We start from the raw sequence: 144,179 nt of genomic DNA, 5'->3' as shown, positions 1-144,179 counted from the left end.
TCTGCCCCGTATATGTTTTTAAGATAATGGATGTGTCTTTTAGAGGTATATGCGAAAATAGCCTCTCGTAATCTCGTCGATTTATTACGGTTAGAGCTGATCCTGTATCTAGCTCCATTTTAACTGGGGACCCTGCTATTATGAGGGTAACCCAAATGGTCTGGTAATCTTCATTGGCAATTACATTATGTAATTTGAGAGAGCTTAGTCTCTTGTTCCCGGAGTCGCTATCGCTCTTCTGGTCTTTGGAGCTACTGTCCGTCATCATTTGTACCTTTCTGTGCTTTTCCTTATTGATTCTTTTCCCGTTAGTGGATTTTTTATTTTCAGATCGGCATACACGTGGAATGTGTCCCATCTTTCCGCATCGCCTGCATGCTTTTTCTTTGAACCAGCAATCCCTCTGGTCATGGTTGGATCTGCCGCAGCGATAACATCTCTTGAAACCCCGTGTCATTTCATGGGTGCCGAAGTCCTGTGGCCTTTGCTGTATCTTTGCCGCTCCTATTGCACTGAAAGCCTTGTCCAGTGTTAAATCTTTTCCAGAAGATACCTTTTTTTGTGTTTCTACACTTAGGGGATCGCAGATGAATTTGTCTTGCAGAGAATCTGCCTCGAATTGGCAGTGTAGGGTATCAACAATCTCCTCAAAATTCTTGTCCATCGGTTCGGCTGGAGTGATTAAGTTGCGTAACAGCTTGTATGTTTCTGCGCCCATTAGATCCAGAAGCACTGAAGCTTTTTTTTCATCTTCTATTCCATTTGCGGTGCAAAACACCTCCACTCTTTCTACATATGTGGTCCAATTCTCTATCTTGTTATCAAAAACATCAGTATTGCCAAAGTTAGGCTCTGTTTCGTTATCAAAAGCATCCATATTGCCAGACTTAGGCATTTCAAAAAAAAGATATGGCGCTTCCCGCGCTTTTTTTTTCTCTGTAGCAACGATATGGCGCTTCCTGCGCTTTCCCGCCGCTGCTACCGATAACAACGCTGTTTTACTGTGGTTTCTGTTTATTCACTGTTGGAGACTCGTTCCCGACGGAGGTCTAAACGCTGACCTGCTTGCCGCGCCGGCCGTCTCCCGAGTGCACCCTCCCAGTCCGTTATTGCTTGCCTCCGATTTCACTGCCTGTCTCAGCTGTGGAGCCTGACGCTGGAGCCCCAGCCTGACGCCCAGGAAGGATTAGCGCAGTACCTGCCACCAGCTTGGACAGCTGGTGAAACCACAGTTTCTATAACTTCCTTGAGTCTTCTGGACGCTGGAGGAATCGATGTCCTTGAGGTGCTGCCGAATTGCAGGTAAGTCCGTTTCCACTTCGTCGCCACTGTAGTGTCCGTGTGTAGATAAAGACACTGAAGACAGGAATTGGTTCATAGGTATTTACTAAGCAAGTCTGGGGGGGGTTCTAAAGGATATACACAATACACAGGCTTATATAACCCAAGTGGCAATTACCGGCATTACGCACACCTGGGGCTCTTAAAGGCACATACACCACAATTGCTCTTAAAGGCACATACACCACACAATTCACTCCACATGATGTCAAGAAATGGCTGAAGACACTGGATACTGCAAAGGCTATGGGCCCTGACAACATTCCGGCAATAGTACTGAAGACTTGTGCTCCAGAACTAGCTGCGCCCCTAGCCAAGCTGTTCCAGTACAGCTACAACACTGGCATCTACCCGGCAATGTGGAAAATTGCCCAAGTATGTCCTGTCTACAAAAAGCAGGACAAATCCGACCCGGCCAATTACCGTCCCATCAGTCTACTCTCAATCATCAGCAAAGTGATGGAAGGTGTCGTCGACAGTGCTATCAAGCGGCACTTACTCAGCAATAACCTGCTAACTGACGCCCAGTTTGGGTTCCGCCAGGGCCACTCAGCTCCTGACCTCATTACAGCCTTGGTCCAAACATGGACAAAAGAGCTGAACTCAAGAGGTGAGGTGAGAGTGACTGCCCTTGACATCAAGGCAGCATTTGATCGAGTGTGGCATCAAGGAGCCCTAGCAAAACTGAAGTCAATGGGAATCAAGGGGACAACTCTCCATTGGTTGGAATCATACCTAGCACAAAGGAAGTTGGCTGTGGTTGTTGGAGGTCATTCATCTTAATCACATGACATCACTGCAGGAGTTCCTCAGGGCAGTGTCCTAGGCCCAACCATCTTCAGCTGTTTCATCAATGACCTTCCCTCCATCATAAGGTCAGAAGTGGGGATGTTCGCTGATGATTGCACACTGTTCAGCACCATTCGAGACTCGTCAGATACTGACGCAGTCCGTGTCCATATGCAGCAAGACCTGGACAACATTCAGACTTGGGCTGACAAGTGGCAAGTAACATTCGCACCACACACGTGCCAGGCAATGACCATCTCCAACAAGCGAGACTCTAACCATCTCCCCTTGACATTCAATGGCATTACCATCGCTGAATCCCCCACTATCAACATCCTGGGGGTTACCATTGATCAGAAACTGAACTGGACCAGCCATATAAATACTGTGGCTACAAGAGCAGGCCAGAGGCTGGGAATTCTGCGGCGAGTGTCTCACCTCCTGACTCCCCAAAGCCTTTCCACCATCTACAAGGCACAAGTCAGGAGTGTGATGGAATACTCTCCACTTGCCTGGATGAGTGCAGCTCCAACAACACTCAAGAAGCTCGACACCATTCAGGATAAAGCAGCCCGCTTGATTGGCACTCCATCCACCACCTTCAACATTCACTCCCTCCACCACCGGCGCACTGTGGCTGCAGTGTGTACCATCTACAAGATGCACTGTAGCAACTCGCCAAAGCTCCTTCAACAGCACCTTCCAAACCCGCGACCTCTACCACTTAGAAGGACAAGGGCAGCAGACGCATGGGAACATCACCACCTACAAGTTCCCCTCCAAGCCACACACCATCCTGACTTGGACTTGTATCGCCGATCCTTCACTGTCGCTGGGCCAAAATCCTGGAAGTCCCTTCCTAACAGCATTGTGGGTGTACCTACACCATATGGACTGCAGCGGTTCAAGAAGGCGGCTCACCATTATCTTCTCAAGGGCAATTAGGGATGGCCACTAAATGCAGGCCTAGCCAGCGACGCCCACATCCCATCAATGAATAAAAAAATTTTTTAAAACAAAGTTTCCTGTACTACATCTTTTATAATGGACTCTAATATTTTCCCCGCTACCGATGTCAGGCTTACCGGTCTATAATTCCCTGTTTTCTCTCTACCACTTTTTTTAAATAGTGGGGTTACATTAGCTATCCTCCAATTCATGGGAACTGTTCCAGAGTCTATAGAATTTTGGAAGATGACCAGCAATGCCTTAAGTACCCTAGGATGTAGATTATCAGGCCCTGGGGATTTATTGGCCTTCAATCCCATCAATTTCCCGAACACCATTTCCCTACAAATACTGAGTTCATTCAGTTCCTCCCTTTCATTAGACCCTATGTACCCCGACATCTTTGGGAGGTTATTTGTGTCCTCCTTTGTGAAGACAGAACCAAAGTATGTATTTAATTGGTCTGCCATTTCTTTGTTCCCCATTATAAATTCCCCTGATTCTGACTGCAAGGGACCTACGCTTGACTTCACCAATCTTTTTCTCTTCACATATCTATAGAAGCTTTTACAGTCAGTTTTTATGTTCCCTGCAAGTTTACTCTCATGCTCTATTTCCCCCCTCTAAATGAATCCCTTTGTCCTCCTTTGCTGAATCCTAAACTGTTCCCAATCCTCAGGTTTGCTGCTTTTTCTGGCCAATTTATATGTCCTCTCCTTGGATCTTATGTTATCCCTAATTTTCCTTGTTAGCCACGGTTGAGCCACCTTTTTTGTTTTATTTTTATGCCAGACAGGGATGAACAAATTTTGTAGTTCCAGACCAGACACAGCACAGGAGGCAGAGTGACCAGACACGGCGCAGGGGGCAGACTGACCAGACATTCTGTGTTCAGTTCCATTCGCAACTCCTCAGATAATGAAGCAGTCCATGCCCGCATGCAACAAGACCTGAACGACATTCAGGCTTAAGCTGATAAGTGGCAGGTAACATTCGCGCCACACAAGTGCCAGGCAATGACTATATCCAACAAGCGAGTGTCCAACCACAGCCCCTTGACATTCAACGGCATTGCCATCGCCAAAGCCCCTACCATCAACATCCTGGGGGTCACCATTGACCAGAAAGTTAACTGGACCAGCCACGTAAATACTGTGGCAACAAGAGCAGGTCAGAGGCTAGGTATTCTGCGGCGAGTGTCTCACCTCCCGACTCCCCAAAGCCTTTCCACCATCTACAAGGCACAAGTAGGGGGTGTGATGGAATACTCTCTACTTGCCTGGATGAGTGCAGCTCCAACAATACTCAAGAAGCTCGACACCAGCCAGGTCAAAGCAGCCCGCTTGATTGGCACCCAATTCATCACCTTAAATATTCACTCCCTCCACCACCAGTGTACCGTGGCTGCAGTGTGTACCAACTATAAGATGCACTGCAGCAACTCACCAAGGCTTCTTCGGCAGCACCTCCCAAACCTGCGACCTCTACCACCTAGAAGGACAAGAGCAGCAGGCGCATGGGAACACCATCACCTCCAAGTTCCCCTCCAAGTCACACACCATCCTGACTTGGAAGTATATTGCCGTTCCTTCATCGTTGCTGGGTCAAAATCCTGGAACTCCCTACCTAACAGCAGTGTGGGAGTACCTTCACCACACAGCTCACCACCACCTTCTCAAGGGCAACTAGGGATGGGCAAAAACTGCTGACTTGCCAGCGACGCCCACATCCCATGAATGAATGAAAAAAAACACAGCACAGAGGGCAGTGATGTAGGTGTCATAAATCGCAACTTCTACAAGAAGTAACTCAGGAAGTACTACTGGATGGCCAGCTGAGGGCGCCGTCCGAGGAGTATAAATACGCAGGCATGGGCCCAACTTGGCCAGAGACAATCTGGAAACAGGAAGCTAGTGACGACTAACTAGACCTCCATGTTTTGTTACAAGTCGATTAAAGCCTTGCTTTATGTTCAACCAAGTGCGTAGTGAGTCTTTATTACGTCAGTAGGGTTCTCAAAATTCCCGCATTCCCCAAAGTTATGGATAAAGGGACCCTGTATGGACAAATTATTAAAAAAAACAGGGTACCCAAAATGGCTTCTGTAACCTCGTGACCAAAACCGACAGGATTTTAAAAGCAAGGCCCTGAAAACAGGCAGGCCTTGAAATGAAACTTAAAATGCAGGAATCTGTGAAGAGACTTTGTGGAGCCAGACAGCTAAAGCAAACACAGAATATGCATTAATTTGCCTTGAAACAGATCAAGTTAGAATGGGCCTAAATCGAGGCCATTAGGTTTCTGCATATTTAATTGGTAACAGCTCACAGTAGCCATCAAGTCAGGATGGGGACAATTAAGTTTTATAAATGACAAACAACCAGGACATCGAGGCCATTAGACATGGAGACAACCACTCCAGAAGTCGTTAAAGTAAATGGCTGTAATCATTTTAAACGAGCCCGCCAAAAGTTAGACAAAGGACTGACCTGATTTGGCGCGCAGATAAGGAATGAAGAATGGGTATAATTGTAGGCCCATCAGTGGTGATCGCTCTCTTATCTCTGGCTCTTGACTCTTGCTGCTGCCTCTTGTTCTCGTGCCCTGGCCTCGTGACGGGCTATCTTCTCGCTCCCCGCGCCGCTCAACACCAAGGACGCCCATTACACCGGGGCCAAACGTGGGAGGAGAACGGAACCCAATTCAAAAGCACACAGGCCACAAAGGGGCAGACGAGACGAGACGAGACGAAGAATATGGTAAACCGATAAGGGCAGAGAAGAGCAGCGGAAAGACGCGGTGGGGGACAAACGCCTAGTTATAAGCTGGCATTTGAAGAATAAGTTGGCGTTACATGCATGGACAGTAAAACCTCAGACCATAGCCCAGTTTAAGAATATGGTGGCGTTCAAAGGATGGGTAGCAAAATCAATGGACAATAAGAGCCCAGTTTAAGAATAAGCTGATGTTCGAAGCTTGGGTAGGAAAATCTTTAAATGGTAAAAACCGCCAACCGACCCCCAACCGCAGCAATACTGTCGACGACCGCCCGAGGAAGAAGAAGACTCATCGCGACTCGACGACGACGTTAGTTGAGGAAAAGGAGGGTGCTTCGCACAAACAACTTCAGCACCGTGCCCTGAGACCACATGGCGACGGGATACCCCAAAGGACAGAAAGAGTGGACCTCAAAACCAACCCAGTTAAAGCAACAGGTTTCAGATTGGTGAGCATGAATTCCTGGCCCCTCATAGATTAATCTAGTTAGGTATAGGGGGTGGGATAAGGATAAGGGGATTTTTAATGTATTTTTTTCCCTCGATGTGCCATGTGTTCCCCATTCCCATATAAGTGTAATTGTTTATGCCTGTATTCATATCAGTAATTCTCATAAGATTGTGTTTTATTCTGCTTTTAATAAAATTTTGGTTTTCTTGCACCAAACCACTTGTCTACTCGATTTTCTGTATCGCCGCCTGTACCTAATTCCAGTGTCTAGAACACGGGTGTGGGAGCGATTCGAACCGCTCAAAGACAGTCAGAGGTGAAACTGACTGGGCACACGCCATCCCCCTACAGAAATGGCGACCACGGCAGGACTCCGGCAACAGGGGTGCGATACAGTGGACAATGGTTCGGATGAGCAAACCATGATGGAGGAAAGGATTTCTGATTATGTGTTTAGTAAGGTGAATATCACAAAGAAGTGGATCACCAATCTGTTAAGGGCTGTGCATCCAGTAGATGCAGCAGCTAAGTGGACGGAAAGGAGGGAGCACAAGAAATCCCTGGAGAAGGCAGTCTGGCTGATGTGTTTCAAAAAGCAGGTCCAGTTTCTGGACAGGCTCGTTGCAGCACAGGCAGCCAAGTTAAAGGAGTCAGCCCTGGAGATCCAGAACAAGGCTCTAGCAGAGGAGAAGTTACTGGTAGCATTGCAGGCCCTGAATCAGGAAAGGATGCATTTAACGGGAGAACATAAGGCCAAGTTGGAATACTTACAGTGCCAAGTCACCGAAGCCAAGGGTAATGAATTGAGGTTGCGGGAAAAGAACGCCCGCCTAGCGAGGCAAGTGAGAGAACAGGAGGAGAAAGTAAAAGAGGTAAAGGCAGTTTACAAGTTAGCGAGCGAACAGGGGTTTGAAGATGCAGATCATGGCCCCTGCAAAGAACAGATAGAAAATCTGAGCCTGGCCTTGAGGAAGGCAAAAAGCATGGTGTGCCTCATAAGCCCGAAGGCAGGCCAGGCGGATTTTATGGGGAACGAGGGGAGGACAGTTCAAACATCACTGGTAGTGCCCAGGGACGACCCAGATGAGGAACAGGAGGTCTCACGACCACCACCCGTAGCGCCAGGTTTCAGCGAGGTCTGGCAGCAAGGGGGGGGGTGGAGTCAGAGGTGGGAGCAGGGGTGGAGCAACCCCCGCCAGAGAGGCCGGAGCCGGGGCCGATGTGCCCAGCCCGGCATTGGAGGTTCGACCCACCCGTTAATGGCGACGATGAGGGACCCCTCCAAAACCAGTTCGTATTACCCTATAGCACCCAACAGCTTAGGGCTATGGTGAGCCATATCCCAAAGCTCTCTGAAAAGGGGGACCCCTCGATCCACTTCAGGGAAACTGACTGCGATGGCACTGAGCAGGCCAAAATGCTGCTATTCTCCCTGGAGAGTAGGCTCCTCCAATCCCTCTCTGACAAGTGTAAGAAGGGGTAGTACAGGTATGAGGAGCTCAGGATGAAGTTCTGGAGGCCATGGGGATGAATGAGGGAAGTCCTTTCTCCCATGTGGAGAAGACCGTCCAGCTCCCAGGGGAGACCCCGCAAGCTTTCGCGGACAGGTTATGGCCGGTGTACTGGAGTGCCTGTCCGGGGGCACCTAACCGGGCGTTCCTGAACGGGGATCCACTGGCCCATTGGCTCTGTTGCCTGGTGGCAAACAGCTTGCCACAGGTCCAGGCCAAGGCGGAAGTCTGGTTCGACCCCAAGAATCCCCAGACCACCGAACTTACGGTGATCAGACAGTTGACCCTAGCCTATAAGAACGGTAGGGGAACCGATGCACACCCACCCAAAGGAAAGGTGCATGAGGTAAAACCTGGACAGGGTAGGAAAGAGTGGCATCAGGAAGGGAATAACCCCCCCAACACAAAGACGAATTGTTACGGGTGTGGGAAGGATGGTCACTGGCGGAAGGAGTGCAAAAACCCTTGGAAAGATAACAAGGGAAAGAATTCCACAGCCCTAGCCCAAAAGGCAGAGGCAGGAATCCCTCCCGCCGCGGTTGAGTCATTTTTGGACACCATGAGGTCCTTATTGACTGGCCACGGGAGAGTAGCAGCCACTACCGGTGCTCTGACCCCATCAGCCCCATCCAACCCACAGCCCTGACTAGAGCCAGCGCAGCCTGTTTACCTGTGTTCCCTTCGGTACGATGAATGGAAAAGACCCCTCTTGGAGATGGAGGTAGAAAAGGTGAAGGGGACCTATCTGTTGGACACGGGGGCATCATGCACCGTGGTCCATTCAGCTAACCCCACCACCTCACCTCTATCTAACGGGGTCCCATACAGTCTGTCGGGATTCACAGGCAAAGAACAGGCCGGCTTGTTTTCTATCCCGCTCGCCATTCATTTAGGACCGCTCCGCTCTAAGTGGACCTGTGTCCTGATGAAATGGGAAGTGGAGGGTGGAAGAGGGGTCCTGGGAACCGACTTTATTGTAGGCCACGGGATCCTGGTCGATTTAAGAAATCATTGCCTATGGGGGGCAAGTACACGAAAGAACGGCGAGGTAGTAGTAATCCCTGGGAAAGAAGGGAAGTGGACCCTATGCACCATGAAGCCCAAAGAGGGTTATAACCTCGAGCTCATGGTCAGTAACACCCCAAAAGAGTTCCAGGCATTTGTGCAGGCCCACCTAGCCACACTTGCCACACACAAACACGACTGCGGGAGGGTCAACGGATTTGAGGTCAGCGTAGACGGGGACCCCATGGCCCGACCACAGAAACAGTATAACTTCCCCAGGGAAGCGGAGCCAGACATGGAAACAGCCATGCCCTCCTTAGTACAGCAGGGAGTTCTGAGCCCAATAGCCACACACGTAAACTCTTGTAATGAAATCTGTTTGTCTTGCCTGTATTCGTTTTGCACTCATGTATATTACCCTCCCCCACACGGTGTATAGTTTCACTTCCTCTTTCCTGACTAACCTGGAAGGTTCCAGGTCTTGGCTCTTGGCTCCGCCCCTGACTTCTCTTACTTAAAGATCCCAGGATCTGTATGACTCATTCCTGTGAGCCAGTCGGTGTGTTGAGATGTTAGCTCTGATCTTAGTGATTAAAAGCCAACTTGTTAAAGTCTATAACTTCTAGTTTTGTGGTTATTGAAGGCACATCAATTTTAATCACTAAAGAATACTAGGATGGATCGACTCCTAAAACCAGAGCGTCTGGACTTGGATCCACATTCTGCTGAAGCATCAAATCAATTTGGACACTGGCTCAAATGCTTCGAACGCTTCGCGAGGGCCTCATCCGCTAGCGAGGTAGATAAACTGAGTCTACTGACTACTCGCGTTAGTCATCGGATTTATTCGTTCATCTGGGACGCCACCTCTTACATGGAGGCCATCACTATCCTGAAGGCCCAATACCAGAGGCCAGTAAACGAAGTGTACGCCAGACATCTGCTGGCTACACGCAGGCAGTGACCTGAGGAATCAATGGATGATTTCTTACAGGGCCTAAAGGACTTGGTCCGGGACTGTAACTGCAAGGCCGTGACGGCCAACGTGTACTCTGATGAATTGGTCCGCGATTCCTTCATCACAGGCCTCAAATCGAATTATATCCGGCAGAGACTGCTGGAGAAGGAGGTCCTGGACTTAAAAAAGGCAGTGGCCACTGCGCAATCGCAGGACGTGGCCCAGGAAAACTCTGACTCTTATTCTTCCGGCCATGCGGCCCTCACCGCCTCGTGCGCGCCGAGCGGGCCGCCATCTTGGAATCAGCCATCTTCCCCATCCAGGTCTCAGACCAGCTCTACACCGCCGGAGTCCCCACACAGAAGTTCACCCAGGAGTCCTACTACAGCGGCAATGTCTCGAGGCCATAAAACGGACCCCCTTGTGGAAAAGGTACAGCTCCTCCATGCAAACCCTCAGTACGCCTATATCGAATACTCTGACGGGCGAGAGGACACCGTTTCCATAAAAGACCTCGCTCCCTCGGGGAGCGGAGAGAACGATGAGAGACTACCCGAGGAAGACCTACACCAAAAAGAGACAGGGCGCCCAGAGGTATCAATACCCAACTTTAACCTGGAGGACACTGCAGATAACCTGGAAGACACTGCGGAGGCCCAGACAGCAGAGGAACCAGAATCCACTCCCCTAGAGGCACCCCAACCGGCTTTGCGCCGATCACTGAGAACCGCAAAACCTCCTGACAGACTCACTTATACCAACTTTTAAGAAACATTACCCCGATGGACTAAATCTAAAGAAGGGGTGAATGTAATGAAATCTGTTTGTCTTGCCTGTATTCGTTTTGCACTCATGTATATTACCCTCCCCCACATGGTGTATAGTTTCACTTCCTCTTTCCTGACTAACCTGGAAGGTTCCAGGTCTTGGCTCTTGGCTCCGCCCCTGACTTCTCTTACTTAAAGATCCCAGGATCTGTATGACTCATTCCTGTGAGCCAGTCGGTGTGTTGAGATGTTAGCTCTGATCTTAGTGATTAAAAGCCAACTTGTTAAAGTCTATAACTTCTAGTTTTGTGGTTATTGAAGGCACATCAACTCTCCATTGTGGCCGGTTAGAAAGCCGGACAATTCCTGGAGGGCCACGGTGGACTATCGGGTGCTCAATAGTAACATCCCAGCCTGTGCACCCACGGTAGCAGCAGTTGCCGACCTGATAGGAAGTATCCCAGGCATCCGCGACCACGTTCATGGTGCTGGATATTTCCAATGGGTTTTGGTCCATCCCTTTAAGGAGGGAGGATCAGTACGAGTTTGCCTTTATGTTTAAAGGGCAACAGTACACCTGGAACTGCTTACCTCAGGGCTTCCACAACAGCCCCAGCATTTTTCATCAGTGCAAGGCAAACAGCTTAAAGGATTTCAGTCAGCCCAGACAGTTGGTACAATATGTGAATGACCTGCTCCTGTTCACCGATTTGAGAGAGGAGCATGGCCCACTACTGGCCGAACTGCTGGAGCTGCTCGGGCAAAAGGATTTTAAAGTAAACCCCAAGAAAGTGCAGCTCGGCCGGCAGGAGGTGAAATTCCTGGGCCTGACCGTACGCGCTGGAGAAAGGGCCATAGATAAGGCTAGGAGAGAAGCGATACAAGAGTTACCAGTCCCCAACACAGTGATGGGTGTGAGGTCATTTCTAGGGCTAACCGGGTACTGCAGGGACTTTATTGAAGACTATGCAGTCACAGCAGCCCCTCTGCTCCGACTCCTACACAAGGGAATGGAGTGGGCTTGGGATGAGGGTTGCCAGGCAGCATTTGTCAGGCTCAAGAAGGACTTGCAGACCGCACCAGCTCTAGGGGCCATAGATGGGGGGAAAGAGTTTTTCCTGGAGGTAGCAGCCAGCAGGGACAGCCTGAGTGCTGTGTTGCTCCAAGAGCAGCATGGCAGGCTGAGGCCAGTGGTCTACTCCTCCAGGATACTCACGGAGGTGGAGAGGAGCTACTCCAATTGTGAGTGGCACCTCTTGGCCACACATTGGGCTGTGAAAAGATCGCTGATCTTCACAGGCACCTCTCCCATCACCCTCCTCACCCATCACACACCCACCCAGATGCCCCTGGATGGGAGGATCAAGGATGGAACGGTGAGCAGTGCCTGCATTGCTCGCTGGACCCTGCTCCTCTCACAGATGGACCTCAAGGTGAAGGGTCTCTGCGACCCAAAGCTCGCGGCCAACCAGGTATATCCTGGAACAGCCCACCGGTGTTCCATTGAAGGGGTTTGGGAAGTGGACATAGGTTTACGGGCCGGGATACACCCCACAGGCCGCGAGATCTATGTGGACGGCTCCAGCACAGTATCTGCTGGCGAGCGACTCACGGGGTGTGGAGTTTATGACCCAGCGGCAAACATTGCCCTGGCGATTAAGCTCCCCAGCACCATGAGCGCCCAGCAGGCTGAACTGTCTGTGGTAGTGTACGTTGTTACACACCCCGAAATCTTCCCCACCCCATACACGATTTGCTTGGACAGCATGTTTATGTGCAATTCGTGTACGGAGTACCTGGCCATCTGGTCCCACCACGGATACACCTCCGCAGATGGGAGACCCCTCACAGTGAAACCCCTGCTGGAAAAGATCCTAGCAGCAGTGGGGGAGGAAGGGGAGGTTTTCATCCACAAGGTGAAAGCCCATTCCTCCACAGAACCCCGTAGTCAAGGCAACCAGCAGGCAGACATGCTCGCCAAGGAGGGTGCCCACACAGGCGCTTTCTGGGACCCATATGGGTCCAGACCCATGGCAGCGGTCAGAGGTAGGGACAGAACCCAAGGGAGTGTAGGGGTAGCGTTAGCCCCGGACTTTAAGATGGTCTAAGCCCAAGACCCCGTCCTCAAGTGACTGAGGGAAAAAGGGTAGAGGGTCCGTACGGCACAGCAACCCTCTCCGTAAAAGAGGGCATGCTGTTCCGGGGGAGCAGTGGGTTGTGCCGCAGCAACACCGGAGGGAATTCCTTCAACTGGCCCATGAGGGTCCAGGAGCGGGGCATCCCGGGCCTGAGACCACCTGGTAACGGGTGGAACAGGCGGGATGGTGGCCAGGACTCAGGGAAGATGTTCGCGAGTTCTGCGCCGGCTGTCTGGTGTGCGCTGCTAATAACCCTGACCCCCACAAAAGGAAGGTACCTATGGGACACATCAGGAGGGTAGAGGGACCATGGCAGTCGATACAGGTCGACTACATCGGGCCCCTGCCCACCGCCCAGGGAGGCTATAAGTACTGCCTAGCCCTGGTAGATGTGTTCACGAAATGGGTAGAGGCCTTCCCCTGCAGAAGAGCCACAGCTCTGGGTACTGCCAGGATCCTGGTCCGGAGGTGTTCTCGCGGTGGGGGCTACCACAGTATGTGGAGTCAAACCAAGGGAGTCACTTTACCGGGCAGGTGATGCAGAATACCCTTATGCTGCTAGGCATCGAGGGGAAGTGGCACGTGGCCCACAATCAGGAATTGTGGAAAGAATGAATAGGACCCTAAAGGAAAGGTTGAGGAAGGAGACAGTGGACTCGCCCCGAAAATGGGCCGAGGTCCTACCGTTGGTTCTGATGGGGATCCGGGCCAGCCAGTCAAAAAGCACGGGGTACTCTCCGTACGAGCTGATGACTGGCAGGGTTATGCGGACCCCCACCCATGTACTAGCCCCGGTGCTCACAGAAGGTCAGCTCAGAGAGGTAAACCGGGACAGGTTCGCCTGAAATCTCTTCGAGCACCTTAAACCGATCCACGAGCAGGTGGCTGGGAACATGGGAAAGCAGCATCGGAGCAACCGATTGCTGTTAGCACCTTGAAAACACCACGAGTGGGAGGTAGGGGATCAGGTCATGGTGAGGAACTATGCTCGGGTAGGGAGTCTGGAACCATTATACATGGGGCCCTACAGCATTGCAGACAAGGCCAGCCCCATGGTATATGCCATTAAGATGCCTCGGCGCACCAAATGGTTTCACTTTAATCAGTGTAAACTGTTTAAACCCGAAAAGAGAAAGCAGCCAGTTGGGGTAGGGTCTGAGGATAGAAATCCTCAGCCTGCAGCGGGAGCGAGTTCACAGACTGCACAGGCAGGCACTGTGGCTTGCTTAAGGGGAGGGGCCATCCCGCCCACCGATTGGGACACTCCCCCACTCTTCTGGGCTCCAGATGAGGAGGGACCCGAGGGTGAAGACCCCGTCCCTGACCCAAGTTTAGAGGAGGAGGGACCTGAGGTCGAAGACCCCACCCCGGACCCAGATTTGGGACCTGAGGGCAAGGACCCCCAACCAGCGGCAGTGGTGAGCCCACAGACCGCACCGGAGCGGGCACCAGCCAAGAATACCCCACCCCCAAAGTCCTCAGGAGGTCCCCACGGATGCCCCAGCCAAGGAAACCATGGTCACCAGCTCCCCATTTTAAAGGGACAGCCTCCCGAGTTAGGGGGAAGTCTAAGGACAGGGGTTCCCAGCCGGCAGCCACAGGCTGCGAGGGACTGAAAGTACAGGACAGTGCGGCCACGCCGAAGGAAGCGGTGTGCCGCAGCCCAAACAGAGATTAGCCTGGCCGCCCGGAGACGGGCGGCGGATGTACATCATTTTACGTAAGTTATATTGTTAAGTTTGGGTGTTTAGTTTAAGTTTAAAACACGGTGATGGGTAGTTTTAATACAGTAGTAGTATTTTTAAGAATGTTTGTGTTTGGGTCGAGGTCGCAAGACTCGACTATGCTTCACCCAAGCCACAGAATCTCCTCGGGACCTGGCTATATGCTCTTGTGTCTCTTTGCAGGAAAGGATTTGAGGATGAAGGGGGGTGTACTCCTACTTGCCCTGACAGGGATGAGCGTTGGAAAGCGAGGTGACGTGGAGGACTCCCACATCTACGGGTGCTCGGGAGAGAGAGCACCTATAGTTACCGACGGAAGTGGCGAACGGGATGCGGAGGAGCTCGCCGTTTACTTCCATGAGGGAAGGTGGCCAGGATGGCTGGGGTCCAATTCGACTCAGTACTCCAGCCAGACCGGGTTCACGTACGGGGAGGCCTCCCTCCTGTGCCCCAGGGTACAGGTCATTGCCACAAGGGTCAGCGTCACCATAGGGAAATGTGTATGTTTAACGTGCAAGGGAAGGATTCCTCTGGATAGGTGGCGGTGGCTCAGGAAACTGAGCAAAAATATGGGAAACCCCGCAGTCAGGTGGGAACGATTGGGGAACAATACCCATCGGACGATTACAGGGACTCACGGGGGATTGAGTGTGTGCTGGGACAAGTGGTGGGAACCGGATCAGGGGATTTATGTCTGTATGTGGGGGTCAGAGAAGGCCTGCCCCTCAAGCATATCCATCATTTTCCACCGCCAATGGCAAGATGCCGGGGAGGGGGTAGAGTGGGATTCCAGCCTGAAGGCGTGCGCAGTCCCATACTCCCGATCCCAGTGAATGCCACTGAACTTGTGACCCGCCCCCGAAAGCCCCTGCCCACGACCCAGGCAGCAAGAACATGCAGGGAGGGGTGCCCCACCACCACCAAGGGACCAGGGAATGGGCTGGTACTGGTGCCTATGGATCAGATACTATACCAGGGGGCACACTACGCGGTAGCCTCCATGATTTTAAATCTCACCGAGGTACACTTACCGGAGTGGTGTCCCAAAGAGACAGAGCAGCTATACCAGGCCCTGTTAAAGGACATGTTTAGAAAGATTTACGAATTCGATTTCGCTAATGTAGACAAAACCGAACTGTACACCACACACCGCGAGTACTTTGGGGATACAGGGAGACAAAGAAGGGGAGCATGGAATGATGTTTTTACTGCGTTTAACACAGGGTCCTCTGTCATCAACAGTCTGGATGACATAGAGCTGCAGACCCAGGTAAACGGTTTAAAAACACAGTTAAGGAAGATATTAATGGATGAGAACAAGGTAGTAGGCTCGGAGTTACATGAGGACCAGGCCATGACGGTCCATTTAAAAGAAATTATAGCCGAGCTGGAGAAGCACGCAAAGACTGTAAATGCCCTCATCAGAGAGGACAGAAATGCTTCAGACAAGGCTGCACAGAACGAGGTGTGCGTGCTGTACGGGGCATGGTTGCTGGGCGAGCGCCGCAGTAATCTGGAGGATTTAAAACAGGGTTTAGTCCCCTCCTGGATCAACAACAAACACCTCACAGCCCTCCATCCGTTTGAGAATGCATTAAGCCCATGTCAACTCCGGCTAGCTTCCGAGGCCTACCCAGTCCCAGTGAATTGTGGGTGGTCCAACCACACCATCATGGGGGTAGTAGTGAGAATGCCGGTCATGGGTAGGACAGCCCGACCTGCACCAGTATACAGGGTAGAGAATATTAGAGTCATTCAAGGGGGTGCACACATTCGTTTCACAGCGGTCCCACCTTACGTCATAAAGTGGGAGCATGCTATGACAGGTACTGATCTCTCGGGGTGCCGGTGCCGGGGAGCACACATAATACTGTGCCCCCAGCACTTGAACGCCTATTCAACACCACAGTGCGGGTTTAAAGCTGTTGGCGCAAAACCTATAAATTGTACCATGGAGGCAATGGCGCAAGGCCATGTTCCCCCATAGGTAGCATATATAGGAGGTGGGACATATTGTGTCACCACAGGGGCGCCCCACTACCAGCATGGACAGCATAGCTGGTGTCCGGTAAGTGACAGCAGTTTCTGTTTTAAACCCAAGGCAGAAGTTCAAGTGGCCCAGGAACGAATTGTCCCCATTCCTGAACCCTCCACTGTTCACCTCACTGTAAAGGAGAATTTTACCAATCTGCAAAAGTATATAGCGCATTTCGGCTACGAAATTCCCCCTCTCCCAGAACACCTTACCAAGATACTCAAAGCAGTTATAGTCTCGCAGAAACATTTCTACACGTTAGAGCAGAAAACGGTAGAGATCACAGATCACAGAAACCTCACAGTACAGATAGAGGCCATTTCGGCCCATCGAGCCTGCACCGACACATATCCCACCCGATCCCCGTAACCCCTACACCAACACATATCCCACCCTATCCCCGTAACTCCACGTATTTAATCCCCCTAACATTAAGGGTCAATTTTTATCATAGCCAATCAACCTAATCCGCACATCTTTGGACTGTGGGAGGAAACCGGAGCACCCGGAGAAAACCCACGCAAACACGGGGAGAATGTGCAAACTCCACACAGTCACCCGAGGCCGGATTCGAACCCGGGTCCCTGGCGCTGTGAGGCAACAGTGCTAACCACTATGCTAAGGGGCTAAGATATTCGACATTGTGATCCCACCCTGGTGGGACATTTTCAATAATAGAGGTCCCTTCGTGGATTAGGCTAGCTTCCCACATCCTCGTGGTGTGCCAGCTGGGGATAGTATTGTACCTGCTATGCACTCAGTGCAAGGGAAAAAGTCAGATACTGGAATTCCGAAACCAGAGGACCTGGAAGGAACATTATGTTAAGGTGGAGGGAGATACACCTGTTTCCATTTTTTTGTATTTCTGATTAAAGATTGTTTTTTTGTGTTTGTTGTTTTTAATAAAGATTTGCGACGTGTTGTTTTTAATAAAGATGTATGCGTACCAAGTGGTGCAGGGGTGTTGGACCCCCTCCATGCTTGGATGTGTGTAAACGACTGTAATTATTTTATGTATGCTTATGTACACTACATTTTACAGAATGGGAAATGCAGGTGTCGTGGGTATCTTAGATAGGTAATTGCAGGGGAAGATTGACTATGGAGGGTCGGAAATTTTGCTCACCTTATCAGGATGATACTTAAAGCAAGTTTAGTATCAACAGGGGGGAGTTTAGGGTTCTCAAAATTCCCGCATTCCCCAAAGTTATGGATAAAGGGACCCTGTATGGACAAATTATTAAAAAAACAGGGTACCCAAAATGGCTTCTGTAACCTCATGACCAAATCCGACAGGATTTTAAAAGCAAGACCCTGCAAACAGGCAGGCCCTGAAACGAAACTTAAAATGCAGGAATCTGTGAAGAGACTTTGTGGAGCCAGACAGCTAAAGCAAACACAGAATATGCATTAATTTGCCTTGAAACAGATCAAGTTAGAATGAGCCTAAATCGAGGCCATTAGGTTTCTGCATATTTAATCGGTAACAGCTCACAGTAGCCATCAAGTCAGGATGGGGACAATTAAGTTTTATAAATGACAAACAACCAGGACATCGAGGCCATTAGACACGGAGACAATCACTCCAGAAGTTGTTAAAGTAAATGGCTGTAATCATTTTAAACGAGCCCACCAAAAGTTAGACAAAGGACTGACCTGATTTGGCGCGCAGATAAGGAACGAAGAACGGGTATAATTATAGGCCCATCACTGGTGATCGCTCTCTTATCTCTGGCTCTTGACTCTTGCTGCTGCCTCTCGTTCTCGTGCCCTGGCCTCGTGACGGGCTATCTTCTCGCTCCCCGCGCCGCTCAACACCAAGGACGCCCATTACACCGGGGCCAAACGCAGGAGGAGAACGGAACCCGATTCGAAAGCACACAGGACACACAGGCCACAAAGGGGCAGATGAGATGAGACGAGACAAAGAATACGGTAAACCGATAAGAGCAGAGAAGAGCAGCGTTTGAAGAATAAGTTGGCATTACATGCATTGCATGCATGGACAGTAAAACCTCAGACCATAGCCCAGTTTAAGAATATGCTGGCATTCAAAGGATGGGTAGCAAAATCAATGGACAGTAAGAGCCCAGTTTAAGAATAAGCTGGTGTTCAAAGCTTGGGTAGGAAAATCTTTAAACGGTAAAAACCGCCAACCGACCCCCAACCGCAGCAATACTGTCGACGACCGCCCGAGGAAGAAGAAGACCCATCGCGACTTGACGACGATCTCAGTTGAGGAAAAGGAGGGTGCTTCACACAAACAACTTCAGCACCGCACCCTGAGACCACGTGGCAACGGGATACCCCAAAGGACAGAAAGAGTGGACCTCAAAACCAACCCAGTTAAAGCAACAGGTTTCGGATTGGTGAGCATGAATTCCTGGCCCCTCATAGCTTAATCTAGTTAGGGATAGGGGGTGGGATAAGGATAAGGGGATTTTTAATGTATTTGTTTCCCTCGATGTGCCGTGTGTTCCCCATTCCCATATAAGTGTAATTGTTTATGCCTGTATTCATATCAGTAATTCTCATAAAATTGTATTTTATTCTGCTTTTAATAAAATATTGGTTTTCTTGCACCAAACCACTTGTCTACTCGATTTTCTGTATTGCTGCCTGTACCTAAGTTCGGTGTCTAGAACCCAGGGGTGTGGGAGCGATTCGAACTGCTCAAAGACAGTCAGAGGTGAAGCTGACTGGGCACACGCCATCCCCCTACAGTGACCAGACACAGCACAAGGGGCAGAGTGAATAGACATGGCGCAGGTGGCAGAGTGACTAGACACAGCACAGGAGGCAGAGTGACCAGACACAGCACAGGGGGCAGAGTGACTAGACACAGCACAGGGGGCAGAATGACCATAGAAACATAGACGATAGGAGCAGGAGTAGGCCATTTGGCCCCTCGAGCCTGCCCCGCCATTTAATGAGATCATGGCTGATCATCCAAATTCAGTACCCTGTCCCTGCTTTCTCCCCATATCCCTTGATCCCTTCAGCTTTAAGAAACATATCTAACTCCTTCTTCAATATATTTAATGAATTGGCCTCTACTGCCTTCTGTGGTAGAGAATTCCACAGGTTCACCACTCTCTGGGTGAAGAAATTCCTCATCTCAGTCCTAAATGGCTTACCCCTTATCCTTAGACTGTGAGCTCCTGGTTCTGGACTCCCCTGCCATCGGGAACATCCTTCCTGCATCTAGTCTGTCTAGTCCTGTTAGAATTTTATAAGTTTCAATGAGATCCCCTCTCATTCTTCTAAACTCTAGCGAATTTAAGCCTAATCGACCCAATCTCTCTTCATACGTCATTCCTGCCATCCCAGATATCAGTCTGGTGAATCTCTGCTGCACTCCCTCCATGGCAAGTACATCCTTCCTCAGATAAGGCGACCAAACCTGCACATAATACTCAAGGTGTGGTCTCACCAAGGCCCTGTACAACTGCAGCAAGACATCCTTGCTCCTGTACTCGAATCCTCTCGCTATGAAGGCCAACATACCGCCTTCTTAACCGCCTGCTGTATCTCCATGCTTACCTTCAGCGACTGGTGCACAAGGACACCCAGGTCTCATTGCACTTCCCCTTTTCCCAATCTATTGCCGTTCAGATAATAATCTGCCTTCCTGTTTTTGCCACCAAAGTGGATAACCTCACATTTATCCACATTATACTACATCTGCCATGCATCTGCCCAATCACCCAACCTGTCTAAATCATACTGGAGTTTCTCTGCATCCTCCTCACTGCACACACGCCCACCCAGCTTTGTGTCATCTGCAAACTTGGAGATATTACATCTAGTTCCCTCGTCTAGATCATTATTATATATTGTGAATAGCTGGAGTCCTAGCACCGATCCCTGCGGTACCCCACTAATCACTGCCTGCCACTCAGAAAAAGACCCATTTATTCCAACTCTTTGCTTCCTGTCTGCCAACCAGTTCTCTATCCAAGTCAGTACCCTACCCCCAATCCCATGCGCTTTAACTTTGCACGCTAATCTCTTACGTGGGACCTTATCGAAAGCCTTCTGAAAGTCCAAATACACCACATCCACTGGTTCTCCCTTATCTATTCTACTAGTTACATCCTCAAAAAATTCCAGTAGATTAGTCAAGCATGATTTACCTTTTGTAAATCCATGTTGACTTTGTCTGATCCTCTCACTGTTTTCAAAGTGCTCAGCTATTACATCTTTTATAAGACTCTAGCATTTTCCCCACTACTGATGTCAGGCTTATCAGTCTATAATTCCCCGTTTTCTCTCTACCACCTTTTTTAAATAGTGGAGTTACATTAGCTATCCTCTAATCCATGGGAACTGTCCCACAGTCTATAGAATTTTGGAAGATGACCAGCAATGCATCTACTATTTACATGGCCACTTCCTTAAGTACCCTAGAATGTAGATGATCAGGCTCTGGGGATTTATCAGCCTTCAATCCCATCAATTTCCCGAACACCATTTCCCTACAAATACTGATTTCATTCAGTTCCTCCCTCTCATTAGACCCTATGTTCCCTGACATCTCTGGGAGGTTATTTGTGTCCTCCTTTGTGAAGACAGAACCAAAGTATGTATTTAATTGGTCTGCCATTTCTTTGTTCCCCATTATAAATTCCCCTGATTCTGACTGCAAGGGACCTACGCTTGACTTCACCAATCTGTTTCTCTTCACATATCTATAGAAGCTTTTACAGTCAATTTTTATGTTCCCTGCAAGCTTACTCTCATACTGTATTTTCCCCCTCTTAATTAATCCTTTTGTCCTCCTTTGCTGAATCCTAAACTGCTCCCAATCCTCAGGTTTGCTGCTTTTTCTGGCCAATTTATATGTCCTCTCCTTGGATCTTATGCTATCCCTAACTTTCCTTGTTAGCCACGGTTGAGCCACCTTTTTTGTTTTATTTTTATGCCAGACAGGGATGAACAAATTTTGCAGTTTCAGACCAGACACAGCACAGGAGGCAGAGTTACCAAACACGGTGCAGGGGGCAGAGTGACTAGACACGGTGCAGGGGTCAGAGTGACTAGACACAGCACAGGGGGCAGAGTGATCAGGCACAGCACAGGGGGCAGAGTGACTAGACACGGCACAGGGGGCAGAGTGACCAGACACGGCACAGGGGGGCAGAGTGACTAGACACAGCACAGGGGGCAGAGTGACCAGACACGGCACAGGGGGGCAGAGTGACTAGACACGGCACAGGGGGCAGAGTGACCAGACACAGCAGAGGGCGGTAGTGACTAAACACGGCACAGGAGGCAGAGTGACCAGACACAGCACAGCGGGCAGAGTGACTAGACACGGCACAGGGGGCAGAGTGACCAGACACAGCACAGAGGGGCAGATTGACTAGACATAACACTGCATTCCAGGGTTGAAAACTTAGTACAGTTATACAGGTCAATTTGACTGAGCTGGGATATTATTTCTGATTTGCCATTCCACCGAGTGGTTAGATTGCACGAAGTCAATGTACCACCCAGAGCAGTTCATGGATCGGTTATGTTCCCAGTGCTTATTTTGAAAATTGAACATTACCCAGGGCACATCACTAGACACCCTCTCCCCCACTCATCCCAATTTTGCTAAGAACATAGGATTGTACAGGAGAAGTAAAAGCCTATTCCACCCACCAGGCCAGCCCCAAAGTAGCCGTTCCATCTTGCACAGAACACCTGGAGAGCCATCAACAGGTGGATTTACAGCTTTGTCTTTTCTTGCCAATTTTAAAGCACAGAAACAGCCCAACTGGTTTATGCCAGTGTTTATGCTCCAAACAAGCCTCCTCCTACCTTACTTTACCTAACCATATCGGCATATTCTCTATTCCTTTCTCCCTCATGTGCTTATCTAGCTTCCTCTGGACTGTACCTAATGTCCACTTCCCTCCTCTCCTGTAGGCACTGACTCCTTGGTAGGTACAGGTATCAGGTGCTTTGCCCAAGTTATTCAAGTCTCAGTCTGATCAGAATTGGGAGCCAATTTACCCCTCCCTTACCCAGGGGCAATGCCCCCATCACCATCCCAACTGAGGTCAGCTAACGCAGCACAGGCCAGGAATTGAACTTGGGACCATTCAGTGACTAACGCAGTTTTATACGCACAATGGAGTAAACATCATGTCGGTGCCTCCACAAATCAGTGTAACACAGCATTGTCTAAAACATTTTCACTCATGTGATTTTGCAGTTTAATATGGTAGCTGGTTTACTGCAGGAAACTTTAGGAGAGGAATTAACTAGTGGTGTTGGGAGATTTTCACAGACCCAGTAATATCCAACTGCAGAAATAGATTCTGCTGAGCCCAAATTGAAAAGTCCTAGAATAAGGCACTTTTGTAGCACTTACTTTTATCCAGGATGTAAAGCAGAGTACAGGGAAAGGCTTGGTCTAGAGAAGAATTTCAAACAAGCAAATTTTATTCTGAAATACCTGGCTCTGTAGGTCTCCAGTGATGCTGCACTTATCACACAGACTGGAGAGTTTTATTGACAAAGTAGGAATCAAATGAGGAATTCCAGCTGCAAGCTTGGCTCAGTTGGTAATACTCCCACCCAAGACAGAAGGCTGTGGATTGAAGCCCCGCTCCAGGTACCTCAGCATGTCACCCAGACTGACATGAATGCAATACTGAGGGAGCGCTGCACTGTCAGAAGTGTCACCTTTTAGATAAGATGTTAAATTGCGGCCCCGTCTACTTGCTTGGGTGGACATAAATGAGCCCATGGCACTATTTGAAGAGCAGGGTATCCTAGCTAACATTCCTCTCTCAACCAACACCACCAAAACAGATTAACTGGTTTAAGTATCTAATTTGCTGGGTGTGGGGCCTTGTGCACAAATTGGCTAGCGCATTTACAACAGTGACTATGACTACAGTTTAAAAAGTAATTAATTGGCAGTGAAGCACTTTGGGACATTTGATATAAATGCAAGTTCTTTCTAACAGATCAACTTCATAGGGACTGTGTTACAAAATGAAACATTTCCTGAGTGAAACTTTAATAGGCACACTGAAAATTCAGCAGATTCTACTAAATACTGTATCGCGATTAGCAAGGGATAATCAGAGTCTGTATGCACAATGTGTGAGTTATTCTTTATATTTCTCATCCATATCCGCTTTCTTGTAATGAGTGCTAATACACGGGGTGTGCTAACTGCAAAATTAAATTACTTGGAAATGCACAGAATCAGAGTTTGAAAAGCTGCATTAACAGGTGAGTGGTACAATGCTAAATGCTTTACTGGTAACATTGATACAAGAGCCAGGCTCAGTGGCAGCTGCTCTTCTCTCCATCATTAGCATTGCAATATTTCCTTCCATGTCTTGCAGGTGGTCACATGTAGTGATATTGCTTCATTTCCTGCTGCACCTCTTCCAGGGCCTGATCCAAGGTGAGTGGTGGTGACCTACGACTTCTGACAAACTGAACAAGAAAGGGGTACAACAGGTTGAGATTTAACAATTGGTAACTCTCCACCTTAATGACTGTAAATAAACAAAAACATTGCGCTCGTCTGCTTTAAGTTGGTAGCAGTCTCACCTGAGTCAGAAGTTCGTGGGTTCAAGTCCCTCTGCAGAGACTTGAGCACAAAATCTGAGGGAGTGCTGCACTGTTGCAGGTGCCGTCTTTCAGATGAGATGTTAAACCGAGGCCCCATCTGTCCTCTCTCAGGTGGATGTAAGAGAATTCCATGCCACTATTTCGAAGAATAGCAGGGGAGTTCTCCCTGGTGTCCTGGCCAATATTTATCCCTGATCATTATCACATTCCCATTTGTAGGACCTTGCTGCGCTCAAATTGGCAGTCGCGTTTCCTACATTACAACAGTAACTAAACTTCAAAAAAGTACTTCATTGGCTGTGAAGTGCTTTGGGACGTCCTGAGATCCTGAAAGGCGCTGTAGAAATACAAGTCTTTCTTTCAGTCTTCCTGCAAACCTCTATATGCTAGCATTCCCATTCAGTGATGCCTTGCAAACCAGCTTCATAATCAGCTGCCTAGATCCCATACTTTGAAATTTCTTCCCTACACCTCTCCCCCCCACCTTCTTTAACACCCTCCTTCAAACCCAACTCTTTGAACTCTCCTCCTAATATCTCCTTCTTTGGTTTGACGTCTATTTTTTGATTTCGGCTCTGAAGTGCTTTGGGGCGCTTTTCTACATTGAAAGCGCTATATAAATGCAAATTGTTGTTATCAACTTGAAATGAATGTACAATGTGTGTGCCCCCTCTCCCCTTCAAAGGATGCAGGGAGCCAAGCAGCACTGTTTGGGAGGGGGTGGGGTGGACTGTAAAGTCCCACTGCACACAAAGAGATTGACTGCTTACTTACCTCTTTAGTTTCTTCCAAGGTCGTGTAATGGTAGTTGTGCTGTTCTAACGAGGCCATGACGGACAAGTAGAGATGTCGACTGACTTGCACAAACTGGCGGGTCAGAGTGAGCTGCTGTTTCAGCATGTCGTTCAGAGCAAAGATGGCAGGACTGTATGCAGTCAGTGCTGTGGAGTGGACAAGCAGAGGAGGGAATGAGCGGCATGCTGTACTGCAGTACAATGATCTACAATCACGACACTCACCTCAGGAGAGGCCGGTTTTATTTATTGCACAGCTAATTTTATTGTATTTTTCATACTACTGTGTCTATTTAATGCCAGGGCTGAAGCATGCAGTGTTCATCTTCCCTACCCCACCCCTACATCCAGTGGCAGGCTGAGGTCAGGAGCGCCCTGGGTCTGACCAATGCAGAAATTCCATCATGTTGCTTTAACAACACAGCCTGAAATTGCAAGACTCTGTTCCCAGCGGTAAGTCTCGCTCAACAGGAGCGCAGATTGGACGATCGGGTGCCCAATTTGCAGTGCATCTGATTGATTAAAATCAAATGACCTGACAAAGTACCAGTAATTAGCCACACTGACTGGCCACCCCACCCGATTCTCTAATAGGTGCTTCTAACAAGCCAAGAGCAGAATCACAGAATTTCAGATTCCTTTCTCCTATCTCAACTTTACCACACTATCCATCCTATTAGTTGGACAGGATTGCTGATTAACACCTCTCTAATAGCCGTGGAATTTTGAGAAATTTCAGTCATTTGATTTAGTAGCGAACTATCCAAACAGTCGGAACCAAAAGTTCAAACTATAGATTCCCCACTGACAGGTTTACGTGCTGCACAGTATAGTGTCACATTTAAATACAATCTCTGGTGTGCCCACATGAAAGCTGGTTTTGAAAGAAGAGCAGTTTTTGCAGTGTCAACTAATATCACTAAAAATAGTTGGTCATCCATCTCTGTGGCTTGTGCTGCTGAATTCACCTGCATAACAGTGACTGCACTTCAAAGTAATTCATTGTATGTGAAACACTTTGAGACATCCTGAGACACACAATAAGGTGCTATATAAATGCAATTTCTTTCTTTTCTTTGACAACCTTAGGTCCTTACTCAAAATACTTCAATGGCTGTAAAGCGCTTTGAGATTACTTCAGATTTCCAGCATCCTCAGTATTTTGCTTTTGTATAAGCGCTTTGAGACATCCGGTGGTCGTGAAAGGCAAATCTTCCTTCCTCCCAAGTAACTTCACTGTTGAAAAATGTAGGCAAATTTCTCCAAGAGCTTCAAAGTGAGATTCTCTCGGACTATGCCCAGAGAAGACTTTTATCCCATCAGTCTGGTCTGCTGAACCCAATCCCAGTCCCAGCTCCAGTATATATTTAAATCACAATGTTCTCAATGAGTACAGATTTAAACAGAATTCAATGTTTTGTACGTCATTAATTCTACTTGACTTCAAGTTACTCAGCTCCTTGTCCCTTAGTCCTATGTGAAATCTTCCGGTGATTTATCCATAGGCTCAATCTCAGGGCGCTTACATCATCACAGTTTACTCCATCCCCAGTCCCCCATATTGGATTCCAGTACAGAGACTGCTATTTTCCCTCACTTTCAGCTCATTTTCCCTTAGTCCAGTCCAGAACTTGCTGCATATCGCACAGTAGCTTCACAGCTCATGCTTTCCTCAGCACTGTATTCTCATTCCAGTATGGATCTGCTAGAGGCTGCACTTAAGCCTCCGTTTAACATCATCTTGGTAAGTAAAATGCTAAATGTTTACCTTCCATTGCCTCAGGGCTGATAACATGACTGGCAATGGGTGTGGGGTCCACAGATGCAGCTCCAAGAGATGCTCCGAGTACTACCACACCTTCCCCTGTGGAAAGAGTAGAGAATGCTTACTGTTTTATGCCACAATGGATAACCTAACCACAGCTATATAGTCGTTGGGCTGTTACATGCAGAGGTGAACTTAGTTGCAAATAAGCTGTTTAAATGCAACTAGGAATCAAGCACTTGATCAACTCCCAACTAATAAACTTAACAACATAAGAACTAAGAAGTCAAGGTTGAGAAAAGGCCACTTAGTCCATCAAGCTCATCATTCGAGCTTTCTGACTTAGCCAGGCTTGCATCCAACAGCATTTTGAAATCCCCTAATATTGACTCCATTACTTTACTTGGTAGGTTATTGCAAATGGTTATCATCTTATTGGTGAAGAATTCATTTTTAAAGATTTACTTTAAATTTACCATTCACTAATTTAAATTTATGTCCTATTGGTCTGACTCAGGAAGTAATATCCTGGGTTCACCTTATCCAAACCATTTAATACTTTATATACTTCAATGAAGTCATCCTTAACCTTCTTTCTCCACTGATAAGCTTAGGATTCACGAGGTTTTCGTCATAACTCTTACCCTTTCCACTGGGATCATCCTTGTTGCTTTTCTCTACACCCTCTCCAGTGTTCCTTTTGAAATCTGACAACCAAATCCCGTCTACAGTTCTGTCCTGCCCAGTGTATGTTTGAGCCTCAGTATGACCTCTGTAGATTTAGATGCAGCACTACTGTTCTGGAATTGTAACCAGACATTTATCTTGCTTTGTAATTATTCCTCCACAGTGTCTCAACATTGAAAGTGGAAAGACTACGGTCACTCCCAGGTCTCTTTCAAAAGCTCCATTGGTACAGAAGATCTGGAACTTTGTGTGTCAGACTGAACAACAAAAAGGGAAGGTAAAGTAGTCCTGGGTGTCTGATAAAGGCTACCAGATCCAGCACAGGTAGGGTTTTTAATGCCCAAATTAGGAATATGTGTAAGGAACAACAACAATCTGCATTTATATAGCACCTTTAACATAGAAAAACGTAGCAAGGTGCTTCAGAGGTGTAATCAGAAAAAAAAGGCATCGAATACAATTGTGATGGGGGGGGATTTCAATTTACAAGGGATTAACTGGGAAGATGAAACTGTGAATAAGATGAGCAAGATGAATAAGATAAGTGAATTGCTATTTCTGGATCTGATATGGACTGCTATCGAATTCAAATGGAGATAGAAACCACAAGGTGGGGGGGCATCAGCAGATTTGCTGTCCTGCAAGGGCTAGGAAATGGTGGATACAATCAAAGCCTAGCCAATGGCAACCACAATACGGCAGAATTTAAGATTTTCAATAGAAAGAGAGAAAAATACAAGTACGATGTTTAACTTCAGGAAGAGTCTGAAGTGATGAGGAAGGAACCAAGAATGATGGATTGACATATACTGTTAGACAGAATAGATACAGAGAGTAAATCGAATATATTCAGTGACATAATTAGGGAACTGCTGAACAAATACATTTCACCAGGTAAAATGCGTTGTAGAGCAGATAGGAAACCAATGTGGGCCACCAGGGAAGTAATAAGGGGAATATGGTGTAGGAAACAGTTGAAAGAGGTGAAGAAATTGATTAAGGAGAGCCAAAAGAGACAATGATATTAGGACTATTAAATATAACAAAGAATGTGAAAGGTTTCTGTAAATATATTTAGGGAAAACAAATGGCAAAGGAAACAGTGGGATCTCCTAGGCGGCTGAAGGCACGGCCACCAATGGGGCGAAGGGAGTGGGGTGGATGCACAAAAGACTAGAGTCAGATGAACGGAGAGTTCGGGGCAAGACAGTAAGGCTGGAGGAGGTTACAGAGATAGGGAGAGTGAGGTCATGAAGTGATTTAAACGGGGTGAGAATTTTAAATTGAAAGTGTTGGGGGACTGGGAGCTAATGCAAGTCAGCAAGGAACTCGGTGTGGGATAGGACACGGGCAGCAGAGTTTTAAATGAGCTGAAGTTTATGGAAGATGCAGGATAGGAAGTCAGCCAGAAGAGCATTGGAATAGTCGCGACTGGAAATGACAAAGACATGGATGATGATTTCAGCAGTAGATGGGCTGAGGCAGGGATACAGACAGGTGATGTTAGAGGTGAAAGTCGGCGGTCTTTATGATGGAGAGTATACTCATCTCAGGGTCACCAATAGTATGCCAAAGTTATGAACAGTCCGGTTCAGCCTGAGACAATGTGCAGGGAGGGTGATAGAAATCGGTGACAAGGGTATGGAATTTGTGGCAGGGGCTGGAGACATTCACTTAGGTCTTCCCAATATTTAGTTGGAGGAAATTGCAGCTCATCCAAAACTGGATGTCAGACTAGCAGTCTGATAACACAGAGGCAGCGGAGGGGTAGAGAGAGGTATTGGAGAGGTAGAGCTGTCTTTCGTCAGAATACATGTGGAAACTGACCCCATGTCTGCAGATGATATCGCCAATGGGCAGCATGTAGATGAGTAATAGCAGGGGGCCAAGGGAAAGCCATTGCTAGAAATGCTGTGGCGAGATAAAAGTGGAATCAAGTGAGGGCAGTCCCATAGAGCTGGGCAACAGAGGAGAGGCGTTGGAGGAGGATGGTTTGGTCAACTGTGTCAAAGGCTGCAGACAGGTCAAAAAGGGATAATTTACCACAGTCACAGTGGATGTCATTTGTAAGTTTGGTTAGGGCTGTTTCAGTGCTTTGGCTGAGGTGGAAACCTGATTGGAGAGATTACATACATATGAAACTGATGGACAGGAAAAGACTAGCTGGTCCATCGAGTCTGTCCCGTATAGTCATGTTGCAACTAAATATAATGACCCCAAATGCTCCCCACCCATCAGCAGCCATGTAATCTCCAGTGAGATACAATAAACCAGCCTCAATGTGTAATCCAGAAGGGAGGGAATTATAATATTCTACACTACTCATGGGGATGTTTCTATACCGGGCACTATCACCATGTGGAACTGCATAATCGTGGAGATCTTTTGCATTTTTTGTTTTTCACCTTTCTTCAGTTTCTCTTCCACCTCTAAAGACAGACATTCCCTTTCCTCACTGCACCTATAATTTGTTGCTCCCTTTGGTTGGGAGAGTGGGACACTTCAGCCAGTGGCCAACTCCACACATATTTTTAATAACATTCACTTGTGCATTACCACTCCCTTCGCCCCACCATTGGCAGCTGTATCTTTAACCGTCTAGTACCTAAGCTCCGGAATTTCCTCCCCAAACCTCTTCGTCTCTCCAACTCTCTCTTTAAGAGGCTGCTTATGCTTAAAACCTACCTCTTTGATCAAGCGTTTGGTCACCTGTCCCAATGTCTCCTTCTTTGGCTCGGTGTCAATTTTTGTCTAATTACGCTCCTGTGAAACGCATTGGGACGTTTTGCTCTGTTAAAGGCGCTATATAAATGCAAGTTGCTGTTGTTATTGTAGTTGACCTGTTAGCAGGGTGTGCTTGAATGGCACAATAGGGAACACATGGATAAACATTCTCTCCCTGCTCCAGATCACTTGACTGACACTTGTTTCCTTGGACAAGCCCAAAAATGAACTGTAGGTAAGACTGAAATTCAAACTCAAGTATGGTACTGGGGACTAACTAATATCCCAGAGCTATAATTAAGGTGGACCCATAGCTACAACTAATTCTACAATCTGTGTATTACACCAATAGCCGAGGGTGACTTGACATTTATAAACTAGCATTTTATAAACAGACTCATGAACAATTGATCCTGTTGACCGTCAGAGGGAAGGGGAGAAAGTAAAGGAAATAAACACTACGACGAAGCTGTCAGGGGTTGTAAACAGCCAGTCATCAGACCACAGGGAAAAGAAAGAGACAGTTTTTAGGCAGCCCGACAACATATTGGTAAATCACTTGCTTCATAATCAAGTATTACATTTGCAACTTTGACTCCCAGGCTGGAGTTCTCTGGGTTATGGACTGCTAACTAGGTGGGATGGAGGCAGACTATGCTCCAGGATTATTAATTTCTACACACCTTCAACAGCAGTCCCTACCTGCCCAACCTCTTCACTGAGAGATACTGGGGGAAGGAAAAGGAGGAACGATTGGAGGAGGGGAACAAATCTGCAAATAAAAATTAAAATGATTCACAAATTAACCTCTGGGCCAGCTGTAGGTAAACCCGGATGGCAGTGTCTGTATTGCTGTATCTTTTACAGTCACTTTAGTCAGTCCTGACTCTCGCATCCTTCTCACTAAACAGGGAGATTCAGTGCTTGTTGCTGACTTGGGCTGGTCTGGAGTTGGAGTTGGAGTTGAGGATGTTGAATGGAAAGTGCTGGTGTCAGAGTAATCCGTCTTTGACTGCTCCTCGGATGACTGCTTGATACATGATTTGCTCTGGTCCATTTTTACCGAGGACACCTCACAGTCAGAATATTCAAAGTCCTCTGAGTATTCGGAACACAGAGTGCTCTCATCGTCCCCTTTTAATTGCTCGTGCAGTTTCCCTGGAGAAGTCTTTTGCTTCCTCGACACATTAGAATCTCCATTCAAACGTTCAGAGATTTCACTTCCAGTTGCAGCACTTTCTGTCCGGATCTCACTTTCCAAGTCACTCTCATCTTTCTCCCTCGAAGGTTTGGTGGCTTGGGGATGCGGACTGACCAGCTCATTTGCCATACGTAGCCCTGAGGTGTGAAAAGCAGATTGCGTGCTCTGATCACCTGAGGATTGGCTCTCTTTATTCTTAAAAAAAAGACAACAAACTGCATCCTTAGCAAACACTCCATGATATCAGAGCACAAGTAAATAACTAGCGATACAAATAGATACATTACTCTACTCTACCAGTCCCTTGCTTGGGTTAGTAACATATACTATAGTTCCCTGAAAGCTCGGTGGGTAAGTGCGTTGCCTAGTGTGGAACTGAGCCATGTAGGCCAGAAAGATCTTGGACGTGATTACTAGTCCGTGTTGTCAGCTAATCTCAGCCAGGGAGCACTACAATTGGCCTCAGTGCCCTGGGCTAGGGAGGAGGTGGGGAAAAGTTAAAAGTCAGCCAGGCCTCCCACTCCTGATTCGTATCACGAGTACAGATCAATAGCCCTGCAATAACAGATTGTCATGTAAATAAAACACTCAGTCCACTGAATATTGCGCAATACAGTTCCACTGACGTCTGGCTAGTTAAGATTTTCAGGCGCTCATTGGGTATTTCTCTCGAGCTTAGTGCCAAGGACCATGTAACCAATCCCTCGCTCCCTACAAACTGAAATGTGATCACATATGTGCAATATCTGGTAATGTAGTGTTGCCCAGGGTAGAAGAGAACATCCTTGTTGCTGCAATATGCTCACTGCAAATGATGCAAGTGTCCTTGTTCTTTCAACAGTGGAAGAGTAATCACTGTCAGACTATGTGGCTTAGGCCATAAACTACCAACCAGGTTTATATTAGAAGTAAACAGCAGGAAATATCGATGTAACAGATTTAATTACACTTAACTTGAAGCTCCTCAGTTCACAAAATAATAAAAGACAGAGGCCTAGAAATTGGGGTGAGGCGTCAAACTGGCGCCAAGTTCGCCTGGGCGCAGATTTTTGCGCAGCATTCGGAGCAGTAGCGATCGTCAGATATTCAGCCTCAGTGTCCCTAGAGGGAGACGGGGCGCGGCTCGAGGCGCTCCGCGTCCCTCTTAGGGCGCTGAAAGTGAATTTCGCAGCGCAACGTGCCGCAGCGCCACACACTGCGGCACGGCACGCTGCGGTACTGCAGGCCTTCCTCCCATTGTTAAGAGGGAGGGGCCTACAGCAGCGCGAACCCCGATCGCGAGTGCCGGCAAAAGAGCCCGGCACCGTGGAGAAGTGCCAGGCTCTCGGGAAACAGCCGGCAATGCCGCGGGGGGGGGGGGGGGGGGGGGGATCTGGAGGCCGGGGACGGAGGTGCTGGCAGGCGGCCGCCGAAAAAACCGGCCGCCCCGCACCTCCACCTTAACTTGCGCCTCTGCCGGCGCAGTAAGGCCCCGTGAACCGGGCGCGGGTAGCGAACGGCGCAACAGCGGCGTTCACTACCAAATATCGCGATCGGGGCGCGAATGGGGCGCTGCGCACGCCGATGACGTCATCGGTGGCGGCGCAGCGCAACAGGCTAACGCCACCATTAGCGCCCCTGCTGAATATCGCGGGAGGCGCAGCCAGTGGCGCTACAGCCACTGGCTGCCTCTTTAGGCGCTAACAGGTGGCGCTACTCACCCAATTTCTCCCCCAGAATGCTTCACCACTTCTCCTAATAACACTGAACCTGGACCAGTGTCCCCAACACAAAACTGACATGGGAGGTTCAGTTTACCCCCATGGAGCCTTCATGTGTTCCCTTCCATGTCAATAGAACAGGAAGAATTGCTGAACTGCTGCAAGGCTGCCAAATATATTCTGTGCCTAGGTAAGGAGCTGTCAATCAACCCCATTCCTGAGATATCACAATTAAGCAAAGCTGTCAGTGATCGATCACAATAGATTTCAAAGCCTCCCAGAACATCCAGCCATCCACTAGCTTTGATCTTAAAGTTATTTCCCTTTAGATAATTTTTAGCAAACATACTGCAGGGCTTTGGGGAAAGAGCAGGGGAGTGGGATTAATGGAATAGCTCTACCAGAGCCGGCACAGGCACGATGGGCTGAATGGCCTCCTTCTGTGCTGTATCATTCTATGATTCTATACATATTGCACAGCGTGTCAGTACATTGCATCACAGCTTTACTTGTATTTTCTATTTACCCCCTCCTTACATTCTCCCGATGCAAAGCAACTTCTCGGGGAATATATGACATGCTCACATCTCTGCCTATGTTACTCTATAGGTACCTTATGAGGTGCATGAGAGCAGGCCTGGAGAGACACAAGCCAGACTAGAAGGAAGGCAGTGTACAGCACGTACCTGCCCAATATCCTGAGCGCTGACCCCACCATGGTTGCTGAGGTCAGCTTCATTGAAATATATTATGGGTGAGCTCCAAAAATACCTTTGATTGGCAGCTCGCCCATATGGGGATGGGAAATTACATGCTGCTGCAAAACTTAAAATCCAGTAACAGCTTATAGGGGCCGGCACTGCACCAAAACAAACAGGTTACCTTCACAGTCAGTGCTGTTTTATGTTCTACAGCTGGAACCAAATCATCCAGAGTCAAGATATTTAGCCGGAAGTCTGAAACAGATGTGAAATACATGTTAGAAAGTGACATGGCAGAGCAATATGATTATAAAGAGCACTGCCCCACATAACACCAGCTTCTGAAATACTGTCTCCTAATTTAATTGTGCACTGTTTGCCTGCAGCCTGGGAGCAGACATTTTGTGTAGAACTGATGCCATCAGAACGGGAAGTGCTGCCCACAACTTATTGTCCTTTCACAGTTCTACATAAAATGTCTGCTCCCAGGCTGCACCCAAACAGAACTTCCTATGTGTGACATTATATCTATTGGAGTTCTACAGAAAATGTCAAACTAGCTGCCAGACATGGCCTGGGACAAAAGTACAAAACATACTGGCCTGGAATTTGCGGTCCCGATGATGGCTGCCGTAAGCCTTCTGAAAAGCCCCGCAAGTTCCGGGTTTCCGCAAGCGCTGTGCATGCGCGAACACCCGGAACTTGCAATCTGTCAAGGTACGCCTTGACAGATCTACCAAACCAACTAGAAAATCACTTTCGCTGGCGCAGAGTTGGGCTATTTGCCCAACCACTGCCCAGCAATTGCACTCAAAACTCTTACGGCTGGTAAAAGCAGGCATAGGGCCTGCTTTCAGCAGCGTAAGGGTTAATATAAATCTTAATTAAAAAATAAAAAATGATGCACAAACACTTAAAAGTAGTTTATGCAAATATTGGCCTAGATTAAAATGTTTAAAATTATTTTTCAAAAAATTAAAATTTTAATTGTATTTGGTGTAATTTGAAAATCAGAACATTTATATTTATTAGAGCTGTCTAAATTGTTTAATTATTTGGGATTCCATTGTATGTCATTAGGAGATTTCTTTCGGAAATGACTGCAATGAAATCCTCCTTTCTCATTGGAGCCCTGGCCCACGTGGTCCCAGGGGCGCTTCCGAACTGCCTGCATCCCTGGGATCTGTGGGCCTTTACGCAGGCCCATGACCCGAACTCTCCGTAGCTGTGGAGCCAGGAGGCAAGTTCGGAAATATTTCAGAGGCGTACTCCGGAGGTATGCCTCATTTTATACTGGCCAGTTAGAGCTTCCCTGCCAGCTTAGTAGGCAAATGCACCACGCTGTGTGATATTAACTCACAGAAACCAGGAGCTTCCAGGTAAATCACAGAGAGTGCTGGGTTTGCTGATCTCAGCTTAGATAGCAGTTGGGACACTACGAGAGCCTTGGTGTCCCTGGGCTACACAAAAAGGAAATATAAATCAGATAGGGTTCCCACTCCTGTTTGCTCTCTAGTGACTCCTGCTGCAAAATACGTGTGTGTAGATGGCAGAGGAGGACAGGACTAGATTCAGCTGTGATGCTCCCCACATATCAAGTAGCTTCTATTATCAATGTTCACTGTCTATTAAGGGAGAGTCTAAGTCTAGGGAGAGTACTTTTTATCCAAAGTTCTCCTCATTTTATACTGGAAAAGACAAATCTGGTTTGAGTTCTTTCTTTAAAAAGTGTTGTTACCAAGAGAAGCAACACCCACTCGCCCTATGTCCCAGAGTAACTCCATGGAAAAACAACAGGAACCACGGCTTCAAACCAACTTGACAGATGATCTGGCGCTACGGGACTCCAGGAAACTAGGTTACCAACTAGGAATGAGTTCAAGAAACAACTAGATACATTTCTGGAGAAAGTGAGGATAGATGAATATGGTGGGAAATCAATGTGTGGTTGAGATCATTCGAAAAAGGGGCATGTTTGTTGGACCAAATGACCTTTCCCTATTGCTAAAATTTCCCATGTTTCTGTACTACTGCTACAGTGTGGACAGATACAGCTAGAAACTGAGGATTAGCAAAACTGTGGCCTGCAGACTCCTTGAACAGTCTGTCAAACTTTACGCTCATCACCAATTCCAATGGAACAAGATGCCTAAAATTAGGTACAAAGACATACTCACCATCAGAAGTCTCATTGTCAAGACTTCTGACATCCTCAGCAACAGAGGGTTCAGTAAAGAGCTCGTCCAGAGATTTAATCTCACTTCGCTCAGATGGGGATCGTTTCACAAACCTCATTCTTGGAGACTGACTCGATTGAGGGGAGCCCACACTGGATAGAGAGGGCATTCCCAATTGACTGGGGCCCACACTGGGTGGAGATGGCATTCCCAATTGACGGGAGCCCACACTGGGTGGAGAGGGCATTCCCAATTGACGGGAGCCCACACTGGGTGGAGAGGGCATTCCCAATTGACGGGAGCCCACACTGGGTGGAGAGGGCATTCTCAATTTGCTCCTTGGATGGTTCCTCAAGACAGACTAAGAGTAAAACAAAGCATGAATCAGTAACAAGTCAGGAACAAGTGCAACCAAATATTTAGAAATTCGCAACCAAAGATTATAAATAATAAACAAATTGAACAGTTACACCTAGACCAAGGATTATATAGAATGGGAAAGGTCTCCGTATCTTACTGAAGCCTGGTCCTCCAACCATCAGTGATGTTTTCACCTTCCCAGTTACAATGGTTCTCAACACCTGATAAATAGGAAATGATATTTTACATCTCGTACATCACCCCAGAAAGGAGACAAGTAACAGTTCCCTCAAGATCAAAGGGATTTCCCCAGCTGTGAGCCAGAGGCTGTGTAGTTGCAATGCAGCTACTGAACAAGGGAATTCTCACAAAAGCCACTCCAGGGACATAGCTGGCGAAAACCACCTTTTTAAAACTTGGCTTTACCCTGACTCTCTAAAATTGTACAAAATAACGACAGATTTCTCTGTTTTTGTCACAGCCCTTAACTGTGACTATAAAATGCTGACCAAAATTCTCACCTCTTGACTGATTTAATTCACCCAGATCAAACTGGCTTTATAAGAGGATACCTCTTGGCAGACAAAACGTAGAAGTTACAACATGGAAACAGGCCATTCGGCCCAACCAGCCTGTGTCGACAGTTACCCTCCACATGAGCAAATAGTCCATTACCACCCTGTATGATTCAATGTGGTGCATCACTGCACCAGCACAAGCTCTCCTGTGTTGATACTGTCCCGAGATGCAGTAAAGGCTTTCGACCCCAGGTAAAATGGAACTTCCTCTGCTTATGCTTGAGCACAATGTCTTTGGGGCACATTCAAAAGATGAGAAGGGACAGAAGGATAAGCTAGGTAACTATGGACCAAGATCAAGTCTAAGATCAGTTGTAGATAAACTCTTAGAATCCATATTTCAAACTAAAATAAGTAAGCATTTGGAAATGTATGGGTTAATGAAGGAAAGCCAGCACGGGTTTGTTAAAGGCAAGTCATGGTTTATAAATAAATTTAGTAGATTTTTTGAAGAAGTGACCGATTAGATAAATAAAGGGAATGTATTGTAGCAAATATGGACTTTCAGAAAGTGTTTGATCAGATGTCACAAGAGGCTTGTTACAAAATTCAGACATATGATACAAGAGGAAATGCAGCAGCATGGACAGAAAAGTGTCTGATGGACAGGAAACAAAGGAGTTAAGGGCGTTGCTCAGATTGGCGAAGAATTGGAAGTGATGTATCTCAGGGGCCAGTGCTGGGACACTTTTATGCTTGGTGTGTATCTAGATGATTTTGAGTTGGGCATAGAAAGCACAATCTTGAAATTTGCTGACAACACAAAAGTAATGGGTTTCACAAACAGTGAGGAGGGCCGTGAAAGGCTTCATGAAGACAGATAGATTAGTGGAATGGGCAGATGGGTGGCAGATGTAATTTAATGTGGATAAGTGTGAGGTAATACATTTTAGGTGGAATAACTTGAAATGAGAATTGGTCTATACACTCAATGAAAAAATGCTGAAGGGTGTGGATGAACAGAGAGCTCCAAGGGTTCAAATACATAATTTCCTGCAAGTACAAGTGGGTAAAGCTATAAAAAAGACCGACAGGATTTTGAATTATTATTAATAGGGGCATAGGCTGCAAGAGTAAAGAAATAATGATAAGTTTGTACAAAATATTAATTAGATCACATTTAGAGGCACCCCGTTATAGAAAGGGCTTTAAAACCACAGGAATCATCCAGTGTAGATTAATCAGAACAATGTCAGGGATGGGAAACCATAGTCATGAGAAGAATGAATAGGGAAAGACTAATTCTACCGGAGCAGCGAAGGCTAAGAGTGGATTTTTACATTATGAAAGGTTTTGATAGAGTGAATGGAGAAAGACTTTCCTCTGGTTGGGGAGTCAATGATGAGTGTCATCTATTTGAAATTGAGAGTGAGAGGGGAGGTTATGAGAAATTTCTTTACACTGAGAGATGTGGGAGGATGGAATGCTTTGCCACAGTGAAACATAGAAACATAGAAGATAGGAGCAGGAGTAGACCATTCGGCCCCTCGAGCCTGCTCCGCCAATGCGATCATGGCTGATCATCCAAATTCAGTGCCCTGTCCCTGCTTTCTCCCCATACCCCTTGATCCCTTTAGCCTTAAGAAATATATCCAACTCCTTCTTGAATATATTTAATGAATTGGCCTCTACTGCCTTCTGTGGTAGAGAATTCCACAGGTTCACCACTCTCTGGGTGAAGAAATTCCTCCTCATCTCTGTCCTAAATGGCTTACCCCTTATCTTTAGACTGTGACCCCTGGTTCTGGAGTCCCCGACCATCGGGAACATCCTTCCTGCATCTAGTCTGTCCAGTCCTGTCAGAATTTTATAAGTTTCAATGAGATCCCCTCTCATTCTTCTAAACTCCAGCGAGTATAAGCCCAATCGACCCAATCTCTCCTCATACGTCATTCCTGCCATCCCAGGTGTCAGTCTGGTGAATCTTCGCTGAACTCCCTCCATGGCAAGAATATCCTTCCTCAGATAAGGCGACCAAAACTGCACACAGTACTCAAGATGTGGTCTCACCAAGGCCCTGTACAACTGCAGCAAGACATCCTTGTTCCTGTACTCGAACCCGCTTAACCGCCTGCTGCACCTGCATGCTTACCTTCAGCGACTGGTGCACAAGGACACCCAGGTCTCGTTGCACTTCCCCTTCTCCCAATCTATTGCCATTCAGATAATAATCTGCCTTCCTGTTTTTGACACCAAAGTGGATAACCTCGCATTTATCCACGTTATATTGCATCTGCCATGCTTCTGCCCAATCACCCAACCTGTCCAAATCAGCCTGGAGTTTCTCGGCATCCTCCTCACAGCACACACACCCACCCAGCTTTGTGTCGTCTGCAAACTTGGAGATATTACATCTAGTTCCCTTGTCTAGATCATTAATATATATTGTGAATAGCTGGGATCCAAGGACCGATCCCTGCGGTACCCTACTAGTCACTGCCTGCCACTCGGAAAAAGACCCGATTATTCCAACTCTTTGCTTTCTGTCTGCCAATCAGTTCTCTATCCAAGTCAATACCTTGTCCCCAATCCCATGTGCCTTAACTTTACGCGCTAATCTCTTGTGCGGGACCTTATCGAAAGCCTTCTGAATGTCCAAATACACCACATCCACTGGTTCTCCCTTATCTATTTTACCAGTTACATCCTCAAAAAATTCCAGTGGATTAGTCAAGCACAATTTACCTTTTGTAAATCCATGTTGACTTTGTCCGATCCTGTCACTGTTTTCCAAGTGCTTTGTTATTACATCTTTTATAATGGACTCTAGCATTTTCCCCACTACCGATGTCAGGCTTACCAGTCTGTAATTCCCCGTTTTCTCTCGACCACCTTTTTTGAATAGTAGGGTAACATTAGCTACCTTCCAATCCATGGATACTGTTCCAGATTCCATCGAATGTTGGAAGATGATCAGCAATGCATCTACTATTTCTAGGGCCACTTCCTTAAGTACCCTAGGATGTAGATTATCAGGCCCTGGGGATTTATCGGCCTTCAATCCCATCAATTTCCCTAACACCATTTCCCTACAAATACTGATTTCTTTCAGTTCCTCCCTTTCATCAGACCCTATGTTCCCCGACATCTCTGAGAGGTTATTTGTGTCCTCCTTTGTGAAGACAGAACCAAAATATGTATTTAATTGGTCTGCCATTTCTTTGTTCCCCATTATAAATTCCCCTGATTCTGACTGCAAGGGACCTCCCTGGACTCAGCAAAGGTCCCGGCAGACTGGAAAACTGCTAATGTAACACCCTTATTTAAAAAGGGCAGTAGACAGAAGGCTGGAAACTATAGACCGGTTAGCCTAACATCTGTGGTAGGTAAAATGTTGGAGTCCATTATTAAGGAGACAGTAACAGGACATTTGGATAATCATAATTTAATAGAAACATAGAAACATAGAAGATAGGAGCAGGAGTAGGCCATTCGGCCCTTCGAGCCTGCTCCGCCATTCAACGAGATCATGGCTGATCATCCAAACCCTAGCACCCGGTTCCTACACCGACAGCCATCCCACCCAAGCTCTATCCCCATAACCCCACGTATTTAATCCCCCCTAACACTAAGGGCCAATTTTTTTATCATGGCCAATCAACCTAACCCGCACATCTTTGGACTGTGGGAGGAAACCGGAGCACCCGGAGAAAACCCACGCAAACACGGGGAGAATGTGCAAACTCCACACAGACAGTCACCCGAGGCCGGATTTGAACCCGAGTCCCTGGCGCTGTGAGGCAACAGTGCTAACCACTATGCCACCGTGCTGCCCGGTCAGCATGGTTTTATGAAGGGAAAGTCATGTTTGACAAATTTGCTGGAGTTCTTTGAGGAAGTAACATATAGGGTGGATAAAGGGGAACCAATGGACGTAGTGTATTTAGACTGCCAAAAGGCATTTGACAAGGTGCCACAAAAAAGATTATTGCTTAAGATAAAACATCACGGGATTGGGGGTAATATTCTGGCATGGATAGAGGATTGGCTATCTAACAGAAGGCAGAGAGTTGGGATAAATGGTTCATTCTCAGACTGGCAATCAGTAACTAGTGGTGTTCCGCAGGGGTCAGTGCTGGGTCCCCAACTCTTTACAATCTATATTAACGATTTGGAGGAGGGGACCAAGTGTAACATATCAAAGTTTGCAGATGATACTAAGATGGGAGGGAAAGTAGTGAGTGAGGAGGACATAAAAAACCTGCAAGGGGACATAGACAGGCTAAGTAAGTGGGCAGAGATTTGGCAGATGGAATACAATACTGGAAAGTGTGAGGTTATGCACTTTGGCAGGAAAAATCGTAGAGCAAGTTATTATCTTAATGGCAAGAAACTGGAAAGTACTGAAGTACAAAGGGATCTGGGGGTCCTGGTGCACGAAACTCAAAAGGTTAGTATGCAGGTGCAGCAAGTGATTAAGAAGGCCAATGGAATGTTGGCTTTCATTGCTAGGGGGATAGAATATAAAAATAGGGAGGTATTGCTTCAGTTGTACAAGGTATTGGTGAGACCGCACCTGGAATACTGCATACAGTTTTGGTGTCCATACTTAAGAAAGGACATACTTGCTCTCGAGTCAGTACAAAGAAGGTTCACTCGGTTAATCCCGGGGATGAGGGGATGGACATATGAGGAGAGGTTGAGTAGATTGGGACTCTACTCATTGGAGTTCAGAAGAATGAGAGGCGATCTTATTGAAACATATAAGATTGTGAAGGGGTTGGATCGGGTGGATGCGGGGAGGATGTTCCCGATGATGGGTGAAACTAGAACTAGGGGGCATAGTCTTAGAATAAGGGGCTGCTCTTTCAAAACTGAGATGAGGAGGAACTACTTCACTCAGAGGGTGGTAGGTCCATGGAATATGCTGCCCCAAAAAGCTGTAGAAGCTACATCATTACATAAGTTTAAAACAGAAATAGACAGTTTCCTAGAAGTAAAGGGAATTAAGGGTTACGGGGAGCGGGCAGGAATTTGGACATGAGTCTAGGTTCGGATTGGTCATGGCCCTGTGGGTAGCGGAGAGGGCCCAGGGGCCGTGTAGCCTGATCCTGCTCCTATTTCATGTGTCTAATTCTGTTAGATTCAGGAGATAGTTCTGTGATAGTAGATTGGCGGTTAGGATCAGATCAGCCATGATCTTATTGAATGGCGGAGCAGGCTCGAGGGGCCGATTGGCCTACTCCTGCTCCTATTTCTTATGTTCTTATGACCTACGCTTGACTTCACCAATCTTTTTCTCCACAAATCTATAAAAGCTTTTACAATCAGTTTTTATGTTCCCTGAAAGCTTACTCTCAGATTCTATTTTCCCCTTCTTAATTAATCCCTTTGTCCTCCTTTGTTGAATCCTAAACTGCTCCCAATCCTCAGGTTTACTGCTTTTTCTGGCCAATTTATATGTCCTCTCCTTGGATCTTATGCTATCCCTAATTTCCCTTGTTAGCCACAGTTGAGTCACCTTTTTTGTTTTATTTTTATGCCAAACTGGGATGAACAAATTCTGTAGTTCATCCATGCGGTCTTTGAATGTTTGCCATTGCCTTTCCACCGTCAACCCTTTGAGTGACATTCCCCAATCAATCCTACTCAACTCGCGCCTCATACCATTGTAGTTTCCTTTATTTAAATTCAGGACCCTAGTCTCTGAGTCAACTACTTCATTCTGCATCTTAATGAAGAATTCTATCATATTATGATCACTCCAACCCAAGGGGCCTCGTACAACAAGATTGCTAATTAATCCTTTCTCATTACATAATACCCAGTCTAAGATGGCCTGATCTCTGGTTGGTTCCTCGACATATTGGTCCAGGAAACCATCCCGTAAACACTCCAGGAATTCCTCCTCCACAGTATTGTTACTAATTTGGTTAGCCCAATCTATATGTAGATTAAAGTCACCCATGATGACTGCTGTGCCCTTATTGCACGCTTCTCTAATTTCCCTTTTAATGCCATCCCCAACCTCCGCATTACTGTTTGGAGGTCTATATACCACTCCCACTAACGTTTTCTGCTCCTTGGTATTTCTCAGTTCTACCCATACAGATTCCACATCATCAGAGCTAATATCCTTCCTTACAATTGTGTTAATCCCTTCTTTAACCAGCAATGCTACCCCACCTCCCTTTCCTTTTTGCCTATCTTTCCTGAATATTGAATACCCCTGGATGTTGAGTTCCCAGCCTTGGCCACCCTGGAGCCATGTTTCCGTAATCCCAATCAAATCATATTTGTTTACCTATATTAGCGCAGCTAATTCATCCACCTTATTACGAATGCTCCTCGCATTAAGACACAAAGCCTTCAGGCTTGTTTTTTTAACGCTCTTAGACCTATTAGAATTATTATTTACTGTGGCCATGTTTGATTTAAACCGTTGATTTCTCTGACTGCCACTTTTGTTTTTCTCCTTCCTATCTTTTGCTTTTATCCTTGTTTCCCTTGTGAGTGGTTGAGGCAGAGATCATTGCAATATTTAAGGGAAAATTGGATAAACCTTTGAAGCAGACTATAGGGAGAGTGGGATTTGTTCTGGATTGCTCTATCAAAGAGCTGGATCAAACAAAATGGGCCAAATGTGCTATTAAATTGTATAGTTTAATAGGTAATTGACCATGTCCAACTACAGTGCAGTCAATGATTCGTGCTTGGAAACATCCAATAGTGTCACTAATCTAGAAGATTGGAGGGAAGCATAAAGCAGGACCTGCCCGTTTTACACAGCTACAATCTTCCAATGACACTTGCCACAAATGGCTTCAAGACCTGGGATGAGAAGAGCATCACTGAAACTGCTCCAGGATTGCCCAATCCAACCAGCTGACTGACCAGTTCCACATCTCCCCCACAGGATTTCACAGAATCACAGAATCTACAGTGCAGATAGAGGCCATTTCGGCCCATCGAGCCTGCACCGACACATATCCCACCCTATCCCCGTAACCCCACGTATTTAATCCCCTAACACTAAGGGTCAATTTTATCATAGCCAAATCAACCTAACCTGCACATCTTTGGACTGTGGGAGGAAACCGGAGCACCCGGAGAAAACCCACGCAGACACAGGGAGAATGTGCAAACTCCACATAGACAGTCGCCCGAGGCCAAATTTGAACCCGGGTCCCTGGCGCTGTGAGGCAACAGTGCTAACCACTATGCCACCGAGTAATTTCTTCCATTATGCCCAGATCTGACACTACCTTCCGCACCCAGATGTATGACCTACAATCCAGTGCATTACTCTGCTCTGGTGCAATCTGGAACTTCACAAAATACATATGACCAAAGCACCCATGGGGATATCTACCAAGAGTGGCATGTGATGCAACATTTGAACCTGGAGCTAGGGAAACAAGAGACATGGGCCCACTTCCTCCAGGCCCATCCCACATACACCCTATGCCCTGCAGCCCAAGGGATCCCATGGCCAACCTCTTAATGGACCCTATCATACCCCTCAGCTCCCACAAGCACCAAGTATGAGCACCCAATGGTAACCCTTCACTCCCCCTCCCCTTGTGTGACTAGCATCTTCTGACAAGGAGAGACTGTGGCCAAACTCACTGGTAACCCTGCCCAAGTATGTATTTGTAAATCCTGTGTAATCTGCAAAGCAGCATATATTTTGTATTCTACCATAACCCAAAAAAGGTTCCGAATTCTTGTACAACTCAACAAAGTAAAATTATTTGAAATAAAGTAAAAGCGTTCAGATGCATTTGCTCTTCAAATTGCTTTTGGTAGACCTCCCATCTTCTATTCTCCCTAAACTTCAGCTCATCAAAAACTCTGCTAGCCGTATCCTAATTTGCACCAAGTCCCGTTAACCCATCACTCCTGTGCTCACAAACCTACATTGGCTCTCGGTTCAGCAACGCCTCGAATTAAACTTCTCATCCTTGTGTTCAAATCACTCCATGGCCTTGCACCTCCCTATCTCTATAACCACCTCCAGCCATACAACCCTCAGAACTCTGCATGCCTCCAATTCTGGCCTCTTGTGCATCTTCCACTTCTTTCGCCCCACCATTGGCGGCCGTGCCTTCAGCTATCTAGGCCCCTACCTCTTTGACCAAGCTTTTGGTCACCTGTCCTAATATCTCCTTATGTGGCTTGGTGTCAAGCTTTGTCTGATAACAATCCTGTGAAGTACCTTGAGGAAAAGAGTGTTTGAAGACCAGGACCTCAAACCCGGCACTAAGCTCATGGTCTACAGAGCAGTAGTGATACCCGCCCTGCTGTATGCCTCAGAGACATGTACCATGTACAGCAGGCACCTCAAAGCACTGGAGAGGTACCACCAATGCTGCCTCCGCAAGATCCTGCAAATCCATTGGCAGGATAGGCGCACCAACGTCAGTGTTCTTGCTCAGGCCAACATCCCCAGCATCGAAGCTTTGACCACGCTTAATCAGCTCCGATGGACGGGTCACATTGTCCGCATGCCCGATACGAGACTCCCAAAACAAGTGCTCTACTCGGAGCTCCGGCACGGCAAGAGAGCCCCAGGTGGGCAGAGGAAATGCTTCCAGGACACCCTCAAAGCCTCCTTGAAAAAGTGTAACATCCCCACCGACACCTGGGAATCCCTGGCTCAAGACCGCACAAAGTGGAGGAGAAGCATCCGGGAAGGCGCCGAACACCTCGAGTCTCTTCACCGGGAGCAAGCGGAAGCCAAGCGCAGGCAGTGCAAGGAGCGCACGTCAACCCAAGCACCCCACCCACCCGCCCCTTCAAACACTGTCTGCCCCACCTGTGACAGAGACTGTAGGTCCCGCATTGGACTCATCAGTCACCTGCGAACTCATTTTTAATGTGGAAGCAAGTCATCCTCGGTTCCGAGGGACTGCCTAAGAAGAAGAAGTACCTTGGAACGTTTTATTATGTTAAAGAGGTTATATAAATGCAAGTTGTTGTTGAAGTAGTATTATGCGTGTACACTACCTGGTTGTGCAATTTGGAACTGTGTTGTGGAGTCCCTTGCGATCTTTTTATAAGTTCACTTTCATCGGAGAGTTCTAGGGAGCCTCCCAGCATCCTTCTCATTTCCTCCTCATCACTGTCGATTGTGACCACTCTGACTGGAGTTTTAGGGTGTGCGTTATGTTTGCCTTTCTTTGAAGATCTCATTTCTTTCTTCTGACCCCCGGCATTGAACTCCTGCTTCGCAGCAGTATCTGCCATTCTCTTCAGGAACCTGCTCCCTTTTCCACTTAACTCACTGCTTGACTTGGGGGAAAGTTGCCTCTCATCGGACATCTGCAAATCCTCATCTGAATCGATCGTGAGTGCACTCAGTTTCCTGCTCATGATTTTATTTTCTATTTGTGCCAGTCTGGCAAGCGCAGCACTGGAGGATCTGACCCACGCAGAGGCAGCATCAGGTCTTCTTGTGTCTGCCTCATGAGCTTTCTTCAACATGCTCTTACTCACTGTGGGACTTTGCGATACTGCCAATTTGTTTGGCTTCTTCAAGAACCGATTGCCAGTCAATGGCAGCTCACTGATGCCTTCAGCTGGCTTTATAGTGGCTGCAGTTTTCAAATATCGATTTTCTTTCCATTCTCTGGCTACTGTGTCCTCTATTGAAAGGTCGCTTACATCACTAATTTCATGCAGGTTGAATGGATTAACTTTCAGGGCACTGTTTTTCTTATAGAGAGTGTTCATATAATCCTGCAAATACAAGACTGATAGTTTAGAAAATGGTTGCTTTTGCCACCTCAAAGAGAAAGCATGTAGATTCAAGGAGGTTCAGTGCTGGAACGTACCACATGGGTTGATACCTGGATGAGAATAGCCCTAGGGATTCTATATATTTTAAATGGGGAAAAAAGTGTATGTACTTGAGCTTCCTTGATAGCTTAGTTAGAAGATGCATGATGTGGTGTAGTACTAAGGCATGCAGGTCACAAGTTGGACTTAATTGATCTCAGCTGAAGCAGCAGTTGGGGCCGTAGAATTAAGGGGAAAGAAAAATAACAAAAACATGCACAAGTAAAGTAATAGAATGATCTATAAAGGGGAGAACAGGAGATGGTTAAGTGGCAGAAGTGATATTAGCATTAGACAATAATGGACATAATGGGAAAATGAAAGAAAGAAATTACATTTTTTTTATTCATTCATGAGATGTGGGCATCGCTGGCAAGGCCAGCATTTATTGCCCATCTCTAATTGCCCTGGAGAAGGTGGTGGTGAGCCGTCTTCTTGAACTGCTGCAGATCGTGTAGTGAAGGTACTCCCACAGTGCTGTTAGGTAGGGAGTTCCAGGATTTTGACCCACTGACGATGAAGGAATGGCGATATATTTCCAAGTCAGGATGGTGTGTGACTTGGAGGTGGTGGTGTGTTAACCATGCGCTTGCTGCCCTTGTCCTTTTAGGTGGTAGAGGTTGTGGGTGTGGGAGGTGTCGAAGAAGCCTTGGTGAGTTGCTGCAGTGCATCTTATAGATGATACACATTGCAGACCCGGTGCGTTGGTGGTGGAGGGAGTGAATGTTTAAGGTGGTGGATGGGGTGCCAATCAAGCGGGCTGCTTTGTCCTGGATGGCGTCGAGCTTCTTGAGTGTTGTTGGAGCTGCACTCATCCAGGCAAGTGGAGAGTGTTTCATCACACTCCTGACTTGTGCCTCCTCGATGGTGGAAAGGCTTTGGGGAGTAGGAGGTGAGTCACTTGTCGCAGAATACCCAGCCTCTGACCTGCTCTTGTAGCCATAGTATTTATGTGGCTGGTCCAGTTGAGTTTCTGGTCAATGGTGACCCCCAGGATATTGACGGTGGGGGATTCGACGATGGTAATGCCGTTGAATGTCATGGGGAAGTTGTTAAGACTCTCGCTTGTTGGAGATAGTCATTGCCTGGCACTTGTGTGGCACAAATGTTACTTGCCACTTATCAGGCCAAGCCACTTATCACAAATATGAGACATAAAATGTGTGAATACCTATAGGTGTTGGGGATAGATAGATAGAAAGGTTTAGAGAAAGATAGAAAGAAAACAAAACAAAACGAAAAATGGGCAAAGTTGAGCAGGCTCCAGCGACCCAGGAGCCGAGTAAGAAAAATGCAGGTCGACACCAAGGGTGTCAAAAGGGTACTTTTTGTGAGACAATTTTTCATTACCTGCAGTTCGTCCCCAGAATCCTCGAAGCTTTCTAATATTCTCTGCCCAGCGAGCTGGGCCTGGGCTCTCACCAGGGCAGAACTCCCCAGTCCACTTCTCCTGAACATCCTAACAAAAGCAGAACACGTGGTCTGGAAAGGGGAGTCACAGAACAGCATCTTTTCAGCGATAAATAAATACACATTTGCACAAAACACATTCCCTGTCTCCCTGCTCCCAAAAAAGCCCCAAAGTAGCAGCTTTCTGAGTTGTATGGGCTGGTTGCTAACAGAACATAATAAGTGTTCCCCAAGGCATTGTGGGTAAATACACCTTGTCTGAGCTGAGCTAGAGCCGAGGAGGACGCTGTCTTAACCAGAACAACAATAGTGATCACTGTCCAGTGACCTCTGCTGGATCGTGTGCCGCAGGATTGGTAGCACAGTGGTTATGTTACTGGACGAGTAATCCAGAGGCCTGGACTAATAATCCGGAGACGTGTAGTTCAAATCCCACCACGGCATGTGTGGAATTTAAATTCAATTAATTAAATAAACCAGGAATAAAAAGCTAGCACCAGTAATGGTGACCATGAAACTACTGGGTTGTCGTAAAAACCCATCTGGTTCCCTAATGACCTTTAGGGAAAGAAATCTGTTGTCCTTACCTGGTCTGGTCTATATGTGACCCCAGACCCACAGCAATGTGATTGACTCTTAACTGCCCTCTGAAATCACCTAGCAAGCCACTAAGTTGTAACAAACCACTACAAGAAAGTATAATAAGAATAAACAGACCACCCGGCTTCGGACACGACAACGGCACACCCAGCCCAGTCAACCCTGCAAAGTCGTCCTCACTAACATCTGGGGATTTGTGCCAAAATTGGGAGACTAGTCAAGCAACGGCATGACATAGTCACACTCACAGAATCATACCTTTCAGCCAATGTTCCAGACTCCTCCATCACCATCCCTGGGTATGTCCTGTCCCATCAGCAGGACAGACCCACCAGAGATGGTGGCACAGTGGTATACAGTCGGAAGGGAGTGGCCCTGGGAGTCCTCAACATTGAAGTCTCATGGCTTCAGGTCAAACATGGGGAAGGAAACCTCTTGCTATTTGATTACCACCTTCCTCCCTCCCTCAGCTGATGAATCAGTACTCCTCCATGTTGAACACCACTTGGAAGAAGCACTGAGGGTAGCAAGGGCACAGAATGTATTCTGGGTGGAGAACTTCAATGTCCATCACCAAGAGTGTCTCAGTAGCACCACTACTGGCTGAGTCCTGAAGGACATAGCTGCCCGGCTGGGCCTGCAGCAGGTGGTGAGAGAACCAACACGAGGGAAAAACCTACTTGACCTCGTCCTCACCAATCTACCTTTCACAGATGACAGTATTGGTAGCAGTAACCACCGCACAGTCCTTGTGGAGGTGAAGTCCCGTCTTCACACTGAGGACACCCTCCATTATGTTGTGTGGCACTACCACCGTGCTAAATGGGATAGGTTCAGAATGGATGTAGTAGCTCAAAACTGGGCATCCATGAGGTGCTGTGGGCCATCATCACCAGCAGAATTGTATTCCACCACAATCTGTAAGCTCATGGCCCGGCATATCCCTCACTCTACCATTAACATCAAGCCAGGCGACCAACCATGGTTCAATGAGGAGTTTAGAAGAGCATGCCAGGAGCAGCACCAGGCATACCTAAAAATGAGGTGCCAACCTGGGGAAGCTGTAACACAGGACTACATGCATGCTAAACAACGGAAGCAGCATGCTATATACAGAGCTAAGCGATCCCACAACTAACGGATCAGATTAAAGCTCTGCAGTCCTGCCACATCCAGACGTGAATGGTGGTGGACCATTAAACAACGGGAAGAGGAGGCTCCATTAAAATCCCCATCCTCAATGATGGTGCAGTCCAGCACGCGAGTGCAAAAGATAAGGCTGAAGCGTTTGCAACCATCTTCAGCCAGAAGTGCCGAGTGGATGATCCATCTTGGCCTCCTCCTGAGGTCCCCACCATCACATGATATCAAGAAATGGCTGACCGCACTGGATACAGCAAAGGCTATGGGCCCCGACAATATCCTGGATGTCGTGCTGAAGACTAATGCTCCAGAACTAGCCGCGCCTCTAGCCAAGCTGTTCCAGTACAGCTACAACACTGGCATCTACCCGACAATGTGGAAAACAATGTGAAAAGGCAGTAATATTAGTGGATTTCAACTACCCCAATATTAACTGGGATAAAATTAGTGTGAAGGGTATAGAGGGTGCGGAATTCTTAAAATGTATCCAGGAGAACTTTTTTAGCCAGTATGCAGCAAGCCCAACAAAGGAGGGGGTGGTTCTGGGCTTAGTTTTAGGGAATGAAGCTGGGCAGGTAGAAGGCGTATCAGTGGGGGAGCATTTTAGTGCTAGTGACCATAATTCAGTTAGATTTAAGGTAGTTATGGAAAAGGACAAGGATAGATCAGGAATAAAAATTCTAAATTGGGGAAAAGCAAATTTTGCTAAGCTCAGAGGGGATTTAGCCATAGTGGACTGAAAACAGCTACTTGAAGGTAAATCAGTGTCAGAGCAGTGGGAGGCATTCAAGGAGGAGATCTGGAGGGTTCAGATCAAATATGTGCCCTTAAAGAAAAAAGGTGGGACTAACAAATCTAGAGCCCCCTGGATGTCTAGAGACATACAGGGTAGGATAAAGAAAAAAAGGGAGGCGTATGACAGATACTGAGGGCTAAATACTCCAGAATCTTTAGAGGAGTACAGAAAGTGCAAGGGTGCAGTAAAAAGATTAGGAAAGCAAAGAGAGCATGAAAAATTCTTGGCAAGTAAAATCAAGGAAAACCCAAAGATGTTTTATAAATATATTAAGAGTAAGAGAATAACTAAGGAAAGGGTAGGGCCTATTAGAGATCATGAGTGTAATCTGTGTGTGGAGGCGGGAGACGTCGGTAGGGTTCTTAATGAATACTTTGCGTCTGTTTTCACAAAGGAGAGGGGCGAAGCAGACATTGCTATCAGGGAAGAGTGTGAAATATTAGATGAAATAAACATAGTGAGAGAGGATGTATTAAGGGGCTTAGCAGCTTCAAAAGTGGATAAATTCCCAGGCCCAGATGAAATGTATCCCAGGCTGTTAAGCGAAGCAAAAGAAGAAATAGCAGAGGCCCTGACCATCATTTTCCAATCCTCTCTGGCTTCAGGTGTGGTGCCGGAGGACTGGAGGACTGCTAATGTGGTACCCTTGTTTAAAAAGGGAGAAAAGGATAGACCGAGTAATTACAGGCCAGTCAGCCTAGCCTCGGTGGTGGGAAAATTATTGGAAAGAATTCTGAAGGACAGGATAAATCTTCATTTAGAAAGACACGGATTAATCAAGGATAGTCAGCACGGATTTGTTAAGGAAAGGTCATGTCTGACAAACTTGATTTAATTTTTTGAGGAGGTAACAAGGAGGGTAGAGCATTTGATGTAGTGTACATGGACTTTAGCAAGGCTTTTCAGAAGGTTCCCATGGGAGGCTGGTTACGAAGTTAAAAGCCCATGGGATCCAGGGCAAAGTATCAAGTTGGATTCAAAGCTGGCTCGGAGACAGGAAACAGAGGGTAATGGTTGATGGGTGTTTTTGTGACTGGAAGGCTTTTTCCAGTGGGGTTCCGCAGGGCTCAGTACTAGGTCCCTTGCTTTTTGTGGTATATATCAATGATCTAGACTTGAATATAGGGGGTATGATTAAGAAGTTTGCAGATGATACTAAAATCGGCTGTGTGGTTGATACTGAAGAAGGAAGCTGTAGACTGCAGGAAGATATCAATAAATTGGTCAGGTGGGCAGAACAGTGGCAAATGGAATTCAATCCGGAGAAGTGTGAGGTAATGCATTTGGGGAGGGCTAACAAGAAAAGGGAAACACATTAAATGGTAGGACACTGAGTAGTGTAGAAGAACAAAGGGACCTTGGAGTGCATGTCCACAGATCCCTGAAGGTAGCAGGCCAGGTAGATAAGGTGGTTAAGAAGGCATACGGAATGCTTGCCTTTATTAGCCGTGGCATAGAATACAAGAGCAGGGGGGTTATGCTTCAACTGTATAAAACACTAGTTAGGCCACAGCTAGAGTACTGCGTGCAGTTCTGGTCACCACATTACAGGAAAATTGTGATTGCACTAGAGAGGGTGCAGAGGAGATTTACAAGGATGTTGCCGGGAGTAGAGAATCTTAGCTATGAGGAAAGACTGGATAGGCTAGGTTTGTTTTCCTTGGAACAGAGGAGGCTGAGGGGAGACCTTATTGAGGTGTATAAAATTATGAGGGGCCTAGGTAAAGTGGATAGAAAGGACCTATTTCCTTTAGCAGAGGGGTCAAAAACCAGGGGGCACAGATTTAAAGTAATTGGTGGAAGGTTTAGAGGAGATTTGAGGGGAAATTTCTTCACCCAGAGGGTTGTGGGGGTCTGGAACTCACTGCCTGAAAGGGTGGTAGAGGCAGAAACCTTAACCACATTTAAAAAGTACTTGGATGTGCACTTGGGATGCTGTAACCTGCAGGGCTACGGACCAAGAGCTAGGTAGTGTGATTAAGCTGGATAGCTCTTTGTTGGCCGGCGTGGACACAATGGGCCGAAATGGCCTTCTTCCGTGCTGTAACTTTCTATGATTCTAGGTATGTCCTGTCCACAAAATCAATTAGGGCATATCCAATCTGGCCAATTACTGCCCCATCAGTCTACTATCAATCATCAGCAAAGTGATGGAAGGTGTGGTCGACAGTGCTATCAAGCGGCACTTACTCACCAATAACCTGCTCACCGATAACCTGCTCAGTTTGGGTTCCGCCAGGACCACTTGGCTCCAGACCTCATTACAGCCCCAAACATGGACAAAAGAGCTAAATTTCAGAGGTGAGGCGAGAATGACTGCCCTTGACATCAAGGCAGCATTTGACCGAGTGTGGCATTAAGGAGCCCTTGTCTTTTGCACTCACATACTGGGCTCCGCCATCACTGAGGATGGGGATATTCATGAAGCTTCCTCCTCCCGTTAGTTGTTTAATTGTCCACCACCATTCACGACTGGATGTGACAGGACTGCAGAGCTTTGATCTGATCCACTGATTGAGGGATCACTTAGCTCCGTCTATAGCATGCTGCTTCTGCTGTTTAGCATGCATGTAGTACTGTGTTGCAGCTTCCTGTGGCACCTAATTTTTAGGTATGCCCGATGCTGCTCCTGGCATGCTCTTCTGCACTCCTCATTAAACCAGGGTTAGTCCCCTGGCTTGATGGTAATGGTAGAGTGAGGGATATCTTCTCTTTTTCCTAGGCAGTCCCTCGGAACCGAAGATGACTTGCTTCCACATTAAAAATGAGTTCTCAGGTGACTGATGAGTCGAATGTGGGACCTACAGTCTCTGTCACAGGTGGGGTAGACGGTGGTGGAAGGGGCAGGTGGGTGGGGTACTTGGGTTGACGTGCGCTCCTTCCGCTGTTTGCGCTTGGCTTCCGCTTGCTCCCGGCGAAGAGACTCAAGGTATGCCAGGCCATGAGGTTACAGATTGTGGTGGAATACAATTCTGCTGCTGATGACGACCCACGGCGCCTCATGGATGCCCAGTTTTGAGCTGCTAGATCTGTTCTGAATCTATCCCATTTAGCATGGTAGTAGTGCCACACAACACGATGGAGGGTGTCCACAGTATGAAGACGGGACTTCATCTCCACAGGAACTATGCGGTGGTCACTCTTACCAATGCTGTCATGGACAGATGCATCTACGACAGGTAGATTGGTGAGGATGAGGTCAAGTAGATTTTTCCTTCGTGTTGATTCTCTCACCACCTGCCGCAGGCCCAGTCTGGCAGCTATGTCTTTCAGGACTCAGCCAGCTCAGTCAGTAGTGGTGCTACCGAGCCACTCTTGGTGATGAACATTGAAGTTCTCCACCCCCACTCTTGGTGATGAACATTGAAGTCCCCCACCCAGAGTACATTCTGTGCCCTTGCTACCCTTAGTGCTTCTTCCAAGTGGTGTTCAACATGGAGGAATACTGATTCATCAGCTGAGGGAGGGTGGTAGGTGGTAATCAGCAGGGGGTTTCCTTGCCGATGCTTGACCTGAAGCCATGAGACTTCATGGGGTCCAGAGTCAATGTTGAGGACTCCCAGGGCCACTCCTTCCTGACTGTATACCATTGTGCTGCCACCTCTGGTGGGTCTGTTCTACCGGTGGGACAGGACATACCCAGGGATGGTGATGGAGGAGTCTGGGACGTTGGCTGAAAGGTATGATTCTGCGAGTATGACTATGTCAGGCTGTTGCTTGACTAGTCTATGGGACAGCTCTCACAATTGTGGCACAAGTCCCCAGATGTTGGTGAGGAGGACTTTGCAGGGTCGACTGGGCTGGGTGTGCCATTGTTGTGTCCGAAGCCGGTGCCTAGGTCGATGCCGTGAGGTCTGTCTGGTTTTATTCTTATTATTATTGCTTTATGTTGCAGTTTCTTACAACTGAGTGGCTTGCTAGGCCATTTCAAAAGGCAGTTAAAAGTCAACCACATTGCTGTGGGTCTGGAGTCACATATAGGCCAGACCAGGTAAGGATGGCAGAGTTCCTTCCCTAAAGGACATTAGTGAACCATATGGGTTTTTTACGACAATCCGATAGTTTCATGGTCACCATTACTGATACTAGCTTTTTATTCCAGATTTATTTAATTAACTGAATTTACATATGATTACATTGGATATACAGCACAGAAACAGGCCATTCAGCCCAACCAGTCCATGCTGGTGTTTATGCTCTACTTGAGCCTGCTCCCATCTTTCCTCATCTAAATCTATCAACATAACCCTCTATTCCTTTCTCCCTCATATGCTTGTCTAGCCTCCCCTTAAATGCATCTATACTATTCACTTCAACCACTCCCTGTGGTAGCGAGTTCCACATTCTCACCACTCTTTGGGTAAAGAAGTTTCTCCTGAATTCCCTATTGGATTTCTTGTTGACTATCTTATATTGATGGCCTCTAGTTATGCTCTTCTCCACAAGTGGAAACATTCTCTCTGTATCCACTCTGTCAAAACCTTTCATAATTTTAAAGATTAGGTCACCCCTCAGCCTTCTTTTTTCAAGAGAAAAAGAGACCCAGCCTGTTCATCCTTTCCTGATATGTATACCCTTGCATTTCTGGTATCATCCTTGTAAATCTTCTCTGCACCCTCTCCAGTGCCTCTATATCCTTTTCATGTACGCAGTACTCTAAATGTGGTCTAACCAAGGTTCGATACAGGTTTAGCATAACTTCCCTACTTTTCAATTCTATCTCTCGAGAAATAAACCCATGTGCTTGGTTTGCTTTTTTTATGGCCTTGCTAACCTGTGGCGCAACTTTTAGTGATTTGTGTATTTGTACTCTGAGATCCCTTTGTTCCTCTACCTCACCTAGACTCGCACCCTCCAAGTAATATGTGACCTCCCTATTCTTCCTACCAAAATGTAATATCTTCCATTTATCTGTGTTGAACTTCATTTGCCAATTATATGCCCATTCTGTCTCCTGTAATTTGTTGCAGTCCTCCTCAGTATTTGGTGTCATCCGCAAATTTAGAAATTGTGTTTTGATTCCAAAGTCTAAATCGTTAATGTAAATTGTGAACAACAGTGGTCCCAGCACTGATCCTTGTGGAACACTACCCACCTTCTGCCACTGTGAATAACTACCCTTTACCCCTACTCTCTGCTTTCTGTCTTGAAACCAGCTAGCTATCCATTCTGCTACTTGTCCCCTGACTTCCTCATTCTCTGACCTTGTTCATCAGTCTATTATGGAGTACCTTATCGAAGACCTTTTGAAAATCTAGATAAATTACATGAACTGCATTATCATTGTCTCCGCTCTCTGTTACCTCTTCAAAAAATTCAATGAGGTTGGTCAAGCAAGACGTTCCCTTTTGAAATCCATGCTGACTATTCATTATTATATAAGTCCTACTATAATTAAGGGTTTATTTCAATTTATTTTGATGCTTAGGAGGAAAAACTTCAAATAATCTCCATTCAAAGAAATACTAAGAAAAATGGTACACTTTATGAGCTAACCTCTTATATTAGAAGCTATTTGATACAATAGAAAAGGTTTAGAGAAGAGGAACCAGGATGATTCCAAGTCTAGGGAAAGTACGTTAGAAGGAATAAAGCCTAGAAATTGGGCTATTTACTGTCACCTGTTTGGGGCCACTACCCTGGCGAAAAATGGCGGCCGCCACTCTAGCGCCCTTCTCTGGCGCGGGACTCGGCAGCTGCCATTTTCGTGAGGGCATTAGCGCTGCCAATAGCAGTGCTGGCCCTGGAGATGAAATAAAGGCTGGAATTTTACGGGGTGGTAGCGTGCGCAATCGGTGGCGGGTTGGGTGGGAAAGTTGTTATTTTTTGACAGCAGGTCAGGAACCCACTGTCATCCCGCCCCCACGTGCCTTTGCCCCAGGCGCATCTGTCATCGCGGAGCCGACCTGACCGGCAGCGGCGGGTGACCGAACTGAGATGATTAACAGCTAGTTAAATTCCCCATATACAGTCATACTAAGCTCTGAGCACCTGAAACTGTGTCTGAATATCAGAATAAGTTCCTCAGGAATACTCCAGTGAGTAAACATATTGATTAACTTTCCAATAATATGATGATTTGTTATAAGAAGATAAGAATTAGGAGCAGGAGTAGGCCATACGGCCCTTTGAGTCTGCTCCGCCATTCAATAAGATCATGGCTGATCTTCGGCCTCAATTCCACTTTCCCGCCCGATCCCCATATCCCTTGATTCCCCTTGAGTCCAAAAATCTATATCTCAGCCTTGAATATACTCAACGACTCAGCATCCACAGCCCTTTGGGGTAGAGACTGCCATAGATTCACAACCCTCTGAGTGAAGAAATTCCTCCTCATCTCAGTCTTAATTGGCCGACCTCTTATCCTGCAACTATGCCCCCTAGTACTAGCCAAGGGAAACAACCTCTCAGCATCTACCCTGTCAATCCCCCTCAGAATCTTGTATGTTTCAATGAGATCACCTCTCATTCTTCTAAATTCCAGAGCGTATAGGCCCAATCTACTCAATCTCTCCTGATAGGACAATCCTCTCATCCTCTCATCCCAGGGATCAATCTAGTGAGCCTTTGTTACACCGCCTCTAAGGCATGTATGTCTTTTCCCTGATAAAGAGATCAAAACTGTGCACAGTTGTTACGTCCGTGTAATAATAAGAAAAGGACTGCAGAGAACGGTACAACAGGTGTTTACTCAACGTGGTTCAAACTGCAACTGAAACAACAGATTACTACTCAGCGTTATATACAGGTGTGGTCACTGCCGGTACTACAGTATACATGAGCTGTAGAAAGTAGTTCCCCCCTTAAAGGTACATACATTACAATTCCTCCCCTTTTAGATTAACAGTACCATAACACTCATTTAACAATTAAATATCAAACTAATTACAATTAACACTTTTAACATGCAACATTAGCTGAAAATAGTCTATTTATAAATTCAGTCTTTGGGGAGGCTTCCTGATCCTTTCTGGATAGCGACTTTCCCGAGTGTCTTGCTCTTGGTGCGGAGGCGATTCTGGCCGCCTGTCGTCGGTTGGTTCATCAGCTTCCGATGCTACTGTTTCTGGGGTAGATGCTACCTGTGATAAAAATGCTAACTTCCGGGAAGTTATGTCATCACTTCCTGTGAACTATGAACTATGAACTATGAACTGTGTAATTACCTCACTTCCTGTAAATGTCACTTCCTGTTGGACTGGTATAAATACTGGTCTGTTCAGTATTGTAAGAGGCTTCTACCAGAGGCATGGTAAAGACCTCTCTTGTATATAGTGTGTTTATAAGTTACTTAAAGCTTACTTTAAAGTTACTTGATGGTAAGTCTCCTTTTTCTTACATCAATTTAAGTAACTTAGTATTTACACTGACAAATACTAGACCTTCAGACAAACTCGGAAGTTAAGGATCCAGGGAACCACCCATCATGGAGAAAATCCTTAGACCTATTCGTCTGGACTTGGACCCGAATACACCAGCAGCTGGCAGGGTATGGAAGCATTGGTATCGTACTTTTGAGAATTTTCTGGATGAATGTAAAGTGGATGCTCCTGCTAAATTGAAGATACTTGTCAATTATGTGACCCCAAAAGTGTTCGAATATGTTGATGACTGGGATAATTACGAAGAGGTGATTCGGGCACTTAAGAAACTGTATGCGAAGACCCCAAATGAGGTCTATGCTAGACATCTACTGGCCACAGCCCGACAAGGGCCAGGGGAATCAATTGACGAATTCCTGCAAGAACTTCGCAGGCTCAGCGTAGATTGTAACTTTCAGGCAGCCTCAGCTGAGCTGTACCGCCAAGAAATGATTCGTGATGCTTTCATCTGCGGGATTGCCTCTCCATTTATACGCCAGCGTCTACTAGAAAGTAAAACACTTGAGCTACAAAAAGCTTTTGAACTAGCTTGTTCACTGGATTTGGCAAAGAGAAATGCAGACCTCTATCAGCTGCCCAGATCTCGATCTGCTGCTGTAGCTGCAACCAGACAATTCAAGCGGTCTCAGGTGAACCCTATCATGGGGGAATCTAATTCTGATAATTCTGATGAAGAAGAGGAGGACGACCCCACTTTAGCAGCCTCTTGGCAATCTAGGAAGGAATGCTTCTTTTGTGGAGATGCTTTTCACCCTAGGAAAACCTGCCCTGCTCGCAATGCAATCTGCAGTTATTGCGGGAAAAAAGGACACTTTGCTAAAGTTTGCCTATCAAGGGCCTCTACGAGGGCCAATCCAGCTAAGGCCTACCGAACTGCCCCAATTAGGGCCTATCAAGATGCTCCAGCTAGGACCTATCAAGCTTCCTCTCGAGCTCTCTCCCGAAGAAGCACACCGAGAGTTTTAGCCACTCTCTGTGCAACGACACCAATTACAGCTGCTTGCCCACAGAACCTGTCTCAGGCAGCCACAAAAATTTCAATTAAAGGGCATACCTTAGATGCCTTAATTGACTCAGGAAGTACTGATAGTTTCATTAAGGAACAGATTGTTGCGAAATTGAAACTACATGTCTTCCCATCGGACCAGGCAATTGCGATGGCCCAGTCATCACTTAATACCAGAATCTCCGGCTTTTGTGTTGTTGATATGACACTTCATGGTCATATGTATCCCTCCACCCGACTTTCAGTGCTCAAAGACTTATGTAGTGATCTCCTCTTAGGGCTGGACTTCCAAAAACAGCATAAGAAACTCACCATTGAGTTTGGTGGATCCAAACCCGGACTTACTATTTCTAATATACCATCTAAATTACCATTTTGTGCATTATCAGCAGCTTCACTTGATGAACCCTCATTATTTGCCAGTATTCCGCCTCAATGCCAACCGATAATAACGAAATCGCGGCGCTTTAATCAGGGAGACCAATCTTTTATTGCGGCTGAAATCTCTCGACTTCTAGCAGAGGATATCATTGAACCATGTTCGTCGCCCTGGCGGGCTCAAGTCGTCATTGTCAAGAACCCTCTAAAACCTCACAAACAGCGACTATGCATCGATTATTCGCAAACCATCAATCAATATACCGACTTGGACGCCTACCCATTGCCACGCATTGATGATATGGTTAATAAACTGGCCGAATACAAAGTGTTCTCAACTTACGATTTAAAAAGTGCCTATCATCAGTTACCCTTGAAGGTCTCAGATAAGCAGTACACAGCCTTTGAGGCTAATGGACGGCTGTACCAATTTCGTCGCCTCCCATTCGGGGTTACTAATGGAGTGGCTGTCTTTCAACGGGCAATGGATGGCCTGGTTAAGCAGGAAAACCTAAGGGACACTTTTCCCTATCTTGATAACATTACCATTGCAGGTCACGATCAACAGGAACACGACTCCAACCTCCAAAAATTTCGGGATGCCCTCCATCGCCGTAATTTGACCCTGAATGAATCCAAATCTGTTGAGTCACAACCGACCATCAACATCCTTGGCTACTGCGTAGGCAATGGTATCATTAAGCCAGACCCAGAAAGACTTCGCCCGCTCCAAGAGCTCCCGTCACCTAAGAATCCGGCTTCTTTACGTCGGGCTCTCGGTCTGTTTGCATACTACGCTAAATGGATTCCTCATTTTTCGGACAAAATCCAACCCTTGCTGCATGCTAGATCATTTCCACTGGGAACAGCGGCTGTTGCAGCCTTTAACCTTCTCAAAAAACAGTTGGAGAAAGCGGCTCTTCACTCCATCGATGAGAATCTCCCTTTCGTGGTTGAATGTGATGCCTCGGAGGTGGCGATCTCGGCTACTCTGAATCAGGAAGGTCGTCCTGTAGCATTTATGTCCAGGACCTTACAAGGTGCCGAGCTACATTATCCTCCGGTTGAGAAAGAAGCCACAGCCATCATAGAGGCAGTACGGAAGTGGAACCATTTTCTAGCTCGCCAGCATTTTACATTGATCACGGACCAACGATCAGTCGCCTTCATGCTCGATAATCGAAAACGAACCAAAATTAAGAATAATAAAATACAACTTTGGAGGATGGAACTGGCCTCTTTTGGTTATACCATTCTCTATCGGCCTGGCAAGGAGAATGTGGCCCCGGACACCCTCACACGGGCATTCTGCTCCACTATGTCATCCTCCACTCTCATGGATGTCCACAATGGTTTGTGTCATCCTGGCGTTACGCGCATGCTACATTTCGTACGATCACGGAATCTCCCTTTTTCCACTGGAGATGTAAAAAAAATATGCTCAGAATGCCGGCTTTGTGCGGAATTAAAACCTCAGTTCTTCCGCCCCTCAGATGGTATACTCATACATGCAACCCAACCGATGCAACGACTTAGCATCGATTTTAAGGGCCCAGTGCCCTCTTCAACTCGGAACACATATTTGCTCACCATGATCGACGAATATTCACGTTTTCCGTTTGCCTTCCCCTGCTCCAATATGCTGGCGTCCACAGTAATCTGCTGCCTTGAGCAGGTATTTTCTCTCTGTGGCATGCCGGCTTATATTCACTCAGATCGGGGTCCATCCTTTATGTCAAGGGAACTCAAGGACTACCTCTCAGAACGGGGAATTGCTACAAGCAAAACAACACCATACCATCCCATCGGAAATGGGCAGGTAGAGAGGTATAACGGTATCATCTGGAATTCCGTACGTCTCGCTTTAAGATCTCGGGGCCTACCAGACCAGCAATGGGAAACAGTGCTTCCGGATGCATTGCACTCTATACGGTCCCTGCTTTCTACAGCCACAAATACTACACCTCATGAGCGGTTCTTTGGATTCCAGCGTCGCTCATCTCATGGAACATCACTCCCGTCATGGCTAACTACTCCTGGACCTGTATTACTCCGAAGATACGTTCGGACGTCTAAAAATGACCCTCTTGTAGACGAGGTCGAACTAACCGATGCCAACCCCACCTATGCAAACATACGATATTCCGACGGCCGAGAATCTACCGTATCATTACGGGATCTGGCTCCCTGCCCACCAGGACCTAGTGGGACATTGGGTGATGGCATTTCACCAGGAAACTCTTGGGACCTATCGGGTACCCCTCTCCAGGATCCTGATCGGACACCAACTAGCTTGGTGCCGGTAGAACCCCGTGCTCAAGGTTACGACCCTCCCAGTACCGCGCATGAAAGTACTGATCCGCCACAGACCAGCTCTGCACCTCCCTCTGAACAGAGGCAGTCCGACTTTGAACCTATTGGGGCTCGTACTCGAAGCCATGATCTCCCCGACCCTTCACAGGGCAATCCAGGCCACACAGACTCTGACCAATGGCCAACCGCATGTAAGCGGACCAGCGACCCTCTACGACGGGAATCCAAACGGGTGCGACTCTTCCTTGTTCGGCGGCTACGGACCAAAAGGTAGACCACAGCCTCCTAATCCTGCAGGAGGGAAGAATGTGATAAAAATGCTAACTTCCGGGAAGTTATGTCATCACTTCCTGTGAACTATGAACTATGAACTGTGTAATTACCTCACTTCCTGTAAATGTCACTTCCTGTTGGACTGGTATAAATACTGGTCTGTTCAGTATTGTAAGAGGCTTCTACCAGAGGCATGGTAAAGACCTCTCTTGTATATAGTGTGTTTATAAGTTACTTAAAGCTTACTTTAAAGTTACTTGATGGTAAGTCTCCTTTTTCTTACATCACTACCTGTACGTCGGGTTCATCACCAGGTACGTATGGGCGAGGCATGGGGTTGACTCATTCCTGTGACTCTAGGATCTGGTCAGCATGGCGTCTCACGATGCTCTCCCCAACGTCCACTGTGTACATTAGTGGCCCCTGCCGTGTGCATATCGTTCCTGGTTGCCATTTCTCTGTTCGGTAGTCGCGGGCCAAGACTGGTTGCCCTACATTGAAGCTCCTTGTCGGCTTCTCATTGATGTGCTGGAATTGCTTACTCTCAACATCTCTTCGTACATTTGGTCTGAGCAAATCCAGACGAGATCTCAACCTTCGGTTAAAGAACATCATGGCCGGGGCCTGGTTGGTGACTGCATGTGTCGCATTTCTGTAGGCTAACAGGAAATTGTCCACCTTATGCTGCAGTGGAATGTTGTCATCGCACATGGCCTTTACTGCTTTTTTAAAGGTTTGTACGAACCTCTCAGCCAATCCATTTGTGGCTGGATGATACGGGGCGGATGTGTAATGCCTTACCCCATTCCTTTTCATAAATCTTTGAAACTCTTCGGACACAAACTGTGGTCCGTTATCAGAGCAAATCTGCACTGGCAAGCCATTCCTGGCAAAAATGGTCCGTAGGACTGCAATAGTTTTCTCCGTGGTGGTGGAGGACATTTTGATCACCATTTCGAGTACGCATCCACGGCTATTAAAAACATTGAGTCCATGAATGGACCAGCAAAATCAATATGCACCCGTTGCCATGGAGATGAGGGCCACTCCCATGGGTGTAGAGGGGCATGTGGTGGTGCATTTTGGACCTTCTGGCATCCTGAGCAGCTCTTTGTCAGGTCCTCGATTTGCTGATCGATCCCCGGCCACCACACATAAGCCCTAGCAAGGCTTTTCATTTTCACCCCTCCCAGATGACCTTCGTGAAGCTCATTGAGCACTCTCTCCCTTAACTTGGGTGGAATTACCACTCGGGATCCACACATCAAGGTCCCCTGGCATACTGACAGCTGTTCTCTTCTGGATGAGAATGCTGGCAACAGTGAGTCGCCATGTGCTGGCCATCCCTTCACCGTCAAATCATATACCCGAGACAGTGTCGGGTCATTTCGGGTCTCCTTCTCTATACCAGCGTTAGTTACTGGCAAGCATTCAATTATAGCCGAATGAAATATTTCGACAGGATCCACTGCTGGTGCTTCCTCCGCAGTAGGCAGTGGCAGGCGTGATAGCCCATCAGCGTTTCCATGCTGTTTCGTGCCCTTATACTCGATTTCATATTGGTGCGCCCCTAGAAAAAGGGACCATCTTCGTAGCCGTTGCGCAGTCATCACCGGAACGCCCTTCTTTGGATTAAAGATGGAGACAAGTGGTTGGTGGTCAGTCAGCAAGGTGAACTTCTGCCCGTGCAGATAGTGATTGAACTTTTTCACTTCCCACATTAGGCTGAGGGCCTCCCTGTCAATCTGGGTGTAGTTACGCTCGGCTGAGGTTAGTGACCGAGACGCAAAGGCTACTGGCCTCTCCGAGCCGTCCGGGAATTTGTGCGACAGCACCGCTCCAATGCCATAGGGTGATGCATCACACGCCAACCGAATTGGTAGTGCTGGGTTGAAATGAGCCAACACCTCTTTTGATGTGATCAATGCTTTGCTCTTCTGGAAAGCTCGTTTACATTCGTCACTCCACTTCCATGGTACCCCCGTTTGCAGTAGGGTGTTCAGTGGGTGTAGTACGGTAGACAAATTCGGCAAGAACTTATGGTAGTAGTTCACCAGCCCGAGGAACGACCTCAGTTGTGACACATTTTCCGGTGCTGGAGCCTTGACTACTGCCTCAATCTTTTCAGGGGACTTATGTAACCCCTCTTTATCAATAACGTGGCCACAATACGAGATCTGCTTCTGGAAAAACTCGCATTTGTGGCGATTAGCTCGGAGCCCATATTCCTTCAATCTAGTGAGCACCTGCTCCAGGTTAGCGAGGTGATCACTCTCATTTTCGCCCGTGACCAGGATGTCGTCCAAATAACACTGGGTCCCTGGAATCCCTTGCAGGACTTGTTCCATTGCCCTTTGCCAAGTAGCCGGAGCTGATGCTACCCCGAACACCAGCCGGTTGTATTGGTAGAGACCTTTATGAGTGTTGATCGTGAGGTACTGTTTCGAGGCTTCTTCTACCTCCATTTGCAGGTACGCCTGGGCCAGATCAATCTTAGTGAAGCGTTTCCCTCCAGATAGCGAGGCGAAAATATCTTCAATCCGCGGAAGCGGATATTGTACAGTGTGAAGGACTGGGTTCACTGTCACCTTAAAGTCCCCACAGATGCGAACCTTCTTTGGTTCCCCAGGCGTATTACTCAACGACCTCTTCATTACAGGAACGATGGGTGTAGCCCACTCGCTCCAGTCCACTTTGGACAGTACTCCTGAACGTTCCAAACCCTCCAGCTCTGCTTCGACGGCTGGGCGGATCGCATAAGGTACCGGTCTGGCCTTAAAAAACTTTGGGCTTGCATTTTCCTCTATTTTGATCGTCGCTGTTATGCCTTTTAGTGTTCCGAGTCCCTGCTGGAACACTTCTTGTGCGTCAGTTAGCATTTTTGACAGTTGTCCAGGTGTGACGTCGTCATCCTTTTTGGCATCTACAGTCAGTGCTTGTATGGAATGCCAATCTAGCTGTATCTTCCGGATCCATTCACGTCCTAGTAGTGGTGGTCCTCCATCTGGCAATACATATAGGTCAATTTTTGGTGTTTCCTTGCCGTTATATATAACGTTCACCCTTATTTTTCCTTTGGGGTAGACTTTTTGCCCCGTGTACGTCTTCAAGACAATCTTTGTATCTCTCAAGGGTATATGTGAGAATAGCCGCTTGTAGTCCCTTCGGTTTATGACTGTTAGGGCTGATCCTGTGTCCAATTCCATTTTCATTTGGACTCCTGCTATCTTGAGCGTGACCCAGATAGTTTGGTGATTCTCCGTTTTGATCACATTATGTAGTTTCAGACAACCCAGCTCCTTGCTTCCGGAGTCTGTATCACTCTTCTGTTCGTCTGAACTACTCTCCGTCACCTTATGTACCTTCTTGTACTTCTCCTGTGGAGATTTCTTGCTGCTGGTTTTCTTTCCCGACCTGCAGACTCTTGCTATGTGTCCTACTTTTCCACACTGTCTGCACACTTTGTCCTTGAACCAGCAATCATTATGGTCGCGTGTTGTTCTGCCGCAGCGATAGCACTTCACTGTTCCGTATGACATTTCATTTGTGCCATATTCTTGCGGTCTCCGTTGTATCTCTGCAGCGCCCCGTGCTGCTGCTTCATGTGATACTGCAATGCTGAAAGCCTTGTCCAGCGTAAGATCCTTTTCTGATAGAAGCCGTTTCTGGGTTCCTTCACTTTGAAGCCCACACACAAACTTGTCCCTTAAAGTATCTGCTAGTCCCGTTCCAAACTGGCAGTGTTTCGATAGCTTGCGCAGTTCCATTAAATACACAGCATTACTTTCATCTTTATGCTGGTTCCTTTTGTGAAACTTAAATCTTTCTGCTATCAGCAGCAGTGTGGGGTTTAAGTGGTCCTGTAGGATTGACACTATGTTTTCAAAATCCTTTTCTACTGGCTTCTCTGGGGTTACTAGGTTTCGTAGTAAGCCACACGTTTTTGCACCCATTGAATTCAACAATACCAGCGCTTTCTTGTCATCTGGCACTTCATTCGCCTTGCAGTATACTTCTATGCGTTCGACATATGTCGTCCAATCTTCGACTTCATTGTCGAACGCTGTGATACTGCCACTCTTCGGCATTTTTGGGTGTGGTTAGACTGGCTTAAAATGGCATCTCCCGTGCTTTCCTTTCTTCCCCGCTGCGGCTTAAAATGGCGTCTCCTGCGCTGCTGCCAACGCCGCTCTCGGCGGTCCTCGTGGCAAATGGCGACGCCCTGTGGGTTTCGTGCGCTGCTTCTGCGCTGCTGCCAGCGCCGCTCTCTGCGGTCCTCGTGGCAATGGCAGCGCCTCGCGTTTTCCTGCGCGCCTCTCTCCCCCGTTGACGCTGCTTGGCCCTTGACCACCGGCTGCACTCTGCTCTCTCTCGCCTTTCTCCCCTGTTGACGCCGCTCGGTCCTGAACACCGGCTGCGCCCTGTGCGCTCTGCCCCTCTCTCTCCCCCGTCGACGCTGCTCGGCCTTTTTCTGTGCCGCTCGGTCGGGCTCTAGCCCGTCGCTGTCCGGGAAGGGTCTACGCAGTACCTGTTGCCAGCCCGTTTCGCTGGGCCACCGTGACTGGAAAGCCAAGCCTGGCTCTCGACAGCCTCCCCTGCGATGCTCAAATCTCCGCTGGATGACTGGGCGATTGCCCGTGGTCGACGCCCGTGCTTCTGGACTCGAGCTTCTTCCACTGTTCTCCAGGAGTGAATCCCTGGGAGGTGATGCAGAGTTGCAGGTAGGTTTGAACTTGCTCGTCGCCACTGTTACGTCCGTGTAATAATAAGAAAAGGACTGCAGAGAACGGTACAATAGGTGTTTACTCAACGTGGTTCAAACTGCAACTGAAACAACAGATTACTACTCAGCATTATATACAGGTGTGGTCACTGCCAGTACTACAGTATACATGAGCTGTAGAAAGTAGTTCCCCCCTTAAAGGTACATACATTACAACAGTATTCCAGGTGCGGCCTTACCAAAGCCCTGTACAATTGTAGTAAGACTTCCTTACTCTTGTACTCCAACACCCTTGCAATAAAGGCCAATATGCCATTTGCCTTCCTAATTGCTTGCTGTAACTGCTGTGGTAAACCACTTTTATCGTTCACTATCGTTACACTATGGTTATCACTGTTATATCGTTACACTATGGTTATCACTGTTTACACTGTTGTATCACTACACGAGGTCGCCTCTTGTCACGCTGTTATACCTGGGCTGACCACTGCTGACTCCGCCCATGGCTCCACCTACTTGCCCAGGTATAAAGGTGGTCGACTGGCTGGTATTCCTCCTTGTTGGATCCGATCACCCACGAGGGTGGGCTCTGTTATTTAGCCAATAAAAACCTATAGTTACTGTCTTAACTCGTCGCTTTTCATTGGATGAATTGATAGGTATATCAATTTTATTGGCTAAATTTTGAAATGTCTTTAACGGAGCAGCCAAACGACCAATCAGACGCCCAGCTACAACAGCCACAGCAGCCGGCCTGGCTGCGAGCCCTCCGACCGCCGTACCTGGATCTAAACCCACAGGCAGCAAACTCAGCCCTCGACTTCAAACACTGGCTGAGCTGTTTCGAATCCTACCTGGGAGAATCCGGCGTGCCTCAGAGATCCAAACTAAGAGTTCTGACCGCCCAAGTGAGCCCTAAAGTATTTGCACTCATCCAGGACCTTACTACATACGAGGCCACCCTCAACCTGCTGAAAGAGCAGTACCGGAGCCCGGTAAATTCTATGTATGCCAGACATCTCCTAAGATCCCGCCCGCAACAGCCAGGAGAGTCTGTAGATGAATTTTTACGGGCGCTACAAACACTCGGCAGGGACTGTGACTTTAAAGCTGTAACGGCTGCAGAAAATACTGAAGAGAATATCCGCGATGCCTTCGTGAAAGGCCTTCGGTCCGACTACTCACGGCAAAGACTGCTCGAATCAAAGGACCTCGACCTGAACACAGCTGCAGCCCTCGCTCGCTCTCTGGAAGTGGCCCATCGGGACCTCGAGGCGTATTCCAGGTACTGTGCTGCGCGACCCTGGGACTCGGGCCCGACCCCGACCGCAATACCCCTCGCACCGCCGCCTCTGGGACCTACCTCAGCGTCGGCGTCCCGGACCCGATCGGGACCGCCACCCCTGGTACCGGCTGCGACATCGGAGCCCCGCGATCGGGCCGCCGGCTGCTTTTTCTGTGGCCAGGCGAAACACCCGAGGGCGCGCTGCCCTGCAAGAAACGCGACCTGCTCCGACTGCCACAAGAAAGGCCACTTCGCGAAGGCCTGCAGGGGGAAAGCCACAGACGCCAGCAGTGCCTCATGCGAGTTGTGGGGGCGGCCATCTTTCATCAAGGCCACAGATGCCAGTATCCCCTCGTGTGAGTCGTGGGGGCGGCCATCTTTGATCAAGGCCACCGACACCGGCAGTGCCTCATGTGAGTTGTGGGGGCAGCCATCTTCTCCGCCATTTTATGCAACGTCGTGGGCACCGCCATTTTGTTCACCACACTCGACCGCCACCTTGTCTCCCGACCCGACCGCAGCCTCACCCGCAGACTACAGCAGCTCGCTCAGCCATACACTAGCCTCCGTCACACTGGACCAAGCTCGCCCGCATCACCTGTCCAAGTCCATGATGGACATCAAAGTAAACGGCCACGCCACGACCTGCCTGTTCGACAGCGGAAGCATGGAGAGTTTCATCCATCCAGACACGGTGAGCCACTACTCCCTCACCATCCAGCCAACGCGCAACCGGATCTCGATGGCGTCGAGGTCCCATTCAACAGACATCAGCGGATACTGTGTTGTGACCCTGTCGGTTAGGGGCACGGAGTATAAAAATTTTAAACTTCTCGTCCTGCCCCAACTCTGCGCTGCCGTCCTACTAGGGCTGGATTTCCAATCCCACCTTCAAAGTGTCACTTTGGCATACGGTGGACCCCTCCCCCCACTCACAGTCGACAACCAACAGCCTTTAAACCGCCCACTGCGTACCACCTGCGGCCTATCCACCCTCAGGGTTCCGCCCCCCTCCCTGTTCGCCAACCTCACCCGCGACTGTAAACCCGTCGCTACCAAGAGCAGGCGGTACAGCGCCGGGGACAGAGCTTTTATTAGCTCTGAGGTGCAGCGTCTCCTGAAAGAGGGCATCATCGAGAGGAGCAACAGCCCCTGGCGTGCCCAGGTCGTAGTCGTTAAGACCGGCGATAAAAACCGCCTAGTCATCGACTACAGCCAAACCACAAACCGGTACACCCAGCTGGACGCATACCCCCTTCCCCGCATATCTGATATGGTCAATCAGATTGCACAGTACCGAATATTCTCTACCATCGACCTTAAGTCGGCCTACCACCAACTCCCTATCCGCCCTGAGGACCGCCAGTATACCGCCTTCCAGGCGAATGGCCGCCTCTACCACTTCCTTAGGGTTCCCTTCGGCGTCACCAACGGGGTTTCGGTCTTCCAAAGGGAGATGGACCGGATGGTTGACCAGAACGGGCTGCAAGCCACGTTCCCCTATCTAGATAACGTCACCATCTGCGGCCGCGACCGGCAGGACCATGATGTTAATCTGGAGAGATTCCTCCGTACGGCCCAATGGCTGAACCTCACCTACAATAAGGAGAAATGCGTGTTTAACACCTCGCGCCTTGCCATCCTCGGCTGCGTAGTAGAGAACGGAGTCATCGGCCCCGACCCCGAAAGAATGCGCCCCCTCATGGAGCTTCCCCTCCCCCACTGTCCAAAGGCGCTGAAGAGGACCCTGGGGCTCTTCGCCTACTATGCCCAATGGGTGCCGAATTATGCGGACAAAGCCAGACCCCTCATGAAGTCCGCCTCCTTCCCCCTGACGGCAGAAGCGTGCGCAGCCTTCTCCCTCATTAAGGGAGACATTGCTAAGGCCACAATGCACGTGGTGGATGAGTCTATCCCTTTCCAAGTGGAGAGCGATGCATCCGACTTCGCCCTAGCCGCAACCCTTAACCAGGAGGGGAGACCAGTGGCCTTCTTCTCAAGGACCCTCCAGGGCCCTGAGATCCGACACTCCTCGGTCGAGAAGCAGGCCCAGGCGATCGTGGAGGCTGTACGACGCTGGAGGCATTACCTGGCAGGCAAACGATTTACCCTCCTCACCGACCAGCGTTCGGTCGCTTTTATGTTTAATAACAAGCTGAAGGGCAAAATCAAGAACGACAAGATCTTGAGGTGGAGAATCGAGCTCTCCACCTATGATTATGAGATCTTGTACCGGCCTGGTAAACTGAACGAACCCCCAGATGCTCTATCACGAAGTACATGCGCCAACGCGCAAATTGATAGACTGCAGACCCTCCACAACGACCTCTGCCACCCCGGAGTCACCAGACTTTACCACTTCATTAAGGCCCGCAACCTGCCCTACTCCATCGAGGAGGTCAGGACCATGACCAGGAACTGCCAAACCTGTGCCGAATGCAAACCGCATTTCTTTAGGCCGGACAGAGCAAGCCTGATCAAGGCCACCCGCCCCTTCGAGCGCTTGAGCATCGATTTTAAGGGGCCCCTCCCGTCCTCTGACCGTAATGTGTACTTCCTCAACATCATTGACGAATACTCCCGTTTCCCCTTTGCCTTCCCCTGCCCAGACATGACCAGTACCACGGTCATCAAATGCCTGAACGACCTCTTCGCCGTGTTCGGGTTCCCGAACTATATACATAGCGACCGGGGCTCCTCCTTCATGAGCGAGGAACTTCGCCAGTTCCTACTAGCGAGAGGTATTGCTGCAAGCAGGACCACCAGCTACAACCCCCGAGGGAACGGCCAGGTGGAAAGAGAGAACGCGACTGTCTGGAAGGCCGTTCTCTTAGCCTTAAAGTCCAAGGGCCTCCCAACCTCTCGCTGGCAGGAAGTCCTCCCGGCAGCGTTGCATTCCATCCGGTCACTGCTTTGCACTGCCATTAATGCCACCCCCCATGAACGAATGTTTGTTTTCCCCAGGAAGTCGACTACGGGAACCACGCTACCAACTTGGCTGACCTCTCCAGGGCCCGTCTTGCTGCGAAAGCACGCAAGGGCCCATAAAACGGACCCCCTGGTCGAGAGGGTGGACCTCCTGCACGCCAACCCCCAGTACGCCTATGTGGCATACCCAGACGGGCGGGAGGACACAGTCTCCTTACGAGACCTCGCACCCTCGGGCATCCCTGAGACACCACCGTTACCCCCCACCACCCCCCCAAATCCAGCCCAGGTAGACGGCATGCCGGAACCCCACGAGCCTTCGCCGACCACGCAGACACCAGCATTAACATCGGATACTGCATCACCGCCGCCGCTGCTGCGACGATCGGAAAGGCTTACGAGGCCTCCGGACAGACTGACATACCCGAACTGGTAGTACACTTCACCCCGCCGGACTCAAATCTAAACAAGGGGTGAATGTGGTAAACCACTTTTATCGTTCACTATCGTTACACTATGGTTATCACTGTTATATCGTTACACTATGGTTATCACTGTTTACACTGTTGTATCACTACACGAGGTCGCCTCTTGTCACGCTGTTATACCTGGGCTGACCACTGCTGACTCCGCCCATGGCTCCACCTACTTGCCCAGGTATAAAGGTGGTCGACTGGCTGGTATTCCTCCTTGTTGGATGCGATCACCCACGACGGTGGGCTCTGTTATTTAGCCAATAAAAACCTATAGTTACTGTCTTAACTCGTCGCTTTTCATTGGATGAATTGATAGGTATATCAACTGCATGCTAATTTTCTGTGTTTCCTGTACGAGGACACCTAAATCTCTCTGATCATCAACATTTAATCGTTTCTCATCATTTAAAAAATATTCTGGTTTTCTATTCTTCCTACAAAAGTGAATAACCTCACATTTCCCCACATTATACTCCATCTGCCACCTTATTGCCCACTCACTTAACCTGTCTATATCCCTTTGCAGCCTCTTTGTGTCCTCCTCACAGCTTACTTTCCCACCTAGCTTTGCATCATCAGCAAACTTGGATACATTGCACTCAGTCCCTTCATCTAAGTCATTAATATCGATTGTAAATAGCTGAGGCCCAAGCACTGATCCTTGTGGCACCCCATTAGTTATAGCCTGCCAACCGGAAAATGACTCGTTTTCTGTCTCTGTTCTCTACTCTCTGTTTTCTGACCGTTAACCAATTCTCTATCCATATATTAACCCCAACTCCATGAGCCCTTATCTTGCGTAGCAACCTTTTATGTGGCACCTTATCGAATGCCTTTTGGAAATCCAAATATACTACATCCACTGGTTCCCCTTTTATCTACCCTGCTAGTTACATCCTCAAAAACTCTAATAGATTTGTTAAATGCCATTTCCCTTTCATAAAACCATGTTGACTGCCTAATCATATTATGATTTAAGTGCCCTGTTAACACTTCCTTAATAATGGATTCCAGCATTTTCCCCAATGACTGATGTCAGGCTAGCTCTCCTGTTTTCTCTCCCTCCCTCCTTTCTTGAATAGCAGGGTTACATTTGCTATCAATCTGCTGGGACCGTTCTAGAATCTAGGAAATTTTGGAAGATCACAACCAATGCATCCACTATCTTGGCAGCCACCTCTTTTAGAACCCTAGAATGTAGGCCATCAGGTCCTGGGGATGTTTCGGCTTTTAGTCCCATTAGTTTCTCAAGTACTTTTTCTCTACTTATATTAATTACTTTAAGTTCCTCACTCTTATTAGCCCCTTGGCTCCCCACTATTTTCGGTATGCTTTTTGTGTCTTCTACTGTGAAGACAGATACAAAATATGTGTTTAAAGTCTCTGTCATTTCCTTGTTCCCCATTATAATTTCACCTGTCTCAGCCTTTAAGGAACCAACGCATACTTTTGCAACTCTCTTCCTTTTTACATACTTGTAGAAGCCTACAATCTGTTTTTCTATTTCTTGCTAGTTTACTCTCAAATTTTGTTTTCTCTCATCAATTTTTTGGTCATCCTTTGCTGGTTTCTAAAGCTCTCCCAATCTTCAGGTTTACTACTATTCTTTGCAACATTAGCAGTCTCTTCTTTTAATCTAATACTATCCTTAACTTCTTTAGTTAGCCAGGGATGGATCACTTTTCCCATGGAGTTTTTATTGCTCAATGGAATGTATGTTCGTTGAGAATTTTGGAATATTTCTTCAAATGTTTGCCACTGCTTATCTACCGTTATACCTTTTAATCTGATATCTGATAAACTACTCAAAAAATCTGGAATAGAGGATAGAGGTACTTCTATCCTCTGAGCTGAAATAAATCCACTGCTAAGGCTGTTCATAATGGCACTGACATTAAAGATTCTTTTCTTAGCCTGGCAACACTCACATGAAGACACTGTGGGGTAATTTTAAATCCCCTGGATGAGCGGAAGAAGGGCAGAAGGTGGGGAAGAGGAAGAAAGAATAAATTTCAAAAATCGTAAATCCAACCCAAATGCGGCCACTTCCAGTTATAATGGAGGCGGCTTGTGGGTGGGCGACTAACCTGCTCACCAGAGGCTGATCTATAATTTAAATAGATTTAATGAGGCTGCGTGCCTCAAATTTTAGCAGAGTTTCACTTTTAATGCTTCAGGAAACCCAGTAGCTGGAGGGAGGCAAAAATAGAAACATAGAAAATAGGAGCAGGAGTAGGCCATTCGGCCCCTCGAGCCTGCTCCGCCATTTAATGAGATCATGGCTGATCATCCAAATTCAGTACCCTGTCCCTGCCTTCTCCCCATATCCCTTGATCCCTTTAGCCTTAAGATATATATCTAACTCCTTCTTGAATATATTTAATGGTTTGGCCTCAACTGCCTTTTGTGCTGGAGAATTCCACAGGTTCACCACTCTCTGGGTGAAGAAATTCCTCCTCATCTCTGTCCTAAATGGCCTACCCCTTATCCTTAGACTGTGACCCCTGGTTCTGGACTCCCCGACCATCGGGAACATCCTTCCTGCATCTAATCTGTCTAGTCCTGTTAGAATTTTATAAGTTTCAATGAGATCCCCTCTCATTCTTCTAAACTCCAGCGAATATAAGCCCAATCGACCCAATCTCTCCTCATACGTCATTCCTGTCATCCCAGGTATCAGTCTGGTGAATCTTCGCTGCACTCCCTCCATGGCAAGAACATCCTTCCTCAGATAAGGTGGCCAAAACTGCACACAATACTCAAGGTGTGGTCTCACCAGGGCCCTGTACAACTGCAGCAAGACACCCTTGCTCCTGTACTCGAATCCTCTTGCTATGAAGGCCAACATACCATTTGCCTTCTTAAACGCCTGCTGCACCTGCATGCTTGCCTTCAGCGATTGGTGCACAAGGACACCCAGGTCTCGTTGCACTTCCCCTTCTCCCAATCTATTGCCATTCAGATAATAATCTGCCTTCCTGTTTTTGCCACCATAGTGGATAACATCGCATTTATCCACATTATACTGCATCTGCCATGCATCTGCCCAATCACCCAACCTGTCCAAATCATACTGGAGTTTCTCGGCATCCTCCTCACAGCACACACGCCCATCCAGCTTTGTGTCGTCTGCAAACTTGGAGATATTACATCTAGTTCCCTCGTCTAGATCATTAATATATACTGTGAATAGCTGGGGTCCTAGCACCGATCCCTGCGGTACCCCACTAGTCACTGCCTGCCACTCGGAAAAAGGCCCGTTTATTCCAACTCTTTGCTCCCTGTCTGCCAACCAGTTCTCTATCCAAGTCAGTACCTTACCCCCAATCCCATGTGCTTTAACTTTACACGCTAATCTCTTATGCGGGACCTTATCGAAAGCCTTCTGAAAGTCCAAATACACCACATCCACTGATTCTCCCTTATCTATTCTACCAGTTACATCCTCAAAAAATTCCAGTAGATTAGTCAAGCATGATTTACCTTTTGTAAATCCATGTTGACTTTGTCTGATCCTGTCACTGTTTTCCAAGTGCTCTGCCATTACATCTTTTATAATGGGCTCTAGCATTTTCCCCACTACCGATGTCAGGCTTACCGGTCTATAATTCCCCGTTTTCTCTCTACCACCTTTTTTGAATAGTGAGGTTACATTAGCTACCCTCCAATCCATGGGAACTGTTACAGAGTCTATAGAATTTTGGAAGATGACCAGCAATGCATCTACTATTTCTAGGGCCACTTCCTTAAGTACCCTAGGATGTAGATTATCAGGCCCTGGGGATTTATCGGCCTTCAATCCCGTCAATTTCCCTAACACCATTTCCTTACAAATACTGATTTCATTCAGTTCCTCCCTCTCATTAGACCCTATGTTCCCAACATCTCTGGGAGGTTATTTGTGTCCACCTTTGTAAAGAGAGAACCAAAGTATATACTTAATTGGTCTGCCATTTCTTTGTTCCCCATAATAAATTCCCCTGATTCTGACTGCAAGGGACCTACGCTTGACTTCACCAATCTTTTTCTCTTCACATATCTATAGAAGCTTTTACAGTCAGTTTTTATGTTCTCTGCAAGCTTACTCTAACTCTATTTTCCCCCTCTTTGTCCTCCTTTGCTGAATCCTAAACTGCTCCCAATCCTCAGGTTTGCTGCTTTTTCTGGCCAATTTATATGTCCTCTCCTTGGATCTTATGCTATCCCTAATTTCCCTTGTTAGCCACGGTTGAGTCACCTTCTTTGTTTTATTTTTATGCCAAACAGGGATGAACAAATTCTGTAGTTCATCCATGCGATCTTTAAATGTTTGCCATTGCCTATCCACCGTCAACCCTTTAAGTAACGTTCCCCAATCAATCCGAGCCAACTCGCGCCTCATACCATCGTAGTTTCCTTTATTTAAATTCAGGACCCGAGTCTCTGAGTCAAATACTTCACTCTCCATCTTAATGAAGAATTCTATCATATTATGATCGCTCCACCCCAAGGGGCCTCGCATAACAAGATTGCTAATTAATCCTTTCTCATTACATAATACCCAGTCTAAGATGGCCTGATCTCTAGTTGGTTCCTTGACATATTGGTCCAGGAAACCATCCCGTATACACTCCAGGAATTCCTCCTCCACAGTATTGTTACTAATTTGGTTAGCCCAATCTATATGTAGATTAAAGTCACCCATGATAACTGCTGTGCCCTTATTGCACGTGTCTCTAATTTCCTGTTTAATGCCATCCCCAACCTCAGCATTACTGTTTGGGGGTCTGTATACAACTCCCACTATCGTTTTCTGCCCCTTGGTATTTCTCAGTTCTACCCATACAGATTCCACATCATCAGAGCTAATATCGTTCCTTACTATTGTGTTAATCTCTTTAACTAGCAATGCTACACCACCTCCTTTTCCTTTTTGCCTGTCTTTCCTGAATATTGAATACCCCTGGATGTTGAATTCCCAGCCTTGGTCACCCTGGAGCCATGTCTCCATAATCCCATGGCCGGATCCAGCAGGTAAGAGCCTTATCAGAATTGGTTGTGGGCCAGGAGAAGCAGGAGTGGCTAACCTACTTCGCGCCCCCACCCCGCCGCGATCAGCTGCACTCCCCCAACGATCTGATCGCCCTCCTGACCCACAGTCTCCCCAAGGCCTCTAACCTCCCAAAGTCCTCTGATCTCCCTCCCAGAACCAGAAAAGGGTCCCCTTTGTCCACACCTTCCACCCCACTAGCCTCCACATTCAAGGGATATTCCTCCGCCATTTTACCCACATCCAGCGCAATGCCATCACCAAACACATCTTCCCCAGTTCTCCCCTTTCAGCATTCCGAAGGGATCGTTCCCTCCGCGACACCCTGATCCACTCTTCCATCACCCCCAATACTCACTCCCCTTCCCACGGCACCTCCCATGCAAGCCCTTTCACCTTTTCCCTTCGCACTGTCCAGGGCTCCAAACACTCCTTCCAGCTTGACGTGCCTCAATAACTTCAAGACTCGAAGTTAGCAGAATAAAACGAAGGCTTTTATTAGCAAAGAAAAGATGCCGGTGGCTGCACCTAGCTTCACCTGGCGTGCTGCTGTTCTACTGCAGGACAAGCCTGGACTTGTCTTAAGTAGGGCCAGGTATGGGCGGAGCCGACACACAAAGGGGGCGGTGCCCTATACACAATACAAGGTACAAACACCGGAGCAGGCAATACAATATATACAGTTAACTACAGAGTCTGATGAATGACATATTTCATCATATTCACCCCTTCTACAGATTTAGTCTGTCCGGGGGTGTGATAGTCCTCTGTGACCGACGTAACGGTTGCGGTGCCGCGGGTGCCGGCTGGGTGTCCCGGGTGGTCTCCTGGGTCTCTGCCGGGGGCGCCACCGGGGTTGTTGATGGAGTAGGTGGTGGGTGTACCGTTGGCTGGTGTTCTTCCGGGGGTGATGAAAGAATAGTGGGTGGAGTGGGTGGGTAATAGTTGTTGTGGTTGTTGTTGTTGTTGTAGTCGTTGTCGTTGTTGCTGTTGTTACCGGCTGGGGCGAGGTCTTTTATGGACACAGTGTCCTCCCGTCCGTCGGCGTGCCGGACATACGCATATTGTGGGTTGGCGTGGAGCAGGTGCACTGGCTCCGCGAGGGGGTCCGTCTTGTGGCCCCTCACATGCTTCCGCAGAAGTACCGGACCTGGGGTGGAGAGCCATGACGGTATGGATACGCCTGAGGTGGATTTCCGGGGAAACACAAACATTAGCTCATGAGGCGTGGCATTAGTGGCGGTACACAATAGTGACCGTATTGAGTGGAGCACATCTGGGAGGACTTCCTGCCAGCGGGAGATAGGGAGGCCCTTGGTCCTTAGAGTTAGGGTGACTGCCCTCCATACTGTCCCGTTCTCTCGCTCCACCTGACCGTTACCCCGGGGGTTGTAGCTGGTGGTACAGCTCGTGGCAATCCCCTTGGACAGCATGTACTGGCGTAGCTCTTCACTCATGAAGGCCGCCCCCCTATCCGTGTGGATATAGCTTGGCATACCGAACAGGCAGAACAGGCTGTTGAGGCATTTAATGACCGTGGTGCTGGTCATGTCTGGGCAGGGGAAGGCGAATGGGAAACGGGAGTATTCATCCACAATGTTCAGGAAGTAAACATTGCGGTCGACGGACGGGAGGGGGCCCTTGAAATCTAAGCTAAGCCGCTCAAAGGGCCGTGTAGCTTTGATTAGGTGGGCTCTATCAGGGCGGTAGAACCGAGGCTTGCACTCAGCGCAGGTGCGGCAGTTCCTGGTCAGAGACCGAACTTCCTCAATCGAGTAGGGTAAGTTGCGGGACTTTATGAAGTGGAACAGCCGTGTGACCCCTGGGTGACAGAGGTCGTTGTGGAGGGTCTGTAGCCGATCCCCGGTGGCGTTGGCACACATCCCTCGTGAGAGGGCGTCGGGGGATTCGTTAAGGGCCCCCGGCCGGTATATGATGTCGTACTCGAAGGTGGAGAGCTCGATCCGCCACCTAAGAATCTTATCATTTTTAATCTTCCCCCTCTGTTTATTATTGAACATAAACGCTACCGACCGCTGGTCGGTAAGTAAGGTGAAGCGTTTGCCGGCTAGGTAGTGCCGCCAGTGGCGCACTGCCTCCACGATGGCTTGGGCCTTTTCCACGGAGGAGTGTCTGATCTCGGGCCCCTGGAGGGTCCTCGAGAAGAAAGCTACGGGCCGCCCTGCCTGGTTGAGGGTGGCCGCCAAGGCAAAGTCAAACGCATCACTTTCCACTTGAAAGGGAGTGTTCTCGTCCACTGCCTGTAGCGTGGCCCACTCAATATCCTGCTTAATGCTTTTGAAGGCAGCATGGGCCTCAGCAGAGAGCGGGAAAGAGGATGCTTTCAAGAGGGGACGGGCTTTATCAGAGTAGTTAGGGACCCATTGGGCATAATACGAGAATAACCTCAGGCACCTTTTCAGGGCTTTGGGAGTGTTGGGCAGGGGCAGCTCCCGTAGGGGGCGCAATCGGTCGGGGTCTGGTCCGATTTCCCCATTCTCCACCACGCTGCCTAGTATGCAAAGGCGCGTAGTGTTGAAAACGCACTTGTCCTCGTTGTAGGTGAGGTTGAGTTTTTTTGCGGTTTTCAGAAACCTCGCGAGGTTTGAGTCGTGGTCCTGTTGGTTGTGGCCGCAGATGGTGACGTTGTCGAGATAGGGGAAGGTTGCCTGCAAGTGGTGGTCATCGACCATGCGGTCCATCTCCCTCTGAAAGACCGAGACCCCATTCGTCACCCCAAAGGGGGACTCTGAGGAACTGGTAGAGGTGTCCGTTTGCCTCGAAGGCGGTGTACGAACGGTCCTCTGGTCTGATAGGGAGCTGGTGGTACGCTGACTTGAGGTCGATGGTGGAGAACACCCGGTATTGGGCGATTTGGTTCACCATCTCGGATATGCGGGGTAGCGGGTAGGCGTCTAGTTGGGTATAGATGTTGACTGTTTGACTATAGTCAATCACCATCCGCTTCTTCTCGCTACCCCTCACCACCACCACTTGGGCACGCCACGGGCTGTTGCTGCGTTCAATAATGCGCTGCTTCAGGAGCCTGTCTACCTCGGTCGCGATAAACCGCCTGTCCTCCCAGCTGTACCTCTTGCTTTTGATCGCTATTGGCCGGCAGTTAGGGGTAAGGTTCGCGAATAGCGAAGGCGGCTTTACCTTCAGGGTAGCCAGGCCGCACACTGTGAGGGGCGGCTGGGTCCCACCGAAATTGAGCGTGATGCTTTGGTGGTGGCACTGAAAATCCAGGCCCAAGATCACGCTCACACATAAATCTTTCATAATTAACAGTTTAGAATTATTATATACAGTGTCTTTAACGGACAACCGTACCGCGCAGTAACCCGCAATAGTCGATATCTGGGTTTTGTCGGCCATAGAGATCCTGCCCTGAGTAGGGACTATAGTTAGAGAGAGTCGTTGTACCAGATCAGGGTGAATGAAGCTCTCTGTGCTCCCGCTGTCAATTAAACATTTAACCTTGCACCCGTTTACCTCAATGTCCACCATCGATTTGGATAGTGGGTGCGGTCTGGACTGGTCCACTGTGATCGACGCCACTGTAGGGCCCTGATCGGGACAAGATGGTGGGCCACACGAGGCCGAGTAAGATGGCGTCCACGCTGTCTGCTCGCGAGATGGCGGATCCCACGAGGTCGGACAAGATGGCGTCCAAGATGGCCGCTCCCACGGCGCGCACGCGGCGGTGGCAGTTTTGCCTGCGGGGTTCCCTCTGCACACCTTCCCAAAGTGCCCCTTCTTACCGCACTTAAAGCAGGTGGTGCCTTTCGCCGGGCACAGGTTCCTGGTGTGCTTCGGCTGCCCGCAGAAGTAGCATTTGGGGGCCCCGATGCGTCGCGGCGGTCGTAGGGCTTCTGGGGGGAGAGCAGGGCCCCGACGGTGTTGGGCTACCGGGCAGGGAAGCAGAGGCGGCGTGGGCCACGCGGCCTGCCGAGTAGGAGTCAGAGTTCTTCTGAGCCACATCCAACGATCGCACTGTGTCCACAGCCTGTGTCAGGTCTAGGCCCGTTTTCTCTAGCAGTCTCTGCCGGATATAATTAGAGCTAAGGCCTGCAATAAAGGCATCCCGAATCAGCTCGTCTGTGTATACCGTGGCTTTCACGTCTTTGCATTTGCAGTCTTTGCCAAGCACTTTTAGGGTGACTAGAAAGTCCTCTAGCGACTCTCCGGGTTGCTGTGTGCAGGTAGCAAGCAGGTGCCTAGCGTACACTTCGTTGGTAGGCCGCTGATAGTGGGCCTTTAGGATGTTGCAGACATCCAGGTAGCTGGCGGCGTCTTGTATGAGTGGAAAAACCCGGTGGCTTACCCGATTCTGTAGGATCCCGAGTTTCACATCTCCGGTGGCTGTAGAGGCTGTGACGGCTTCGGAGTTGGCCATAAAGAATTCCAAGCACTGGAACCAGTGTCCAAACCATGCCGATGCATCCGAAGCATGCGGGTCCAAGTCCAAGCGTTCCGGTTTCAAAAGTTGATCCATCGTTAAAAGTTTGCTAATAAAATTGACGTGCCTCAATAACTTCAAGACCCGAAGTTAGCAGAATAAAACGAAGGCTTTTATTAGCAAAGAAAAGATGCCGGTGGCTGCACCTAGCTTTGCCTGGCGTGCTGCTGTTCTACTGCAGGACAAGCCTGGACTTGTCTTAAGTAGGGCCAGGTATGGGCGGAGCCGACACACAAAGGGGGCGGTGCCCTATACACAATACAAGGTACAAACACCGGAGCAGGCAATACAATATATACAGTTAACTACAGAGTCTGATGAATGACATATTTCATCACACAGCTGAAACAGCGATTTACTTTCAATTTAGTATACTGTATTCGCTGCTCACGATGCAGTCTCTTCTATACTGGGGAGAGAAACGCAGATTGGGTGATTGCTTTGCTGAACACCTCTGTTCAGTCCGTAAGCGTGACCCTGAGCTTCTGGTTGTTGTGTATGTACCTTTAAGAGAAGAACTGATTCTATACTGCAGTACCGGCAGTGACCACCCCTGTATCTAAAGCCATAGCAGGCTTCTGTACGTCAGTCTTGAATTACTCTCTGTTCAGTAAATACCTGTTTTATTGTTCTCCTGCAGTCTGAGTATTATTGATCCTCGGACACTACACTGGCGACGGGCAGGTTTGAACTCACCTGCAGTACTGCATCACCTCACGGGGATCTTTTCCCTGAAGAGAAGCTTCTTGGAGGTCGAAGTTGGAACGGCGGGCGTCGACCACGGGCAACCGCCCAGGGATCCATCGGAGAGTTGCAGGGGAGGCTGTGGAGAGCTGGGCCTGGCTCCCCAGTCGAGGTGGTAGCAGGTAGTGCGCTGACCCTTCCGGACTGCGGCAGGTTCGGGCTCGATCGAGCGGCTCTGCAAAGGGGCCGTGCAGCGTCGTCGGGAGGAAAAGAGAGAGAGGGTGGAGCGTACAGGGCGCGGTCGGTGCTCAAGAACAGGGCAGCGTGGAGAGGATAGAACGCGGGGAAGGAAAAGTGAGACGCGCCGAAGCCGCGGGTCGCCGCCATTACCCTGTAGAACACTAGGAGCAGCGTGGCAGCAAGGGGAAGAAGGAAAAGCGCGGGAGGCGCCATTTTATTCCATGGGGAAGAAGGAAAAGCGCGCGAGGCGCCATTTTATTACATTGGGGAACAAGAAAAAGCGCGGGAGGCGCCATTTTAAATCACCCAAGATGCCGAAAAGTGGCAGTATCACTGCTTTCGACAACGAGGTAGAAGACTGGACCACGTATGTGGAAAGAATTGAAGTGTACTGCAAGTGTACTGCAATGCCAATGAGGTGGCCAATGGAGAGAAGGCGTCGGTATTATTAAATTTGATGGGCGCAAGAACGTACGGCCTATTGCGGAATTTAATTACCCCAGCTAAACCAATGGAGAAAAGTTTTGAAGAGATTGTTAATATCTTACAGGAACACCTAAACCCTACACCGCTGCTGATAGCAGAAAGATTCAAGTTCCATAAAAGAAACCAGCACAAAGATGAGAACAATGCTGACTATCTTACGGAACTACGCAAGTTATCGAAGCACTGCCAGTTCGGAGCAAACCTGGCAGACACCTTACGGGATAAGTTTGTCTGCGGGCTCCAGAGTGAAGGAACCCAGAAACGACTACTTTCGGAAAAGGACCTGACGCTAGAACAGGCTTTCAGCGTGGCAGTATCCTACGAAGCAGCAGCACGGGGAGCTGCGGAAATACAACAGAAACCACAAGAATACAGCGCTAACGAAATAGCGTATAGAGCAGAAAAGTGCTATCGCTGCAGCAGAACAACCCATGATCAGAAGGACTGCTGGTTTAAGGACAAAGTATGCAGGCAATGCGGGAAAATGGGACATATAGCAAGAGTCTGCAGGTCGGGAAAGAAAACCAACACTACAAGAACTACTAAGGAAAAGTACAAGAAAGTAAAAAAATGACAGGCAGCAGTTCGGAAGATCAGGAGAGTGATAAGGACTCCGGGAGCAGGAGACTAAGTTGCCTAAAGTTACACAACGTGATCGCAAAGGAGGATCACCGAACCATTTGGGTCACCCTCATGATAGCAGGGTCCCAAGTAAAGATGGAATTGGATACAGGATCAGCCCTAACTGTCATGAATCGATGAGACTATGAGCGGCTATTCCCACACATACCCTTGAAGGCCACGTCCATTGTATTGAAGACATACACGGGGCAAAAAGTCTACCCCAGAGGAGAAATAAGGGTGCCAGTGTAATGATCAATAACATGTCATTCTATAGTGGACACTAGGTGGAGCCGTAGAGCTGTATATAGCTGTATGTATAAGACTACACTACCCAGCTGTATGTATATTAAGACTACATTACCCATGAGGCACTAGGCTACCCACAAGGCAGCAGTCAAGATGGAAGCCTCTACAGATACTGTACCTAGTCCACATGTGCTCAATAAAAGTGTCTAGCAAAAGCTAGCTGTGTTCATAATAAGAATGTCTATTTATTAATGAACATAAGAGCCAGTTGAATACAACAGCAAGGAAACACAGAAACTGTACCTGTATATACTACCAGATGGAGGACCACCATTATTGGGACGTGAATGGATCCGAAAAATACAATTGGATTGGCATTCCATTCAGGCGCTAACTGTGACTGATAAAAAGGATGATGACGTCACACCTGGACGACTGTCAAAGATTCTAACTGACGCAAAAGAGGTGTTCCAACAAGGACTTGGGACTCTAAAAGGAGTAACGGCAACGATAAAAATCGAAGATAACGCAAACCCAAAATTTTTTAAGGCCAGACCGGTACCTTACGCGATCCGCCCAGCCGTTGAAGCAGAGCTGGAGAGTCTGGAGCGTTCGGGTGTGCTGTCCAAGGTGGACTGGAGCAAGTGGGCCACACCCATTGTTCCTGTAATGAAGAAATCGTTGAGCAGCACACCTGGGGAACCGAAGAAGGTTCGCATCTGTGGGGACTTCAAGGTAACTGTGAACCCAGTCCTGCACACAGTACAATATCCACTTCCACAGATAGAAGATATTTTCGCCTCACTATCTGGAGGGAAACGCTTTACAAAGATTGATCTGGCCCAAGCGTATCTACAAATGGAAGTGGAAGAAGCATCTAGGAAATACCTCACGATAAACACTCACAAAGGCCTTTACCAGTACAATCGACTGGTATTCGGGGTAGCATCAGCCCCAGCTATTTGGCAGAGGGCGATGGAACAAGTCCTGCAAGGGATCCCGGGGACCCAGTGTTATTTGGACGACATCCTGGTTACGGGCGAAAATGACAGTGAACACCTTGCCAACCTGGAGCAGGTGCTCACGAGATTACAGGAATATGGGCTACGAGCCAACCGCCCCAAATGCGAGTTCTTCAGGAGACAAATCTCGTATTGTGGACACATGATTGATGAGGAAGGGTTGCATAAGTCACCGGACAAGATTGAGGCTGTAGTCAAGGTTCCAGCACCGGAAAATGTGTCGCAACTGAGGTCGTTCCTCGGGTTGGTGAACTACTACCATAAGTTCTTGCCGAATTTATCTACAATTCTGCACCCACTGAACGCCCTGCTGCAAACTGGAGTAACATGGAAATGGAGTGATGAGTGTAAGCATGCCTTTCAGAAATGTAAATGCCTAATCACTTCAAAAGAAGTATTGGCCCATTACAATCTAACACTACCGATTCGGTTAGCATGTGATGCGTCTCCCTATGGCATCGGAGCGGTGCTGTCACACAAATTCCTTGACGGTTCAGAGAGGCCAATAGCCTTTGCGTCGCGCTCGTTAACCTCAGCCGAGCGTAACTACGCCCAGATTGACAGGGAGGCCCTCAGCCTGGTGTGGGGGGTGAAGAAGTTCAATCACTATCTGCACGGGCAGAAATTCACCCTACTGACTGATCATCAGCCCCTGGTCTCCATTTTTAACCCAAAGAAGGGCATTCCGGTGATGATGGCGCAACGGCTGCAAAGATGGTCACTTTTGCTAGGGGCATATCAGTACGACATAGAGTACAAGGGTACGAAACAGCATGGAAACGCTGATGGGCTGTCGCGCCTACCGTTGCCTACGGTAGAGGAAGCACCTGCAGTGGACCCTGTTGAGATATTCCATGCGACCATAGTCGAATGTCTACCTGTTACAAACTCAAGTATAGAGAAGGAAACCCGAAATGACCCGACACTCTCTCGGGTCTATGATTTGACGGTGAAGGGATGGCCAGCACATGGCGACTCACTGTTGCCAGCATTCTCGCCAAGGAGAGAACAGCTGTCAGTGTGCCGGGGGACCTTGATGTGTGGATCCCGAGTGGTAATTCCACCCAAGTTGAGAGATAGAGTGCTCAATGAGCTTCATGAGGGTCATCTGGGAGGGGTAAAAATGAAGAGCCTAGCCAGGGCGTTTGTGTGGTGGCCGGGAATCGATAAAGAAATCGAGGATATGACCAAGAAATGTACAGGATGCCAGAAGGTCCAAAACGCTCCACCACAGGCCCCGCTACATCCATGGGAGTGGCCCTCATCTCCATGGCAACGGGTACACATTGATTTTGCTGGTCCATTTATGGACTCAATGTTCCTAATCGCTGTGGACGCCCATTCGAAATGGCCAGAGGTCATCAAAATGTCCTCCACCACCACGGAGAAAACTATTGCAGTCCTACGGACCATCTTCGCCAGGAATGGCTTGCCAGAACAGATTTGTTCCGACAATGGGCCACAGTTTGTGTCAGAGGATTTCCGGAGGTTTCTGAGGAATAATGGGGTGAAGCATTACACATCTGCCCCATATCATCCAGCCACAAATGGATTGGCTGAGAGGTTTGTTCAGACCTTTAAAAAGGCAATAAAGGCAATGCATAATGACGACATACCACTACAACACAAGGTGGATAATTTCTTCTTTGCTTACCGGAATGCGACACATGCAGTCACCAACCAAGCTCCAGCCATAATGTTCTTCAACCGAAGGCTAAGATGTCGCCTGGATTTGCTCAAACCAAACATAAGACGAGATGTTGAGGATAAGCAATTCCAGCACATAAATGAGAAGCCAACCAGGAGCTTCAAGATAGGGCAACCAGTCTTGGCCCGTGACTACCGAACAGAAAAATGGCAGCCAGGAACGATATGGTCACAGCAGGGACCACTAATGTACACAGTGGACGTTGGAGAGAGCATCGTGAGACGCCATGCTGACCAGATTCTAGAGTCACAGGAACAAGCCAAACCCATACCACGAGCAGGTGCACCTGGTAATCAACCCGAAGTACAGATTGCGTCTACCTCAGAAGCAGTGGTATTGGAAGCTGACGAACCAACCAATGACAATGAACCAGAATCAACTCTGCCGCAAGAACAGGATACTCGAGAAAGGCGCTATCCAGTCAGGATCAGGAAGCCTCCTCAAAGACTGAACTTATAAATGATTATTTCAGTTGATGTATATAGTACAGAGAAAATTGTAATTGTAATTAGTTATTATTTAGTTGTTAAATGAATGTTATGTACTGTTTATCTAAAAGGGGAGGAATTGTTGTGTATGTACCGTTAAGAGAACTGATTCTATACTGCAGTATCGGCAGTGACCACCCCTGTATATAAAGCCATAGCAGTCTTCTGTACGTCAGTCTTGAATTACTCTCTGTTCAGTAAATACCTGTTTTATTGTTCTCCTGCAGTCTGAGTATTATTGATCCTCGGACACTACACTGGTCACTTGTCATTTTAATTCTTCTTCCCACTCCCAGCTCTCTGTCCTTGGCCTCCTACCCTGTTCCAATGAAGCTCGAAGAACAGCAGCTCATCTTTCGATTAAGCGCTTTACAACCTTTCGGACTCAACACTGAGTTCAACAATTTCAGATCATAACTACTGCACCTATTTTTTCAGACAGCAGCTGCTGGTAATGATTCTGCTGTTGCCATTTACAGCTCCACTAGACCCATCTTTTGTTTCTTTACTTGTCCCATTACTCCACCCCCTTTTGCCTTGCACCATCATCCCTTTTGTCATTTAACCACTCCTGCCCTCCACCCTATCACAGTCCTTCCCTTTTGTTCTTTCCTCCCCTCTCCCCACTTTTCCCCCTGGTTCTGTACTTGCTCATAAACTGTTAAATCTCTAACGTCTTCCAGTTCTGATAAAAGGTCATCGACCTGAAACGTTAAATCTGTTTCTCTCCACACAGACGCTGCCTGATCCGCTGAATGTTTCCAGCATTTTCTGTTTTTATTTCAGATTTCCAGCATCTGCAGTATTTTGCTTTTGGATTAATTACTGAGAGTTTGCTTCATACAGTGTATTCTCTCAATTCATGAAGAACTACTTTTGAAGTATATTTAAGCCATCCTTCCTTAATATATCTGATAGCCATTTGAAGTATTCTGTTTATATCTGTTGCTTCTTTGTAAGTGCAAATCTCTCCCCAGATGTTGGCTTGCAGGTCTTTACATCATTTTCAGTATCTCATCCATCTGTATCTTTAATTAGATTCCTGGATAGTACATCAGCTCCAAATAACTTTCCCTGAAACATACTCTCTTTTTGCATCTGGTACTATTGGTGTACATCAGTCCATAGGTTCAGTAACTGTGGGAGGTTATTTGGTCTGTGCTCCCTGCCCTACTCTGCAATCAAGTCAGTGCCAGCATTGTTGTCGAAAGTTACCAACATGGATGAAATGTAGTTGAGTGATTCTTATAATCAAAAAGGATGAGACTAACTGTAAACCCATTTAAGCACCGAAATAAAAAAAAATTGCAGGTGGTGGAAATCTGAAACAGAAAAAAAGACTTGCATTTATATAGCCCCTTTCATGACCTCAAGATGTCGCAATCACTTTGCAGCCAATTAAGTACTTTTGAGGTGTAGTCACTGTTGTAATGCAGGAAACGCGGTAGCCAATTTGCGCACAGCAACCTCCCACAAACAGCAATGTGATCATGACCAGATAATCTGTTTTAGTGATGCTGGTTGAGGGGTAAATATTGGCCAGGAAACCGGGGATAACTCCCCTGCTCTTCTTCGAATAGTGCCATGGGATCTTTTACGTCCACTTGAGGGCAGACCGGGTCTCGGTTTAACGTCTCATCCGAAAGACAGCACCTCCGACAGTGCAGCGCTCCCTCAGTACTGCACTGCAGTGTCAGCCTATTTGTGCTCAAGTCCCTGGAGTGGGACTTGCTGGAAACAGACGGCCAGTCAGCATTTGTGGAGAGAATATACTGTCGTTGTTTCTGGGTCGAATGGGTAACAGGTGTGAACCCAAACCTTTAGCCTGCCTGCAGATGCTGACAGACCTGCTGTGCATTTGTATTTTCGTTTCAAACAAATGGAATGAGAAATAAACACTCCTTACACTTACACAGCGCTTTGATCTGACAAATCGACCGGACTTTAAAGCAGAATGAGGTGACGTTTGACTGATTGGGTTACCTGCTTGATGCCCCGGGCCACGCTTCCGGTGTTGCCTGGTTACCCGGCCCCCCGGTGTTGCCCAGTCAGGTCTCCGGGTGCTGGTGTTACATGGATTCCATTCCGGGCTGTCCCGTCTCGGCGTTTCCCGCGTTGTTACCCCTCCACCCGCCCCCCAGCGTCGCATGCAGCCAATCAGCGCGCGAATCCTGGCGGCGCCGAGGGGTCAGCACGGACGGAGCGTTGCTCGGGCCTGGCGCCAAGTAAGGGCCGGCGGAGCACTGGGTCCCGACTCTCAGAGCAAATGTTAGGTCAACTGATTTCAGTTACAGTAACCGTTGGGGGGGAAAGATTGGTTTATAAAAAGTGTGTTAATTACTGTTAGTGTTATAAAAAGGGCATCTTATCCTCTGGCTGAAGAACCCGCAGGCGGCTGTGATCACCAGATAATTATGGACGGGGAAAGCCACTTGGTCCATCCATCCATCCAGAGAGATTCCACGGTCCCCTCATTGTAGTATCCAATTGTTTCTAAATGATTTCAGGGTTTTCCTTTCCACCAAATCTAGGAATCCATTCCAGGTGTTGCCCACTCTGGAAAAATAATTTCCTGCTTTCAGATCTAAAATTCCCCTTTTACTAGTTTGAAGTGAACAGTATTGCCAACCCCACAGCCTCAAATCAGGGGACAAACTCTTAAAAATCATGAGATTTGGTATAGAAATCATGAGCTGCTTTTTTTTCCCCAAACATAAAGCAATATAGATTGACAGTTGGTTTATAAACCTCATTAGTGGCTTTATTCAATGTCTATGTAACAGGGCACAGCTCTTTACAAAAACAATATTACTGCATCTGAAAATGCTTTACAAAAAACTTTTAAAATCCTACCCGTTACCACCACTCTTCACCTGGTGCCCAACACAACCACCATGCTAATGCAGTCCCTGCAGCTGCCAACCATAGGTAAGTTTAGGGGAAAAATATCAAAAACCCCTTCGATGGAGACAGGAGTCGCGATCACTCCCCCGCCGTAGGCAGCTCCAAGCTCCTTCCTGGGACTTGCCTGAGGGCTGGTGCTGGCATTGATGTCTTTGCCCGAGCAAGTTGCTTGTGGAGGCGCGACCAGTGTCGGCAGCTTGCCCAAGTATGCAGACTTCACCTGACGAAGGAGCAGCGCTCCGAAAGCTTGTGATTTCAAATAAAGCTGTTGGACTATAACCTGGTGTTGTGTGACTTCTCACAATTGTCCACCCCAGTCCAACACCGGTATCTCCACATCATGCAGATGTGGCCCGAGGACCGATTTCTATCGATCCTCAGGCCTCTTGCTTCCAAGGTCTACCTCCCGGGTTGTAAAAATTAATTTTTTTTGTATAAAGATTAATTATGCAATTAATATAGCACCTTTAACGTAGTAAAACGTCCCAAGGCGCTTCACAGGAGTATTAAGACATTTTTTGACACCAAGCCACATAAGGAGAAATTAGGGCAAATGACCAAAAGCTTGTTCAAAGAGGTAGGTTTTAAGGAGCGTCTTAAAAGAGGAAAGAGAGGTAGCGAGGTGGAGAGGTTTAGGGAGGGAATTCCAGAGCTTAGTGCCTAGGCAGCTGAAGGCACGGCCACTGATGGTGGCGTGATAGAAAGTGGGGATGCGCAAAAGGCCAGAATTGGAGGAGCGCAGAGATCTCGGAGGGTTGTAGAGCTGGAGGAGGTTACAGAGATATGGAGGGGCGAGGCCATGGAGGGATTTGAAAACAAGGATGAGAATTTTGAAATCGAGGCGTTGCTTAACCGGGGGCCAATGTTGGTCAGTGAGCACCCGGGTGATGGGTGAGTGGGACTTGGTGCGAGTTAGGACACGGGTAGCCAAGTTTTGGATGACCTCAAGTTTACGTAGGGTAGAACGTGGGAGGCCAGCCAGGAGTGCGTTGGAATAGTCAAGTCTAGAGGTAACAAAGGCATGGATGAGGGTTTCAGCAGTGGATGAGCTGAGGTGGGGCAGAGAGGGGCAATGTTACAGAGGTGGAAATAGGCGGTCTTAGTTATGCTGCAGATATGTGGTCGGAAGCTCATTTCAGGGTCAAATATGACACCAAGGTTGTGAACAGTGTGGAGAGGTCATATGGGGAGATTGGAGAGAAACTGGAGAAAGATGCAAATTCAGGGCTCGGGCAGGGGGGGAACCTTAGAGGGAGTTTGGCCTGGTGGGCTAGGGGAAGGAAGAGAAGTGGCAGAGGCAGCTGAATGGATGGCCTCAATCTTAGAGACAAAGAAGTCCATGAGCTCCTTGCACTTGTTGGAGGAGACAGGGGAGAGGGGTTTAAGAAGACTCTTAGCAGTAGAGAATAGAAGCCAGGGTTTATCTTTGCATTCCAGAATGATTCTGGAATAGTGAGCAATTTTGGCAGACGAGAGCAGGATCCGATAATGCTTTATGTGGTCCGGCCAGATCTGCCGGTGAATGGTTAAACCAGTTGTCTGCCATATCCGTTCAAGTTTGCGTTCCTTGGACTTAAGGGAGCAAAGATGAGGGCTGTACCAGGGAGAATGGCATGGGTGAGAGAGAGTAATTGTTTTAATAGGGACAAGGGCATCAAAGATGGTGGTGAGGGTGTGGTTGAGCAGATCGGTAGCTACAGAAATGTCATGGTAAATGGAGGGCCAAAGGCTGGACAGTTGAGATTTCTTAAGTGCAGTTGTAAGAGAGTTGGGAGAGAGTTTTTTCCAGAGCGGACACAGAAGGAAATAGGGTTGGGTGGGGGTAGGAGAGGGGGATGTGGGTGGAGAGCGATATAAGGAAGTGGTCAGAGATGGCCTTACCTACAATTGACACGATGGGAGTAGCAAGGCCACAAGAGATGGCAAGGTTGAGGGGGTGGCCGTGAATATGGGTTGGGGAGTTTACAAGGGGGGGGGGGGGGGGAGATTAAGGAAGGAGAGGAGGCTAGTGACCTCAGAGGAGAGAGATTAATTGAGATGGAGGTTGAAATAACCGAGGATAAGAAGTCGCTCGGTGCGAAGGCTGAGAGAGGAAAGCAGTGAAGATATCTCAGTGATAACATTTTTAGGGTACTTGGGTGGGCGGTAGAGAACGAGAATTTTAAATGAGAGGGGAATAAGGGGAGATGCTCAAAGGAGGAGAAAGTGCCGGAGGAGTTGGAGGACAGACCAAGGTGTGATTTGGTCATACCACCACCATGGTGTTCTGGGCGGGGCAAGTGATGGAAGGTATATCCAGGCTTCATTTAAGGGTAAGGTGTCATCACCCCTCAGCCAAGTTTGCGTCAGGGCCATGAATTAAGCATATATATTTATTATTTTTGTTTTACTTAATGTAAGAGCAGGAAGGTGCTTGGGTTCGATCCCTGGCCTATGCTGAGTTACCAGATCTGAGCTAGGGTGGTAGTAACGTCACTGATTTTCATGCTCTCGGGTTTTAAGAAGTTCTAACTCCCTCTATTTTATTTAATATTTAAAAGCAGTGAGTGGGCTAAAGGTAGAAGCAATAAAATAAGTACCAAGATAAATCCATACAAGCTAGTGAATTTGCCCAACCAAGTGGCAAAAAATTGTGCCCAACAGAACAGTAAGAACTATGCATCCACAGTCTGAGACTCTTCCAAATCGTCTCAATACACAGGGGAGCATGGGAGACTGCTGATGGGAAAAACTGACTAGTAATGGGACAAACCAATTCACGGACCCCCTGAAATCTTCCCGCAGACGCACCTGCCTGACCTAACCCATGTGTCCCAGAGCAGCCAATCACCAGGAGGTAAGACAAAGATGAATAAAGTAGGAAAGAAATCATGACATTTCATAGTTGAGGGGCGAGATCGCAAGTTGAGGTAAATTTTCATTAAAATAGCGTGTCTTGTGATTAATTCGTGAGAATTCGCATTACTGCATCTATGTCTTTCTAATCTAGACCCTTCAGTCACAGCAAACAGTATGTTTCTACCTATGCAAAAGCAAAATACTGTGGATGCTGGAAATCTGAAATAAAAGCAGAAAATGCTGGAAATACTCAGCAGGTCAGGCAGCATCTATGGAGAGAGAAACAGAGTTAATGTTTCAGGTCGATGATGAAGTGTCACTTAATTCAGAAAAAAAATACCATCAAAACATAGCAGGAAGATATAGGAATTGTCTGCACAGCCTCCTACTTAGCCCATTATCATACCTTACATCGCAACGTGCTACTGAAAAGGTCATTTCTAGTTTCCCTTTCAATGGCAGAATTTGTTACTGGTAGACATTGCCAACGGCAGAAGAGGCACCTACCGTAGACCCAGTGGAGATTTTCCACTCTACCATAGTCGATGGTGCGATATAATTCGACAGCCGAATCCCCGCTTCAGCCTTTCTCCGATTGGCACTTCTAATGTCATAAGAACATAAGAAGTAGGAGCAGGAGTAAGCCATACGGCCCCTCGGGCCTGCTCCGCCATTCAATAGGATCATGGCTGATCCGAACTTAGACTCACGTCCACTTCCCTGCCCTCTCCCCGTAACCCCTTATTCCCTTATCAGCTAGGAAACTGTCTATCTCCGTTTTAAATTTATTTAATGTCGCAACTGCCACAACTCTCTGAGGTAGCAAATTCCATAGATTTACTACCCTCTGAGTGAAGAACTTTCTCCTCATCTCAGTTTTGAAAGGGCAGCCCCTTATTCTAAGATTATGCCCCCTAGTTCTAGTCTCACCCATCAGTGGAAACATCCTCACCGCCCCCTCACAATCTTATATATTTCGATAAGATCGCCTCTCATTCTTCTGAATTCCAATGAGTATAGGCCCAACCTACTCAACCTTTCCTCATAAGTCAACGCCCTCATCTCCGGAATCAACCGAGTGAACCTTCTCTGAACTGCCTCGAGAGCAAGTATATCTTTTCTTAAATATGGAAACCAAAACTGTACGCAGTATTCCAGGTGTGGCCTCACCAGTACCCTGTATAACTGCAGCAAGACTTCCCTGCTTTTATACTCCATCCCCCTCGCAATAAAAGCCAAGATTCCACTGGCCTTCCTGATCACCTGCTGTACCTGCATACTAACCTTCTGGCCTAGAAATTCGGTGGGCTGCACCACCAGTTAGCACCCAAAGAGAGCACTTAGGGGGTTTAGCGCCATCAGCCACGCCTCCCGCGAAATTTAGCTGGGAGCTAATGGCGGCGTTAGCCGGTAGCGCTGTGCCACCACCGATGACGTCATCGGTGTGCGCAGCGCCCCGCTACCGCCCCGATCGCCAAATTTGGTAGCGCCCCCCCGCTGTAACGCCGGCCGCAATTTGCGACCGGTTCAGGGGAGCCTACCTGCGGCGGTAGAGGCGCAGAGGTGCGGGGCGGCCATTTTTTTGGCTGGCAGCCTGCCAGCACCTCTCCGCGCCGCTATCCCCGGCCTCCTGAGCACCCACCCCCCTGTGTTGTGCCGGCTGTCTCCCAAGAGCCCGGCACTTCTCCTCAACGCCAGGCTCTTTTGCCGGCACTCGCGATTGCCGATTGCACTGCAGCAGGCCCCTCCCCTTTAAGAAGGGGAGGAAGGCCTGCAGTGGCGCTGCGGCATGTTGCGCTGCGATTTTCAGTTGCAGCGCCCCAAGAGGGATGCGGGGCGCCTCAAGTAATGCTGCGCTTCCGTCTGGGGCGCTGAAACTGAATTTCCCGTGGGCGTTCGCGACTCCTTCCGGGGTGGTACTTCCAGCGCCCTGGCGAGACTGGCGCCACCGAATTTCTAGGCCTCTGTGTTTCATGCACCAGGACCCCCAGATCCCTTTGTACTGTAACACTTTGCAATTTCTCTCCATTTAGATAATAACTTGCTCTTTGATTTTTTCTGCCAAAGTGCATAACCTCACACTTTCCAACATTATATTCCATCTGCCAAATTTTTGCCCACTCACTTAGCCTGTCTATGTCCTTTTGCAGGTTTTTTATGTCCTCCTCACTCACTGCTTTCCCTCCTATCTTTGTATCGTCAGCAAACTTGGATACGTTGCACTCAGTCCCTTCCTCCAAATCGTTAATATAGATTGTAAAGAGTTGGGGTCCCAGCACTGACCCCTGCGGAACACCACTAGTTACTGATTGCCAACCCGAGAATGAACCATTTATCCCAACTCTCTGTTTTCTGTTAGATAGCCAATCTTCCACCCATGCCAGTACATTGCCCCCAATCCCGTGATTTTTTATCTTGTGCAGTAATCTATTGTGTGGCACCTTGTCAAATGCCTTTTGGAAGTCCAAATACACCACATCCACTGATTCCCCTTTATCCACCCTGTTTGTTACGTCTTCAAAGAATTCGAGCAAATTTGTCAAACATGACTTCCCCTTCGTAAAACCATGCTGACTCTGTCCGATTAAATTATGCTTAGCCAAATGTCCTGCTACTGTTTCCTTAATAATGGACTCCAACATTTTACCAACCACAGATGTTAGGCTAACTGGTCTATAGTTTCCAGCCTTTTGTCTGCCTCCCTTTTTAAATAAGGGCATTACATTAGCAGTTTTCCAATCTGCTGGTGTTGTGTATGTACCTTTAAGGGAATAACTGGCAGTACCAGCAGTGACCACCCCTGTATAAAAGGCCCTAGCAGGCTTCTGTAGTTTCAGTTTCAAGCGGCCTCTTGTTCAGTAAAGTACCTGTTAACTGTTCTCCCGAAGTCCGTGTATTATTGAGGCGCGGACTTTACAGTGGCGACGAGTAAGTTCGAACTCACCTGCAGTGTGGCATCATCTCACGGGGATCTCGCCTGAAAGGAAGGTCCTGGAAGGTCGTAGTCTGAGCAACGGGCGTCGACCGAGGGCAACCGCCCAAAGAATCCATCGGTGTTTGGAGAATTGCGGGAGAGACTGTGGTTCCAGCGAATCGTGCTGGTAACAGGTAGTGCGCTGACCCTTCCGGACTGCGGCGGGCTCAAGCTCGATCGAGCGGCTCTACAAATCGGGCCGCGCAGCATCGCCGGGAAAAGAAAACAAGAGAGAGAGGGTGGAGCGCACAGGGCGCGGTCAGTGCTCGAGAACAGGACAGCGGAGAGAAACTAAACGGGGGGGGGGAAGGAAAGCGAGACGTGCCGAAGCTGCGGGTCGCCGCCATTACCCCGTAGAACGCTAGGAGCAGCGTGGCAGTAAGGGGAAGAAGCAAAAGCGCGGGAGGCGCCATTTTATCCCGTTGGGGAAGAAGCAAAAGCGCGGGAGGCGCCATTTTATTCCATTGGGGAAGAAGCAAAAGCGCGGGAGGCGCCATTTTAAATCGCCCAAGATGCCGAAAAGTGGCAGTATCACTGCTTTCGACAACGAGGTAGAAGACTGGACCACGTATGTGGAAAGAATCGAAGTGTACTGCAAGGCAAATGAGGTGGCTGATGGAAAGAGGGCGTCGGTATTATTAAATCTGATGGGTGCGAGTACGTACGGCCTATTGCGGAATTTAATTACCCCAGCTAAACCAATGGAGAAAAGTTTTGAGGAGATTGTTCATATCTTACAGGAACACCTAAGCCCTACACCACTGCTGATAGCAGAAAGATTCAAGTTCCATAAAAGAAACCAGCACAAAGAGAGCAATGCTGACTATCTTACGGAACTACGCAAGTTATCAAAGCACTGCCAGTTCGGAGCAAGACTGGCAGACACCTTACGGGATAAGTTTGTCTGCGGGCTCCAGAGTGAAGGAACCCAGAAACGACTACTTTCAAAAAAGGACCTGACGCTAGAACAGGCTTTCAGCGTGGCAGTATCCTACGAAGCAGCAGCACGGGGAGCTGCGGAAATACAACAGAAACCACAAGAATACAGCGCTAACGAAATGGCGTATGGAGCCGAAAAGTGCTATCGCTGCGGCAGAACAACCCATGAGCAGAAGGACTGCTGGTTTAAAGACAAAATATGCAGGCAATGCGGGAAAATGGGACATATAACAAGAGTCTGCAGGTCGGGAAAGAAGACCAACACGACAAGAACTACTAAGGAACAGTACAGGAAAGTAAAGAAACTGACAGATAGTAGTTCAGAAGATCAGGAGAGTGATAAGGACTCCGGGAGCAGGCGACTAAGTTGTTTAAAGTTACACAACGTGATCGCAAAAGAAGATCACCAAACCATTTGGGTCACCCTCATGATAGCAGGGTCCCCAGTGAAGATGGAATTGGACACAGGATCAGCCCTAACTGTCATGAATCGACGAGACTATGAGTGGCTATTCTCACACATACCCTTAAAGGACACGTCCATTGTATTGAAGACATACACGGGGCAAAAGGTCTACCCCAGAGGAAAAATAAGGGTGCCAGTTGAATATAACGGAAAAGAAACACAGAAACTATACATGTATATACTACGAGATGGAGGACCACCATTATTGGGACATGAATGGATCCGAAGACTACAATTGGATTGGCATTCCATTCTGGCACTAACTGTGACTGACAAAAAAGATGATGACGTCGCACCTGGACGTCTGACACAAATTCTATCTGACGCAGAAGAGGTGTTCCAACAAGAACTTGGGACTCTAAAAGGAGTAAAGGCAACCATAAAGATTGAGGATAACGCAACCCCAAAATTTTTCAAGGCCAGACCGGTGCCATATGCGATACGCCCAGCTGTGGAAGCTGAACTGGAGAGTCTGGAGCGTTCGGGGGTGCTGTCATAAGGTGGACTGGAGCGAGTGGGCCACACCCATCGTTCCTGTAATGAAGAAAGCATTGAGCAGCATGCCTGGGGAGCCAAGGAAGGTTCGCATCTGTGGGGACTTCAAGGTGACTGTGAACCCAGTCCTGCATACAGTACAGTATCCGCTTCCGCGGATAGAAGATATTTTCGCCTCACTATCTGGAGGGAAACGTTTTACAAAGATTGACCTGGCTCAAGCGTATCTACAAATGGAGGTGGAAGAAGCATCTAGGAAATACCTCACGATAAACACTCACAAAGGCCTTTACCAGTACAATCGACTGGTATTTGGGGTAGCATCGGTCCCGGCTATGTGGCAGAGGGCAATGGAACAAGTCCTGCAAGGGATCCCGGGGACCCAGTGTTATTTGGACGACATCCTGGTTACGGGCGAAAATGACAATGAACACCTTGCCAACCTGGAACAGGTGCTCACGAGATTGCAGGAATATGGGCTACGAGCCAACCAACCAAACTCCAGCCGTACTGTTTTTCAACCGGAGACTAAGATGTCGCTTGGATTTGCTCAAACCAAACATAAGACGAGATGTTGAGGATAAGCAGTTCCAGCACATAAATGAGAAGCCAACCAGGAGCTTCAAGATAGGGCAACCAGTCTTGGCCCGCGACTACCGAACAGAAAAATGGCAGCCAGGCACGATATGCACACAGCAGGGACCACTAATGTACACAGTGGACGTTGGAGAGAGCATCGTGAGACGCCATGCTGACCAGATTCTAGAGTCCCAGGAACAAGCCAAACCTGTACCACGAGCATGTGCACCTGGTAATGAGCCCGAAGTACAGATTGCGTCTACCTCAGAAGCAGGGATATTGGAAGCTGACGAACCAACCAATGACAATGAGCCAGAATTGACTCCACCGCCAGAACAGGATACTCGAGAAAGGCGCTATCCAGTCCGGATCAGGAAGCCTCCTCAAAGACTGAACTTATAAATGACTATTTCAGTTGATGTATATATTACTGAGAAAATTGTAATTGTAATTAGTTATTATTTAGTTGTTAAATGAATGTTATGTACTGTTTATCTAAAAGGGGAGGAATTGTTGTGTATGTACCTTTAAGGGAATAACTGGTCTTAGACTGCAGTACCGGCAGTGACCACCCCTGTATAAAAGGCCCTAGCAGGCTTCTGTAGTTTCAGTTTCAAGCTGCCTCTTGTTCAGTAAAGTACCTGTTAACTGTTCTCCCGAAGTCCGTGTATTATTGAGGCGCGGACTTTACAGCTGGGACCTTTCCTGAATCCAGGGAATTTTGGAAAATTACCACCAATGCATCCACAATCCCTACCGCTACTTCTCTCAAGACCCTAGGATGTAAGCCATCAGGTCCAGGGGATTTATCCACCTTTAGTCCCATTATCTTACCGAGTACCACCTCCTTAGTGATTTTAATCGTGTTTAGCTCCTCCCCCCTATAGCCCCCTGTTTATCCAGTGTTGGGATATTTTTAGTGTCCTCTACTGTAAAGACTGATACTGTAGGAATAGGTGTATTCCTAACCAAATCACTGAGGTCGACTCAGGAGAAGCAATCCAATAAGTTTTTAATGAAGGATTTGACGAAATATAACAAACAACGTAGATCGATGCAGGAGAGCCGTGGAACAGGTCTTTCCCCAGTTGGGACGCCATGAGGACTGACTAGGCAGTCCGGAGGTTTGTGCGATGACGTCATTGTGTTTGCGTCGTGACGTCATCGCGTTTCCCCGCGCTTGGGGCGTCACGTGACTTGCGTCGTGACATCATCGCGTTTGCCCACGCTTAGGGCGGTCACGTGATGTGCGTGATGACGTTAGCGCGTTTACCCGGCACCCGGCACTGCAGCTGACCGTTGCGTCTGAAGTCGGGAGCAGGAGGCCGAACTGGGCCGTCGCGGGAGCGAGAGGCCGAAACGGGCCGGCGGCCGGCGCGGGAGCGAGAGGCCGAAACGGGCCGGCAGCTGTCGCGGGAGCAGGCGGCCAAACCGGGTCGGCAGCTGTCGCGGGAGCGGGAGGCCGAACCAGGCCGTCGCGGGAGTGGAAGGCCAAGCTGGGCCGGCTCACGTCCTTAAAGGGGCAACGCCCCGTACAGGTGAACTGTATGTACAAACATAGTTAAAGGGAATTATGTATAATAGGTAAGGGACACCCAGTGGTACCGGTACATGCGCCCCCCCAGAATTCGCTTTAATGAACGACAAAAGATGCGATAGTCTGACGAGCCTGCCCGAATGACTCCTGCAGTCTCGAGACGGAGACTGCTGGGTGGCTGGCGGTCTGGTGGGCGATCGTGCTTGGCCTGCCGTAACGACGATGGATGTCCGAAGGTCCTGGCGGCTGTGCTGTCCGGACTTGGCGGGCGAGATCGAAAGGTGCTGGTCGTGAGCGGATCCTTGCGTGCGTCGTGGCGGATAAAACGTATCCAGCCATGCGAAGGATCGTGGTGTCATGGCGAACAAAACGCATTCAGCCATGCGAAAGACCGTGGCGACGTGTGACCTCTGCAGCCCGTGGTTCAAAGCGGGTGCCGGGGCGAAACAGCTGACTGGCAGATTGGGCATACGCGGACCATGGCTCTGTTGATGTTGGAAAAAGTCCCTAGTCTGACGAAATCTGTAGGAACGCCGAACGGGCGATCCAGGAGGACCTGGCGGGCGAGTTCTGTGAACTCGCCGACAGGTGAGCGAACTCTTCGGCAGTCTGGAACGCACGGGACGGTGCGTGCCGTAGTGCTAAAACGGTAACACAAAAAAGAGTGAACCGTTGCTGCGTTGATCAGTGATCGGTGAAGACAGCAACTTTCGCGTAGCCAATCGTGGCCGCGGAATGCCCGTTGGACCCGTCGTCGATGGTCGCAGCGTCAGTAGATGGTTGCTTTTGTCGAGGGGAAAACTGTAGCGAGGGCGGTAACGCTGCGAGTTGTTGTTGCTTTAGGGGGAACGCTGCCAGGAGGGCGGCAACGCTTCGAGTTGTTGATTTAAGTAGAAAACTGCCAGGAGGGCAACAACGCTTCGCTTTCGTGCCGAAAAGAGTGGTAGAAAACACAACCAGCAGGCTGACGGGCTGGTGCGTCGTCGGCGGGGAATGAGTCTTCGTGTTTCACGAGGGATGGGTCCTCGTGGATTGCGAGGGATGGGTCCTCGTGGTTCATGAGGGATGGGTCCTCATGGTTCGTGAGGAGCGAGTCCTCGTGGCATCTCCGCGGGGGCGCGCTCCGATCTTGAGGACCCGAAAACCTGCAGAACCCGCGCTTGGAGGATTCATACTTGCTGTTGTGTTGGGAGCTGTCGTGGAGGCGGACGATCCATAAGGCGGTAGAGCTAACGAATACGGAGACCACGTTGGTCCGCGCTGCATTGATGTTCTTGGTGAACGGGGCTTCTACCTGAAGAAAGCACAAGGGCGGTTGCTGCTCCTTGAATTGCGGTAGCGACAGCGAAACGGCTGATGCTTCCATGACGTGCTTCTTTTGTTAAAATCGTTCACAAAAATCGGAGTCCGGCTGCATTTCGTTCATGAAAAACGGGATCGCCTCCAGGTTGTGCTTCCTTTGCGAATACGTTCGCAAAGACGGGGTCGCCAATGTAGGAATTGGTGTTCGTCGGTTGTTGTTCGCCGTGCTCTTCTTCTGCGAAAGCGTTCACAGAGACGGGGTTCAGGCTATGCGCTGCTTCTGTGAAAAACGTTCACGGAGACAGGGTCACCAATGTAGGTGTTGGGCGAATTCGGCTGTGCACGTCGGTCGTCTTCTGTGAAGACGAGGTTCAGGCTGTACGTTTCTTCCGCGAAAAACGTTCACGGATACGGGGTCACCAATGTAGGAATAGCTGTATTCCTAACCAAATCACTGAGGTCGACTCAGGAGAAACAATCCAATAAGTTTTTAATGAAGGATTTGACGAAATACAACAAACAACGTAGATCGATGCAGGAGAGCCGTGGAACAGGTCTTTCCCCAGTGGGGACGCCACGAGGATTGACTAGGCAGTCCGGAGGTTTGTGCGATGACGTCATCGCGTTTGCGTCGTGACGTCATCGCGTTGCTCGCGTTTCCCGCGCTTGGGGCGTCACGTGACTTGCGTCGTGACATCATCGCGTTTGCCCGCGCTTAGGGCGGTCACGTGATGTGCATGATGACGTCAGCGCATTTACCCGGCACTGCAGCTGGCCGTTGCGGCCGAAGTCGGGAGCGGGAGGCCGAACCGGGCCGGCAGCCGTCGCGGGAGCGAGAGGCCGAAACGGGCCGTCGCGGGAGCAGGAAGCCAAACCGGGCTGGCGGCCGGCGCAGTAGCGGGAGGCCGAACCGGGCCGGTGGCCATCGCGGGAGTGGAAGGCCGAGCTGGGCCGGCTCGCGTCCTTAAAGGGGCAATGCCCCGTACAGGTGAACTGTATGTACAAACATAGTTAAAGGGAATTATGTATAATAGGTAAGGGACACCCGGTGGTACCGCTACAATACAAAATATTTGTTCAGCGTTTCTGCCATCTCCATGTTCCCCACCACTAATTTCCCGGTCTCGTCCTCTAAGGGACCAACATTCACTTTAGCCACCCTTTTGCTTTTTATATAACTGTAGAAACTCTTGATCCAAGGGGATCCTTTACTAGGACATTTTTTATTAATCCTGTCTCATTACACAGGACCAGATCTAAGATTGCCTGCCCCCTGGTTGGTTCAGTTACATACTGCTCAAGGAACCCGTCCCTAATGCACTCTATGAACTCTTCCTCAAGGCAGTCCTGCCCAATTTGATTTGTCCATTCAATATGAAAGTTAAAATCCCCCATGATTATAGCTGTTCCCTTATTACAAGCCCCAACTATTTCCTGATTTATACTCCAACCAACAGAGTTACAACTGTTAGGAGGCCTATAGACTACGTCCACTAATGACTTTTTCCCCTTATTATTCCTTATCTCCACCCAAACTGTTTCACTATCCTGATCCTTTGACCCAATATCATTTCTCACTATTGCAGTGATTCCATCCTTTATTAACATAGCCACCCCACCTCCCTTTCCTTCCAGTCTGTCCTTCCTAATTGTCAAATACCCCTGGATGTTTAGTTCCCAGTCATGGTCACCTTGCAGCCATGTTTCTGTAATGGCCACCAGATCATACCCATGTGTAGTTATTTGTACCGTCAACTCGTCTATTTTGTTACGAATGCTGCGTGCATTCAGATAAAGAACTTTTAAATATGTTTTGTGACAATTTATTCCTGCTTTTACCCCCTTTACTACTCTACCTTTATCTTTATACATTCTGTCCCTTCCTGACACGCTCTGGTTTTTAATTCCCCCACTGCTACCTTGCTCTATTGCCTTCTCCGCTGACATTTTTATTTTTTGCTCTCTTGAAACCTCCCCCCCCACTAATTAGTTTAAAGCCCTCTCTACAGCCCCAGTTATTCGATTCGCCAGGATTCTAGTCCCAGCACTGGTCAGTGAATTCCGTCCCAACGGAACAGCTCTCTCCCGTCCCAATACTGGTGCCAGTGTCCCAAGAAGCAAAACCCATTTCTCCCACACCAGTCTTTGAGCCACGCATTTAACTCTCTGATTTTATTTACCCTAGCCAAATTTGCTCGTGGCTCAGGTAGTAATCCAGAGATTATTACCCTTGTGGTTCTGCTTTTTAATTTGGCCCCTAGCTGCTCATACTCCCTCAGCAGAACCTCTTTCCTTGTCCTATCTATGTCGTTGGTACCAACATGGAGCACGACAACTGGATCCTCCCCCTCCCACTCCAAGTTTCTCTCCAGCCCAGAGGAGATGTCCTTAACCCTGGCACCAGGCAGGCAACACAACCTTCGGGACTCTCGCTCTCGGCTGCAAAGAACCCTATCTATCCCCCTAATGATACTATCCCCTACCACTACAACATTTCTTTTTACTCCCCCCACTTGAATGGCCCCTCGTTCCACGGTGCTGTGGCCAGGTTGCTCATCCTCCCTGCAGTCCCTGTTCCTGTTCTCACAGGGAGTAAGAGCCTTGAACCTGTTGGACAAGAGCAAGGGCTGCGGCTCCTCCAACACTACCTCCTGGATCTCCGTACCTGCCTCACTCATAGTCACACCCTCCTGTCCCTGACCATGGAATACATCTGAATTAGTTAATCTAATTGGTGTGAGTACTTCCTGGAACACAGAGTCCAGGTAACTCTCCCCCTCCCTGATGTGTCGCAGTGTTTGAAGCTCGGACTCCAGCTCATCAACACGGAGCCGGAGTTCCTCGAGCAGCCAACACTTACTGCAAATGTGATCACCGTGAACATCAATGGTGTCCACCAGCTCCCACATATTGCAGCAGTAACACATCACCTGCTCTGCCATTCTATGTAATTAATTAAATTTATTATTATTATTTTTAAATACCCTCTGCCCCGATTCTAGATGATGAATATCACACCTCTATTTAATTGAACTTACCAACTTATAAAGGTTTAAAAGGGAAGGAAAAGTACTCACCAACCAGCCAATGACCTACCAGCTTGGCTGTGATGTCACTTTTGAATTCTGACCTCCCTTTTATTGACAACGCAATTGTCTATTGGGTAATAATGATATCAAATCATTTACCGCCACTTCCGGTAACAATCCGTGATTTCCGACTACGCATGCACCAGTCTTACGACTGTCCTCACTCTGATCACATTTGTTATCTCAATGATTGACAGGGATGGATGACATGGTTCCACCAGAAGTCTAGGGGGTGGGGTGGTAGGCGGCAGGCTGGAGATTGTTTCTTTTGCTGGAGCTGAGGCAGCAGAAATGAATAAAGTAGGAAAAAAAATAATTACTTTTCAGAGTTGGGGTAAATTTTAATTAAAAATCACGTGTCTTGCGATTAATTCGCGTGAGTTGGCATTACTATGTGTGTCCCTTTGTCCTGCTCTATTCTAGATTTACATTTTTACATTTTCTTAACTACTCATTTACTTTTATAAGATCACCTCTCAGATGCCTCCTTTCAAGGATGAAAAGCTCAAATTGCTCCAGTCTTTCCTCATAACTTCAGATTCCTGACAATGTCATAATCGGTCTTATCTCATAACATAGAATGTACGGCACAGAAGCAGGCCATGCGGCCTAACTGGTCTATGCTGATGTTTATGCTCCACACGAGCCTCCTCCCACCCCTCTTCATGTAACTGTCATCAGCATATCCTTCTATTCCTTTCTCCCTCATGTGTTTATCTAGCTTCCCCTTAAATGCATCTATGCTATTTAACTACTCCTTGTGGTAGCGAGTTCCACATTCTAACCACGCTCTGAGTAAAGAAGTTTCTCTGAATTCCCTATTGGACTTATTCGTGACTATCATATTTATGGCCCCTATTTTTGGTCTCCGCCATAAGTAGAAACATCTTCTCTACCTCTACCCTATCAAACTGTTTCATAATTTTAAAGACCTCTATTAGGTCATCCCTCAGCCTTCTCTTTTCTAGAGAAAAGAACCCCAGCCTGTTCAATCTTTCCTGATGGGTATAATGTCTCAATTATAGATATAATGATCATTTGTTTGAAAGAGAACAGTTCCAAACACTGTCAAATGCATTGGAGATGTTCAGGGAAATGGCAAATGATTCATCAAAGTGTTCAAGAGCATAGTTTTAGAGATGCATAACATTGACAAGAATCTCCAATTGAACAGCCACGCCGAAAACCAAATACAAACTTTCATGGTGATGGATAATTTGAGAGTTAGCAGCAGCTTCTATAACTTTAGAAAATACAGACATTAGGATAATAAGGCAGTAGTGGGAAGGGTAAAAGAGATTGCCTTACTTGGGTTTAGGATAAACACAAGCAAATTTCTAGGAAGGAACACTAATGAGACTCCAGGGATGAATAAAGACATAAGGGAACAATTGAGGGTAAGAAAAGAGGCATACATTAAGGACAGAGACAGCAGAGGAGTGCATGATAAGAGAGAATACGAAGGGATTAGGAGAGAAGTCAAAAAAAGGAAGGCAAAGAGGAACTATGAAATTAAATTATCAATGAACATAAAACAAAATAGTAAAATATTTTACAGGCACATCAATAAAAAAGGAAGGTTGGGATAGGGCCATTAAGGGATAGACAGGACAATACCACAGGTAACAATAGGGAGATGGCAGAAATATTAAATCATTATTTCGCTTCGGTATTTACCAGGGAGGTAGAACAGGTGGACATGACATTGGATGATGAGATGAATAATGGGATAAGTGCATTTAAAATAAAAAGGGGATATATTAAATAAACTAATCAAACTCAAAAGAGGATAAAACCCCTGGTCCGGATGGATTGTATCCACGCATTTTAAAAGAATCTAGGGAAGAGATAGCAGAGGCATTACTACACATATAATTCATTAGAAAAAGGTGTAGTGCCAGAGATCTAATACCTATATTTAAGAAGGGAGATAGAACATGTCCAGGGAATTATAGACCAGTCAGCTTAACATCAGTGGTAGGAAAAATAATGGAATCCCTACTAAAGGAGAAAATAGAAGAACATCTAGAAACAAAAAGTATAATAATGAATAGTCAGCATGGATTTCAAAAGGAAAAATCTTGCTTGACCAACCTCATTGAATTTTTTGAAGAGGTAATAGAGAGAGTAGACAATGGTAATGCAGTAGATGTAATTTATCTAGATTTTCAAAAGGCCTTCGATAAGGTACCCCATAATAGACTAATGAATATGGCCAGAGAATGCGGAGTCAGGGGACAAGTAGCAGAATGGATTGCTGGCTGGCTTCAAGACAGAAAGCAGAGAGTGGGAGTAAAGGGTAGCTATTCACAGTGGCAGAAGGTGGGTAGTGGTGTTCCACAAGGATCAGTGCTGGGACCAGTGCTGTTCACAATTTACATTAACGATTTAGACTTTGGAATCAAAAACACAATTTCTAAATTAGCGGATGATACCAAATTGAGGGGGGGTAGTCAATGTTGATTTAACAATCTTAGCAATACCCCCTTAATTACCACCCCCTAACTAGGTTGCCTTGCTGAGGAGTCAGAAACCCTGCTCACCTGTGGTCCAGCGAAGTAAGAGCTAAGAGAGAGATAGCTTCTCAGGAGCTATCTTTATACCTGGAAGAGTCTGTCTGCAAAATTTGCGCCCAAAGTTCCAATACACAAGAGAAACGCTGTGATTGGTTGATTCAAAGTGGTTGGAATGGGTTAATGTGTCTGCACTGTGGGGCCGAAATGTTCCCGCCCACATCCGGAGCTTACCTGGGCTAAAACAAAAGGAAATGCAACTGCCCTATTGTCCAGAATGATGGGTGATTCAAACCCATTCAATGCTTAAACTGTTCCCTTAAAAAATCCGTTCCATGGATTCAGTATCTCATTGTCTGTGAGTGCTTTGAATGGCTGAATTGCTGTGTAAACAGAAACAGTTTCAATCGATTGTCCTTGTGGTTAGTCTCAAATAGTTAATCCCTTATGTCAATAAGCAACTTCAAGTGCTTCTGAGAGGGAAACTCCCTGGTTTGATTGACAGGTCTTTCACACAGACACATTACAAGCTGCTAGCTGCTCTTTTAAGCCCCTTTGTTCTTGGCCAATGCTTTCTGTGGCCATTTTCAAACCTCTTGAAATATACAGTTCGAAACTCAGAGGTACCATTTTAATAAAAATGTAATGTCTTAGATCCTGATGTTGCCCAAGTGCTGCTCTGTCCAACGCAGCTTTTCACGATTCTGGGTATGTTTTTAAAAAAAAACACTGTCCTACCCAGAGGCAATTCAAAACATATAATCCTTCATCCACGATGTGGAACAGTATTTTCAATCTTCAGGGGAAAATAGGGGAATTTTGCGAACCCCTACAATTTAGATGAGGAAAGACGGAGGAGGCTCAAGTGGAGCCTAAATGCCGGCATGGACTGGTTGAGCCGAATGGCCTGTTTCTGTGCTGTATATCCAATGTATGTATGTAATCCTATGAAAGGTGAACTTGGAATAGGAAATACTGAATTGCTGCCATTAGGTTCGGACTCTCTCATCCTCAGAACCATAGAAGGAATCACAGCAGAACCAGAGATCTTATTGGAGTTGAGAATGGAGGTTCTAACAGGTATGGTAAGAGCTAAAACTTGGTCGTCATAATAGTAGAATAGAATGGTTTCTTGTCGAGATCAAAATTAGAATCAGGCGAAAGGCGAGCCCAAAAGGTCAGCTTTCTTTTTAGGAGAACTAACAACTTAAACAACATGATGAGAGAGAGGTGGAAAAGCAGCTTCACGTGATCAAGACTGCTGGAGGGACACAAAGATAGTATTTGATTACTTATTTTCACCAAAGTTACATTTAGCACTCTGCTCACCAACAAACAGAAGTTACGAGCAGAGTCACGGTTGACTTGGAATGTTTTGATGAAAATGATTGGTACAATAGGCAGAATTTCTACAAGTAACAATAGAACAGCAGGCCTGGATGCAGTGCCATAACTGATGGTCAGTGAAGAGTAAGCTATAGAACATTCTATAACCATGTGATGTGAACAGTGCAGGGTTACCAGTATTGTGCGATTTCAAATCAGTTGTACCTGGAGTGGACCATGCACAGGTTGGGTCACGGTCTGACTGCAAAAATTATCCCTCACTCCAATTTCCAACATCCTCTAAAACTTCCAATTCTTCTCTGGGTTTCCACTCATTAACCTGCTGAAAAGCTCACTGGCCCTCCGCCTTTGATGCTTCTGTCCGATCCAAGTCCATCACTATCTCCCATCCCCATTGTTAATGTTAATTCCTCCAGGCTTAAGGTTAGTGTTGCTGACAGTAGCTACCTTCTTTCTTTAGTTGTAGACATCTTTTTCTTGCAATCAGAAAGAGATTGCTGAAATGCTGATTGTTACTGTGCCTCCCAAAACAACAGTGCAAGAATACAGCAGGGATTCTCCCAATCTCACACTGTAACTTTGCGAAAGTTGGGGGGGGGGCTCCACCCCCCCCTCGGGAAATGGCTAAAAATTGCCATTTCCCTAGAAGTTCTGCCGTTCTCTGCCAAAGTTACATCAGGAGTACGGCAGAACTCTGGAAATTCTCCTCCCAACATGCAAGTGGATGCTGCCGGAATCTTTTATGGTAGTATTCACCGTCAATTATGAAGTTCTGATCAAGGGCCCAACTTCTCAGATGCTGCCTGACCTGCTGAGTGTTTCCAGCATTTTCTGTTTTTTGTTTATGATTTTCCCCATCTGCAGTTGTTTTGCTTTTTGATCAATGATAGATTGTCTTGGAATGTGAATGATGCATGAACATGGGTTGTATTATAATATAAAATAGTCCAAAGACTGGCGTAATGATGGAGAAAGACTTGAAAAAAAAATTTTTTGTTAGAACACAAATTATTGGTCAACATGATTTTCGGAAGGCATTTGACAAAGTACCACATAGAAGGCTGGTTAACAAAATTGAGGCTCATGGAATAGGTGGGTCAGTGGCAGCTTGAATAAGGAATTGGCTTAAGGACAGAAAACAGCAAGTTGTGGTAAATGGCTGTTTTTCAGATTGGAGGATAGCCGACAGTGGTGCCTATATTGACCTGGATATTGGAATACAGAGTAGAATTTCTAAATTTGCCGATGACACCAAACTTGAGGGTGTGGCAAACAGTGATGATGCCAATCGACTGCAACAGGACATAGAAAGGCTAGCAGAATGGGCAGACAAGTGGCAGGTGGAATTTAATACAGAGAAGTGCGAGGTGATGCATTTTGGCAGAAGGAACAGGGAGAGGTAATACACACTTAATGGCGCAGTTTTAAAGAGTGTGCAGGGACAGAGGGACCTGGGAGTTAATGTGCATAGGTCCCTGAAGGTGGCGGGACATATTGAGAGAGTGGTTAGCAAAGCACATGGGATCTTGGGCTTCATAAATAGAGGTATTGAGTACAAAAGTAGAGAAGTCATGCTGAACCTTTATAAAGCGCTGGTTAGGCCACAACTGGAGTATTGCGTCCAGTTCTGGTCACCACACTTTAGGAAGGATGTGAAGGCACTTGAGAGGGTGCAGAGGAGATTTACCAGAATGGTTCCGGGGATGGGGGATCTTACCTACAAGGACAGGTTAGAGAAGCTGGATTTGTTTTCATTAGAGCAAAGGAGGTTGAGGGGTGATTTGATAGAGGTGTACAAGATTATGACGGGTTTGGATAGGCTAGACGGGGAAAGACTGTTCCCACTAGTTGATGGTACAAGGCCTAGGGGACACAGATTTAGGGTTTTGGGCAAGAGATACAGGGGGGACGTGAGGGAAAACTTTTTTACGCAGTGAGTGGTGAGGACCTGGAACTCACTGCTGACGGAAGTGGTGGAAGCGGACACACTCAATGTTTTCAAGGGGAGACTGGATAGGCACTTGAGGGAAATAAACTTGCAGGGCTATGGGGATAGAGCAGGGGAATGGGACTGACTGGATTGCTTTACAGAGAGCCGGCACGGGCTTGATGGGCCGAATGGCCTCCTTCTGTGCCGTTATGACTCTAAGGGCTAGAAATTCACTATAGCCCCGTATGGGGCGCCAGCCTCGCCAGGGCGATAAAAGTAGCGCCCCGGAAGCAGTCGCGGCCGCCCACCGGAAATTCAGTTTGCGCGCCCCAGAGGGAAGCGCAGCGCTACTGGAGGCGCCCCCGCATCCCTCTTGGGGCGCGGCAGCTGAATATTGCTGCGCAACGTGCCGCAGTGTGCGCTGCGGTACTGCAGGCCTTCCTCCCCTTCTTAAAGGGGAGGGGCCTTGTGCAGCGCAATCGAGGATTGCGAGTGCCGGCAAAAGAGCCCGGCACCGAGGAGAAGTGCCGGGCTCTTGGAACGCAGTCGGCACTTCGCGGTGGGGTGGGCTCAGGAGGCCGGGGACGGCAGCGTGGGGAGGTGCTGGCAGGCGGCCAGCAAAAAAAATGGCCGCCCCGCACCTCTCCTTTAATTAGCGCCTCCACCGCCGCAGGTAGGCCCCCCTGAGCCGGTCGTAAATAGCGTCCAGCGTTAAAGCAGGGGGTGCATCTAAATATTGCGATCGGGGCGTTAGCGGGGCGCTGCATACACCGATGACATCATCGGTAGCGGCGCAGCGCTAACGGCTAGCGCCGCCATTAGCGTCCCGCTAAATTTAGCGGGAGGAGTGGCCAGTGGCTTCCGACCCACTTAGCGCCCTCTTAAGGCGCTAACGGGTGGCACAGCCCACTGAATTTCTAGGCCTAAGTGTTTAAAATTATGAAAGGATGGACCAGGGTAGATGGAAGCTGACTGATCAAGTAGTTGGGTCAAGAGCGAGGGGCCGAAGATACAAGATTAAGAATCTTACAGCAACAAAGGTGGCCATTCAGCCAATCGTACCTATGCTTTGAAAGAGCTATCCAATTGGCCGGAGCATCATGACTAAACACTTCCTACCTCCCATGCCCCATCCCCTTAGAGTGTTAAAATGGTGTCCTTTGATTTAAACTGAATGGTTCTATTAATACAACCCAATACCCTGTTAGCTTTAGCTACAGTTTCTCTACATTGGTCATGACCCTTCAGTGATCTGTGCACAATAACACCTACATCTTTTTCTCTCTCAACCTCTTTCAGTATTGCTCCCTGTAAATGATGTGTGTATTCTGTGTTGGCCCTACCAAAATGCATGACATGTAATACACTACATGTATCTAAATTAAATATAAGAACATAAGAAATAAGAGCAGGAGTAGGCCATTCGGCCCTTCGAGACTGCTCCGCCATTCAGTGAGATCATGGCTGAACTTCTGCCTCAACTCCATTCACCGGCCCTATCGCCATATCCCTTGATGCCTTTACTAGTCAGAAATCTATCGACTTCTGTTTTAAATATACCCAATGACTGAGCCTCCACAGCCCTCTGGGGCAGAGAATTCCAAAGATTCACCACCCTCTGTGTGAAGAAATTTCTTCTCATCTCAGTCCTGAATGAGATAGGCAATGGCAAACATTCAAAGACCACATGGATGAACTACAGAAAATGTTCATCCCAGTTTGGCACAAAAATAAAACAAAAAAGGTGACTGAACCGTGGCTAACAAGGGAAATTAGGGATAGCATAAGATCCAAGGAGAGGACATATAAATTGGCCTAAAAAAGGCAATAATCCTGAGGATTGGGAGCAATTTTGGATTCAACAAAGGAGGACAAAGGGATTAATTAAGAAAGGGAAAATAGAATATGAGAGTAAGCTTGCAGGGAACATAAAAACTGACTGTAAAAGCTTTTATAGATATGTGAAGAGAAAAAGATTGGTGAAGTCAAGCGTAGGTCCCTTGCAGTCAGAATCAGTGGAATTTATAATGGGGAACAAAGAAATGGCAGACCAACTAAATACATATTTTGGTTCTGTCTTCACAAAGGAGGACACAAATAACCTCCCAGAGATGCCAGGGAATATAGGGTCTGATGAAAGGGAGGAACTGAAAGAAATCAGTATTTGTAGGGAAATGGTGTTAGGGAAATTGATGGGATTGAAGGCCGATAAATCCCCAGGGCCTGATAATCTACATCCTAGGGTACTTAAGGAAGTGGCCCTAGAAATAGTAGATGCATTGCTAATCATCTTCCAACATTTGATGGGATCTGGAATAGTAATGGATTGGAGGGTAGCTAATGTTACCCCACTATTCAAAAAAGGTGGTAGAGAGAAAACGGGGAATTACAGACCGGTAAGCCTGACATCGGTAGTGGGGAAAATGCTAGAGTCCATTATAAAAGATGTAATAGCACAGCACTTGAAAAACAGTGACAGGATTGGACAAAGTCAACATGGATTCACAAAAGGTAAATAGTGCTTGACTAATCTACTGGAATTTTTTGAGGATGTAACTGGTAAAATAGATAAGGGAGAACCAGTGGATGTGGTGTATCTGGACTTTCAGAAGACCTTCGATAAGGTCCCGCATAAGAGATTAGCATGTAAAGTTAAGGCACATGGGATTGGAGGCAAGGTATTGACTTGGCTAGAGAACTCGTTGGCAGACAGAAAGCAAAGAGTTGGAATAAACGGGTCCTTTTCCGAGTGGCAGGCAGTGACTAGTGGGGTACCGCAGGGATCGGTCCTTGGACCCCAGCTCTTCACAATATATATTAATGATCTAGACAAGGGAACTAGATGTAATATCTCCAAATTTGCAGACAACACAAAGCTGGGTGGGCGTGTGTGCTGTGAGGAGGATGTCGAGAAACTCCAGGATGATTTGGACATGTTGGGTGATTGGGCAGAAACATGGCAGATGCAATATAACGTGGATAAATGTGAGGTTGTCCACTTTGGTGGCAAAAACAGGAAGGCAAATTATTATCTAAATGGCAATAGATTGGGAGAAGGGGAAGTGCAACAAGACCTGGGTGTCCTTGTGCACCAGTCGCTGAAGGTAAGCATGCAGGTGCAGCTGGCAGTTAAGAAGGCAAATGGTATGTTGGCCTTCGTAGCGAGAGGGTTTGAGTACAGGAACAAGGATGTCTTGCTGCAGTTGTACAGGGCCTTGGTCAGACCACATCTTGAGTATTGTGTGCAGGTTTGGTCGCCTTATCTGAGGAAGGATGTTCTTGCCATGGAAGGAGTTCAGCGAAGATTCACCAGGCGGATACCTGGGATGGCAGGAATGACGTATGAGGAGAGATTGGGTCGATTGGGCTTGTACTCGCTGGAGTTTAGAAGAATGAGAGGTGATCTCATTAAAACTTACAAAATTCTGACAGGACTGGACAGACTAGATGCAGGAAGGATGTTCCCGATGGTCGGGGAGTCCAGAACCAGGGGACACAGTCTAAGGATAAAGGGTAGGCCATTTAGGACAGAAATGAGGAGGAATTTCTTCACCCAGAGAGTGGTGAACCTGTGGAACTCTCTACCACAGAAGGCAGTGGAGGCCAGTTCATTAAATATATTCAAGGAGGAGTTGGATATATTTCTTAAGGCTAAAGGGATCAAGGGGTATGGGGAGAAAGCAGGGACCGGGTACTGAATTTGGATGATCAGCCATGATCGCATTGAATGGCGGAGCAGGCTCGAGGGGCCGAATGGCCTACTCCTGCTCCTATCTTCTATGTTTCTGTGAATGGCCTACCCTTTATCCTGAGGCTGTGGCCCCTGGTTCTAGACTCCCCAGCCAAGGGGAACATTCGCCCAGCATCCACCCTATCAAGACCTGTAATAATTTTGTATGCTTCAATGAGATCCCCTCTCATTCTTCTGAATTCAAGAGAAAACAAGCCTAGTTTACTCAATCTCTTCTCAGATGACAGTCCTGCCAACCTAGGAATCAGTCTCGTGAACCTTCGTTGCACTCCCTCTATGGCAAGTATATCCTTCCTTAGGTAAGGAGACCAAAATTGTACACAGTACTCCAGGTGTGGTCTCACCAAGGCCCTATATAATTGGGAATAACAACAGAAAATGCTGGAAAAACTCAGCTAACTGTTTCTCTCTCCACAGATGCTGCCCTGGCCTGCTGAGTTTTTCCAGCGTTTTCTGTTATTTTGGATTTCCAGCTACCCTATATAATTGGGGTAAGACTTCTTTACTCCTGTACTCAAATCCTCTTATAATGAAGGCCAGCATACCATTTGCCTTCCTAATGGCTTGCTGCACCTGCATTCACTTTCAGTGACTCATGGACAAGGACATCCATTTGCACATCTAAAAATATTCTTCCATTTGATTGCACTCAGTTTTAACCAACCACAGCTTGCATTTATATAGTGCCTTTAATATAGTAAAACGTCCGAAGGTCTTTCAACAGATTGCTGTTGCATAATTTTGATGTCATCTGCGAACTTACTGACCATACTCCTAACGCCACTGTCCAGGTCATGAATAAAGGCAGGGGACAGTAGCAAGTTAGGGACCTCCCCAAAAGATTTAGTCAGACGTGACTGATCATTCACAAATTCATGTTGACTCTGATCAGCTCAAATCAAGTGCTTAGTCACTCTGTCCCCAACAATAATGTCTCGAGACCAGGAACATGGGGGAAATCAGTGGGTTTGGATCTGTATCCCATTGTTCTATGTACTACAGTCTATTCTTAACTCTTTAACCACTACATTTCTACTTAATACATTGCTCAATTCAAATTATCTGATAACTCAAATTTTTAAATCAGATAATCGGTGGACGCATATATTGAAGCGCCAATGTACTTCTACCACCCTGATATTTATACCCTTTTGCTATTTTAAATTTAACGATCTATTGAATTAGTCTGAATTGCCTAATAATACATTCTCAAATGAATTCCATTCTGCCGTGCAAAAAAATGTTAATAAAGTATAAATATGTTAACAGAAGTATAGAAATGCGTTAAGAGTGGAGAGAGAGGGGAAGATGCTGCCTGGGATCCTACAGGAACTGGAAAGAGACGGAAAAACGTGTTTGGAGCTGATTTGCGGGGCGGCTGCTGACTGCGGCCAATGGTTTGAAGCCGTGTGGAGAGAAGGGGTTGATCTGGACTGTCCAAGCCGGGAGTCATCGCTGTTGCTGCTACACGTTGTCCCTGCCGATTGCTCCGCACAGTCACATCCATCCACCGACCGACCTGGTGCAAATGGAGATGCTGCTGCCGCTCCTGCTGCTCTGCTCCGTGGCCGGCATCGCCCAGCCCGAAACCTACTTCACCGAGCAGTTCGCAGACGGAGGTGAGATTGATAAAAAAAACCGAGACCTGTTGCTAGCCCCGTGGCTTGCCAAAAAAAACGGCGACTTATCTAACTAGCTAGCTCGCGACTTAACTAGCTGTCTGCAATTAGGTTTCTGCAACTAACTCAACCACTTCTTAACTAATGTAAAGGGCTCTCTCTCTACTGAAACCTTAACGAGCTCTCTCCAGCTGAATCAGCTGCTCTGAGCTCTCATTAACCTACTCAATTCTTAACTAGACAACATTTGTCGTTATTGATTTATTGGTTGTGCGGATGGGGGACGGTGCATTGTTATTAGTTTGTGTGGGTTTTTTCGTTTTGCTTTCTTTTCAAAATTGGGCGGTTTCCTCAATCTCCTCGTGGACTGGCATAATTTTCTGGGGCATTTAACCCTGCCAGTTACTTACGCGTTTCATGAAGGGGAGAGGAGATATCGAGGTTTTTTCCAAGAATTTGTGATCAGCAAAGCAGATCTCCGCGCCCACGTTATCGTTTTGGGCTTGGCAAAATATGGCGAGCTTGGTGGCTGTTCTCCTCCTGACTGACACTCCAGGGGAAGTGCTGTGAGGAGTTGTGAATCTGGGGGAGGGGCAGAAAAGGAAATACTCTTGAGGAGCTCCAAGGGGACTGCTCAGATGTGCCTTGATCTCTAGGGGGGGGGAAGCAGATGTTTTGCATATTGGTTTAATTCTGTTGTTTATTGCTGTCTTTTACATCTGAGTAAAGGACACCCCCTCTAACTCAACAGCCTCAGATTCTACACCTCAAAGAAAAGACTTGCATTTATACAGCACCTTTCACAATCTCAGTACCTCCCAAGGTGTGTTATGGCCAATTAAGTACTTTGGAAATGTAGGTACTGTTGTAATTTGTGCACAGCAAGGTCCCACAAATAGCCATGTGATAATGACCAAATCACATTGGCTATCTACAGGACCCAAATCACATTGGCTATCTACAGGACCCAAACAAAGATTGCAAGGTAATTTTGCATGAGGGAAACCATTTGGCCGCTCTTGGTTCATTCACCTACACTCCTCAACAACAATATGCATTTATATAGTGCCTCCTACATTACAACAGTGATTACACTTCAAGAGTACTTAATTGGCTGCAATGGGCTTTGGGATGTCCTGAGATTGTGATAGGCACTATCTAAATGCAATACTTTCTTTACTGTAGTAAAACATCCTAAGGTGCTTCACAGGACCATTATCAAACAATTTAACACCGAGCCACATAATGAAACATTAGGACAGGTGACCAAAAGCTTGGTCAAAGAGGTAGGTTTTAAGGAATGTCTTAAAGGCAGAGTTAGAAGTAGAGCAGCGGAGGAGTTTAGGGGAGGAATTCCAGAGCTTGGGGCCGAGGCTGCTGAAGGCACGTCTGCCAATGGTGGAGCAATTATTTTGGAGATGTGCAAGAGGCAAGACTTGGAGGAGTGCAGAGATCTTGGAAGGTTCTGGGGCTGGAAGAGGATAAGGAGGTGGTGAGGCCATGGAAGGATTTGGAAACGAGGATGAGACTTTTTACATTGAGGATTTGCTGGACTGGGAGCCAATGTAGATCAGCGAGCACAAGGGTGATTGGCGAATAGGACTTGGTGCGAGTTAGGATTCAGGCAGCAGAGTTTTGGATGAGTTCAAGTTTACGGAGGGTGGAAGATGGGAGGCCGGCCAGGAGATCATTGGAATAGTTGAGACTAGAGGTAACAAAGGCATGGATGAGGGTTTCAGCAGCAGATGAGTTGAAGCGGGGTAGAGACGGGCAATGTTATGGAGGTGGAAGTAAGTTATTTGGTCAGAAGCTCATCTGGGGGGTTCAAATAGGATGGCAAGGTTATGAACAGTCTGGTTCAGCCTCGGACAGTTGCCAAGGAGAAGGATGGAGTCAGTAGCTAGGGAACGGAGTTTATGGCGGGGACCGAAGAAGATGCTTCGGTCTTCCTAATATTTAGATGGAGGAAATTTTTGCTCATCCAGTGCTGGATACCGGATAAGCAGTGTGACAAATCAGAAGCAGGGAGGGGGTCATGAGAGTTGGTGGTGAGGTAGAGCTGGGTGTCGTCAGCGTACGTGTGGAACTTAACATTGTGTTTTCGGATGATATCTAGAAGGGGCAGCATGTAGATGAGAAATAGGAATCAAAGATAGATCCCCGGGGTCTCCAGAGATAGCGGAGTGGGAAGAGAAGCCATTGCAGTTTATTACTCTGGCTATGACTGGATAGCTAGGAACGGAACCAAGTGAGGGCAGTCCCACCCAGCTGGAAGTCGGGATACACAACATTGTGGGGCTTTCCACAGTCCACTTGATTTATCATTTTCTCAGTGAAGTCTAGGAGGTTTGTCAGCCAGGTTCTTTCCTTCTAAAGCTGTGTTGAGAATTGTTTTACTAGTTTTTTGTTATACAGATAACCCTCCGGTTTACTCCTGATAATCAATTCTATTAATTACATAAAATGGAAGTAAGTCTAATGGGTCTGCAGTTGCCTCTGTCTGTTTTGTCGTCCTTTTTGGAAAATACCTAGTGTCTCTCAGCACTCTGGGATAAATGTATAAATGCCATCTATCTGTAAGGCTTTGTTTTTTTGAAGACCTTTCAGCTTCTATCTTGTGTATATTTTGCCAGAGCATCTGCAGCAATGGCTTCTCTTTCTGCCTCTGGACTGTTACCTCTGGAGTCACCCATCCTTGACCCCCTTTTTCTTGATCTACATGCTATTAATGGCGACATTATCAGAAGACATGGGGCCAGATTCCACTTGTATGCTGACAACACTGAGCTCTACCTCTCCACTGCATCCTTTGACATCTGCACTGCCTCTGTGTTGTCAGACTACTTGTTCAACAGTCAGTCCTGGATGAACCGCGGTTTCCTCCAGTTAAGCACTGGGAAGACCAAAGTCATTGTCTTTAGCCCTCGCCACAAACTCCATACCCTCGCCATTGATTTCATCCCCCTCCCCAGCCACTCTCAGATTGAAACTGACTTTACATAACATCAGTGTGCTATTTGACCCAAGCTGAGCTTCTGTATCCTTTAAATCACAAAGACTGCCTACTTTCACCTCCATAACGTTACCTGTCTCTGCCTCACCTGCTGCTGAAACCCTCATCCATGCCTTTGTCACCTCTAGACTCGACTATTCCAACACTCTCTTGGCTGGTCTCCGATCTTCCACCCTCCAGCTTCAGCTCATCCAGAACTCTGCTGCCCCTGTGCTATCCTGCAACAAGTCTTGCTCATCCATCACCCCTGAGCTCGCGGACTTACATTGGCTCCTAGTCCCCCAATGCCTCCGATGTAACTTTCACATCTTGTTTAAAATCCCTTCGTGGCCATCCTTCCCTATCTGTTACTTTTTTCCCCCCATTAACCCTCCCAGAACTCTGCGTTCCTCCAACTCTTGCCTCTTGAGCATCTCCCTCTCTGCCATTGGTGGCCATGCCTTCAGCCATCTAGGCTCTGGAATTCCTTCCCTATACCTCTCCACACCTCTCTCCTCCTTTAAACCCAGTTTTGACCAAGCTTTTAATCACTCCTCCCAATATCTCCTTTTCTGGCTCTGTCAATTTTTGTCTGATTACACTTCTGTGAAGCGCCTTTGGGCATTTTTCGATGTTAAAAGGCACTATGTAAATATAAGTTGTCGCCAAATTTTTTGGGGGGTGGCATGCTGCTCATGTCTTCTGTTGTGAATACTTTGGGGCAGTAATCATTCAGAATATTCACTAATTCATGTTCATCTTCTGTTTCAACTCCATTTGCATCTTTTAATGTTTTCACATCTCCACTGACCACTCTTGTTGTAGTTTTGAAGGTTTTTTGTTACTGTCTTGCTTTGCCTCTGTAGCTATGCTTTATTCTATTGTCTCTCTTGCCCTCTTCCACTGAACTACTTTTCTCAGAATTGCAGGGGTAATTTTTTCCTCTTTATTTCACTTTTAATTTGTTGTTGATCATGCTTGTTTCATCTGAGCTTACTGATCTTGAGTATGCATTTGTCCTGCATGCTCAGCATTATTCATTTAAATGTTTTCCATTTATCCTCTACTGAAGTGTTGCTATTTCATCAAACATAGAAGTAACATAGTACAAGGTTATACAGACTAGGATCCACTTCTAATGGTCACTTTGGTATCTACATGTCACATTGTCAGGACATTACAAAGTCCAGGTAGTTTGTCAACTGAAAGTTGATGTTTAAACATGGGGGAGTTTGGGAAATCCTGCAGTGTTTTAGCTGGCAATCTCCTAAAATGGAAACATGGAATGTAATTTCAATAAAGTGTTCCTGTTTGAATTACATTATCTCAACCATCCCCAGAATTCAAACAAATGACATGCTTTTAAAAACGAGCACAGTGGTAAAGATAACTAATCACACTCAGTGTCCATAGAAGGAATTTTAAAAAGTAACAATTGATTGGTATGAACTGGTTATTTTCACTACAGTAAAATCATCTTGGACAGATGTGTTCATCCTTAATAGACAGGAGGGAGCAAATTACAAATTAAAGGTTTTAATGTAACTGTTTGATATGAATAAACCACGATATGACAGAAAAGTCTGAGCAGGTGATGAACTTGCTGACTTAGTCTTTCTTTTCTTTGTTGAAAAATTTCATTTATATGGCGCCTTTCACGACCACCGGACGTCTCAAAGCGCTTTACAGCCAATGAAGTACATTTGGAGTGTAGTCACTGTTGTAATGTGGGAAATGCGGCAGCCAATTTGTGCACAGCAAGCTCCCACAAACAGCAATGTGATAATGACCAGATAATCCTGTTTTTATTATGTTGGTTGAGGGATAAATATTGTCCAGGACATCGGGGATAACTCTGCTTCGAAATAGTGCCATGGGATCTTTTACGTCCACTTGAGAGGGCAGACGGGGCCTCGGTTTAACGTCTCATCCGAAAGACGGCACCTCAGACAGTGCAGCATTCCCTCAGCACTACACTGCAGTGTCAGCCTAGCTTTATGTGCTCAAGTCCCTGGAGTGGGACTTGAACCCACAACCTTCTGACTCAGAGGTGGTATTTTCAGAGCTTTCCCATATTTTGGGTCTGGCCAAATGGCAGCTGGAACAGCAAGTCCTAGATCTCCATTGGTGCAGCTCTCAAATTAGTCATTAGGAGCTTTTTAGAAAGTGGTCCCAGGTGTCTGCCCCTTTTTCTGTCCAACTCATGGAGAATTGCCAGACTTCTGTTCATTGCCTCCCCTGCTATCCCTCAGATCAGAAATTCCATGTGGGAATGAGTGCAGGAGTGAAGCAATCCCCTCCCACCCCATCGCTTGGCATTGGCTCTCCAGCTTGATGTGCTACTGCATTACCTTGACACACGCTGGACAAATAATACCATCAAATGTGTAATTCTTAAGCTGTCTTGATGCCTTATTGAGAAAATGTACTACACAATGTGGCACTGAGCTATACAGACTAGGATGGTCTGGGTAGCTCCCTCTACACTGTCCCATCAAACACTCCCAGGTCAGATACAGCACAGATTAGACAATTCATTACATTGTATTTTTAGCTGATCTTGGCCAGAGCAGTAGTGTGAGCCCACCCACTGGACTCAGGAGGAAATAAAAGTCCGCCATAGCCTGGACCATTATCGTGACTCCTGTGGCTGTTTGTATTTGGACTCGATTTATAATGGCCATTGGAAGGCAAGTGGGAGGTTTCCCTCAAATTTGCTCTCTATACTCCCCATCTCTCTCAAATATAGTGACTTATTCATATTAGGGTATGATTCCACAGCAGATACCCTTGAGTACCTCACTGAAAAGATCCTTCATAATGTGTGTCGGTGGTTATTTGACTGCGAGGGGCATCAGAACAGAGCTTAATCCAATCTTCGCCCAGTGTCATTCATGCGCATTTCCAGTAGAAGTCAGAGAATGGGAAACCTGGCTGATTTTTTTTTTTTTTGTTCCTTCACCGCCACACCACCTGTAATCAGCCAACTCCGAGACCACAGTTTGCAGGTTTTTTTTTTAAAAATTGCCGTATCATGGCTGAGGTACGGTTTGCTTCTAGTCAGTTCCGGGTTTGGGAGGTGAGCACGGCAGCATGACCGTGGAGGGAGGTGGTTAAAATACTTTGAAACAATGAGTGCCTGGCCTGCTGTGCTTGGCAGCTTTCCCAGAACAGTGTAGCCGAGATCAGCAACTCATTGTGCGGAGTATCTCGAATGCCTTCTACTAATGAGATAAATAGTTCATCAGTGAAAGGCACTCACCTGTGCACTCCCAGCTCTACCTGTGTTAGCTTGGCTTGCAGTACAACTTCACAAACCTAGTTATGGTGGTACAACCAGTTGGCAGTTTTCCAAATTTATGACTAGTCTGTATTTGAAACCCTAGCTAGCAGTTATCGAAGGAGCCCTGTGTTTTAACACTGGAAAATTAAAGTTTAATTAGAGCTGAAATACTTGAATAAAAGAAATTCAGTAATTCAACATCAAACAGATAATGAGCAGCAAAGGTATGTTCTTGCCACTTTTATTTGAGTTGAAAGCACTGTGCGTCCAATTCCTTCCCCACCAGTCTAACCTCCTCTTCTCATCTGCCCCCTTATCTTTCTGGTATAATGGTGTCCCTGTACCTGCCTTGGACAAGGCACAGAGGCCAGCGGGAGTGACTGCGCTGAGGGCGGACTACTCAAAGTTTAAAAAAAAAAAATAATAATTTAGTTTTAAAATTGTAAAATCAATATACTTGGGAATAAATTTTTATTTTTGGTAGAAATTGTGGCTCCTTTTAAGAGCAGGACGACTACTGGAAAATGAATCATTTCTTGCATTTGCATCTAGTGTTTTCCTAAATAATCCCAGGTTATCTGTTTTCTGGGTCCTAGGCACCTCTGAACTCCTGACATTACGATAGCCAGAAACCTCAAGCACCAGCTCAAAACAATCTGTCCTTTCCTTCTCCCTGTTATCATGTTTCTTCTAGTGAGAATGTAGAGTCTGGGTGAGCTCTGCTGTAGTTGGCTACTGGATTGGGATTGTCCAAATGCCTTTAAATTGGAATAATCAGTGTAGGATGACCCCTCTATCTAGACTGATCTCAGACCCAAGGACTGTTCGTCAATGTGCCTCACAACCCAATCTGTTGAAATCCTTTCTCTAGATGTGTAACTAGGCTGTGTCCAAAGAACTGAGAGGACCTATGTTCAATTGTCAGCCTGTGCTGAGCTAGCTAATCTTTGGTGGGCAACTGCTACAATATCATCACTGGGCCAGGGGGCAAAAGGATTTCTATTCCTAATCGTTACCCAGTGACTCCTGTTGGTAAATGTCTGTGGATATTAGGTGAGGATAGGATCGGACTTGACTGTGATCCCTCTGTGGTCATACAGCCTGACAACATTGTCAAGTAGCCTAAGCTCACACGTGAAGAATAGCTACTTGGGTGAGGTACTGACCTGCTATCATCCATGGAACTGTATCCAATCAAGACGAGTGCTTTCAGGGGAGGAGGAGAGAGAATTATTTTATTTATTTATTTATTTATTTATTTATTTTAAAAAGAGCACCAAACAAAACTGAGGGGTAAAAGTGCACTGACGCCTCTCGATTTTTATTCTGTGAATGTTAGTCAGTAAACGTCCCTGAGATTACTGCATTCTTGGCACACATGGATGTAAAAGATCCCATGACACTATTTATTTAAAGAAGAGCAGGGGAATTTTCCCCACTTTCTTAGTCAATATTTATCCCTCAACCAACATCATTAAAAGCAGATTATCTGCTATTATCTCATTGATGTTTGTGAGATCATGCTGTGTGCAAATTGGCTGCCATATTTCATACATTACAACAATGACTACACTTCAAAAAGTACTTGTTGGTTGTGAATGACTTTACTGTATATCAATGCAAGTCTTTCTTTTCCTGAATTTACTGGTTGGCTGAATTTTGAATGGAAGGGGTTGTCTGAATTTTAGATTGGTGGAAGAGTGTCGCTGCAGGACAGCAGCTAAATAAGTTATTGATGAATTCCGCCCCCCCCCCCCCCCCGGTTCTGATTTCAGATGCCTGGGAGAGTCGATGGATTGAATCCAAACATAAATCTGACTACGGCAAATTCAAACTGTCGGCTGGAAAATTTCACGGGGACCTGGAAAAAGACAAAGGTAGGTTATCCTTTGTACAGTGTTTGAAGACGTTTTAATGGTTTCTGTAGATCTGCTGTCAAGCTTTATTGCTGAGCTCTGGGCTGATATGATTTGGAAACGGTATCTTTGACTTTATTTCATCTGGTACTCTTAGATCCTCAGTAACAATACTGTAGCTTGTATGTATGAAACTCCTGTACAGCAAGACAACTCCCCTTTAAAAAGAACCTCTGGCTTCCCTTATTAACACAACTACAACTTCAATAGTTTTGTTTCTTGTTGAGGTGTGTTTTTTTTTGTCCCTTCAATTTTCCGCTCTTAAGTCACTGACACATGCTGAGGTACAGTTGCAGCAAAGCCCTGCAGCCCTTTGGTGCCTCAGGCTTCATGTTTGAGCCTAGACACCGAAAATCAGGAGGCTATTTCATAATGGGAGTGGGGGAGGGGGAAATCGTGGCCAAGTCTGGTCCAGTTCTCGCCAATATCCATGTTGATGCACTTTGCAGCAAGGGTCACTTGCTAATGATCAGGAGCAGAAGTGTTGGCTGATTTTAGTTTCTCTTTCTAGCTCAGGATTTTTAGACCAATTTCAGCACCATTGCTGCCACCCTGGCTAAGATCAGGCAATTAACTCCCAACATGGGCCAGGGATCAAACCTTGGAACTCCTCAGTTTGTATGACTAAGTTTCACTTAATAACTGGGTCACTGTTGGAGCTCCAGTTTCCTTTGCTACTCCTCACTCTGCTCTAAGAGCAAGCTGGCCCCTCGCTCCCAGGCCTCTGACAATGTTACGTTGTAAACAGCTATTACTCAATAAATGACAACGCTCTGGGTCTATTCCCCTCCTTCCTTCTAGAAATGGGACTTCCTTGTGCTCTGCATCTCCTTGAAGCCCTTGTTGAGATCAGGAACAGGCTGCGTTAGGAATCTTGCATATGGCCCAGCCAGTTTCTTTGGTTTGTAAGAACTAAAGCCATTACAATCAGAAGGCATTAAGATTTTGATTTCATGTGTTTCATTTGATTGAGTTACTTCTTATTGAAGGCCTGTTTGCATATAGGTGTGATTCTTGCACTGCCCTGTGATACTCTTATCAATACACTGTGCTTTGATTCTTGCCTGCATTATCTCCTGATCTGTGAATTTCATAGAGGCAGGGCCTTGGTACAGTCAGCGACACGTGCAACTTCAGAATAGGAAGTTGTTAGAGGAACTGGGAACTAATTAGAGTGACATTTGCATTTTTAACTCCTATAAATGGGCTGGACACCAAAAATCCAGTTTCATATTCTTATAGGTGGCTCCAGCTACCTTGTCCTTGATATTTCGGAGCTTTGAAATTCAAAGCGTTGGCACATGGCCCTGTGTTTGCAGTAACAGCTGAGCCCTAGTTGTATCCCATATTCTCTTGCAACATTGGCCTTTTCCATTCTCTGTCCTCCATGCCAATAGATTGCTTGTACTGGTACTCGCCCCATATTGATAACCTGTCCATGTTACTGGTTGTACTGGTACTCGCCCCATATTGATCATTTGTCCATGTACTGGTGCACAACTCATGTTCATGCCATTCTATAATCAACTGTTCTGCGAACCGTAACTGTGAAATTTATACAACGTTTCAATCCTTTCCAGGCATCCAGACCAGCCAGGATGCTAAGTTTTATGCCCTGTCTGCACGATTTGAGCCATTCAGCAACGAGGACAAAAGCCTGGTGATTCAGTTCACTGTGAAACACGAGCAGAAGATTGACTGCGGCGGCGGTTACATTAAACTCTTCCCAGCAGACCTGGATCAGGAAGCCATTCATGGAGAATCTGAATATTATCTCATGTTCGGTGAGTTCACTGAGCCTGTCTGGTAATGTCAAAGCACTTGGTGAGGAAGTTTATGTTGAACCATAAACTAATTCCAGTGACCTATCACATAGATAAGAAATGAAAGCAGCCTTTAGATGATAATGGAGTTGGGTGGTTGGCCGTGTTATCAGGTAAGCTCCCCAAGTGTGCCTCAACCATCTGGTTTTAATGTGGCCTAGAGTCAGCCGGCTATTACTGCGCTTTATCACTGTTCATTTGGAAACCAAGATTCAACAGATTCACCATGATCTCTTATTCAGTGCCCATGCAACATTCGCAAGCAATTTAATACCAGAGCATTCTGTGTGTGGAACTGACGAGGCCCACATAGCATTCTGTGTGCCACGCTATACGGTGTACTGCGCACAGCATTCTGTGTGCCAAACTATACAGTGTACTGGGCACACGGAGTTCTGTGTCCTCTACACTAGGCACACCGTGCCCTGTACCATACTGAGAGAGAACCTGCATTTACATGGTACTTTATATCGAAACATATAGAAGATAGGAGCAGGAGTAGGCCATTCGGCCCCTCGAGCCTGCTCCGCCATTTAATGAGATCATGGCTGATCATCCAAATTCAGTGCCCTGTCCCTGCTTTCTCCCCATATCCCTTAATCTCTTTAGCCTTAAGAAATATATCTAACTCCTTCTTGAATATATTTAATGAATTGGCCTCCACTGCCTTCTGTGGTAGAGAATTCCACAGGTTCACCACTCTCTAGGTGAAGAAATTCCTCCTCATCTCTGTCCTAAATGGCTTACCCCTTATCCTTAGACTGCGACCCCTGGTTCTGGACTCCCCCGCCATCGGGAACATCCTTCCTGCATCTAGTCTGTCTAGTCCTGTTAGAATTTTATAAGTTTCAATGAGATCCCCTCTCATTCATAAGCCCAATCGACCCAATTTCTCCTCATACGTCATTCCTGCCATTCCCAGGTATCAGTCTGGTGAATCTTCGCTGCACTCCCTCCATGGCAAGAACATCCTTCCTCAGATAAGGTGTGCAAAACTGCACACAATACTCAAGCTGTGGTCTCACCAAGGCCCTGTACAACTGCAGCAAGACATCCTTGCTCCTGTACTCGAACCCTCTCGCTATGAAGGCCAACATACCATTTGCCTTCTTAACCACCTGCATGCTTACCTTCAGCGACTGGTGCACGCTATCTGGATGTCTCAAAGCACTTTGCATCCAATAAATTACTTTTGAGGTGTAGGCATTGTTGGTGTGTAGGCATGTTTACACACAGCAAGGTCTCACAAACAACAAATTGCTATTTTGCTTTATAAATGCTGACCTGCTGCATTTGCAGTTTCCTTTTTATCAAGAATCAAATTGAACCTGAATTGAAAATGTATGTCTGTATTCATTGTATCCTAGGTCCTGATATCTGCGGATACTCAACAAAGAAAATACATGTAATTATCAACTACAAAAGCAAAAACCATCTCGTGAAGAAGGACATCAAGTGCAAGGTGTGTATTAACAACAATTTACATTTACATAGTGCCTTTACCATAGAAAAACATCCCATAACACTTCAGAGCCATAAGGAAAATGAGGCGAGATTAGGAGGGATGGCCAAAAGATCGGTTGAAAAAGCAGAATTTAGGGAGGGTCTTAAAGGAGGAGAGGAAGGTGGAAGGGTTTAGGAGGGAATTCTAGGAAGTTGAGCATAGGAGCCTGAAGGCATGTCCGCAAATGAGGGGTGAAATGCACAAGAGGCTGGAGTCTGACGAATGGCGAGTTCGCAGGGTTGTAGGGCTACAAATACTATTAAGTGTTCGTAAATGGAACACGAGTTTTGGTCCACAGATTTTAAAGAATTACTAAAAGGAGGTTGCCGGCCTCAGCAGAGCACCACAGTGAGTTGGTGCTTTGTATTTTACCACAGATGAGATATAGGTTCACGCTGATGATTCTCCCATACACTGGGTCTCCGATCCGATCTGATTTGATCTGTGTTGGTGGAGGGGAAGGAGGCACCAACAGACGAAGGTTGTAGCCCTACTGCGGGGGAAGGAAAAAAAGAGAGAGAGAATTACCCTCACATTTGTTCTCGTCACTTGCTAGTGGCCAGCTTGGGAGCAATATTGATGGAGGCTGGGAAACAGGTTGCCCACCTGGGATCTTGGCCGTGAACTGGGAAACCCAAGAATGAGAAATGTTAAGAGGGTTTCAAATGGGCAGCAAGAACCATGGACTGGGGATGGATCCCAGTTTTATTTCCAATCTGTGTTGAACAGGCAGATGCCAAATGAAGGAAGGCATGTCTTCGAGCATGGGGGAAAGGTAAGTGAAAGGGCCCGAGTGGCATACCACAAACAGCAAGTTTATTGAAGGGCTTCATTTTTAAGACCCTGTGTATTTTCTCCCCTTTCTCTGCAGTCTTCCAATGGCAATTTTGCATACAGTTTTTTGCACTTTTTCCCCCATTCTTACCTGGACATATCTGGCTTCTGCTTGACACCTCCCTATGGGAGAGAGGGGTTGCAAGCACAAACGTGTGGCCTACCTCACTCTGGTACAGCAATACTTTGTGATCGACCATTGGGTTTCAAATTGGTTTGCTTGAGCCCACACAAGTGGGATGGTACTGCTACATAAACACCGTATTTACTGTTCTTTGCAGGATGATGAGTTGACCCACCTGTACACACTGATCATCAAATCCGATCAAACATACGAAGTTAAGATCGACAACGTGAAAGTGGAGTCGGGTAACTTGGAGGATGACTGGGACTTCCTGCCAGCGAAGAAGATCAAGGATCCGGAGGCGAAGGAGCCAGAAGACTGGGACGACCAACAAACAATTGATGATGTTAATGATAAAAAGCCAGAGGTGAGATCAGAGAACTATGACCAGCTGTTGTCTCTGTCTACCTGTGATTGTTGGGCACACACCCTCTATTGGTCCCAAGGGTACCAAGTGTATAGGTGCTGATGATGCTGACTAGCGTTTCACAGTTGTTGCAGCAAATTTTTAAATGATACCATAATCCGCCACAGCAAGTTTCTGCTATCACTCTTTTTGGCAAAGCCATTGAGCGGGGAAATAGAAGGTTGAGTTATCTCTGGCCAGTAGTGTGCCTCCTACTGGCAGAATAAAAGGAGACGTAGATACTCATTGTAAAACTGCATTACTTGGTGATGGGGAGCTCTTGTCTTTTCCTCAATGTAATCAGCAGCGACAACTTTACAATTAAATCCAATCAGAAAAAAATCCTTAACTAGGAATAAAGTGACATAGCTATGTACATGTGTTGGTGAGAAGGCTGATTTACTGGTGTTGCAAGACAGTTAATGAAAGGTAATGAGTGAGTTTAGGGACCTGCTGACTGTTCCAGTGCAGGTGGTAATTGTCTGATCTGACCACAGCATCCTTTACCTCTCTACTAACAAATGCAGGATTGGGATAAGCCTGAGAACATTCCAGATCCAGATGCCAAGAAACCAGAGGATTGGGATGAAGAAATGGATGGGGAGTGGGAGCCTCCAATGATTCCAAATCCAGAGTACAAGGTATGGAAGTGAAACTGTTGGTATTGACTTAGCTTATTGATGATGTGTTTCTGTATTGCATAGAATTTACAGGCCATTCAGCCCAACACATCTATGCTAGTGTTTATGCTCCACACGAGCCTCTTCCCACCCTACTTCATTCAACCCTTATCAGCATATCCTTCTATTACTTTCGCCATCATGTATTTATTTAGCTTTCCCTTAAATGCATCTATGCTATTTGCCTCAACTTCTCCATGTGGTAGCAAGTTCCACATTCTAATGAGATCCTGGGCTTTATAAATAGAGGCAGAGTACAAAAGCCAGGAAGTTTTGCTAAACCTATATAAAACACTAGTTCGACCCCAGCTGGGAAGGACGTGAAGGCTTTGGAGAGGGTGCAGAAGATTTACTAGAATGGTTCCAGTGATGAGGGATTACAGTTCTGTGGATAGACTGGAGAAGCTGGGATTTTCTCCTTAGAGCAGAGAAGACTGAGGAGATTTTGTAGAGGTGTTTAAAATCATGAAGGGTTTAGATAGAGTAAATAAAGAGAAACTGTTTCCAGTGGCTGAAGGGTCGATAACCAGAGGACACAGATTTAAGGTGAGTGACAAAAGAACCAGACGTGACTTGAGGAAAAACTTTTTTACGCAGCAAGTGGTTAGGATTTGGAATGCACTGCCTGATAGGGTGGGGGATACAGTCAATAGTAGCCTTCAAAAGGGAACTGGACAAATTCTTGAAGGAGAAAAAAGAGCGGGGAAGTGGCACTAACTGGATTATTCTTCGAAAGAGCCGGCGCAGACTCGATGGGCCGAATGGTATCCCTTTGTGCTCTACTGTTCTATGATTCTAACCACTCTAGGTAAATAAGTTATTCGTGGCTATCTTTTATATTTATGGCTCCTAGTTTTGGACTCCCCCCATATATGGAAACATCTTGTCTACATTATCAAACCACTTCATAATTTTAAAGACCTTTAAGACCGCTGCCATCTCTGAGCCCCAGCCTGTTCAGTCTTGCCTGAACTGAGGTTATAACTATCAGGAATCATCGTGTAAATCATTTTTGCACCTTATCCAGTGCCTTTTATATCCTTTTTGTAATATGGAGACCAGAACTGTGCACAGTAGCCTCTGCTTTGGCTGTAAATTAGATGGCAGAAGTTAATGTCCATTCTACCTTAGGTTCTGGCTTTCACCCCTTTCCCTACTGTGTAGCTGTATACAGTAACCGCATAACCCCATATACAGTAGTCACAGTGAGGAGTCCTTGCCCGGCTGTATAACCCCATACAGTCTCCTAGTGAGTAACTCTTGCCCTGAAAGTTCCTCTTAACAGAAACAAGCTGCTCGTTTTTGTCAGTTATGAATAAAATGTACTAATATTGCAGAAATGTGTAAGTTTGAAACATGCAGAATATGATTTTCTTAGTGGGTTGTTAATTGCAAGGGAAACACAGGTATTCTCCTATTTTTCCATTAAGGGTATTTCACCCCTCCCCTTCCTCCTGTGACTGAAGCTTTAATCACCTTTAGAAGCTCTTTCACTTGGCTCTTGTAGGACAGATGCAATATAAAGGCTTCATTTTTAAAAAATTAAAGATGTTTGTATTTCACAGCCCTGAGGAGCAGAATGGCACCCAACAGAAACTGTTAAAATCTCAGAGTACTTGTATTGACCCAAAGGGCAATTTCCCCCTTTAATCAGCATAACACATGTATTGACGCCCTGCTTTAAAGACCTGGGAACTTGTATGTTGCATTAAATATTGGCAGATTGGATGTTTCTTGGTGTTTAATCATTGTTTGTTTTAACCTAGGGCGAATGGAAACCAAAACAATTAGAAAACCCCAACTACAAAGGTGCCTGGGTCCATCCAGAGACTGATAATCCTGAATATGCTCCTGACACCAACATCTACAGATTTCAGAACATTGGTGTGATTGGACTGGACCTGTGGCAGGTCAGTAATAGGCAGTGTTCCTGATTTGGGTTCAGTATGGTTTATAGAAATATTTACACTGGGTGTACTCGGGACTACAAACCTACCCCTGCTGCTGTTGGTCAATAAGTGGCTCCTCAATTGTCAGGTCTGGCCTTTGTCCTAACAGTGCGTTCCATGTTTCTGTAGATTTACTAACACACAATCTCACCATCATGGCTGTCTTACAAATGGTTACAGAGAATTCTGATTAGCATCCTTGTTCATCTATTCCAGTTTGAATATTGAGTGCTGATAACAACCCAATCTCAGTAACTGACTGACTTGGAGAAGTCTCAGAGCCAGATGTCATGAGGGAGCTGAATTAATTTACATCCTGCTGAAATTATACAGTTACTATAATACTCCAGGTTCAGGATGCTGTCTGCACTGATGTGAAAATTCAACTCCAGCACTCCTGCTGACTCAGTGGGTTGCTGTAGTGTGAGCTAAACAGACTGAAAGTTACAGTTTCAAACCTTGGTTTGCGCTACAGTAGCTGGTATTGCAGTAGGGCTGCTACATCTAACCTCTGAGCAAGGCAGAGGGATAAAGCTGTTGCTGACCACTATTTAGGGATCGGTGGCACTCTGAGTCAGAAGGTTGTGGGTTCAAGTCCCATTCCAGATAATCTAGGCTGACACTTCAGTGCAGTACCGAGAGAGTGCTGCACTGTCTTTCGGATGAGACGTTGAACCCCGTCTGCCCTCGGGTGGATGTAAAAGATCCCATGGCACTATTTCGAAGAAGAGCAAGGGAGTTCTCCCTGGTGTCTTGGCCAATATTTATTCCTCGACCAACACCTTTTTAAAAAAAAAAAAAAAAAAGATTATCTGGTCATTGTCACATCGCTGTGTGTGGGACCTGGCTGTGTGTAAATTGGATGCCACATTTCCTACATTATAAGTGACTACACAAAAAAAAAACATACTTCATTGGCTTGTGGACATCCTGAGGTTGTGAAAGGTGCTGTATAAATGCAAGTTCTATATTTCTTCCAGTGACCCCAGCCATGTGAGGGCAAAATTGAGATTGACTGTGATGCCTCAGAGGATTTATATTAAAAAAATTTAATTGAGCCCCCAGTATTGGATGGTGCAGTACATTACAGCACTGGCTTAAAGAAAGACTCTGGGATCAGGGCTCAGATTTAAATCCCTGGATGAAATAAATGTAAGAGCCCTTGGACTCAACCCAGCTCCTAGTGGGTGTGGATCTATTGCACCAGACAGACCAAAATTTGACCACTTTACTAAAAGGTAATGGTTGATGTAGGAAGTGAAAAAACTCTCACTGGTGCATTAGAAGGTCCTGAGCTGAGGTTTGGATTAACTTTGGCTGTACTATTCTGAGCTGACATCCATTTTCAGCAAAGACGGTTGACTCCAGTAGCCAAGAGCAGTGAGGATGGCACTGCTCTGTCAGCTTTTTACCTTCGGTGTCAGCCATGGCTCAGTGCTGCCATCCGCACCTCCTGAGTCAAGTCTCACTCCAGAGACTTGACCATATAATCTAGGCTGACACTTCAGTACTGAGGCGCTGCACTGTCTGAGGTACCGTCTTTCGGATGAGTCTCCCTTCCAACTGCAGTAATTCTGATGGATTGGAATGTCATAGGTGGCATTTCCTGTCGTCTATTCCCTGGTTTCTTGTACCTTTTTATAATTATAGTTGTTGAGAGTATATTATTACGGTGCTGAATTCTAGGTTACCTGGTTTGTGAGATGGTTTCAGTGTCTCCTTGAAAAATGACACATCATTACTGCAAAATATTGAATTTGATTTGCAGAGAGATTGCACGCACGGCATGTGTAGGGTAACCAGAGCAGCCAGTTCAAGGACTTTATCCTAATTCTTGTTTTACAGGTGAAATCAGGAACTATTTTTGACAACTTTCTCATCACTGATGATGAAAAATATGCAGAAGAGTTTGGCCATGAGACCTGGGGAAAGACCAAGGTGAGGTGGAATGGGGGAAAGAATTCCAGGACAATTGGCTAATTTAGTTAACACTACTAGTATGTTGGTTCTGTGACACTGTCATAAAAGTCAAACACATGAATTTGTGCGCACGATTCTATGATTGATAACAGCCTGAGTAATGTTGGTAGAGGCCTGGCAATGGGACTGTACCATAAAGTAGGTGAGTTGGGGGTGGGGGGAGGATTAACTGCTGCAAGCCAGTTACCTAGTGACGTTTGTTTATTGTACTTATTTCTCCTTTCCTCAGCTGAAGGTACGGACTCTTGGTGGGTTGTGGTTGCCCCTCTGGCACCTTGTCTAATGACAGTGTAAACCTCGAAAGCAAGTCAGCAGGCTGTTGGACCGTGAAGGGCGTCACAGCTGAGCCCGGTCCTGTTCTTAACTGAATCTACACATGCCAATATATAATGATCAAGAACTGATTTTCTCCCCCCCCCCCCCCCCCCCCCCCCCTTTTTCTCCCTTCTTAGCCCAGGGATGCTGAGCCCAATTACAATACCTCTGCTTACTTGGCACTGATTGTGGGTTGAGCCTGGAGAAGTAGGAACATAGGAATTGTCAGATGAAAAAAGACAAAGGTCCATCCAGTTTGCTTTCTACCATCCTGGTGTCGCACAATAAAACAATAATTCCCTCCCTATATCTCTACCTCTCGCCTCCTTTTAAGACGCTCCTTAAAACCTATCTCTTTGACCAAGCTTTAGGTCACCTGTCCTAATATCTACTTATGTGGCTCATTGTCAAATTTTGTTTGATAACGCTCCTGTGAAGCACCTTGAGATGTGGTGTTATCGTCATCATTGGCGACTAATCATGGCAATCCATTTCTATCAATTAGTCTACAACAGACCCAGACATGAGGCATGGAAAGCTTTGGGAACCATGGGTCCAATCTCGCCTCTTCCTCCAATGCATGCTACACATTCCATATTTCATGTCTCAAATTACTCATGTACTGTATCCCAAATATTTTCTGGAACAAATCTTATCTAACTTGAATTTAAATGAATCAATACTATCCGCTTCCACTCTCCTTTGGGCGCCTGTTCCATCGATTGACCATTCGCTCACTGAAATAATGTTTCTGCAGATTAGTTTTGCATTTTATCCCCTTCGTGTCTTCTGGTTCTACTGTTCTGAACAAAGTGAAACAGCTTGTAATGGTCTAAAGTATCTAGTCCCTCTTAAAATCCTAAAAACACAAATTATAATCACCCCTCAACCTTCTCTTTTCTAGTGAGAACATGCCAATTTACATAATTGCTCCTCATAATCCAATCCCTCCATTCCCTCAATCATTCTGGTCAACCAGGTATGAGTGCCTTTAAGCTTGGCACCTTTTCTTTGCATGTGTCCACATTGGTCGATTGCATTCAGAATCACTTCCTTGAAGGAACTCCATAGTTCCACTGCCCAAGCCATATTCAAATTTGCCACACCCATTCTGGCACTAAGTTGCTCCTCTTTAAAATTTAGCAATTTTGTTTGGATTTTTATAACCTCATCAATTCTTATAATGTCAAATGTGATCACATTCTGATCACTGGTACTTAAAGCCTCACCCACCTTTTGAGCAATCAAATCCAGGATGTTTTATTCCCTTATTGGCTCTTTTACATACGGAGTTATAAAACAGTCTTCCATTAACTCTAGAAATCCCTTCCCTGCCTTACCAGTAGAGACAGCATTGTCCCAAACAGTTTCTAGTAAGTTAAAATCTCTAAATGCTATAGTGTATACTAGTTGCCTTCCTTACCTCATCCCACAGTTCCAGATCAAGGCATTCGTCCTGGCCTGGGGGTCTGTAGAATACCTCCAGTAATAGTTTACCTCTGTCACCATCTATTAATTCTACTCAGTGATTCTGTGACTGCTCTTTCCTTTTTCTATATCCTCTCTCATTTGTGCCTCAATACCGGAGTCTATATATACCGGAGTCTATATATACCGGAGTCTATATATACCGGCACACCACGTTCTTTGCTCCTGATACAAGTCTCCCCTAAACAATTTTATATCCTTCCAGATATGTATCCTATTGATTGGAATCATTCCACTATGTCTCATACTAATGATATCCAATCTATCACCCCCTGCAAGACCTTCCAGGTCACACATCTGATTGATCAGAATTCTTGCATTAATGGAAACACAGCTCCATTGTTTTTTTACCTTTCCCATTTGCTAAATTAAACAATATTACTTAATTTTTCAGTTTCAATGCTGGGAGAAAAACATTGATTTGTGTTTTCACTAGTACAGGTAGAACGTCCTGAACCTGGCAACCTCTGGACCGAGGCCGAGCCAGTTTTCGGGTTTTTCCGGACTTTGGAACGTGTTTCTGATGTCCGGAAACGCCCGAGCCCAGGTTGTGATATTTCTGGACTTCGGACATCAGAAACACGTGCCGAGTCTGGAAATGCCTGGGCCCAGGTTGCGCTTTTGGTAAGCCTCCCTCCAGGGTGTCCGGATTCCGGAACCCTGCCACCAATCGTCCTGGATTCCGGAACTCCGGTTTGGGATGCTCCACCTGTATACTTAAGATTTGCTCCAGTCGGTCCAGGTGCTCTCTTACACCTACTGCAAGCACCCCTGCATCTAGTTTAAATACATTCCCACCATTCTATCTATCCTGCATGCCAACATCTCTCACCCACCTACCACCTTCCCCCCGCACTCCATTTTTTTTTTTAGGTGGAGCCCATCTGGTCTGTATATTCCAAAAGGTGTCCCATTGTTTGAGGAACCGGAACCCTGATTCCCTACACCAAAGCCTTAGCCGCGCTTTGGTCTGCCTAATCACCCTCTCTGTCTCTCTTCACTGGTGTGGGTACTATTTCAGACCTTCTGTTCTGTATAGCTTAGATTGCCCTAGATGGTGACTTTACCCCACAGTCCATTGGGAGAACCACTTAACCATCAGACAGAAGTATGGGAAATTCAAAATGCAAAGAAAGGAAAAAACTAAAGATGTTCAGGATTTTTGAAGAGTAATAGTTGGCGAATGAGAAATCCCAGGAAGGTCACTATGGATCAGAATGTAACAATATGTAATTAGAAACATAGAAGATAGGAGCAGGAGTAGGCCATTCGGCCCCTCGAGCCTGTTCTGCCATTCAATGAGATCATGGCTGATCATCCAAATTCAGTACCCTGTCCCTGTCTTCTCCCCATATCCCTTGATCACATTAGCCTTAAGAAATATATCTAACTCCTTCTTGAATATATTTTATAAGTTGGCTTCAACTGCCTTCTGTGGTGGAGAATTCCCCATGTTCACCACTCTCTGGGTGAAGAAATTCCTCCTCATCTCAGTCCTAAATAGCTTACCCCTTATCTTTAGACTGTGACCCCTGGTTCTGGACTCCCCCGCCATCGGGAACATCCTTCCTGCATCTAGTCTGTCTAGTCCTGTTAGAATTTTATAAGTTTCAATGAGATCCCCTCTCATTCTTCTAAACTCTAGTGAATATAAGCCTAATCGACCCAATCGCTCCTCATTATATGTCATTCCTGCCATCCCAGGTATCAGTCTGGTGAATCTTCGCTGCACTCTCCATGGCAAGAACACCCTTCCTCAGATAAGGCGACCAAAACTGCACACAATACTCAAGGTGTGGTCTCACCAAGGCCTTGTACAACTGCAGCAAGACATCCTTGCTCCTGTACTGGAATCCTCTCGCTATGAAGGCCAACATACCATTTGCCTTCTTAACCGCCTGCTGCACCTGCATGCTTACCTTCTGCGACTGGTGCACAAGGACACCCAGGTCTCGGTGCACTTCCCCTTTTCCCAATCTATTGCCGTTCAGATAATAATCTGTCTTCCTGTTTTTGCCACCGAAGTGGATAACCTCGCATTTATCCACATTGGGCAGATGCATGGCAAATGCAGTATAATCACCCAACCTGTCTAAATCATACTGGAGTTTCTCTGCATCCTCCTCACAGCACACACGCCCACCCAGCTTTGTGTCATCTGCAAACTTGGAGATATTACATTTGGTTCCCTCGTCTAGAATATATATATATTTGTGAATAGCTGGGGTCCTAGCACCGATCCCTGCAGTATCCCACTAGTCACTGCCTGCTACTCGGAAAAAGACCTGTTTATTCCAACTCTTTGCTTCCTGTCTGCCAACCAGTTCTCTATCCAAGTCAGTACCTTAACCCCAATCCCATGTGCTTTAACTTTGCACGCTAATCTCTTATCCGGGACCTTATCGAAAGCCTTCTGAAAAGTCCAAATACACCACATCCACTGGTTCTCCCTTATCTATTCTACCAGTTACATCCTGAAAAATTCCAGTAGATTAGTGAAGCACGATTTACCTTTTGTAAATCCATGTTGACTTTGTCCGATCCTGTCACTGTTTTCAAAGTGCTCTGCTATTACATCTTTTATAATAGACTCTAGCATTTTCCCCACTACCGATGCCTGGCTTTATTCCCCGTTTTCTCTCTACCACCTTTTTTAAATAGTGGGGTTACATTAGCTAACCTCCAATCCATGGGAACTGTGCCAGAGTCTATAGAATTTTGGAAGATGACCAGCAATGCATCTACTATTTCTAGGGCCACTTCCTTAAGTACCCTAGGATGTAGATTATCAGGTCCTGGGGATTTATCGGCCTTCAATCCTGTCAATTTCCCGAACACCATTTCCCTACAAATACTGATTTCTATCAGTTCCTCCCTTTCATTAGACCCTATGTTCCCCGACATCTTTGGGAGGTTATTTGTGTCCTCCTTTGTGAAGACAGAACCAAAGTATGTATTTAATTGGTCTGCCATTTCTTTGTTCCCCATTATAAATTCCCCTGATTCTGACTGCAAGGGACCTACGCTTGACTTCACCAATCTTTTTCTCTTCACATATCTATAGAAGCTTTTACAGTCAGTTTTTATGTTCTCTGCAAGCTTACTCTAACTCTATTTCCCCCCTCTTAATTAATCCCTTTGTCCTCCTTTGCTGAATCCTAAACTGCTCCCAATCCTCAGGTTTGCTGCTTTTTCTGGCCAATTTATATGTCCTCTCCTTGGATCTTATGCTATCCCTAATTTCGCTTGTTAGCCACGGTTGAGTCACCCTTATTGTTTTATTTTTATGCCAAACAGGGATGAACAAATTCTGTAGTTCATCCATGCAATCTTTAAATGTTTGCCATTGCCTATCCACCGTCAACCCTTTAAGTAACGCTCCCCAATCCATCCTAGCCAACTCGTGCCTCATACCATCGTAGTTTCCTTTATTTAAATTCAGGACCCTAGTCTCTGAGTCAACTACTTCACTCTCCATTTTAATGAAGAATTCGATCATATTATGATCGCTCCTCCCCAAGGGGCCTTGCACAACAAGATTGCTAATTAATCCTTTCTCATTACATAATACCCAGTCTAAGATGGCCTGATCTCTAGTTGGTTTCTCGACATATTGGTTCAGGAAACCATCCCGTATACACTCTAGGAATTCCTCCTCCACAGTATTGTTACTAATTTGGTTAGCCCAATCTATATGTAGAGTAAAGTCACCCATGACAACTGCTGTGCCCTTATTGCACGCGTCTCTAATTTCCCATTTAATGCCATCCCCAACCTCGGCATTACTGTTTGGGGGTCTGTATACAACTCCCACTAACGTTTTCTGCCCCATGGCATTTCTCAGCTCTACCCATACAGATTCCACATCAGAGGTAATATCCTTCCTTACTATTGTGTTAATCTCCTCTTTAACCAGCAATGCTACCTCACCTCCTTTTCCTTTTTTCCTGTCCTTCCTGAATATTGAATACCCCTGGATGTTGAATTCCCAGTCTTGGTCACCCTGGAGCCATGTCTCCGTAATCCCAATTATATCATATCCGTTTATATCTATTTGCGCAGCTAATTCATCCACCTTATTACGAATGCTCCTCGTATTAAGATACAAAGCCTTCAGGCTTGATTTTTTAACACTCTTAGACCTTTTAGAATTATTATTTACTGTGGCCCTGTTTTGATTTACACCCTTGATTTCTCTGCCTTCCCATTTTGCTTTTCTCCTTCCTGTCTTTTGTTTCTATCCTTGCTTCCCTTTCCTCTGTCTCCCTGCACAGGTTCCCAACCCCCTGCCACTTTAGTTTAAACCCTCCCCAACAGCACTAGCAAACACTCCCCCCTAGGACATCGGTTCCAGTCCCACCCAGGTGCAAACTGTCCAGTTTGTATTGGTCCCACCTCCCCCAGAACCGGTTCCAATGTCCCAGGAATTTAAATCCCTCCCCCTTGCACCATTCCCCTAGCCACGTATTCATCTGAAATATCCTTCTATTTCTACTCTGACTAGCACGTGGCACTGGTAGCAATCCTGAGATTACTACCTTTTTTGAGGTCCTATTTTTTAATTTACCGCCTAACTCCCTATATTCAGCTTTTAGGATCTCATCCCGTTTTTTACCTATATCGTTGGTACCTATATGCACCACGACAACTGGCTGTTCACCCTCCCCCTCCAGAATGCCCTGCAGCCGCCCCGAGACATCCTTGACCCTTGCACCAGGGAGGCAACATACCATCCTGGAGTCTCGTTTGCGGCCGCAGAAACGCCTATCTATTCCCCTTACAATAGAATCCCCTATCACTATAGCTCTCCTGCTCTTTTTCCTCCCGTCCTGTGCAGCAGGACCACCCATGGTGCCAGGAAGTTGGCTGCTGCTGCCTTCCCCCCGATAAGCCATCTCCCTCAACAATATCCAAAGTGGTATATCTGTTTGAGAGGGGGATGGCCACAGGGGACCCCTGCACTACCTGCCTGTGCCTATTACTCTGCCTGGTGGTCACCCATTCCCTTCCTGCCTGTGCAGCCTTTACCTGCAGTGTGACCAACTCCTTAAACGTGCTATCCACGATGTCCTCGGCATCGCGAATGCTCCAGTGCCGCAATGTGGTCTGTCAGTCGCTGCAGCTGGATACACTTCCTGCACACATGGTCGTCAGGGACACAGGAAGTGTCCCTGATTTCCCACATAGTGCTGGAGGAGCATGCCACGAGGCCGAGCTGTGCTGCCATATAGTGCAGGAGGGGATGGTGTAAAACTTGAACAGAAGCATAGGGTTTTTAATTTTAAAAAAAATTTTTAAAAATCATTTGAATATTCTGCTGACTTTGCAACTCCAGTGGTCCTGCACTTTACTCCTCAATAAATGGCATCAGTCTGAGATACTTGCTTCGATTGGGTGTTTTTATATGTTCATTGGGAGACGGTTTTCTGTGTGGGAGTGATGGGGTGCACAGTTGCTCATAGGCTTCTCCCCACATACTTTACCTGATGTCTCTTTTTGCTGCTTTCTTTTAGGAGCCCGAGAAGAAAATGAAAGAAAGCCAGGATGAAGAAGACAGGAAACGTCGAGCTGAAGAAGAGAAAAATAAAGACCAGGAGGAGGACGAGGATGATGGTGAGGAGGATGAAGAAAAGAAAGACGAGGAGGAAGAGGATGCATCAGAAGATAAAACTGCAACAAAAGATGAATTGTGAAATATTTATATTTCCAGCCATGCCCAATCATCAATGTTTTTTCTGCGATTTAACCCTTTCACCAGTGTCATCCCTTGGAGGTCCTAATTAAAATATCTCCTGCATAGCCCAAACTCCATTATTACAAACTTAGGACTGTCAGCCTTCATACTACAGAGTTGTCTTAGCGAGATCTTGCAACTTCACCACATTTTCCATGTGTTGTTGGTGCCTTGGGAGAATCCGTAGAACTTCATGGGTGCTGGGCACTCCCTTTGAGAATCAGAACCACTTTTTTGTGCCGTTAGTATCTAATGGTGTCTAGAATTGGTTGCAGTTGACTCATTGGGACCTGCTGATTCACAGGACCAAAGTATGTGTATGTTTGGGTAAGGTTAGGCTCGTTGGGAGTTTGTTACTTGTCTCCTCCTTTTTCTCCCCCTCCGCATTCAAAAATAAAATGTTGGTTGGGAAGGCAGAATGTTTGAATCTGCAACTGTCATCTCCGCAGATGAAAAGAATCCCCACGGCAGATGATTTTCCTCCTGAAGACCGAGAGATTCAGATTTGATCCTGGGGGAAACTCCCGAAGCATTTTTCACTTTTTTATTTTAGTTCACCATGTGCTGTTGCACGTCTCTGCCAGACATGGTGAATGTACCTGCATGAACTGAACTGGGTGTGGATCCCATGCTTGACCCAGTATAGCGGAACATTAATGCATAAGGTATAATACTTCCTATATGTAATGGAGAGCAAGGATAAAACAGTGACACCACATATTTTTACATAAAACTGTCTTAGTTTGTCACAATGAGGTTGTAATGTGTGCATTTGGCATCATTAATAAAAATGCTTCATTGCATGAATGAGATGCAGGAACCAGAGGAAACAGCGAGCAATGAAACCATCTTTAAAAACCCGTCTCCGGTAATTATCAAAATGATAGCATAGCTTTGTAGCTCTGCATTAGGAACATTCCTTTAAATGGATGAGGAGCTGGTGACTAGATTAACCATCGCTTTGGAACTGCGTGCACATCAGTACCTGATGGAACATTCCATCTCAAACCATTGGCGGGACTTGGTGTAAATAATTGCAATCTGCGGTAATGCCCCACTTTATTCAGCTGAGGTTTTAATTAATTTTTGGTACCTTTTTTAAAAAAAAAATGAAGTAAGTCTTTAAATGATTTTGTAGGATCTGAATGTATTTCCAGAGACAAAAAAGTTTGTTTTAAATAAACTATAAAAATTGTCAAAGGGATCATTGTGGATTTTGTTCTCTATCACAGTGGAGTGGGGGGACTTGCATGACTGAAAATCCCTTCATAGACTAATCTTCCATGCCAGATTATTAACAGCTGTTCCCTGTTTAACCAGCAGGTACTGCTGTTTGATACTATAGAAATGTTCCACCACCAATAAACAAACTGTAATGTAGCATAGACACTCAGCAGTGTGTTGCAGTGAAGGACAAATCAAAGCGGTAACAACCATTTGCTCTTTTGCTGTGAGCCACAGAACAGTGATCAAATGCTTTTGGAACTTTGTGATAGTAAGGAAGTCTCTGACTTCATATAAAAATCCTGGCTCCTGGAGGTGGGGGGTGCAGTGTGATGGAGCCCATGTTTCTCATACTCTCTAATGGAACTGCTGTGACCTGTTGACGTTATTCAATTCTGCATCTTCCCCCACACTAGGCGTAAAAGGACTTTGCCTTTCACAACCTCGGGACGTCCCAAAGTGCTTACAGCCAATGTGTAGTCACAGTAATGTCCCACAAACAGCAATGAAATAAATTACCAGATTATCTGTTTTAGATGTTTGTTGAGGGATAAATATTGGCCAGGACACTGGGAGAACTCCCCTGCTCATTGAAATAGTGCCATGGGATCTTTTCATATCCAAGAGGGCAGATGGGTTCTCAGTTTAAATTTGATCCTAAAAATGGCACTTCTGACAGTGCAGCACTCCCTCAGTATTGTACTGGAGTCAACCTACAGTTTGTGATCAAGTCTGCTGGAATTTGAACCCACACCTGCCACAAGCCTGCTACCTACTGAGCCATGGCTGCCACTTCAATAGGTTCTGGGGAAACAAAAGTGCTGAGTGCACACATGAAGATGTGAACAGTGATCTTTGCATTACGAGTTGCCTATTTGTGGGGATGGGAACTGCAGCATTTTGGATGAGCATTGAGGAAAGGAAGGTGGATGGAAGACTGTCAAAGTCTCAAGCTGATGAAGACATGGAGGAGGAGAGGATGGGTGGAAGTGAGCAATATTGGAGAGATGAAGAAAGCCAACTTGTTAACAGATGTAGATGAGGAAGCTGAACTCCAGGCTGAGCAGTACATCAAGCTTCAATACCTCCCAACTCAATGGGATGTGGCAGCCAGGGAGCTTGATGGCATTGTGGCGAAAGGCATGCAGGTGCTGGTAGTAGCCAAGAAGGGGGATGGATTTTGCTTGAGGAAATTTTGGCTAAACCAGATCTTGATGTCAGACAGGCAATTGCAATATACCATCCCATTTTCCTGCTTCCTTCTCTACCCTTTTATATTTAATATCCAGTACAGGGACATTGTGATCTCTTTGCTTTTGTATTCAATCCCTATCGATAAGCCAAAAATCTCATTTGCCTTAATAGCTGTTTTTGTAAAAAAAAACTAACCACCCATTTTTAAGGATTTACATCTCTGCACATCTAGGTACCTTTGTTCCTCAACTGCATGCAGGAATTTACCATTTAAGGTCTATTTCCTTTTATTCTTGTTCCTAAAAGTTACTACTGTACGTTTTTGTATTAAACTGTAACTGCCACTCATCTGCCCACTCCCTAGCTTGTTTATGTCCTGTAGTCTTCTGCATTCTTCCAGCAATTTGCTACTCCTCCCAGTTTGGTATCTTCAGCAAACTTTGATATCCAGTCCTTCATGTCTAAATGCAGATCATTTATATATGGAGGCCAAAAGTGGTGCCAACGCAAATCTCTGGGCCACTCCATTAGACATCACCTGCCTGTCTGTGAAACTTACTACAATACTTTACTGTCTGTCTTTCATCTACTCTCAATCCACACTTCCATTTTACTTTTTATACCATGAGTCTTAATTTTCTCCCCTTGTGGAATAAACAAACGCCTCATGACTACGGCTCACCCTAGCCCGGAACCAGTACGCTACGGTCATCAGTGCGTATGCCCCAACACTGGAAGTCACAGACGAGACCAAAGAGGAATTCTACTCCAGCCTCGAACAGTCCCTGTCCCGAGTCCCAACGGGTGACAAGCTGATCCTCCTTGGCGACTTTAATGCCAGAGTTGGAAAGGACACACACCTCTGGGTAGGTGTGATCGGCAGAGAGGGGGTAGGAAAAGCCAACTCCAACAGTACCCTGGTTCTGACGAAATGCTTAGAACATGGCTTGGTCATAACCAACACCCTGTTCCTTTAGAGAGACAAGTACAAGGCTTCATGGCAACACCCTCGCTACAAGCACTGGCATCTGCTGGACTACGTCATCGTCCGAGCGAGGGACCACAAAGAAGTCGCATCACCCGCGCCATGATAGGAGCTGACGACTGCTGGACAGACCATTGCCTAATCCGCTCTGTCATCTCCATCAACGTAGCCCCAAAACAGCAGCGGCAACAGAAGCAATGCCGCAGGAAAATCAACGCCGGAGCACTCAAAGACCCTGCTAAGAAAGCTCTATTCAGCCTGTGCCTCACAACCAACCTGATGACTCCCAGTGATTCAGAGACACAGAGTGTCCACAGTGCCTGGTCTTCACTCGAGGCTTCCATAACCAGCACCTGTGAAGAGACGCTCGGTCACTCGACCAGGAAACACCAAGACTGGTTCGACGAGAATGACCAGGAGATCCAGGAGCTAATAAGCCGCAAGCTGGAACAAGCAACAGAACTCGAGAGCAAGAAAGCAGCTCTACAGACGCCCGATGGCCGAGGTTCAACAAATAACTCGCGACCTAAAGAACAGATGGTGGGTGGAGAAAGCGCAGGAGATCCAGCAGCTAGCCGACAACCACGACGTGCATGGATTCTTTAGCGCAGTCAAGACCACCTACGGCCCAAGCACCCAAAGTCCTACCCCACTGCAGGCCAAGAATGGAGAGGTACTCAGAGAGGCAGTCAGTGCCCGCTGGAAGGAGCACTTCAAAGATCTCCTTAACCGAGACTCTGTCTTCGACGCGAGTGTCCTCAACTCCATCCCGCAGCATGCTACCCGTCACCACCTCAGCACAACCCCAGCTCGGCATGAGGTTGAAAAGGCCATCCGTAACTGAAGAACAACAAGGCCTCAGGAGCAGATGGAATCTCCGCCAAGACGCTAAAACATGGCGGAGAAGCATCATTGGCACGAATACATGAACTCATTTCTCTTATTTGGAAGGAGGAGAGCATGCCAGGGGATCTCAGATGGCATAATTGTGACCATCTTCAAGAAAGGTGACAAGTCCGATTGCGGTAATTACAGAGGAGTCTTCTTGTTGTCTACACAGGGAAAGTCATCGCAAGAATTCTCCTCAACCTCCTTCTCCCAGTGGCGGAAGAGCTCCTCCCAGAGTCGCAATGCGGATTCCGCCCATTAAGGGGCACAATGGACATGATCTTCACCGCGCATCAACTACAAGAGAAATGCAGGGAACAGCACCAACCGCTGTACATGGCCTTCTTTGACCTCACAAAGGTCTTCGACACTGTCAACCG

General features: G+C 46.9%; 2 protein-coding genes across 6 annotated transcripts; one reads left to right on the top strand and one right to left on the bottom strand.

Moving 5' to 3' along the window:
- Positions 1-23,549: 23,549 nt before the first annotated feature.
- Positions 23,550-133,845, bottom strand: c13h19orf44 (chromosome 13 C19orf44 homolog). 5 transcript variants are annotated; one of them, XM_086005013.1, is made up of 9 exons: positions 133,710-133,845; positions 47,846-47,977; positions 45,665-46,396; positions 35,778-36,138; positions 33,782-33,855; positions 30,806-31,394; positions 26,591-26,686; positions 24,803-24,969; positions 23,550-23,890 (listed from the first exon to the last, which is right to left on the bottom strand). In XM_086005013.1, exons 2-9 carry the CDS (start codon positions 47,951-47,953, stop codon positions 23,801-23,803), a joined length of 2,217 nt encoding a protein of 738 aa, XP_085861139.1. In that variant the 5' UTR covers positions 47,954-47,977; positions 133,710-133,845; the 3' UTR covers positions 23,550-23,800. The 5 variants fall into 5 exon arrangements, with proteins under 5 accessions (XP_085861139.1, XP_085861136.1, XP_085861138.1 ...); XM_086005010.1 differs by lacking the exon at positions 133,710-133,845 and adding an exon at positions 88,110-88,349; XM_086005012.1 differs by lacking the exon at positions 133,710-133,845 and adding an exon at positions 88,181-88,271.
- Positions 114,151-140,708, top strand: LOC147108404 (calreticulin-like). Its single transcript, XM_086005016.1, has 9 exons — positions 114,151-114,480; positions 122,531-122,632; positions 124,252-124,455; positions 125,862-125,956; positions 127,114-127,323; positions 127,890-128,003; positions 129,809-129,952; positions 131,837-131,929; positions 139,288-140,708. Exons 1-9 carry the CDS (start codon positions 114,390-114,392, stop codon positions 139,465-139,467), a joined length of 1,233 nt encoding a protein of 410 aa, XP_085861142.1. The 5' UTR covers positions 114,151-114,389; the 3' UTR covers positions 139,468-140,708.
- Positions 140,709-144,179: the final 3,471 nt, after the last annotated feature.

Source organism: Somniosus microcephalus, chromosome 13, assembly GCF_052327205.1.
Source record: "Somniosus microcephalus isolate GS21.2 chromosome 13, FLI_Smic_1.0, whole genome shotgun sequence".
NCBI classification, from domain to species: Eukaryota; Metazoa; Chordata; class Chondrichthyes; order Squaliformes; family Somniosidae; genus Somniosus; species Somniosus microcephalus.
Note: the sequence above shows the minus strand (reverse complement) of the source record. Positions and strands in the feature narration are given on the sequence as shown.

What these genes read in the sequence shown, in the direction of transcription:
- c13h19orf44 (XM_086005010.1), bottom strand. Translation starts at nt 88,346, where the DNA reads ATGCGACGCTGGGGGGCGGGTGGAGGGGTAACAACGCGGGAAACGCCG. An exon ending in ATTCTGGGGACGAACTGCAG is followed by an intron (nt 46,397 to 47,845) that starts GTAATGAAAAAT and finishes TTGTATTTGCAG; the next exon opens with GATTATATGAACACTCTCTA. An exon ending in CAGCCCTGAGGCAATGGAAG is followed by an intron (nt 24,970 to 26,590) that starts GTAAACATTTAG and finishes TCCACTCCACAG; the next exon opens with CACTGACTGCATACAGTCCT.
- LOC147108404 (XM_086005016.1), top strand. Translation starts at nt 114,390, where the DNA reads ATGGAGATGCTGCTGCCGCTCCTGCTGCTCTGCTCCGTGGCCGGCATC. An exon ending in TTAATGATAAAAAGCCAGAG is followed by an intron (nt 127,324 to 127,889) that starts GTGAGATCAGAG and finishes TAACAAATGCAG; the next exon opens with GATTGGGATAAGCCTGAGAA. An exon ending in TTCCAAATCCAGAGTACAAG is followed by an intron (nt 128,004 to 129,808) that starts GTATGGAAGTGA and finishes GTTTTAACCTAG; the next exon opens with GGCGAATGGAAACCAAAACA.